The 144,179-nt window shown below is 40.7% G+C and overlaps 2 protein-coding genes and 1 long non-coding RNA gene across 4 annotated transcripts; 2 read left to right on the top strand and 1 right to left on the bottom strand.

The window, feature by feature from the left end:
- The first annotated feature begins 34,591 nt into the window (after nucleotides 1-34,591).
- ATP5MC3 (ATP synthase membrane subunit c locus 3) lies at nucleotides 34,592-37,997 on the top strand. 2 transcript variants are annotated; one of them, XM_054722945.1, is made up of 5 exons: nucleotides 34,592-34,676; nucleotides 34,871-34,975; nucleotides 36,162-36,239; nucleotides 36,758-36,951; nucleotides 37,816-37,997. In XM_054722945.1, the coding sequence occupies exons 2-5, from the start codon at nucleotides 34,937-34,939 to the stop codon at nucleotides 37,940-37,942; spliced, it is 438 nt and encodes a 145-aa protein (XP_054578920.1). In that variant the 5' UTR covers nucleotides 34,592-34,676; nucleotides 34,871-34,936; the 3' UTR covers nucleotides 37,943-37,997. The 2 variants fall into 2 exon arrangements, with proteins under 2 accessions (XP_054578920.1, XP_008136757.1); XM_008138535.3 differs by lacking the exon at nucleotides 37,816-37,997 and adding an exon at nucleotides 37,522-37,782 and having other exon boundaries at nucleotides 34,593-34,676.
- Nucleotides 37,998-43,177: 5,180 nt separating this feature from the next.
- Nucleotides 43,178-47,544, bottom strand: LOC129150694 (uncharacterized). Its single transcript, XR_008557416.1, has 4 exons — nucleotides 47,395-47,544; nucleotides 46,869-46,969; nucleotides 44,680-44,861; nucleotides 43,178-43,204 (listed from the first exon to the last, which is right to left on the bottom strand). It is a non-coding gene; the product is annotated as an uncharacterized LOC129150694 (long non-coding RNA).
- ATF2 (activating transcription factor 2) lies at nucleotides 47,522-140,858 on the top strand. The gene is made up of 15 exons (XM_054722958.1): nucleotides 47,522-47,672; nucleotides 66,388-66,478; nucleotides 69,865-69,889; nucleotides 77,872-77,946; nucleotides 79,831-79,900; nucleotides 88,107-88,203; nucleotides 91,317-91,435; nucleotides 91,568-91,696; nucleotides 94,007-94,185; nucleotides 97,810-97,924; nucleotides 99,758-99,844; nucleotides 117,985-118,134; nucleotides 121,792-121,998; nucleotides 132,678-132,783; nucleotides 138,281-140,858. The coding sequence occupies exons 4-15, from the start codon at nucleotides 77,915-77,917 to the stop codon at nucleotides 138,505-138,507; spliced, it is 1,518 nt and encodes a 505-aa protein (XP_054578933.1). The 5' UTR covers nucleotides 47,522-47,672; nucleotides 66,388-66,478; nucleotides 69,865-69,889; nucleotides 77,872-77,914; the 3' UTR covers nucleotides 138,508-140,858.
- Nucleotides 140,859-144,179: the final 3,321 nt, after the last annotated feature.

Here is a 144,179-nt window from a genome sequence, read left to right as displayed (position 1 = left end):
CTGCCTAGCACAACCACTTCAAAACTACAACTAAAAGACAAAACGGACATCATCCAGAACCACAGGAAGGCTGGCTGAGTGGAAATTCTACAACTAGAAGGGAAGAGAAAAGCACACTGAGACTCAGAGGAGCTGCGAAAGTAAAGGCAGAGGTACGGAGGCGCATGCGCAAGGAGAGGGCTGGCAACTGAGTACGCGGATGGCTTTTTCAATCCGCAGGGAGACACAAGCTCCCAACTGCTCTGAACTCCAGTTCCAGGCGAGACTCTGGGGACCCAGACTCATATGGGGAGAAACTGGACTGTCTGTCAGCGGGCAGAACTCGAAGGTGGCTTTCTCTCAGAGGTGCTTGCAGCGATTACCATGGGACACTGAGACCCGGGGGCCTCTTAGGGCAGGACTGACGGGAAGCCATTGCTCTTTGCTCCGCCCTGAGACTCCGCCCCATCGAAGCTGTGCACAAAGGCTTTTGCATAAGAATGGCCTGGTCCTTTGAAATCTAAACTTACCTCACAAACTGCAGCTGAGTCAGAGACCCAGAACATCCAAAAGAAGGCCCAAGGCCCCACAGCAGCTTGCATTGCTTTACAGCTGGGCCTCATCTGGGCACCTCCAAAACCCAAACAAAGAAGAGGAATCTGCAGATCTCTCCATAGCTCCTGCTGGGTGGCCTCAGGCAGAGGCTAAATTAGCACCTCCTTGGAGATCCAAGAGCCAGTGTACCCAGGGGTCAGAGTAGGACCATCCAGATTACAACTCCTCAGATCCATAAGGGACTCACTCAGGGGGCAGGCTCAGTGAGCACCAAAGCTCCACTGAAGCAAGTCTTGCCTCATAAGGGTGTCTCCAGCACAGAAGTTCTCCCATCGTAGACACAGCTGATCCTCACAGCCAGTTGGCCTGGAAGTCAATTCCTCCCAGTGATACCAACAACAATCAAGGCTTAACTACAACAAGACTGTGCACACAGCCCACAAAGGGGTGCACCAAGAGTGTCCACCTCAGGTAACTGGGGAGGCTGAGCCACTGGACCCTATAGGACACCTAGCACACAAAGCCACTCTATCAACTTAGGGAAGCAGCCAAAATGTGGAGACAAAGAAACAGGTCACAAATGAAAGAAATGGAGGAAAGCAAACTACTGGATATAGAGTTCAAAACAACGGTTATAAAGTTTTTCAAGAATTTTCTAGAAAAGGCCAATAAATTTAGTGAGACCCTCAAGGATATGAATAAGGACCAACTAGAAATTAACCTTTTGCACTCGGATGTCGAGTGTGACTTGACACCGTTAGCATTAGAATAAAGGAATCGAGAAAAAAGCAAGCGAGTGCAAAGGGTTAAACATACACTGACTGAAATAAAGAATAATATACAGAGATCCAACAGCAGTCTAGAGGATCGCAAGAATCAAGTCAAATATTTGAAATACAAAGAAGCAAAAAACACTCAACCGGAAAAGAAAAAAGAATCCAAAAATATGAAGATAGTTTAAGGAGCCTCTGGGACAACTTCAAGCGTACCAACATCCGAATTATGGGGGTGCCAGAAGAAGAGAGAGAGCAAGATACTGAAAACCTATTTGAAGAAATAATGACAGAAAACTTCCCTCACCTGGTGAAAGAAATAGACTTACAAGTCCAGGAAGCTCAGAGAACCCCCAAAAAAAGGAATCCAAAGAGGACCACACCAAGACACATCATAATTAAAATGCCAAGAGCAAAAGACAAAGAGAGAATATTAAAATCAGCAAGAGAAAAACAGTTAGTTACCTACAAGGGAGCACCCATATGACTGTCAGCTGATTTCTCAACAGAAACTATGCAGGCCAGACGGGAGTGGCAAGAAATATTCAAAGTGATGAACAGCAAGAACCTACAACCAAGATTACTCTACCCAGCAAAGCTATCATTCAGAATTGAAGGTCAGACAAAGAGCTTCACAGATAAGAAAAAGCTAAAGGAGTTCATCACCGCCAAACCAGTATAATATGAAATGCTGAAAGGTAGTCTTTAAGAAGAGGAAGAAGAAGAAAAAGGTAAAGATAAAAATTATGAACAACAAATACATATCTATCAACAAGTGAATCTAAAAATCAAGTGAATAAAAAATCTGATGAACAGAATAATCTGGTGTATATAATAGAATCAGGGGCATAGAAAGGGACTAACAATCCTCGGGGGGAAAGCGCTATGGGGGGTACGGGAAGAGACTGAACAAAAATCATACACCTATGGATCAGGACAGTGGTGGGGGGGGTGTAACGGCATGGGGTGGGGTGGGAACCGGGTGGAGGGGAGCTATGGGGGGAATAAAGAGGAACAACTGTAATAATCTGAAAAATAAAGATTTTTTTTAAAAAGTAGACTGGTGGTTTTCAGAGGCAGGGATTAGGGGTGGGTGAAATGGGTGAAGGGGGGTTGAAACGTACAAACTTCCAATTACAAAATAACTAAGTCCTGGGAAATGTAATGCACAGCATGGTGACTATAGTTAATAGTACTGTACTGTATATTTGAAATTACTAAGAGAATAGATATTAAAAGTTCTTATCACAAGAAAAATAAATTTGTAGCTGTGGTGATTTATGTTAACTAGACATATTGTGGTGATCATTATGTAACATATACAAATATTCAAATATTGAATTAGTATGTTGTATTAGTAGCCCTGTGCACAAATCCATGCGCGAGTAGCTCGCTGCCGCTTGCCTCAGCTGACCACCCTCCCACTGCCGCTGGTAGCTCTCCGCGCGCTGCCCCGCCCTCCTGTAGCTCTCCACCACTTGTAGATTGGTTGTGATATTACGGCATAATAGATAATTAGCATATTCCACTCTTGTTATATAGGATACCTGAAACTAATATAATGTTATATGTCAATTATATCTCAATTTAAAAAAAAAAAAAGAGTGCAAAACAGAAAGTGCTTACTTTCCTGGGAGAACAGAAGCATCACAGAAGAGAAAATGTGTAAGCTGGGTTTTGAAGAACAGGGATTTACCAATAGACGAAACTAGGAAAAACATTCTAAGCACAGAATGTGTAAGACCTCAGAAGTCGGAAACAGCAAAGTGAGTTAGTTCAGCATGGTTAAAATGGAAAGCACCCACAGAAGAATGGACTCTTTCTTAGTGGCTTTATTGGGATATAATTCACATATCATAAAATTCACCCATTTAAAAGGCACACTTCAGTGGTTTTTAGTATAGTCCCAAAGTTGTACAACCATCATCACTGTCTAATTTGAGAACATTTCATCAGCACCCAAATGAAATACCATTCCCATTAGCAGTCACTTCCCATTCCCCACCTTCAGCCCTCAGCAACCACTAATCTAATCTACTTTCTCCCTCCACAGACTTGCCTATTCTGGACATTTCATATTATAAATGGCTGTACCATTTTACATTTCCACCAGTAATTCCAAAAAAATTGTTATTGTCTATCTTTTTTTTGTTATAGCCATCCTAGTGAGATGTTTTTTATTAGCTTTCTAGGACTGCTGTAACAAATGACCACAAACCAATGATTTAAAACAACAGAAATGGATTCTTTCACAATTCTGGGGGCTGGAAATCTGAAATCAAAGTGTAAGCAGGTCATGCTCTCTGTAAAGGCTCTAAGTGAAACACTGTTTTATACTTCCTCTTAGTTTCTTATGTTACCAGTAATCCTTAGCATTCCTTGGCTTATAGATGCATCACTTCAATCTCTGACTCTGTCATCACAGGGAGTTCTCCCCTGTGTCTCTGTTTCTTCTCCAATCATATTGGATTAGGACACACCATCTTGACTTGACTACATCTTGTCACAAATACTATATTTCCACGTAAGGTCATATTCACAGGTACTAGAGTTAAGACTTCAATATATCTTTTTGAGGGAACACAATTCAACCCACAAGTGATGCCCCAGTGTGGCCTTGATTCACATTTCCCTAATAGCTAATGATGTTTAGCATCTTTTCAGGTGCTTATTGGACCATTTTTTTTTTTTTAAATTTCTTTATTGATTAAGGTGTCACATATTTGTCCTCATCCCCCCATTCCCATCCCACCCCTCTCCCCACGCATGCCCCAATTCCCTGTTGAACTTAACCGTTGGATAGGCTTATATGCATGCATACAGGTCCTTTGGTTGAACTCTCCCCCTCCCCCCACCCTCCCCCTACCCTCCCCTATCCTCCCTCTGAGGCCCGATAGTCCGATCGATGCCTCCTTGCTTCTGGTTCTGTTCTTGTTCCTCAGTCTATGTTGTTCATCATTTCCTCTAGATGAACGAGATCAAATGTCACTAGATATATACTAATAAGAACTGAATGTGAGACGAGCAACAATATTTATGCTGACAGGCAAATGAATCAATCTGTAGCGAGCCTCCCCCTGGACCAACAGTTCTTTTGAGACCCAATTTCGATGTCCAGTAGTTCCTTATGTGTACATGTCAGCACTGACCCCTCAGCTCTGGATGGTGGACAAATGGTGGTAATGGAGGTCCGACTCCCTCTGGTTTGGTCTCGGCCGAACCCAGGGGCACGGCGTCACCTGGACTAAGGGGCACGTGGCCTCACCCATACCCATGGGGCGCGTGGTCTCACCCGGGCCTGGGACCCAGCCTCACCCGGATGGATCCAGGGGCGCACGGCCTCACCCGGACCCAGGATCTGGCTTCACCCGTACCCAGGGACGCTTGGCCTCTCCCAGACCCAGGGGCACGTGGCCTCACCCGGGCTTAGTTGCACAAGGCCTCACCTGGATCCAGGGACACATGGTCTCTCCCGGACCCAGGGACGCTTGGCCTCTCCCAGACCCAGGGCCACTTAGGCTCACCCGGGCCTAGGTGCACGAGGCCTCATCCGGATCCAGGGACGCATGGTCTCACCTGGACCCAGGGACGCTTGGCCTCTCCCAGACCCAGGGGCACGTGGCCTCACCCGGGCCTAGGTTCACGAGGCCTCACCCAGATCCAGGGACACATGGTCTCACCCGGACCCAGGAACGTTTGGCCTCTCCCCGACCCAGGGCCACTTGGGCTCACCCGGGCCTAGGTGCACGAGGCCTCACCCGGATCCTGGGACACATGGTCTCACCCGGACCCAGAGATGCTTGGCCTCTCCCAGACCCAGGGCCACTTGGGCTCACCCGGGCCTAGGTGCACGAGGCCTCACCCAGATCCAGGGACGCATGGTCTCACCCGGACCCAGGGACGCTTGGCCTCTCCCAGACCCAGGGCCACTTGGGCTCACCCGGGCCTAGGTGCACGAGGCCTCACCCGGATCCTGGGACACATGGTCTCACCCGGACCCAGGGATGCTTGGCCTCTCCCAGACCCTGGGCCACTTGGGCTCACCCGGGCCTAGGTGCACGAGGCCTCACCCGGATCCAGGGACACATGGTCTCACCCGGACCCAGGGATGCTTGGCCTCTCCCAGACCCAGGGCCACTTGGGCTCACCCGGGCCTAGGTGCACGAGGCCTCACCCGGATCCAGGGACACATGGTCTCACCCGGACCCAGGGACGCTTGGCCTCTCCCCGACCCAGGGCCACTTGGGCTCACCCGGGCCTAGGTGCACGAGGCCTCACCCGGATCCAGGGACACATGGTCTCACCCAGACCCAGGAACGTTTGGCCACTCCCAGACCCAGGGCCACTTGGGCTCACCCGGGCCTAGGTGCACGAGGCCTCACCCAGATCCAGGGACGCATGGTCTCACCCGGACCCAGGGACGCTTGGCCTCTCCCAGACCCAGGGCCACTTGGGCTCACCCGGGCCTAGGTGCACGAGGCCTCACCCGGATCCTGGGACACATGGTCTCACCCGGACCCAGGGATGCTTGGCCTCTCCCAGACCCAGGGCCACTTGGGCTCACCCGGGCCTAGGTGCACGAGGCCTCACCCGGATCCAGGGACACATGGTCTCACCCGGACCCAGGGACGCTTGGCCTCTCCCAGACCCAGGGCCACTTGGGCTCACCCGGGCCTAGGTGCACGAGGCCTCACCCGGATCCAGGGACACATGGTCTCACCCGGACCCAGGGACGCTTGGCCTCTCCCCGACCCAGGGCCACTTGGGCTCACCCGGGCCTAGGTGCACGAGGCCTCACCCGGATCCAGGGACACATGGTCTCACCCAGACCCAGGAACGTTTGGCCACTCCCAGACCCAGGGCCACTTGGGCTCACCCGGGCCTAGGTGCACGAGGCCTCACCCAGATCCAGGGACGCATGGTCTCACCCGGACCCAGGGACGCTTGGCCTCTCCCAGACCCAGGGCCACTTGGGCTCACCCGGGCCTAGGTGGACGAGGCCTCACCCGGATCCTGGGACACATGGTCTCACCCGGGCCCAGGGATGCTTGGCCTCTCCCAGACCCAGGGCCACTTGGGCTCACCCGGGCCTAGGTGCACGAGGCCTCACCCGGATCCAGGGACACATGGTCTCACCCGGACCCAGGGACGCTTGGCCTCTCCCAGACCCAGGGCCACTTGGGCTCACCCGGGCCTAGGTGCACGAGGCCTCACCCGGATCCAGGGACACATGGTCTCACCCGGACCCAGGGACGCTTGGCCTCTCCCCGACCCAGGGCCACTTGGGCTCACCCGGGCCTAGGTGCACGAGGCCTCACCCGGATCCAGGGACACATGGTCTCACCCAGACCCAGGAACGTTTGGCCACTCCCAGACCCAGGGCCACTTGGGCTCACCCGGGCCTAGGTGCACGAGGCCTCACCCGGATCCTGGGACACATGGTCTCACCCGGACCCAGGGATGCTTGGCCTCTCCCAGACCCAGGGCCACTTGGGCTCACCCGGGCCTAGGTGCACGAGGCCTCACCCGGATCCAGGGACACATGGTCTCACCCGGACCCAGGGACGCTTGGCCTCTCCCCGACCCAGTGCCACTTGGGCTCACCCGGGCCTAGGTGCACGAGGCCTCACCCGGATCCAGGGACACATGGTCTCACCCGGACCCAGGGACGCTTGGCCTCTCCCAGACCCAGGGCCACTTGGGCTCACCCGGGCCTAGGTGCACGAGGCCTCACCCGGATCCTGGGACACATGGTCTCACCCGGACCCAGGGACGCTTGGCGTCTCCCAGACCCAGGGCCACTTGGGCTCACCCGGGCCTAGGTGCACGAGGCCTCACCCGGATCCAGGGACACATGGTCTCACCCGGACCCAGGGACGCTTGGCCTCTCCCCGACCCAGGGCCACTTGGGCTCACCCGGGCCTAGGTGCACGAGGCCTCACCCAGATCCTGGGACACATGGTCTCACCCGGACCCAGGGACGCTTGGCCTCTCCCAGACCCAGGGGCACGTGGCCTCACCCGGGCCTAGGTGCCCGAGGCCTCACCCGGATCCAGGGACACATGGTCTCACCCGGACCCAGGGACGCTTGGCCTCTCCCAGACCCAGGGCCACTTGGGCTCACCCGGGCCTAGGTGCACGCGGCCTCACCCGGATCCAGGGACACATGGTCTCGCCTGGACCCAGGGGTGTGTGGGCTCTCCCAGACCCAGGGGCGCTTGGCCTCGCCCGGGCACGGGATCCAGCGTCATCCGGGTCCAGGGGCACTTGGCCTCACCCGGACCCGGAGTCCGGCCTCACCTGGACCCAGGGGCATGTGGCCTCACCTAGACCCAGGGACGTGAGGCCTCACTTATACCCAGAGGCGTGTGACCACACCCGAGCCCAGAGGCGCGCAACCCCGCCCGCACCCGGGTCTCCGCGGGGCCCCGTCTTCCCGATCCCAATTCCTGCCGGTCAATCCCCCCTCAGCAATTCCCCTGGCCATCCTTACGGAGCTCCAGTATGGCTGCTGCAGAACTCGTCGGGCGGCGGCTCGGCGAAGCTCCGGTGCACCCGGTGCATGGCGGTGGGCCAGTCTGGCGTCGTTGCGTCGGCCCTTGGGTCTGCATCGGTGGCCGGTCGCCGAGCATGCGCACCTGGCCGCTTCCGGGGCGTTGAGATTCTTGACGGACTCAGAGGTCAGCAAGCGCGGAGTCTCCCACCCCATGTCTCATAGGGGCTCGTCTGTCCGTGCTTGGCTGCCAGTGGAGCCGTGCCCTCAGCCGGAGACCGCCGGGGGAACTGCGCCGAGCACGTTCCAGGCCGCTGTTGTATCGCCTGAGCCATAGTTCTTTTGTGTCGCCTGAGCTGTAGTTCTTAAAGTGTGGTCTTTGGGTCACCGGCATCAGCATCATCCCACATACCCCTCTTTTATTCTAGTTGTAGAGCATCTACTCAGCCAGCCCTATGGTGGTCTTGGATGGTGTCTGCTCTGCTCTCTTGTCGTAGTCTCAAAGTTGTTGTGGTAGGCAACAATCAGGCTTCCGCCCTATGCCTCCATCTTGGTCCTCCTTTGTATAGTTAAGTCTTGATTGTTGTTGGTGTCACTGGGGGGGCTCTCTTTGTCTATAAAGGAAGAGTTGCTGTGCAGGAGACACGTTTATGGGCCGGGTCTTGGTGCAGCAAAGCTTTGGCGCTCACTGAATATTCCCGTTGAATGTGTCCCTTATGCACGTGGTTGAAATCTGGTGTCATCTCCCACAGACCACTAGATGCCCTCGTTTCTGGGTCTCCAATGGGGTGTAGATCAGCTACTGCCTTAGGCACTCAGCAAGGATTACAGCAAAAACTGTAGTTTCTTCCTCCTGTCTGAGTGGCCCTAGGGCAGTCCGATTAGAACAGCAGATCATCTGGTCCGCTGCCAGAGGGCAGGCCACCCACATGCATAAGCCGTTGCTTGGGGCGCAGGTGTGCCTGCAAGACTTGCGGGGCAGGTCTTCAAAACGTGCGGGGCGGGTCCCAGGGCGGGGCGGGGTCTCAGGGCGCCAACAGGCCATGGTGCGGCGAGCCTCGATGGCTGTGAGTCTGGTCCTTCTGCCTTCCATGTATCTAAGTCCCCTCGTTCCGCACTCCAGCGCAGCAAACACTGATTGCTGGGCGCACCTCTGCAAGAGTCCCGCCTCTCCCCGCAGGCATCTGGGTCTCCCGGGGTTCGCCAGAAGATGGGTTTCAGGGTGATGGAGAGCTAATCTCCCTTAGGTTTGGAACAAAAGCCCCTTTCCCCCGCCACCAGCCAGACCCACGCACCTCCACACCTCATCCCCTCCGATTTCGCTGGGTGCGAGGCAACAGAACAGCCTTTAACCTCCGCCGCCATCTTTTTCAAACTTCTCAATTTGTACTTCTTAATCCCTTCATTTCAGTCAACTCTACTGAAGTCTAGCGCCGCCGGGAGGTGCACGGAGAGGGCGCCCGGGCCTCCGTCCGGTGCGCGGTGCGCGCGTCCCGCGGAACCAGGCGCGCGAGGGCCGCGCGGCTGGGACGGGCGCTGGGCGGCCGCCGAGCTCCAGGCACCGCCATCGCCGTGTTCCGGACGTCGCCGCCGCGGCGTCCCCCCAATTTATATTTCTTAATCCCTTGAATTCAGTCAACTCTACTGAAGTCTAGCGCCGCCGGGAGGTGCACGGAGAGGGCGCCCGGGCCTCCGTCCGGTGTGCGGGGCGCGCGGCCCGCGGCACCAGGCGCGCGGGGGCTGCGCGGCGGGGACGGGTGCTGGGAGGCCGCCGGGCTCCGGGCGCCGCCGCTGCGGCGGCGTCCCCAGCGTCCCGGGCCGGGCAGCCTGCGGGGGCGGCGGAGTTGCGAAAGTGAGTGAGTTTCCCAGGGTTTCGCCCGGAATGGGGTTCAGTGCAATCGGAGCCGGCGCTCAGCGCACTCCGGAGCCTTTATCTCCTTCCTGCCAGTGAACTCCGGCCAGGTCATCAGCCGCCCCCTCCTCTCCGGTTCCATCCTCCCCGCAGGCGCGTGTGCTCGTGTCTCCGCCCGTTTCTCCATACCTCAGGCTTTTACGGCTTCCCCGACTGTCCCCGTGGCCTTCTCCTTCCCCCCAGCTGTGGGCATTTCAGTCCGCCAGCTCTCCTGTGGTTCTGGACGATGTCCGTTCTGACCTCTAGTTGTATTTTTGAAATTGTTGTGCCCGGCTGCAGGTTAGGTGTTTAACCTATGCCGCCATCTTGGTTTCTCTTATTGGACCATTTAACCCAAAATAAAATCCAACTAGAAAAAAGGCAGAGGGCTGTCTCTTCTCATTTTTTTCTTGTCCATCCATTCTCTCAGGCCTAGGTTTCCTTATACAATCCCAGCATAATCAATATGCTTTCTTAAAAGAAAATAACATTTTTCCAGATCTTGTAAATCAACAGTTTTTTCTTATAAATCAATGGTTCTTTTTTTGTTTTACTTTTTATATTTTTATCTTAAAGAGCTCAAAAGTTTTTTATCCAAAAACTAATGTTTTAATAAAAAATGTTCAAAGATCTCCTCATAGCCCAGGTTTGATTATGGGACAAATAAAATAACATATATACATTGATTCATAATCAATGTAATTGACTTATAATTCCAATGTGATTGGAATTCTAGAGCAAAAACTCCCCTAATCCCAGTCTAAATTTAGAATAGGATTCTTCTGTATTTTAGAAGTCAAATCAGAGACTTCAGAAAACTGCAGATAAAAATTACAGGAGGGGGGGTGGGAAGGGAACCTAGCTCAGAAACAGAGTGAAAACTTAAATAAAAAAATGTTTAAAACATAAAGAAAAATAAATTTTGAAATTAAATTTTTTTAATTTAAGTAAATAAATATGAAGAAAGCAAAAAAAAAAAATGATAATGACATCTACAAGTGAATAAGTACAGCTGATCCAAATCTCAGTTTTAAAGCATTTCATAGGTAAAGTCCTCAGGAATGGCTTCCAGCTCACCAAAGAGTGTGTTTCTCCACATGCCAAATTACAACGCCAAGGCAGATCAAGGGAAAATAATCAACCATTTGTTGATTATTTATTTTTTAATCATGTCCTCAAGCATCTACAGATGTAAGGAAGCATGTGGCCTCGGACTGAAGCTGTTTGCAAACAGCAGGATTGCCTGGCCCAAGAAATGGCGTTTGCTGTGAGGAAAGCTGCCCCTCCACAGCCGTGTTTGGATAGCACCTATGGCCTGTTGAAATTGGCATAGCACATTCTCCATGGGCATACTGCCAGCCTAACAGATGGGCAGGAATGTAACCCTGCCAAAGAACCTGTGTGTGGGGAGCTCACAACTGTGGTTAGATTCCTTTCCAAGGGGCTGCATCTACTTATGCTGCCCAGCAAATAAACGTATGACTTATATGTCTTCAAATGGCATTAATGAATATGTAAAAAATTCTCCAAATTAATTACCTGGGTTAGCATCACTGGCACCATTTGGGCTATTGCTAGAAATGCAAATTTTCAGGTCCCACCCCAGACGTAGTGAATCAGAAACTCTGGGGGTGGGACCCAGCACTCTGAGGTTTACCAAGCACTCTAGATGATTCGAATGCAGCTCAGGTTTGACAGCTACTGCTCTAAACCACCTTCTAAATATTCAAATTACTTAGAATTTTTTTTATACACATGCCCAGAGATTCTGATTTAATTGGTGTAAAGTGCAGCCAGGGCCCCAAGAGTTTTAAAATCTTCTCAGGTGATTTTAACGTACCACAAAGTTGGAGAAGCAGCACTGTTCAAACTACTCAGATTATATCGTGCTAGCTTTGAGGAGAAACACTTCAGACCTTTGCAAATGCAGATAAGTGTTTATTGAAAGAACATTTGTATAGATCTTTGCTTAAATAATTCTTTGATTAATCATTCACTTTTTTAAGCCCTTAGATAAAATTTATGTAGTCTGTGGCTTTTGTCAAAACTCTGTGTGCTGTGTGAGTCACTTAGCTTCAAGATCATCCTCTCTCACAGTACCATATTTAAGTTTGTTCCCCATTGCAGCATGCTCTTCTAGGCTCCATGAACTTGACATACGACATAATCCTATACAATAAAAGCCTAGTATGCAAATTGTCCCCTCAGGCGGTCATTCGACCGGGAGTTTGACCACTCGCTATGACGTGTGCTGACCACCAGGAGGCAGCACGGAACATAGTGGGCATTGGCAACGCGGCGCTGGCAACAGGCGGCAGTGGAGGCGCTGCCGGCCCCAATGGGCCTCCATGAGAGCGGGACTGCGGTGGGATGGTGGAGCAGGTGAGCGGTGAGTGAGCGGCACCAGGTCAAGGCTGGTGTGAGCAGGGGCCCTGCAGATGGCAACCAGCCGTGGTAGCGGGGGCAGGGCCGCTTCCTGGCTCCCATGTGCTGAGGGAGCTGGTGGGGGGTCTCCCCTCCCCGGGCCCCAATCCATCGCCCTGCAGGTGGGATGGTGGAGCAGGTGAGGGGGTCACGCCAGGCCAAGGCGGGGTGCCAGGCAGGGCTGTGGGACTGCAAGGCTAGGGGCACCAGCTGGGGCCTCATCTCCACAGGCCACCCCGAGGGACCCCACCCGTGCACGAATTCGTTCACTGGGCCTCCAGTAATGTAATATACCACAATTCTATTTTACAGGTATCTCACTCCTCTGTGTGTCTCAAATACTGAAAGCTTGACTTCTTCCCAGCCATAAAGAGATCTGATATCAGAAAATGTATACTTCAGTCTAAATTGAGCTAATCAAAAGCAAAAATATTCCCTTTAAGCTTCAAACTTACTCAGCATATATAGTATTAGTATAGTAAGTATTTGACCAAAAAGGCAAGAGCAGGAAAACTTGAAATATTCATTAATTTGCTGTGCTTTCACTACTCGTTTTACAGCAACACACACATAGCCATGATATTTACACATCCCAATAGAGTGAATGGGAGAGGTTGCCGACCACCTGGCCACTTTGAAGGCAAGAGATCAGGATATCACACACACTAAAATTCACTGCTGGGAAGTTCTGAATTGATGAAAACTCAGGTTCATAAATCTTAATATAATTCTATAAAAAATGAAGTTTAACAAACTAATATTTGCTTCCCCTTCCATTCTTTAGCAATCGATCTATTGTAAGATGATGATGATGGTCCTTTGTACTACTAGCTGATTCTGTTGAGGTCCAGCTTAGCATTGACTAAAAAACAATGTGGGGTGAAAAGTTAAGTGACTGGACTTAGCTTTCCTGCAGTAAAAGACTCTCAGTTCTGTCACCTACCAGCTGTGACCTTGGACAAGTAACTTAATGGTGTTGTACATAAATTTCTTTACCTATAGACACTATTATTTCTCATAGAGTTGTTATGAAAATTAAATGAGCTAATGTATGGAAGCACATCGTCAGCAGTGATTCCATGGTTACTATTCTTATTAACAATGATTACATCTAATAATGACATTGTATGGACCTATTACTAGCCCTCAGCCTCATTTCCTTTGTCTTGGTCTCCCCTAGCTCTGACATATGAATCTACTGAAGGAGTAACTATTGAACCATTCTAACGTGTGAACAGAATAGGGCACAACAAAATCTAGGGAAATGGTGAGGCTGCAAACTGGGTTCATTGCAGAGTCCCTTAACCCTAGGAAGGAATGCTGACCCGATGGTTTCATTTAGGGTGACCCAGCAAGCTCAGAAGTGTTTGGAAATGTTTGAAAACATGTCTGACTGTACACAGCTAAGGAATGTTACTGGCATTTATCCAGTGTTGTTACATTTCTTCAAATAAATGGAAACTAAAATGGCAGTGGCACCCACATTGAGATCAAAGTCAGAAGAGGACCAGGCCCCAATGTGAATACTGGGGCATAAGAGAGGTCACCAGAATAAGGACTTGAGAACAGAAACTACGAATGAGCACCAAACGATAAACTGAGCCCCACGGAAGGGTATTTATAGAGGAATACCCTTGAGATAAACACCTGTGGAAGGAAAGAGATTATCTTTGTCTGGGCTGCTGTAACAAAATACCGCCAACTAGATAGCTTATAAACAAAAGAAATGTATTTCCCACTGTTCTGGAGGCTAGAAGTCCAAGGTCAAGGCACCAGCATGGTCACATTTTCAGGTGAGGACCTCCTTGCTGTGTCCTCACATGGTGGAAGGAGTCTCTTATAAAAGCACTAATTCCACTCAAGAGGGCTCCACCCTCATGACCTAGCCACCTCCTGAAGCCCCCACCGGTTAATACCCATCACCTTAGGATTTTAACGTGTGAATTTTGGGGAGACCAAATATTCAGATCTTAGCAGTGATAGAAGCAAAATTTGCCAGAGGGAGAAATCAAGCTACCTCAGCTGACTCTATGGAAAGTGCTGGAGCTAGAATGACCCTTCAGTGTTGTCTCAAGTTGGATTAGATGTCAGTGTCTTTATATACACCCCATTGATCAATCATTGGATATGGGCTGCCCTGGAAAGAGTATGACCTTGGGCAAGGCCATTCTCCTTGGACAGGTAATTCCTGAAGTGGCTGGCAACTGAAGGCTGACTGCTGACAACACTCCTAACAGCTGGGTTAATAAGATCCATTGAAGGAGGATCTGAGTGGCATATAACAGGGACGGACAAAGTACGCAGAAAAACATGGAATTCCAGTGGTCAGTGCCATGACACCATCTCCCAGGTGAGCTTTCAGCATGAATTCCCTGATCAAATACATCAGTTCCATGTCCAAAGTTTGGATGCTGGTCTCTAAAGTAGGGAAGTTGCATGTTCTCAGGACACTGCCCACTTAGCCTTACATGAAATGACCTAGAAGAGGGGATTGCTCAATAAAGCCATGACACTTCTCCAGATTCTGCCGCAATATCTGGTTGTCACACTCCCTGTTCTTGCATACTTGAGCCCAGAAGTAGACAGTTATAACATGTTCAACCGTTCAGTCAGTCCCACCCATTGGGGTGCTAAAGAGAACTAAACATCGCTCTGTTTAGGTGCTGCTTCTCTCTCCTTTCATTAATCTTGCCTGAAAAGATGAACAGCAGCCTTTTATATGAATTACAAAGAAATTTAGTTGGTAGGAGTAGGCTTTTTAAAAATATGTTTTTTATTGATTTTAAAGAGAGGAAGGGAGAGGGGAAGAGAGAGATAGAAACATCGATGAGAGAGAACCATCAATAGGCTGCCTCCTGCATGCCCTCTGCTGGGGATTGAGCCTGCAACCCAGGCATGTGCCCTGACTGGAATTGAACCAGCAACCTCCTGGTGCATGGGACAACACTCAACCAATTGATCCGCACTGGGTGGGCAGGAGTGGGCTTTTGATACCAGTTCTGGTTTATATAATGGTCCAGCCCTGCCTTGAATGTGTTTACTTGGCTGCAAATGTATCCATCCACCTAGTCCTGGTCAATCTATTTTTCCCAGGATCTGGACCATGTCCCTGATCCCCACGTGCTATTTAGGATCTTGTTTTCTTCTGAGCCAAAATGATATCACAATTGGGTATCACCAGCATAGCTGCCATTCAGAGAATCTTGCAGCAGGATCCTAGCTCACCTTATCTGATACCTTAATTTGAATTTTGTCTGGACTTCATCCAGCTTCCTTGGAAACTGGCCAGGTCAGTCTCCCAAACCCTTGCCTCATAAAGCCACAGTTTAGGGTCCAGGATAACCACGGGCAAAATATACATTCTGTGACACTTTGAAGCCTCTTAGAAAGGTGTTTCAAAAGTACCAGCTTCAGGAATCAGTGCAATAATACTTCTGCTAGCCAAATGGAGATGTCAGATCTTAACCCACAATTTCTTTGGCTTCTGTCTTCTCAGATTTTAGTCTTCCCCAATAGATAGGGTTATTTACTTTATACAACAAGGAAGCATTCCTCTGAACATAGCAACCCTTTTGCTAGAACATGGCAAAAGACTGTAGCTCAACATCTCAGACTCCCTTGGGGCCTCCCAGTCAGGTTTGGTTTCCTGTCTGGTTTGCATTCCATCTGCAGTTGATTGACTGAACACAATAAATAGTCTACACTTTCCAGGCTATTTGGGATAACTCCAGCTCCCCCAAAACTCTTGGCAGTGGCTTTGTCACTTACGAGTTTGCTCTATAAATAATATATTAACTATTTAATGCCAATATTATCCATTGAAAAAGGACTCGCACAAATTCATAAAGACAGAAGACTAAAGATTGGTTGCCCAGGGCTGCAGAGAGTGGACAAGGGGGAGTTAGTGTTTAATGGGCAGAGTTTGGGATGATGATAAAGTTCTGCAGACAAATAGTGGTGATAGTGGCACAACAGTGTAAATGTACTTTATGCCCCTATACTGTATACTTAAAAACAGTTAGAGTGGCAAATTTTATGTTATGTGCATCTTACCACAGATTTTTTTAAAGACTCTGGAGAGACTTTTTAAAAATATGTTTTTATTGATTTGAGAGAGAGAGGAAGGGAGAGAGATTAAGAGATAGAAACATTGCCGAAACCGGTTTGGCTCAGTGGATAGAGCGTCGGCCTGCAGACTCAAGGGTCCCAGGTTCGATTCCGGTCAAGGGCATGTACCTTGGTTGCAGGCACATCCCCATTAGGGGGTGTGCAAGAGGCTACCAATCGATGTTTCTCTCTCATCGATGTTTCTAACTCTCTATCCCTCTCTCTTCCTCTCTGTAAAAAATCAATAAAATATAATAAAAAAAAGAGAGATAGAAACATTGATCAACTGCCTCCTGCACACCTCCTACTGGGGATCAAGCCCACAACCTGGGCATGTGCCCTGCCTGGGAATCAAACTGGTGACCTCTAGGTTCATGGGGCAATGCTCAACCACTGAACCACACTAGCCAGGCTGGAGAAACTTTTAAAAAGATTCCTATTCTAGTTTCTTTGGTTGGAGATGGAAATACATTTACTCAAGTTTCCACAAGTGATGCTGTTTATTGTAAGACTCAGGATGGAGCCAGGATCTCATATCAATGAAAGAACAGGGAGCAGACTGGAGCAAAAACTGGAACTGTACCCAATAACCCTCAGGAGCAAGAGTGTGACTCTTCTCTCAAATGCTCCATACCAAATAAGACCCAGTGTCTCCTTGTATATGCTTCTCCTCACATGTCTTTTTTTTTTTTTTTTTTCAGAGAGGAAGGGAGAGGGAGAGAGAAATAGAAACATCAATGATGAGAGAGAATCATCGATTGGCTACCTCCTGCATGCCCCCTATTGGTGATCGAGCTCACAACCCAGGCATGTGCCCTTGACCGGAATCAAACCCGGAACCCTTCAGTCCGCAGGCTGACGCTCTATCCATGAGCCAAACCAGCTAGGGCCTCACATGTCTTCTTGATACTTCTTGCAATAAAGACTAGTCCCTCGCCCTGGCTGGTTTGGCTCAATGGATAGAGCGTCGGCCTGTGGACTAAAGGGTCCCTGGTTCAATTCCAGTCAAGGGCATGTACCTTGGTTGCGGGCACATCTCCTGTAGGGGGTGTGCAGGAGGCAGCTGATCGATGTTTCTCTCTCATCAATGTTTCTAACTCTCTACCCCTCTCCCTTCCTCTCTTTAAAGAATCAAATATATATATATATATATATATATATATATATATATATATATATATAGTTCAAATGCATAAAAACAATGAAAAGAGTTTGCTTAAATAAAAATTAAAAAAAGACCAGACCCTCTACTTTATCTTTTCTCCTCATAGCTTCTGCTCAATTATTGTCTTACCTTCTTCACAGTTTAGCTTCCTTGTAACCTAGCTTTGAACTTGACCTCTTTTCTACATTATATCCCTTCTGTATATCCTTTCATATCAATCCCCACTGTTACCCATCTCATATTTTGTTTCCCAAATCAGGTACCCACGACTGAGCAATCAGTCTGAGTAGAGCTTTTTGATCCAGGTGATCCCATAAGCTGCTCTCCAATCTATATTTTGGCTTAATCTGCTGCAATCAGCCATGTGAAAGGTGGATTTATTAGCTACAAAACATGGCTGCCTTCATCTACCTCTTTAGCAGAGATGGTAGGTATAAAATACACTATGATAGCCATGTCTTGTCCAACCTAATTTTTAATATCATCACTCCTTATGCTCTAGAGTCTAGAATAATAACCCTTTCTAGGAAGAGTTGCAGCAACTACATCTGCATCAATGACATCTTTGACATCGGCATATTTCAGGAGAATCTCTACTTTCTGATGGTGCTAAAGAACAAATGACTATTCCACTGATGACACCAGCAACCATTTTCTGTGCTCTAGGGAATATATATACCAATGTCAGAGAGCATGCCTCTGGTATGAAAACATACAGGATCAACTTAAAACACTTAGCTTGACTTTATGGAACATTTTTTTACCCCTGCTGGTTACTCATTATGTTCCTAATTTTGGAATAGTTTAAATGCAAAAACTCCTGTGGACAAATGTATGCTTTTCAATCAGCAAATTATTTTTAGTTCCTGGTCATTAAATCCTAATCATGTATCTAGGACATTTGGCCTCTAGCAAATGCACTAATTAATAATGTTTTAAATAGCACATAGTGGTTTTTTGTGTGGGCAACATGCTAAGTAAGATATTCCCCAAACTTAAAGACATGGGAAGTTATTCCTTGAGACATCAGATCTGGCTGAGTTCTGTAGAACTCACTGAATACATCAGCTGGCTCAACTCCAGCTCTGCAGGACTTGAAGCTTCTGGCAGGAGAACAGGCAAAATAGCTGCATTGTGGGTGCCCCCAAGTGGGTACATGTTGATGTGCACGCTGAGGATTTTCTGGCCAGCTCCTCCAGCATTCGCCTGTGAAGTGTTTATAAGAATGCAAAAAAGCTATAAAAGTGTGCATTTTTTTTTCAGCATACACCTCATATAATATCAACTGAAACAATATTCAATGTTTTGGGTTACCACAGATCATTTATTTTCTATCAAATATTAATAAAATTTTCAAAATACCCTACCAAATGTATCAAATAGAAAAAGGATGGACTTGAATGTCAGACAAAACTTGACTTTGAACTCTCAGCCCCTTATCAGTTGTGTAACCTTGGGCAATCCACTTAATCTCCCTAATTCACGATTGTCTCTTTTTTTTCACAATTGTCTCATTTTTAAAATGGGATTTAGGAGTATTTACTTCATAGGACTATGTTTTGGATAACACTTGTAATAGGGACAGGGTCTAGCACATTACAAAGTGCCTAATAAATATTATTTATTATTTTTGTTTGTAAACAATATTGTTTGATATATACATGCAAAATAAAATATATCTATTGAGATATATCAAAGTTCTTGGACTTCCCCAATAACTTGTCAACAAATTCCTTTCCTATCATGGGAATGTGAAGTACAGCATAGGTAATATAGTCAATAATATTGTAACTGTGTATGTTATCAGGTGACTACTAGACTTATTGGGGTGATCACTTCTAAGATATCTAAATGTTTAATCATTATGTTGTACACCTGAAACTAACATATTGCATGTCAACTGTAAATTAAAATTTTTAAATAAGTTCCTTTCCTGCTTAAATCAACAATAGGCAATTTCTGATATTTATTATGAGAATTTAGCAATGTATATAATTATGGCAGTGAAAAAGAATGAGGTTGATCAGTATTCCTCAAAAATGTTAATGTCATGAGAGACAAAGAAAGGCTAAGGAAATGTTCTAGATGATAACAGACTAAGAAACACAACTAAATGCAAAAGCATCTCTATAAAGTACCTTATTGGAATAACTGATGATATTGGAATGTGAACTATCAATTGAATAAAATATTTTTATCAATATTATATTTCCTGACTTTGATAGCTGTTATTATGTAAAATAATTTTTTAGTATAATTGACAAATTATATTCTTCCAGATGTACAACATAATGAATCAGTATTTGTATATAGAGAAGCTTCCTGTTCTTAGGAAATATGCACAGAAATATTAAAGGGCATGATGCAGACAACCTACACTCAAATGGTTTAGGAAAAGTAAATAAAAATATATATAACATTTCTGTGTGCATATTGTGTAGATGGTGGATAGATAGATGTCTATGCATATAGACAACATCATACATACACATGTATGCAAAGAGAATGAGAGAAAGAATATGGAAAGAGAGAAAATGATAAAAATTTGTGAATCAGGGCAAAGGGTAAACAATAGTTCTCTGTACTCTTCTTGCAACTTTTCTTTGTTTAATATTTAAAGATAAAAAATCTAGGTTTGAAATTTTTTATATAAAAATTTTAAAAGATAATGACATAGTCCACCAAAATATATTAGGTAACTATCCAGTATTTTGAGACAAACCCACAAAATTATTACAAATTATTTGGGAAATAAAGTATGTGTTATGTTAAAGGAATGTCTACTCTCCAAAGAAAATTGGAATATATTAACTAATTCTTTTTAAAACATAAATGATTTTCATGAACCAGAAAAATTGTGAACTATAAGAGCTAAAAGGGACTTTAGAGCTCACCTGGTCCAAGCTTTCAAAGACAGAAAATCATCCAAATTTCTTGAAAGATATATCACCCGCTATTAATCTATGGGATAAATCACTCTGTATTCATTTTCTGATTATTTAAAATTATGTCTGACTTATTATCCTGAAAACTAGTAAATGGGAAGAATCAACAATTTATATTGGCTTTTCTGTTCTAACTATAATTCAAGGTAACAAAAATAGTTGCTATGGGAAAGTTCTTCATAAAAGAATTCCAGCTAATAAATGAAGATGGAACAATAGAAGAAAATCATCATATCTCAATCATAATGAAATAATTGATTTAGGAAATAACCATCAATGACCACTAAAATTATTAAGTAAAAAGCTGATGAGGAACTTTATAATAGATAAATCAAGCTGACCTCATTGATCAATTTAAATTTCATTGCCTCCTAACTGGTGCACATTGGAAGTATACAGAGCAACCTATAAAGGATATTTTAAGAAGAAGGAAAAAAATTGAACAATCCTCTAGATCTAGCTACCAATTTACAGGAAATACAGAGTTCAGATGAACATGTTAAATGACACCATGAAGATTTTTAGCAAAATCTAAAATGTGGGAAATTCTACCTGACAAAATAAATGAGTTTCTTAAACTAATAAATTTGAAAGAGAAGTGAGAATCTATAGGTTCAAAAGTACTTAAAAAACATATAACTAATTACAATGTGTCGAAATTGTACAGATTCTAAATTTCAACAAAGCAATTGTTAAAATAATGTTATAAGACAATCAGGACTATCTGAACACTGGCTGCATATTTGGTGATATTATGAATTATTAAATATTTTAGGTGTGATAATGGTATTGTGGTTATGTTTTCAGAAATCCTTATGGAGATTCATACTTAAGCATTCAGAATTTAAATATTGGCTTCTGGAATTTTATTTCAAAATAACATGGGATAGAGTGGAAAAGAAGTGAATGAGCAGAAGAATAGTAGAAAAAAGATTGACCATGTATTGATGTAGGCGATGGGTGGGAATTTAACATATTATTTCCTTAACTTCTGAATATCTTTTAAATTTCCATATAAATTTTTACACATTATTTTTCAATGTTTATTTATGATTTTAGAGGAAGAGAGAGAGAAAGAAAGGAAGAAATGAAGGAAGGGAGGAAGGAAGGAAGGAAGGAAGAAAGGAAGGAAGGAAGGAAGGAAGAAGGAAGGAAGGAAGGAAGGAAGGAACATCGATCTGTTGCTCTAACCATTCATGCACCCATTGGTTGACCAGAGATCAAACCCAGAACCTTGGTGCATCAGGACAATGCTCCAACCAACTGAGCAATCTGGCATGGGCTTAAATGTTACTTTTGAAAGATTGAGGTAGCTACATGTTTACTGGAACTGAATTATTACTAATACATGTTCATTGAAAAATCAAGATATATTTTTTGGTTTGTTATTATGGTACAATATACATAGTATAAAATTTACCATTTTAATCATTTTTTAAGTGTACGGTTCAGTGGCATTAAGTACATTGACATGTTGTACAATCATTACCACTATCCATTTCCAGAACTTTTTCAGCATTCCAAACAGGAACTATGTACCCATCTTACCTAATAACAGACAAACATATAAATTGACCATACCTCCACTACACCCACAGCCCATCAGAGTGAGTATGCAAATTAGAAGGCCAAAGATGGCTACCACCCAGCTGCTTCAGGCGCGGAGTGGCCAGGCGGGGCAGGACACCTGCTATGAGAGGGAGTGGCGGGGGGGGGGGGCGGGGCGAAGGGATCTACAGGAGCAGCACTCCGGCTGCAGCGAAGACAAGACTGCAGACTCCTGAGTCTGCAGCAAAGATGAAGACAGCAGACTCTGGCTGGAGCAAAGGCCTGGGTCCCGGATGCCGGAGGAAAACCGGTGCTGGAAGCCAAGGGAAGGAAAGCCTATTACACGAATCTCTTTGTGCAACGGGCCTCTAGTTAAACAATAACTTCTCATTTCCCCTCTCCTCAGCCCCCGATAGCTTCTACTTTCTGTCTCTGTGAATTTGCCTATTCTAGTAATCATATAAGTAGGATCCTGCAATATTTATATTTGGGCATCTGGCTTATTACTTTAGCATAAGGTTTCCAAAGTTCATCTATGTTGTAGCATGTATCAAAATGTCATTCCTTTTTAAGGATAAATAATATTCTGTTGTATTTCTTTACCATATTTTACTTATCCACACATTTGTTAATAGACATTTATGTTGTTCCCACCTTTTGGCTATATGAATAATGCTGCTATGAATGTGAGTATAAAAGTATCTGTTTGAGTTCCTGTTTTTAATTCTTTTGAATATATACCTAGAACTGAAGTTGATGGATCATATGGTAATTCTATGTTTAACTTTTTGAGGAACCCAGTAGCAGCTACATTATTTTACATTCCCACCCATAATGCACAAGAGTGCCAATTTCTCTACAACCTCATCCGTTGTTATTCTCCTTTTATTTATAACTAGAGGCCCAGTGCATGAAATTTGTGCACGGGGTGGGGGGGGGGTCCCCTCAGCCTAGCCTGCACCCTCTCCAATCCGGGACCCCTCGGGGGTTGGACATCTCTTTCACAATCCTGGACCGCTGGCTCCTAATCGTTCACCTGCCTGCCTGCCTGGCTGCCCCTAATTGCCCCCCTTGTTGGCCTGATTGCCCCTCACTGTCTCTGCATCCCAACCTGATCACCCCTAACTGTCCCCCACACTGGCCTGGTCACCCCCAACTGCACCCCTGCCGGCCTCATCACCCCTCACTGCCCCTCCCCTGCCAGCCTAATCACCCCCAACTCCCCCCCTGCCGGCCTGGTTGCCCCCAACTGCACCCCCCCTGCTGACCTGGTCGCCCCTCACGCCACGCCCCCCTCCCCCCCGCACTGGCCTGGTTGCCCCATACAGACTGCTTGTTCAATCATTTGGTCATCCCTCCGGCCAGCCCTGGGCAGCTGGGAAGCCACCATCCGAGGCTTGTCTGCACCTCAGGCAGGCCCTGGGCGGCTGGGGGGCTGAGGGGACTGGGGAACTCCGGAGGCAGGCGCACGGAGCAGCCAGACCCACCTAGGGGTGGGCCCGTGGCACAGCTGAGGGGACTGGGTGCCATCATCTTGTGGCTGCAGGCGCTGCCATCTTGGAGGGTGTGGCAGTCAATTAGCATATTCCCTCTTTATTAGATAGTATAGCCATTCTAATGAGTGTGAAGTAGTTTTGACTTGCATTTCCTTAATGACTAGGGATGTGCATCTTTTCATGTGTTTATTGATCATACGTGTATGTTGTTTGGAGAAAGATTTATTCTATTCCTTTGTCCATTTATTAATTGGGTTGTTGGGCTTTTTTGTTGTTTATTTGTAGGAGTTCTTTACATATTCTAGATATTAATTCCTTATCAGATATATGATTTGTAAGTATGTTTTCCCATTCTGTAGGTTGTCTTTTCACTTTCTTGATAGTGTCCTTTAATGCACAAAATGTTTAATGTTGATGAAGTCCAGTTTATCTATTTTGTTGTTGTTGTTGTTGTCTGTACTTTTGGTGTCATAGCCAAGAAATCATCTCCAAACCCAATGTCATAAAGACCTTCCCTGTGTTTTTTCCTAAGATTTATATAATTTCAGATCTCACATTTAGGTCTTGATCTATTTTGAATTAATTTTTGTATATACTATAAGAGTTCAACTATTTTGCCTATAGATATCCATTTTCCCAGCAATATTTGTTTAAAAGAAGACAGAAGTTTTTATTTAAGAAAATTAAAAAACTATAGATATATTTCTATGTAAAAGCATAGTAAAAGATCTGCAGATATAACACTACACTGTTAACAGTGGTTACTTCTGGAAAAGAAAAGAATATTGGGAAGGAGAATATACAAGAGCTACACTTTTTGCTCTATATAATGTCATAGTGTTTAGATTATTTGTAAGTACATATGCAAACATAGCTTATATAATTTTTAAAAGATGGTTGTGGTGCATTTATTTCCTGTTTATTTTTAAAATAAAGTTGGTTTGATGTCAAAGCATGAAATGAGTGGGCTAAGGGTCAATATTTTGCAGACTAGAGGTCCACATTTTTAAAAATCTCTGAAGCAAGAGAACTGTAGCGTGGGAGCAAATGAGCAGGTCTCAAGGGTAATGCTGTTTGTCCAGATGATCTGGCAGCAGCAAGTAGAGACAGTTAAGAAGATTTGTTTCTAATTCTTAACCTTCTACCCACCCTCTTGACTTATTGTATTTAATCTTCAGATGTATTTGAATAGCATATGTATTGCTGATATGTGTAAGAGTAACTGAACATGCAACAGTCCCTGTGAGCTTTGCCAGAGCGAAGCAGCCAGAGTTAGAGTCTCTTACGCAATGGTCTTTTGGAGGATAGATTGGATCATTTTGGCCAGACAAAAGGGATTTCATAGCAGAGTAGCAGGGGGGCAGAAAAAAAAGGCTTTTAATTTTACATTACTTAGTACTTTATCCTAAAGTTTTCACCAAAGAAATTGGAAAGCAGTCTCACAGTTGTATATAATAAGTACATAAAATGCTTGTTGAACAAATAAATGAATGATATGAATCAGGAGAAAAATGAAGACAAATAGACTAAATAAGAGTAGACAAATACTATTAAGATATTGGACTAAATAAAGTGGTTCCCCTGGGGGAAGAAAAAAATAGAAAATGTTTCTAGACTTGCTGCCCAGTGCCACCTGGATAAGTCCCCTGAATAATCAAGAAGTATGAATCCCGAAGCCTATTACTTTCACCCTCCAATAAGCAATCAGTAAAAATGATTCATCATTGAACTGACACTGCTTCACATTTCCTGGACCTCATTTCCTGTAAGGTTTTCTACCCTAACAGCAACTTTGAGGCAAACCTGAAGAGATTATTTCTAGCTCTTTGTCTAGAAGTCAGTGTATTTCAGAACGTGTTCTGTTACTTTATGCTCAAAAACATTTCAGCACCACTACTATATATCAGCTTCCTGTGCCTGCCTACCTAGAGATATCAATATTTACTTCTGATAACTGCTATCTAGTTTCTTGGCTTTTTTCCTGTCCTCCCAAATTTTGAGTACCCAGGGTGTACCTGATCCTATGACCTAGTCAGCTGGCTAGTATACCTAGCATGCCATCATTTGTCAGAGTACATCCCTACTACTTATCACTCTGGCCTTGTACTAAACTAAGATCCATAATGAATGACCATATAACACTGGTGACTTAGCTGCCTGAATTCCAGAATCATGTCCCCATCCCATGTCCTTGATTTGTACTTCTAGATGAAGGACCATATTTGGAATCAGACAAGAGTTTTACTACTGAATTAATTTCCTACTGCTATTGTAACAAGTTACCACAAACTGGGTGACTTAAAACAATACAATTTTATTACTTTACAATTTCGGAGGACCGTAACCTGAAAATGTCTCACTGGGCTAAAATCAAGGTATTGGCAGAGCGGCATTCCTTCTGGAAGCTCTAAGAAAGAACCCGCTCCCTTGCTTTTCCAGAGTCTGGAGGATGCCCAAATTCCTTAGGTAGTGGCCTCTTTCTATATCTCCAAATCCAGTAACGGCCAGTCCAGTCTTTCTCTGCTACATCTCTCTGACTCTGCCTCCAACGTCACATCTTCGTCCATGACTCTGAGCCTCCAGCCTCCCTCTTCCACTTGTAAGGACCCTGGTGAGTAAATTGTGTTCACCCAGAAAATTCAGGATCCTCTCTTATCTCTAAACATTTAACCTAATCACATCGGCAAAGTTCCTTTTGCCATGTAAGGTCACATTCACGGGTTCTGGGCATTAGGACATGAACATCATTGGGGAAGGGCATCATTCTTTCCACCAAGAGTAACCTCTGAAACTAATCTGAAGAAGTCACAGGCTTTCTATGGGGAACTAAGCTATCACTTCAGGCCCTGAGTTTAACCTGAATTCCTCATACTACCCTCCAACCCCCTTCCAGTTCATTCCCCAGAGCTCTCAGCATAATATGTGATCAAATGATGTCAACTGGTGCTGATCAGACATAATGATATGGTGTAAAAAACAAGAATGGGCTGTTTTGAGCTAAGGAGTTGAAAGTGAGGAAAAGGGGTAGGGGGAAGGATTTGATTAAAGTTAACTCTTGAGAAATTAAAATTGTTAAGATCGTAAAAACACGATCTTATATAATAAAAGGATAATATGCAAATAGACTGAACAGTGGAACAACTGGTCGCTATGATGTGCACTGACCACCAGGGGGCAAACACTCAATGCAGGAGCTGCCCCCTGGTGATCAGTGCGCTCCCACACTCAGCCAGAAGCCGGGCTCAGCGCAGCGGCAGCCCCGTCTCTGCATCAATCGGACATCCCCCGGGGGCTCCCGGGACAGCGAGAGGGCGCAGACTTGGCTGAAGGACACAACCCCCACCCCAGTGCACGAATCTCATGCACCAGGCCTCTAGTTTATATATAATTTGCCATGGTCTAGTAAGTTTTCAGAAATATTTTTAAGAAAATGCTGTCCATATTGTTGTATATTAATGTACCTTCTATTAGTCAGAGGCCATGGGCTGAGCAGGCCAGAGAGAGGACAGTCTGACATTAAACCTCTACCCTTAAAGTTGAGGTTCTTGAACTCAAAGTAGGCAATGGTGGGGTGAGAAGTGAGCAAAACCACAGTAAAGCACCACCTAGCTTGTGGTGTATTAGTTTTACTGAAGAATAAAGGGTAGAATTAATTTAATTGGTGAGTAAAAACACTTCAAATTATATCAACCTCTGCAATAAAATATGATATAAAATTGTATGTTTTTTCAAAAGATAAACTAGAACAGGGGCCTATTTCACCAGTCATTTAAGGGTGTAATTTTGTGGCGGATTGGTTCGTGCTTCTCTACTGGTAGGAGTTCTCTGGTAGGGCACGTTGAGGGGACTCCCTTAAATGGTCAAGAAAGGCAGATGGAATCTGTCCAAAGAACAGCCAGGAACAACTGATAGAATTTGCAATTAAATAACATGTGGTTGCCATGAACATATGGCCATTCTTCTGACATGAATGTACAACACTGAACAGAATCGTGATCAGATAAAACAAGTGCTTGTCCATGTGTGTCTTTCCTATTTCAAGTTTGATACAAGGTTTTGAATTTAAAACTTGTACATTTTACTCATGCTCTCCTCTAGTTCAAATCAAGAAAGGCAAGTACTCTATAATCCTTAAGGCTTAAATGAACCTGAGATTTCTACTTACAGACCCCATTTTGAAGAATGTGGCTCTTTGATATTTGCCTCTTAAAAATACTAGATAACCAGCCATCACTACTTTAAGTCAAGTTCCCTGGCTTGGGGATATGACATAGGAAATTAACCTCAGTATCAAAGTTCATAGTTCAGAAATTCTTAGAAAGGCAAATTGGGTAAAGAAAAGTCTAGTACTATGTTTGAACAAAAGTGGACAGAAAATAAAGCTTTACTTAGCATGATGTCTTTGTACCATGTGGAAAACATATAATTCCTGAAATTGATGTAAGACCCTCACATATCACATGGTATTGGAACCAGGAATATGACCCTTAATGACAACACTGGGGCTAAAGTAGCAAAAAAGTGATAAACAGTCCTCTCAAATATTTTATTGGCATTGTAAAATGTTATTTCTTAACATAAGTTAAATATCTGGGTCCACTGAATATGGATGGATTTAATCTAGTGAAGGAAAATCAGGACTTTTACTTGTAAATGATTGTCTTTAAAATAGATGAAATTGATATAACACCTTCCTATCATATACAAAAAATTCCAGACAATCCTATATAATAAAGATCTAATATGCAAATGGTCATCACACCCTCATGTTCACTCAACACTGGCTAGAGAGGAATGGGGACCAGCCAGGCACAAATGAGCTCACGAGAGAGGAATGGGGACCAGCCAGGCACAAATGAGCTCACGAGAGAGGAATGGGGACCAGCCAGGCACAAATGAGCTTGTGAGAGAGGAATGGGGACCAGCCAGGCTGCTACCCAGGAGAGGGACAAGCCTCCCGCCCCATGGTCCCAGGTGCCAGCAGCTGTGCCTGCACCTGCGGCCCGGGAGAGGAACAAGCCACCCACCCCATAGTTCCAGGTGCCAGTGGCTGTGCCTGTGCCTGTGGCCCAGGAAAGGGACCAGGCACCCACTCCACAGACCCAGGCACCTGAGGTTGCGGCCGGCCCTGGCGAAGCTGGCCTGGGTCCTGGGTGCCTGCGGCCAGCCAGAGGGAGGGAAGCCTGGGTCCTGGGTGCCTGCGACCAGCCAGAGGAGGGAATCCTGGGTCCCAGGTGCAGGGCGAGGCAGAGGTGGTTAGTGGCAATCAGGACAGCAGGGGTGCAGTTAGGGGCGATCAGGCAGGCAGACAGAGGTGGTTGGGGTGATCAGGCAGGCAGGCAGAGAGGTTAGGGGCAATCAGACAGGCAGGCAGGCGAGAGGTTAGGAGCCAGCGGTCCCGGATTGCGAGAGGCAGTCAGACATCCCCCAAGGGATCCCGGATTGGAGAAGGTGCAGGCCGGGCTGAGGGACCCCCCACACCCCCATGCACGAATTTTGTGCACCGGGCCTCTAGTATATAGATAAGAAGGTACACACACACATATGCACACGCACACACATGAACATATACATGCACAATACTTTAAATGCCATAGAGTTTGAATATAATTTGAAAAGCATTGGGTAGGGTTATTGCCTAAAAGTATGCCCAACCCCATCACCAAAAACTGAAATTCAACATTTAAGAATGATTCCTTTGGTTTATTTTTATTTTTTTTAAATATATTTTATTTTTTACAGAGAGAAAGGGAGAGGGATAGAGAGTTAGAAACATCAATCAGCTGCCTCCTGCACACCTCCTACTGGAGATGTGCCCGCAACCAAGGTACATGCCCTTGCCCGGAATTGAACCTGGGAGCTTTCAGTCCGCAGGCTGATGCTCTATCCACTGAGCCAAACTGGTTAGGTGATTCCTTTGGTTTAATTAGTGCAAGTACCATAGGGGATAATGTAATAAATGTTCTCAATTTGTGAATTATTAGAACTTTTCTAACATATTGGTTTTTAAATGTTTTAAGTAATTCATGTATATGTTAACATATTAAATAATACAGAGGTGTGTGGAAAAAAGTTAGCAGTTATTCCCTTCCTTCTCCAACTCCATTGCTCAAAAATTTATTGCCTATTAATGGGCCAAGCATGTTGTAGATTAATTAGATATAGCAATGAACAAAACAAAGTTCCTGCCCTTGTGGACAGGAACTAATGTGGGAGCTAAACAAACAAACAATAAATAATTCCAGGTAGCAATGAGTGCTATGAGGAAATATGTGTAATATGTATATTCAAACAAATAAATGTTCTTTGGGTTCTCTAAGTTTGAATATTGCAATATTAGAAAGAAAAGGACATTCTAGAGGTCATTCTAATCTGTCCAAATTGACTAAAATCTTAGTTAAAAGAGAGAAACAATACAGTTATTGCAAAATACTTTGTACATACTAACCCCTATTTATTATTGAACAGAAATGTATTGAATGACTATTATGTTTAACACTGTTAGGTGCTATAGAAGAAATAAATATAAATTATGCCTAATACCTGCCCTTGAGAATCTTACCAACTGTGCCAGTTATTAACTTGTGACATCTCAACTACCCATCCATCCTTCTCTGCCTTGCTTTATTATTCTAGAACTGGATGCTGTAGGCATTCTGCTTTGACAACTGACAAAATATTAGGCTTTGCCAATAGAGGGCGATGGAAAGACACTGTGAGTCTAGAGCAGGAGGAAAAGGACTTTCCTTTCTGTACTGTTTTTCACGTGGACAAGTAGATTGGTTCGCAGGTGACTGATTATGTTCACCTCAGCAGGGCTCATGGTTCACTTGTGGTCTGTACTGGCCGTTTGTACATTCCTATGGCAGCCATACCTCTCTAAATTTCTAAGGTCTTCCTTGCTGCTCACTCTTCCTTAGCCAAGGGTAGAAGCTATTCCCACAGTTGCTACTGTATCCCTTAGAGTCCACTCTACCCTTCTTAGTTAGACACCTTTTACTGGGTAACAATCTTTATATTAAATTTTTCTTGTACCTAGTAGATATACCATGGAATAAGGGAGAAAGGCTATTTCTGCTGTAATCACAGCCCAAAGACCAAAGAGCTTCAGAGATGTAGATCTATAGAATTATCTGTTTGCTTGGGTTGTATTCCGCTGCATATAACAGAAGACAGACCGTGGGCAGTTAAGAGCTGCTGTAGCTATTAAAAATTAAGAACTCGGGCTCATTTTAGTTTCCAGCTTCTCCATCCCTAATGTGTGGCTTCTGTGCTCATGGCTGCAAGATTGTTGCTTCACCTCCAAACACTAGGTCCATAGTCCAGGCAGGAAAAAGAAAGAGAAAATGAAAAAAGAAATGATCCAAGTAAATCTATCCCCTTTCTAAGCATTCTAAACAGCAATACCAAGTCAGCTATTACTGACCATTCCTAACTAACTATAAGGGAATCTAGGAAATTCAGTTTGTGGTGTGTTTTTTTTGTTGTTGTTGTTGTTGTTGTTGTTGTTGTTTTGTGGGGTTTTTTTTACTGTAAGAAAAAAGAGAGAGAATGGATGTTGGTTAGGCAACTAACTGTGTCTGCCATGAATTGATTGAAAAAATAGTAAATTATTTTTGAGATGGGCAAGAGTCAGCAGAGGGCCTTGATCTCATACCCATATACTTAATCATTTTCTTTTTATGTAAATAGTCTTTCTGTATTAATTATTGACCATGACATAATATTTTTCTCAATAACTAGTATATCTTACCAGAAAAAGGATGGAATAATATTTATTTTATTAGTATATTGTCTTCATACAACTCTTTAATATAAAATTTATCCTTAAACCCTCTGGCCCTCTGAGAGGACATGAAGAGATACATTTACTTTTAATTCCTTGCTGAATTATTTGGAATTCATTTAGTAAATATTTTATTCCAGTATATTAGATGGCATGAAAGTAGCTAAGTAACCTATAGAGGAGTCAAAAAATGAAGTTTAAGGATGAAAATGTTGGCACCAGAAAGTGATTCATAGTCTAGGCAGTTAGTAGATTTGGGAGTTTGGCTTTTAAGAGATCCCAAGAAATCTTTCCTAAACATAGTTCAACAATGAAGTATTTTCTGAATGAGCTAACTTTTTTTCTGGAGATATTTACCTTATTATATACCATACAACTTAGTCCTGGGACATTTACTGATTTGTATTTTTCTCAAAAATTTTTATATACCTTAGTCCAATTTTTCTTACACCCCAATTATATTGTAAACTGTTACATTTTCCTGTATACTCTCTATGTTCAGAGAGAGGACATACTATTATGTGGAACTCACTTTGATTTAATGATCCTATAGAATGAGTGCAGATGTAGAGGCTTTTTAAAAAAAGATAAATTAATAACAAATGAAGGCCAGTAATAAGAAATAAAAACTTTTATAAGAAAAGCAAAGTATTATAACAGAACTCAGACTATTTTTAACTTACACTTCTAGTTTTCATTTCCACAAATAGTATTTTTATCTTTAATAAAAAATAAAAACTTTTGTAAGAAAAAAATATTACAACAGAGCCCAGAATATTTTTGACTTACATTTCTGATTTTCAATTCCACAAATAGCATTTTTTTTTTATTACACTAGCATGACAAGACTGGTGAAAACTTTATAGGGTATTAAAATAAAAACCTTCAAAAGTAGATCATTTAAACATCTTTCCATATGTTCGGGTTAGAATTACAAGAGTTTTAACACTAACAACCCTACTCCATCCCCATACCTCAAAGAAAGGTGAGTCAGTCACAGAAACATGTGCTTCTCTCTGTCTGGTTTGCTATGAGCTATACCTGGAATTCTGAACTGAAAGTTCCCAATATTAAGAAACTGCTGTGCTGCTACCTCCACATGGATCTAGTGATCACTACTCCAAATAGGAGTAGTGAATATTGGATGGACATTATCTCCTGTTTCTTATCTGCTGCTGCGTAACAGACGACCATAAAATGTAACAGCTTCAGCCAACACCCCTTTCATTGTTCTTGATTCTGCAGGTCAGGAATTTGAGCAAGACTATGGGTCAGGAATTTGGGCAAGGCTCATTTCTGTTCCACGTTGTGTTGACTGGGAAGGCTTCACTAAAGCTAGAGAATCTAAGAGGGCCTCACTCACATGTCTGGGCACCTTAGTTCTCTCTCATGAGGCTTTTTTCTGTCCAAGTTGTTTCTTAGTATTTAGTATTCTAACCCATGTTTCTTGATATGGTGGCTGGCTTCCAAGAAAGAGAGAATGAAAGCTATGGGACCGCTCCAGGCCTAGTCCAGAGTCACAAATGGCCACTTCCAAGACATTCTCTTGGTCAAAGCAAGTCACTGGGTCAGCCCACATTTAACAAGGGAAACAGACTCCACTGCTTGATGAGTGAGTGCAGAGGGGATTGCAGGACAGGAGCTATATGGGAAATGATTTTTCATACTTCTCTTTACCTCCCCATTTCTTTCTTCCCCTATAATCAACACCAGGCTTGTCAGATACTACCAAATTATGATGTCTTATAATTTAACATATCTCTACAGTCTAAGGAAAAAATACAGAGGGGATTAAGCACTTCACAAAACGTTCTCTATTCATCTTTATGGTCTCACGGTACTCCTCTCAGAAGGTGCCTTTTTTCTTCAAATTTCCTCAGTGCAATTATATACCCCCTGTCAACATGGGTTGGTGTCAGTCAAGATCCACTCCCCTCCTTCTATCAGTGTAAGTCTAAGGATGCAAAACTCAGCAAAGTCCAAGTAAATTGCTTTAGAAAGCACCTTGGAGATATGGCCATGGTCAGAGCCCTCAACTGTCTAGATTGCCCTTTAGAACCCTTCAGTTTCTAGCCTCCAGCTTGTGTGAGGTGGATATGCTTCCTCATTATTTAAGGTCTTTCTTCCTCCAGCAAATAATTATTGGGTGGGTCCTTTCTCTCTCTGTGTGTGTTACACACACACACCATTTTCAAAGATACAACATCTGTTCTTTGAACACCTACTATTCTTTATAAATATTTAAACTCTAACGGATAGAACCCACCAAGCACCTACTCTCTCCTCTTTTGGCCAGTTCATCTGCTTATTGACATGCTGACAGTGCAGGGCCTGAACTTAGACTTCACCTCTCCCAGCCACAGGCCTCTGTGGTACGTACCCTGAAGTGATCCTGTTAGGAATCCTGGCTTTTCTCGTGCCTACTCCTCCTCCTCAATAGTTACTGCTACTGATTTATAGCTGAACAGATAGGAGCTTCCCTTAATCCATCTCCATATACAAATCCGTTTAGAATAATTTTTCCCTTAAGAGGATCTATTATTGAAGTATAAAACATGTGATGGTTAATTTTATGTATCAGTTTGGGGTGCCGAGATTAAACATGATTTCTGGGCGTGTCTGTGAAGGTGTTTCTGGATTAACATCTGAATCAGTAGCCTCAGTATAAAGTAGAAGTTTGGTACTGAAACTTTTCTGTGGTCATCTGAAGAAAAATTATTTGTCCAATGTTAGCAAAAAACAGTTGTTAAAGTTGGGTAGGTTTTAAAAACATTCAGTCTTTTCTTTAGTCTCAGACCCTACATGAAATACATTATAATCACTGAATTCTCCCGATCATAGAGCTGGAAGAAAAATTGACCTCTCTCACTTTACCAAGAGTCAACTTTGTGCCCAAATTCACCAAACTCTTCCATGTACTCATTTGCTCATTCCTTTGTCCCAGTACTTCCAGGTCGGGGCCTCTTTCATCCAAAGGAGTAAGCATACCTCTGGGATCCTTTTCCAGATTCCTTTAAAGAAATGTATTCACTTTGCTGGGGACCCTAATTTGTCCTGTCAAGTAGTGAATCACCCTTTTCCCACACACACAGAGAGTCCTATTGCACAGAGAAAAATGACCAGGAAGGGGACCCCTCTACTGAAGAGCAACTGATAAAAGGCCAAATGTCTCAGGTGTCAACCGAGAGAAAAGCAGCACTTTCCTCTGGCGGCTCAGATCAAAACCCGTTCCTTTTTCTCTGCCGGGGCCAGTTTTCAACCTCTTTCTCTCTCTCCTTTACCAGCCCCTGTCCCTCAGCCCGTCATCGGACGGCTGTCAGTGTCCTTCCCAACTGGTTACCAATAAAGTTGTTACAAAGTGACCTTGAGCGTCTTCCCCGCTGCACCCGATTCCCCGCCTTCTCCATCCGGGTGCCACGGCGCGGATAAGAACCGGACCGCGCCTGCGCGCCCAGCCCCACTCCTTCGACCTCTGCCGCCGCCGCTGCCGCCGCCGCCGCCGCCTCCTGGGAAGGTGAGCCGAGGGCGCGGGAGCCGGCCTGGCCGCGGGAGCGGCGTCCACGGGGACCCATTCATTCGGCTGGCGTCTCGCCGGGCGCGGGGCCCAGGCCGGCTGCGCGCACGGGAGCCTGGCGGGACCTGGCGGGACCTGGCGGGGAGGACAGGCCCTTGGGGGGCACTTGACCTTAAGCCTCTTTTCCTCCGCAGAAAGCGGGAGAGGAGCCCCCGTCGCCCGCCACCTAGTCTCCAGCCGCGCCGCCCCAGGAGTGTAAGATGTTCGCCTGCGCCAAGCTCGCCTGCAGCCCCGCTCTGGTGCGTAGCCCCGCGGGGCCGTGGGCTCGGGGCCCGACCTGTTGGCCTGGAGCGTCCACGTTGAATGGGCCGCGTCCCGGCGGCGCACACCGCCCTCTCGGGACAGCTCTCCCCTCACTCCTAACCCTGTCATTTTCCCCCCTTTCCTTCTAATCCTGGCGCGCCTCACTCTCCTCACGAGGGCGATGGAGGGCAGCCGAGGCCTAGCTGTCAGGCGCCCGGCGGTGTAGGTCAAGCCCTCCTGGCGTCCATGCCCGGAGCGCCCCCTCCCCCTCCCCCACGCCTCGGTCGCGCTGGTGGGTCGGGGTGGACGCTGAGGTCGGGGGGCCGGGAGGATAGGAGAGGCCGCCGAGGCCTAGTTCGGCGAGCAGCGCTCTCCATTGCCTGTCTGTAGGTCAAACTCGCTGCTGCAGAGGGAGGGACTTTGCCTCGCCCCGTGTGGGTGGAGGAAGGTGGCGGAGCAGCCGAACCTCTTCCTGCCTCTAGAATGTGATTTCCATAACCATTTTGGAGGCTTTAGGGGAAGTGAAGATCTGGGGGATTTGTCTTACAGAATCCGATCTTGGTTCGGAAGGGATTTTCTGTGACCTTAGTTTAGTGGACACTCAAGGACAGGCAGAGCAGCTGGGCTGGAATATGTCCTTATGGTCAGAGTATTGCACCGATTATTCTTACTCTGATAAAGAATTGCTTAAACTGCTTTTTAATTTTATGGTTAACTGGCATATTGGAATATCTTGGAAATGGTGGGAGCTCATATTAACGAATGTGCTATTTTAAATAAGAAGCTTTTAGAGTGACACTCCTAATATGCTCACTTGTTGGTCCTCTTAAACTTAACAAAGAACGTGTGGTGTTTATTGTCGTTTTTCTGATCTGAATTGTGACACCACAGTAATTAAAATTTTAAAAGCAATTCATATTTTTTAAAATAATTGTTCTTAGTTTTGTTCGGTATATTACAAATAGCTTATGAAGCAAGCTTTAAAATTTCATTAGCAACTTTAAAACTATTAAAATTGCTTCATCTATTGAAAACGACCAAACAGCCAAGATAAAGTGTCAGTACAGAAGCCATGAACTTGGACTCATTTTTCTTGCTTTCTTAGAACTCATGGTGCAAGAAAGGTCATTGAAATCTTATCTGTATCCTTACTTATTATGTGGAATTTTCTTTCATTAATAGATCCGAGCTGGATCCAGAGTTGCATACAGACCAATTTCTGCATCAGTGTTATCTCGACCAGAGGCTAGGACTGGAGAGGTAATAGTAGTAACAGAAATTAAGTGACACTCCTAAGTAAGTCTTATGGTTTTGACTAAAGTGAAGGGGGTGGGGAAACAACCTCATTAATGAATGGTTTGAAGGCAATCCTTTCCATCTGATAATAAAATGTGCAGAAGATAAGCCAATAAAATAAACTTCGGTTTCCACCTGATTTGGCTAAGCAATATAGTCAGTATGTATATTTAAGTGCATAGGCTTGAGTTGCCTATATTTAAGATTATAGTAGCTGCAGTTATTGAAAAGCCTACTCTATTAAAAAGCATATGCACATATTTTGTTTCTTAATTTTCAGCTTTCTAGGGTATAGCTAGTGTTATTCTTATTGTGCCAGATTGGGTTTATTTTAAGCCCTTGATTTTTCTATTGTGCCACATCACCTCCTATTCAAAATTGGCTACAAAAGAGAGAACTAGTTATCATTTTGACAGTATGGTCATTGAAATAGCTAACTGTGATAACTGATTTGACCTTTGCCTTTATTTCTTGTTCTCTAGGGCTCTACAGTATTTAATGGGGCCCAGAATGGAGTGCCTCAGCTAATCCAAAGGGAGTTTCAGACCAGTGCAATCAGCAGAGACATTGATACTGCTGCCAAATTTATTGGTGCAGGTGCTGCAACAGTAGGAGTGGCTGGTTCTGGTGCTGGTATTGGAACAGTCTTTGGCAGCCTTATCATTGGTTATGCCAGGTAATTTCAATGACCAAATAAGAAATAATAATAGCTAATTTGTATAAAGTGCCCACTCTGTGTTTTGCATTATATTTTGAGGGCTTTGCACACATTATGTCACTTAACTCCCCATTTGTCATAGCTAGTAAATGTCAAAATAAATTTTAACTCGGTTTGACTTCAGAGTCTACACTCTTAATTGTTAAGCTCTACTGGGAATATAATAAACAGCACATTCTTTAAGAGTCAATTTCCATTTTATTATGTAAGACCTTATTTCTAAACTCGGATCTTAAAAGGTATAGAACATACTTTCATAGGCATAAGAATGGTTAGTCTTCACCCAAAATGGATGAAGACTAACCGTTTATATTGACATACAGAGTCAGCTCTCCCCCTTTTCTTCATATGATTAGGATTGAGGAGGACGGGGTGTCAAAGGCAAAGCAAAAGAGACTAGACAAATACTCTTCCAGTATTTCCAGTTTACAGAGATCCCCACACTAGTAATCTGATTATTTAACATTTACCAAACATTGAAATTCAAATAATATTTCAAAGTAATAATGTGTTGTGTGTCTTTTTTAGAAACCCTTCGCTGAAGCAGCAGCTGTTCTCATATGCTATCCTGGGATTTGCCTTATCTGAAGCTATGGGTCTCTTTTGTTTGATGGTTGCTTTCTTGATTTTGTTTGCCATGTAACAGAAATTACTGCTTGAAATGTTGGCATTCATATTAATTACGGATGTAATTCTGTGTACCTTACTGTGACTCCGAGCACTGTAGTATTGGTGTCATGGAAATAGACATTATTTCCAAAGTCATTTCATTAAAGATGAAAACTTTAATTTTTGCTGTGATTTGTACTTCCCTACATTTAGATCATCACAAAGAAGGACATGCATTCAGGCAGATGCTGTACAAGTCAGAGGGAACTACAGCCGTTGCCTCACTGATGAAAAAGACCCTAATGTAATTTTTATGGGAATTATTTTATATAGTGTCTGAACATTGTAAATTATAGGGTTTTTGATTATTCATTAAAGCAGAAATATTTAAGTGCTTTGAGCTTCTATGAAATATGATTAATGAAACCAAGATAGTTAATTGCTCAAGATGGTTTTGAGTTTTTAAGGGCTAATGAATTCAATACTTGGAAGCAGGATCACCTTCCAAGAGTAAATTTGCTGGTCTTACACAGCTGGGTCTAAAAATCATGTCAGCTTTTTAGGAATTGAAGCCTTGTTAAAGAGGAGTGGAAAGCAATTTTCACTTTTCATTAAGTTATAAGCAATTAGGTGTCTATGATGAATCTTATCTGTATTCTAAGAAACAATCTAGCAGCTAGTTTCTTGCCTAAACAAGGTTCTCCTTAACCAAATATCAAAAACTAAACTGAATTGGCTACATTTTAAAGCCAAACGTTGCTAAAGCATTGCTTATCATTGATACTAACTTGTTTATAGTAGGAGTCTTAGAAATAAGAGTTGCTTCAACAGTATTTTGCTTATAATAGTACATATTGCTTCTTGGTCAAATTTTTCCTATTAAAAGGAAGAAAGTGCTACTATAGAAAGACAGAGTTTTCCTCTATCCTCAATTTGAGGGTTTTTCAATAAAGGTTAGGATGACAGTTACTAAACCTACTTTTTATTCCTTTAATGCCCTCTACCCAGTTTAATTCCAGTTGAGTCATCAATTACCAGGGTTTTTCAGAGTGCTGTGGAAAGACCACCTCCAGCAAAATCACCTAGGATGTCTGTTTAAAATACAAATCCCTAGATTCTGGACCTACTGAATTGGAATCTTGGGCCATGAGACTCAGCCATCTGCATTTTTTAGGTGTCCCAAGTAATTTTTGTGCACACTTAGAGATTCACTAACTTATATGTACCCTTCCCATTTTCTGTACTGTGCAATGAGTCCACAAAGAGCTAGACCTAGAACTACTACCACTTTTGGGTTAATCATCTAGCCTATAACATTCCTGGAGCCTTCACTATTTTTTTAATAGTATTACCCAATGTTTGAACCCCAATGTAAATTAAAATTATTATGTGATCCAGCAATTCCACATCATGGTAAATACCCAAAAGATTTGAAAACAAGTGTTCAAACAAAAACTTGTATTCAGATGTTCATAGCAGCACTATTCACAATAGCTAAAGGTAGAAAAGCCACTAGTCCAACTGATCAATGGATAAGCAAAATGTATATCCATGTAGTAGAATATTGTTCAGCCATAAAAATAGAGTACTGATACATGCTACAATATGAATGAACCTTGAAAACATGGGTAAGTGAAAAAAGCCAGACACAAAAGGCTGTACACCATGATTCCATTTATATGAAATAATCCAAAATAGGCAAATCCATAGAGACAAAGCAGACTACCAGGGGCAGGGGAGATGGGAAGAATAGGAAGTGACTGCTTATGGTTATGGAGTTTACTTTTGGGGTAATAAAAGTATTTTGGAACTAGATAGTGGTGATGGTTATACAACATTGTGAATGTACTAAATGCCACTGAATTGGTGCACTTTAAAATGGTTAAAATGGCAAATATATTTTACTACAATTCAAGTACTATAACAATGTATGTAGTATAAGTCATACCACATTTTTTTAAACCTAGGAAAATAAGTAAATTAACTAGTCCTCTGTTCCAAGTTGGTTTAAATAAAATCAACTTGTATTTAAAAACAAAAACAGTTCTTAATACTGTTTTGGTGGTTGGCTGAAGAGGCCTGAAACTGATTCTGGAACAGGTCTCTTGCAAGAGGTGCCCCTCCCTGAGGAAATCTAAAAGTGGAAAGAAAATATCTGGGCTGTGGCTGCCTGACTTCCATGTTGCTGAGCAAAATAGACTTTAGAAAGTATAATGAAGTATAACCACAGCCTACTTTACCTAGAAGGCAAAGGACATATTAAATGGTCAATATCCTGGAGTATATCTCTCTACTATATTTTCATTTCCAGTAACAAGTTTCTGACAATGAAAGTACCTCACTGGAATACGACTCTGACAGCAGAAATGTTTATTGTGCACCATCTTATAGGAGGTACAGCTTCCCTTAGTTCATGAGCATTATAAACAAGTAAGCTTTTTACCAGCTTCTTAGTTTCTGAACAGAGGCCAGTAAGATGTTATTTTCACATCAAACAACAAGTGAATTCATATTGATGGGAGTTGGGTCTTTTAATAATAAGTCCACGTTTTCTAGGCATACATTCTTTTGGTATTAGGTTCTTACCTTTCCAAGTTGCAGAAATGTGATATTTTTAATGCTTTTGGGATTAACTCAAAATACAGGCTTGAGTGTGAAATGTATGTTTGAACTAAAGAGAAACTTGTCATGTAGCCACAAACACTAGGTATGTATGGAAATAACTAAAACTCAGAATGGTGAGTTCCAGAGGAGGAGCAGTAATTACTAAGTTGTTCAGAGGTGGCAGAAAGAATTTCCACTGATGGAGTCCCGTGAAGAAATGTAAACCTCAAGGAACTGGTGAGGTGAAGACAGGCCCGAAGAAGAGGGTATCTTGGCTAGTGGTTGCATCGGGAAAGGCATGTGAGAAATAAAGAGCCGCCTGGGTATGGGAGGGAAGTAGTGTGAGATAAGGCTGCTAAGGTAGATGGGCCAAATTATGTAAACTGGCAGGTATGAGTGTGGGTTTCATTCAGGTGACTACAGCCAGCCTTTGAAGGTTTAGAGCTGTGTTTTAGAAAGGTTAATATAAGACCAGTGTGTGAGATGGACTAGGGCCAGTAACAATTAGTGGTTGCTATAGTACAGTGGTAGGCAAACTGCGGCTCGAGAGCCACATGCGGCTCTTTGGCCCCTTGAGTGTGGCTCTTCCACAAAATACCACAGCCTGGGCGAGTCTATTTTGAAGAAGTGGCATTAGAAGAAGTTTAAGTTTAAAAAATTGGGCTCTCAAAAGAAATTTCAATCGTTGTACTGTTGATATTTGGCTCTGTTGACTAATGAGTTTGCCGACCACTGCTATAGTACCTTTGCTGAGGTAATGAGGGGCTAGTCTAAGATGGTGACAATGAGGTGTGTGTGTTTTTAAGAGTCTACAAAAGTATCAGTAGGATTTGGTTGTCTAGATCTTGAGAACTAGTTGGGGGAGGAGAGGGTGTGTACATCAAATAAGTCATTTAATCCTGATGACAACTCTGCACAACTGGGATTACTTTCTAAGATGTAGAGAGAAAAAATAGTCTCAGAGGGGTTAAACAATTGCCCAAATCACCTAGCCATTAAGGGACAAGGTCAGGATCCAGATTTAGATCTTGTTTCCAAAGTCCATGCTTTGATTTTTAGTGATTATGGTAGGGATGACAAGGAAAAAGCTGATTTGGGGGGAATGAGTATTTTGTTATAGAATTTTTTAAAATATATTTTTATTGTTGATAGTATTATAGATATCTCCCCTTTCCCCCACTTTAGCCCCTCCTCTCAGCCCCTACCCCCTCCTCCCAGTTCACTACCCTATTGCCTGTGTCCTGCATATAAGAATATAAGTTCTTTATCTCTTCTCATCCTGTTATAGGATTTTAAATACAAAATTGAAGTACAATCTTACAGAGAGACTTGTGGGCTTGAAAAGAGGAAAGATGGTTTATAGTAAGGAGTAGATGTGCATAAAAGAAGTACAGAGCAGCTGGTGGGACCCAGCTCCAGGTAGATAACATGAATTTGTAATGAACTTACAATTTGTGGTCACTCTGATGAGTGGCTAATGTTGGGTAGAAATGAATGTCATTGGATTTAAGTTTAAGGAAGAACTGTAGACAAATGAGAAGTAACATTTGAGAACCAAATAAACTATACTCATGCTTCTGCCGTAAGTTTTAATTTCTATTAAGGAATTTTAACCAATATGGTTTGACTTGGGTGATAGGTGTTTGGGAGAGGAAAAGGTTATATTGTGCTACTATCCTCTGCAAAGCCTTTTTAAATAATGTGACTCCTACAGGTGAAATAATAAATGAGTTCAGTTTTCTACATGCTGTGCATATGTTAATTTAGCAATTCCATGGTATAACTCTACTGATAATATTATGGACTTAAGTCCCAAACACAGAGTCCATCAATAATTTGCTCAATTCTTTATTAGGGGCAATTATTTTTCAGATCTAATGCCATCCACCCCTGCCTTGACAAATATGGCAGTTGGATTGTTTCTGTCAGTAGCAACATTATACCTTAGCTTTGATGTAGCGATAGCTAATCAGTGGTGGCCAAAACTTACAGGATTTATAAGAAAATATCTTTTTACTAAAGGCCCGGTGCACGAAAATTTGTGCACTCAGGGGGTCCCTCAGCCCAGCGTGCGCCCTCTCACAGTCCGGGAGCCCTCAGGGGGATGTCTGACTGACCGCTTAGGCCCAATCCCCACAGACATCCCTGTGGGAGCACACTGACCACCAGAGGACAGCTCCGGCCCCACCTCCCAATTACCCCTCCGCCATAGGTTGCTGCTGCCCCCCCCCCCCCATAGCCATCCCCTCCCTCTGCCCACTGGCACCCACCTTGGCTGGCCTGGCGCCGCCCGCTTGCAGGCCCTTCCTCCTGCCAACCTGTCGTTCCGCCGTTCAGTCAATTTGCATATTAGCCTTTTATTATATAGGATAGCTTTTTAAAAAAGATCACATGAGTTTATTATACTTCTCTCTTCCTTCTACCCATTACTATCCTACCCTCTTCCTCACCCCCACTGCCCCAACACACACAAGTTCACTTGTGCATGTGTTTATAGGCTTTCTGGTGATATGTATAGCATAATATACCAGAATATTGCTACTCAAAATGAGGCCCAGCAGCAGCAGCAGCACTGGCATCACCTGAGAGCTTGTCAGAACTATGGGTTCTAGAGCCTTACCCCCAGAATGTCTGAATCAGAATATGAATTTTAACAAGGATCCCAGGCGATCTGTATATACATTAAACTTTGAGAAGCATTGTCTAAGAATACTGCATACCATGACTCAGTCTCCTTATCTTTCAAAAAACTGTCAATTCATTCACTGGAAAATCTTTCCCCCCTTCCCACTGGAATATACTACTAATTCCGTGATTCTTCAAGTGTGGTCTGAGGACAGCTGAGGTTTTCAGGAGGTCCTTCCTTTTCCACTTACATAGCTCTTGTGAGGCTAGATTCTCGTCATATTCTTCAACCAAAGCAACATAATGCAACAGGTCAAATGCTGAAGAATGCAAATATAGGCATGCCTCTTTTTTAAAAAATATATTTATTGATCTAAGAGAGGAAGGGAGAGGGAGGAAGAGAGAGAAACATCAATGATGAGAGAATAATTGATTGGCTGCCTTCTGCACGGCCCCTACTGGGGACCAAGCCCGCAACCTGGGCATGTACCCTTGGCCAGAATTGAACCCAGGACCTTTCAGTCTGCAGGCTGATGCTCTAGCCCAGTGGTCAGCAAACCGTGGCTCGTGAGCCACATGTGGCTCTTTGGCCCCTTGAGTGTGGCTCTTCCACAAAATACCACGGCTTGGGCAAGTCTATTTTGAAGAAGTGGCGTTAGAAGAAGTTTAAGTTTAAAAAATTTGGCTCTCAAAAGAAATTTCAATCGTTGTACTGTTGATATTTGGCTCTGTTGACTAATGAGTTTGCCGACCACTGCTCTAGCCACTGAGCCAAACCAGCTAGGGCTAAGCATGCCTCTTTTTATTTAACTTCACTTTATTGCGCTTTACAGGTGTTGCATGTTTTACTAAGTGAAGGTAAGACCCTCCACCTGCAAAAAGAATATGACTCACTTTATTGCGATATTCACTTTATTACAGTGTTTGGAACCAAACCCACAATATCTCCCAGGTATGCCTGTATCTTCTATTTCCCTAGGTCACATCCTTTCAGTTATCTTTTTATAATCTAAAAATTGGCCCAGGCTCCTGGTCAGAATCTGTACTTTCTCCTGACCGATGCTGATAATCTAACTCCTCTTAGAAATTTACTACTGTAGAGCTCCTTTCTCAAGGGAGTTTAAGTATTAAAAAGAGGAATTGACCTGAGACTAACAGGGACTCGTAAATCCTAGAGCTTTTGATTGTTCCACCTATTAGGGTGAGCTAACATCCTACAATTGATCTTGGCAGACTCCTAAGGGGACCCATGGTTGTTGGCTACCTTTCAACAGCAGCTTTTAGTCAGCACTTCCCAGCCATGGAGATTCCAGGATCTGCTCCTCTTATAGGAGAGTCCCAGGGTTTGCTTCCTCAAATAGCTACAGGTTGGCTGAGTCTTTCAGCCACTGAACAGCTCAGTATTTGAGAGTATTGAGAGGCTGCCCCTTAATATTCCCTTAATACTTATAGCCAAAGGGCAGCTCAAAGCATTTATCTACCTCTGGAGAAATATCTAAAATATCTGTAGCTCTCAAGTCCTCTAAAGTCCTATGAAAAAAGTAAGCTTATAATACTGCATATTATTACATCCTTGCTATATTTTCTCCGTAGCACTTACTACCACTATTTAAATCTTATTTTCATACTAGAGGCCTAGTGCACGAAATTCGTGCATGGGTAGGGTCCCTAGGCCTGGCTGGCAATCAGGGCCATTCGGGGCCTTCCGGCTGCCGGCCAGGTTCTCCCTTCATTCCGCGCCGCCCCCTGGTGGTCAGCGCACGTCATAGCGAGTGATTGGTCTCCTGGTCGAACTCCCACAGGGACAATTTGCATATTAGGCATTCATATATATATATATTGTCTCACCTTCCCCATGACAGCCTCAAGTGACTTTGTCTTGTTTATAGTTGTAGCCTCAGCACCAGGAATAGTGCCTGCTGACATGTTTATGCTCAATACATCGTGGTGTTATGAGTAAAAAACCATATAGACACAGAGCATCTGATTGACAGTTAACCCAAGAGGCTGCGTCCAAGGTTAGAAGGTACCTAGAAAGAGCAAGTTATTAGTCTAAGGGCCCAGGCCAGTTTTGGTTCCTAGCATAGGAGTTCATGGCTTTAGTGTTATGTGGGCCTCAGGTTGACAAATAGACTAGCCATGAAGGGTAGACACTGAAATACCAGGCAAAATTATTTACGCTAGGAGTGGTTCTATCTATTTTTACTGATAACTTAGTGTGGGGGAAACAATATGTTGACAAGCCCTCTGTCTAGTGCGTGGGATGAGAGAGAGATTGGAGCAGGCATTGATACGAAAGATGAAAATAGAGCCCTTAGGTTCCATTCTCTGTCTCTGGGCTGTTCTCACTGAGGCTGGCATAAACTAATTGGTATGATTTAAAGATAAATACAGCCCTCTAGTTTTTCCCCCCCAAAGCTACACACAGTAAATAAGTTATTTTGGGAAACCAACGATTGGGGGTGAGAGGTGGACAACGGTCCCCCCTGCACTTGAAATTCTCTCCATGGCAATTTCCATAGTGAGAACAGGCACTGAGAGGTAACTATAACATAGGTCATTTTAGCAATGTATAGAAAAACCCTGGGCTGTCAGATATAAGAAAAGATGACCTGCCATGGATAGAAAGTACTAAAAATAATCAACGCTATGTCTAGGGCCACACTGTTTTCATCTCATCTCTCTGATTTCAGGTGGGTGCACACTCATGTCTTGCCTCGTCCACCCTTTTCATGACACACACACACCTGATCTCACTGGCAAAATTCCAGCTAATGCACTGTACTGGGTTGCATCTTGAGGATACCTGTGAAAATGCAGAGTCCAAGGCAGATATAAAGGATGCCCTGGAGTATGTTTAAAGACAAACTAACACCCTAGCCAGTTGGGGTCAGTGGATAGAACATTGGCCTGTGGATTGAAGAGTCCCAGGTTCCATTCCGATCAAGGGCACATGCCCACGTTGCAGGCTCGACCTGTTAAAATGTCCAGTGCTATTACAATTTCATTTATGCCGGATACCATTATTGAATTGCAGGTTCATTAACTCTCAAATACTATCCACCACAATCTCCAACAATTTTAGTTCCACTTTGATTTAGAGATGTTTGTGAGTAAATTTTATGTTAATCCATAAACTGTATTCATAATTTTGTTATGGACTAGAAATTAACAGTTAATAAATGAAAAAACAAGATACTGAAAAGACTTCCCATTTATTAATAGTTAATGCAAATTTTCACAGGGGTCTGATCATACTTCTCAATTTATGCCAGTGTGTATTTATTGAACAATCAGTATCTATACATTTAACATTTAAACATTTAAATTGTATAGATAATCATAGAGCAACATTAAAAGAAATAATTTCAGCACTGTACTTATTTTGGTGTTGTTAGGAGTTTATGTGTGTCAGTGGCAAAGAAAGAAATACAGGGGTGGGCAACAGTAGGTAAATTACCAGCAATCATTATCTAAAAGATAAATCATAAGAAAGGATACAAAATAATAATAAAGAACACAAGTAATACAATAATAATAATACAAGAATAAACCCTGTGTTTTGGTACTCACAACTGTAAACCTACTTTTGCCCACCCATGTATGGTTTTTGTCTCATGTTAATTTAACATTTTAAGCAGTGGGATAATATTGTGGAAAGAGTGCCATTTCTATGCCATATTCTAATTTAGTGTCCTTTGGTCCTCTCTAAAATAGTTGTCGTTTTAAAGGGTTGAAACTATTTCTAATAATATTGATACATAACTACTAAATAAAGGGAAATTGATAATATAGGATACACCAAAATATGGAAGACTTTCTCTTACAAACAAGTTCTTGCATTGTTTTAAATTACGGTGTTATAGTAGAAAGCATTGAATTTCCTTTTCTTAAGTTACTTAAAACATAATTATATGCTACTGTCATACACTAGTAGACGCTTAGTAGCTGGAAGAATCAGTTCTAGTTATAGCTTAGTAAAATTCCAACAAACGCTACTGAGAGCGAAGGCTTTTTCTTTTCTTTCCAGAACTGACTTATCTGACTTTCCCGCTTTAAGCATAGCGGGGCTTGGGGGTTATTTCCGGCAAACTCCGCCTCTTCCAATCTGTTCACCGACGCTGCCCTTCGCAGGCTTCTGGGTGGAAGAGAGGTGGGTTTAGGCGCGCGGCTCCCTGCGCTTCATTCCTTCTTCCTACCCAGGGCCGGGAAGTGACAAAAACGGAAATACGGTGCCCCGGGGCTGCGCTCGGGGCACTCGTCCCCGCTCTCCCTCCGGCCACTCGCAGCTTTCCCTCCCCGCATACGGTCAACTCCTAACCGCGACCTCAACGTGCACCTGCTTTAATGCCCCACACCCAGCCCGCCTCCACCTGCTGCCAATCACAGGCTTCCGCAGGTGCGGTGCTACCAAGACACCCCGGTTTCGGCTCCCTGGTTGCGCCCCCTCCAGATCTGCTTCCCGCCCTTCGTGATCTTTGTCCAATCACCAGCTACCGAGTGTTCCTTGGTCCCCGCCCCCTCAATCCCCGCCTTTCCGAAGTCCCGCCCCTTCCCTTAAACCTGATGGAGTCACTGGACGCGGAGGCGCTCCATCTGAAAGAAGGCAAGGAGGGGCGTGTGCACGGAAGGGAGGGGCCGGAGAAGAAAAGGGGGGGATGCCGGGAGAGGGGCGGGGAGAAGGGTTGTCAATCCGATCTCGCGAGAGAGGACGGAAGCCTGTGGGAGTCCGTGGCCTTTAAAGTGCCGTTCAGCCCTTTCCTCCAAGGGTAGTTTGTAAACACGGCTGAGCTCGGGTCTTCCCGGCGACCGAGAGAAGCATGAATTAGTGACTTAGGCAGGTGAGTAGTGATGGGGAGAGGGCCGCAGGACTGGAGCCTGTAGGGATACGGAGAAAGCAGGCGCTAACATGGCGACGTCGCTCACCCTGGTCCCCACCCCCCGCTTCCCATCACCTCGGGCGCTCCTGCCTCAGTACCTAGCCCTCCGGGCGGTTCTCGGTGCTGCCACCTCCGCGGCCGCACAGCGTCGCCTGCAGGGGCCCGACCGGCGCGGCCGGCCCGTTAGGTAACTGCTCTTCCTCGGCCCGGCCCCTCCCCGCTCGCGCGCTTTCCTAACGCGGAGGAAAAAGGGATAACGGCTCCTCTCAGACCCCTCCCCCCCGATTTATCTTCTTCCGTCAGCTCGGAGGTTCCTGGGCAGCAGGTCGGAGATGCTCAGGTTTCGGGGAGACAGACCTCCTGCAGACCTTGGATGGAGCAGGGAGAGGGTTGTCTCGGTCTCCCCACCCCGGACTCGGAGGTTGGGGACTGTGGAGGCGATGCTGGCGGGGATGAAGCTGAGGGAGGCGCGGCCGAAATAGGGTCAGGGGTTCGTGCTGCGGGGGAACAAGATCGGACAAATGGTACGGAGAATCCTGGAGTTGGAAGTCGGCCTTTTCTGCCCGTTCTGCCCTCTCACACTCCCGCCACCCCCCACCCCCACTTTTTTCCCGGTGGGGCGGGGCTGAGGTGTGGGTGCGTATTGATTATTGTATTCCCACCCCCACCCCCACCCCACATTTCACCTCCCTGGATGGACTGCGGAGCCTCTGTTGGGAAATAACCTGTGTTTTGTATTGATGCCCTAGGGACCGGAACCGAGTGTGTGTGTGTGTGTGTGTGTGTGTGTGTGTGTGTGTTCTATGTTCGCTCGTTGAACCTGCACCGGAAGGAGGGAGAGGGTGTAGGAGCTGGGGACTATTTGTGTGCCCTTCTGTAGTATGAAATTGTCCTCGTTTAATGGGGAGTCTTAAAAACTAGTGAAGCCAAGAGTAACACTAAAGTGCATATGCTGGAGTAAAGGGGATTACTCCTGATGGAATTTAGGCCTTTTGACTAATCCTTAAATTATAATGTGAAAGCTACAATTTCTTAGGAATTTTAAATCATGGAAACAGTAACAATGCATGAATTTAATATATATATATTTGAAATGAGAACAAAAACTCTTCCTCTGAGCACATGTTGTCCTATTTGAAGAAATTCATAATCACTGGCATTGTCAGGAATAGCTTTTCTAGGCATAATCTTTAACCATGTATGTATCCTTGGCCTTTTGTACCAAAGCTCTGAAGGTGAGAAGCTTGTTAAAAAGTCAATCCTGTAGGGGTAAGTGCCCTGAAAGACACCTACAGTAGCAGTTATATCTCTTAATTAAATGTGTTACACTGACTGAGGAATCCATTGCAAACATTTTTTTTTTTCAAAGTTCCAAGGAACACTGATGTGAAGTATGTTAAAAAATCAAGAAACAGAGTCAAGAAAGTCCATGCATCTTCAAGGCCACCAATTGAATTATAATTAAGAGTCCTAGTCTTTGTAAAGTAATTATGAGAATCTTCCAAATTTATTGTGTGTTTGTTGCTTTCCTAAAACATGTTTAAGCTTGCTTTTAGAAGATGCTACTGCCATTAAGTTTTTAATTATTTAAAATACAATATTGTGATAATTTCAAATTTAGGTGTTTGTATTTACTGACAAGTAAGGAAGGAGTTTCCAGAAAGAGACTTTTGCATGTGTGTTTTTAAGGTATATAATCATGCATTCCAGAAATTCCTGCATTTACTTTTTTACTTGGGAGTATTGGTTTCATGTGTTGTTGTTTTTTAAATATATTTTTATTGATTTTAGAGACGAAGGGAGAGGAAGAGGGAGATAGAAATATCAGTGATGAGAGAGAACCATTGATCGGCTTCTCCTGCACGCCCCCCACTGGGGATCAAGCCTGCAACCAGGGCATGTGCCCTGACTGGGAATCTAACCGTGACCTCCTGGTTCATAGGTCATTGCTCAACCACTGAACCACACCAACTGGGCTGTTTCATGTTTTTAAACTAAGATAATAGTAGAAATGGTTATTATGTAAGCTCTTTAATATTTTGCAGGGATACTTTTTATTAGTATTTTACTTCAGGATTTAGAAGCTATATGAATATTAAAAAGTTACATGATATGCGTCAAATGTCTACTACTTAAAACTAGCATTGCCCTAGCTGGTTTGTCTCAGTGGATAGAGAGTCAGCCTGCGGACCGAAGGGTCCCAGGTTCGATTCCAGTCAAGGGCACATGCCCGGGTAGCGGGCTTGATCCCCAGTAGGTGGCGTGTAGGAGGCAGCCAATCAATGATCCTCTCTCATCATTGATGTTTCTCTCTTCCCTCTCCTTTCCTCTCTGAAATCAATAAAAATGTATTTAAAAATAATAAAATAAAATAAATTAAAACACTAGCATTCACTCTTAAGAAATCATCTACATTTTTTCTACCTAAATTTTGTATTTTGAAAAAGTTGGATTTCAATGATTTTTATGTTCTCTGCTGGTATGTTGAATTGTTAGATCAAGTTTGTGGATCATACTGTGTCACCGAGGGCAAATAATAGAATCTCTCATTTAAGAACCAGGGAATAACAAAAATTGGATATGCAACTAATCCTTGTAAAAATCAGTACTTGTTATGCTATTCTCTGTAACTAAACTGTACTGTACAAAACCCCCAAATTTCCCTTGTAGTCAGTTTAACATAGTATTTCTGTATTTAACCTATACTCACCCCTATTCTTTGAGGCTAAGAAATTATCTAAAATGCTGCATGTTCTCTTAATGTTTTTAATAATGAGGTAGTAGTGACAGTATTTACATATTTCTATCAAGGGGTAAACCCCATAAAACATTTTATTTTTTTTGTTCTGATTCTTAAGCTCTGGATTAAAAAGTATAGCCCTAACCGGTTTGCCTCAGTGGATAGAGCATCAGCCTTCGGACTCAAGGGTCCCAGGTTCGATTCCGGTCAAGGGCATGTACCTTGGTTGCGGGCACATCCCCAGTAGGGGGTGTGCAGGAGGCAGCTGATTGATGTTTCTCTCTCATCGATGTTTCTAACTCTCTCTCCCCCTCCCTTCCTCTCTGTAAAAAATCAAAATATATTTTTTAAAAAGTATAGAATAAGATATAGTTTCATAGAAATTTAAGGGAGTTTGTGGATCTTTAAAGTCAGCAATAATTGGAATTATTTTGCATATATTATTATAAATATATATCATATAATTATATATACATATATACCATTTCCATTTATTCTTTTTAACAACCTTAAAACTGTTGTCTTTATTTACATTTTTAAGTACATTTAGTGATGCTGTTTTTTTCCTTAGCATTTTGAAGTGGTAATAAAGTGATTAAAAACTTTTTGTAACAAGAAAGGATGTAAATAAGTAGAATGTTTTGGGTGCAAGGCCTAGTCATGTCTGTATTCTGTATCTTAAAAATAGTGGTTCTCAACCATTTTTTCTGTCTTGGTATCTAAGGAATAGAAAACACTCTCAATACTAGTAGTAGGTATTACCACCGAGATTCTCAATAAGATTAATGGGGAAAGACAGGGTGAGAATGATAATAATTAGCAAACGCCATTTGGCAAAATACCAAGTGCACTTTGGCAATTTTGGTAGTATATGGTTACCTTAATGTATAATTAATTAAATTTATAAATATGTTCCCTAAATGTTCTTTAGTTCTTTAGTTCATCTAACTGAACCTAAACCTTTGCTATTTCAGTTTTATAGCTTGGTGGTTTTTTTAATTCTACTGTTTGGACTAGTGTGTTTCCTTTTATTTATTGAACATTTGTTAGAATAGTGTTACTAGAAATCAACTCCAATTTTGCCCTATTAACAAGTAATCATTTTCATTTTATTTTTTTGTTAATCCTCACCTGAGGATATTTTTCCCATTGATTTTATTTTTATTTTTAGAGAGAGTGGAAGAGAGAGGTCGAGGGAGGGGAGAGAAGGAGGAGGGCGAAAAAGAGAGCAAGGGAAAGATAGAAACATCGATGTGAGAGAGACAAATGGATGGGTTGCCTCCCTCACTGGACCAGAGTTGGGGATTGAACCTGCAACCAAAGTATGTGCCCTTGACCAGGAATCAAACCCTTGACCCTTCAGTGGTTCTCCTGCCAGTGCTCTAACAACTGAGCCACACCGGCCAGGGCCTTTTTCATTATTTTTGTTGCCTTCTAATTTGTGCATGTATGTTATAGTTTTTACAGAATTATGATACAGAATTTTGTTTTACTTTTATATCATTAACATTTTCCCCATATTATCTAAATTTTATAACATGTAATGATTATATGACATTTACCAAATGACAGTTAAAATGTCCTCAATTTTAAATGCCCAATAGGAAAATAATTATCTTCACTTTTTGCCTACTTTAACAGTGAATTGAGCATCTCTGTGCATGTACTTATTTTGAATTGCTTCCTTTGGATACTATTCTCAAATGAGATGACTTGGTCGGAGGATATAAATGTTTCTCCAGTTGCTAATTTTTTGCTTTCCCAAACATTTGAACAAATTTACACCATCCGAATATGAATGCATCCATTTTGTTATAATTTCACCAACTTTACAGTTGTGCTTATTAACAAAGAATTATGTAATTAGGAATTATTAGTGGGAATAAGTTGCATTACTTAGCAGTTTGATTTAGTTGACCATATCAATCTCTAGTTATTTGTCTACCAGTGATCTATGTGCTGGAACAGATATACTCCATATTTTCTGTCATTCCATTGACTTTTTCTTAAAGATTACTAAAAATTTTGACAGTCTAATAATAATCCTTAAATTTTATGCAGTTTTACATAGATTGTATGTGGCATGTCTTATGCTAGTTTGTTTTAATATAACACTTTGTGAACTATAGATTTATGAGCTATTAAAATTCATAATGAATTTCCATATAGGTAACCTTTGAAATAAAGAATATGCATATTATATAGCCAAATTGAGTTATTGCTTCCTCCATATCATTTTTCTGGTACATAATAAGCATGTAATCAATGTCTTAGGAAAGTTATTAGGAGCCAGGTTGTCATGGTTCTACCACTTATTATCTGTGTCACCTTGAGCAAATAATTTCTCTGTGCTTGATTCCTTATCCTTAAGAATAACAATATATAACTTCTAGCTTGTTGTGATAGTTGAAATAATTAACATATATACAATGTTTGAAACACTGTCAGAAACTTAATGAATGTTCAGTATGTGCTGTGGTAATTATTATTGTTAAAGTTCACATAAAAAAAATAATAATCTATTACAGCCCCTCCTGGCACATGTGTGGTGTGACTTGAAGGCAGACATCAACCATCTATTTGGTAGCTTTGGCAATATATTTGGTTTTCCTAGGAATTTATAATTTGTGGTAGAATTTACCACCTTAGAATTTTCGTAAATCCATGATAGAGGATATATCATCTTTTTTGTTTCATATATGCCCCTTCACCCCAAGTCAGGCTTTTCTATATAAAACACATGCAGTATAGCATATCTATATTTTGTGATAATGGAATTATTTATGATTTCCATAAAATCCAATTCTTATTTTCTGTTCTGTCAATCCCACTTGTAAACATTTCAGAGAGACCTTCCATTTCTTTCCCACTATAGTGGAAGAGATGATTAAAGTACCACATTTCTAATGTTCTTTTGAATTCTTTACCAACTTTTCAACTAATATAACTACATCATTAGTTCTTGACCAGTGTTGAAAGTCACTGGTGTCTTTTATCATTTTTAAGGAAGGTTTTTAATGATTGTTGAAATATAGGTGTTTAATTGATGGTTATTTCTATAGTAATATCTCTTTCACTTCCTTGAATTTTGACACACTTTGAGAGGAGTTGAGAGAGATGAGCTTACCATTGTTGTAATGGGAATTGTACATAATTCATACCCTCTCTTATTTGTGGCTTCTTCATACTGAGGAATTATTTATATACTCTTAATAACAATGACAACTGTGAATTGTTGTAATACTTGGGGAGCTATGAATTTGTTTTCTTTTTACTTTTACAAAAGACAGGTTTTTAGTAAGAAAACAAAAACAATGATAGATAAGTACATTTTATACATCTACCTTGAACAAAAACAATTCATTGCACATTACTCTATATTATTTTATACTAGTGCCCCAGTGCACGGATTCGTGCACATTGAAATGAAATTAATAGAAGGTGGCCAGCGGGGCGGGACTGGGTGAGATGGGCTGGACATGCCCTGGAGCCAACCTCCTGAGGTCCCTCCACAGCATCTGCGGAGTGAGCGGGGTCCCTCTGGCAGGTGGGGTCCCTCAGCCTGGCCTGTGGGGATCCGGCTGAAACTGGCTCTCCGACATCCCCCAAGGGGTCCTGGATTGTGAGAGGGCGGTTCTCGGGTGACACACCCCGGAATCGGGCCCCCTCCTCTCTTGTTCTGGGGTGCATCACCCGAGAACCACTGCTGCCAAGTCACCACAGCTCAGCAGCTCCTGCATTGAGCATCTGCCCCCTGGTGGTCAGTGAGCATCATACCTACTGGCTGAACAGACAGTTGGACCGTCGCTTAGCCTTTTATATATATAGATAACAGATACGATTACCAAATCTAAAATGTTACTAGTAAAAACTTGGATTAGCACTGTTCATGTTCATAACCATTAGTCTGTAAGTTCTTTGTATTTATATATTTCTAGTGAGCTGTTGTAATTTTAAACTATAAAACAAGAACTTGTTTGTCTTACCTTACCTAGTGATTAGAGGTCTGTGAATAATCAAAACTCACCTTAAAAATGAAATTTAAGTTGGACTTATGTTTTTTATTAAAGAATATTTTGAGATATGGGGCTGACATCACTTCAGATATTAATAATGTATTTTCATGAATACAATATTGAGAAAAGTCTGTGATACTCTTTATGTGTCCCATTAACTTTGAGGAATTTCATCAGAACTTTAGTATACTCATGGGAGTTGTGATATGTGTGAAGGACATCTGTCATGTCTGCTGTGATTGGGGAAAAATTAAAAATTGCTGCTTTCCCTGTTAAAGCTGGGCTTATATTTTTCTTACATCTCAGGACTTTGATTTAATTACATTGATGAACTAAACGTCATGTACCAAATAACGTTTGGGTTAGAGGTTAATGTAAAAATCTTCTAAAAGTTAAACTACACATGTAGGTCTCAGTTTCTAGCTTTAAAAATAAAGAAGGCAGTAAGTGTAGGATTAATTAAGCATTAGGAAAATGTACACTTAAAGTCAAAATAAAATGCAGTGAAACTTCTAATAAACTTACTGGATACTGTATGAGTACCATGCACTGTACTATGTATTTTACATATATTTCACTTATTCTTTTTTGGCAACCCTGAAACTGTTATATTGTTTCTTACTAGAGAGGATTGCAGTGAAATCATACTATTTAAAATTTTCCTAATAATAGAAATATTGAAAAGGGAATGAAGTCCTTCCAGCTCATAGCTGCAGGTTTTCCCAAACTCTTCGTTTAAAGTTTGTTATTTTGTTGTTTCCAAAGTGAACTCTAGGATTAATTCATGCATTTTTGTGGTGCTTGACCAAGATAGCCTATATAATAAAAGCCTAATATGCGAAGTGTCTGGTCGTGCAGTCAACCAATCAAAGCATAATATGCTAATGATATGCTAAGACTGCTCAACCACTCGCTATTACGTGCATTGACCACCAAGGGGCAAACAATCGACCATCGACCAGTTGCTATGATAGGCACTGACCACCAGGGGGCAGATGCTCTGACTGGTAGGTTAGCTTGCTGCTGGAGTCCAGCCGAATGAGTGAGATGGGCCAGACATGCCCTGGAGTCCTCCTTGGTTCCTCCCTGGCTGGCCAACCTCCTGCATCCCTCCCCAGCCCCGATTGTGCACTGGTGGGATCCCTTGGCCTGGCCTGTGCCCTCTCGCAACCCAGGACCCCTCGGGAGGATGTCGGAAAGCCGGTTTCGGTTCGATCCCGCAGGCCAGGCCGAGGGACCCCACTGGTGCTAATTTGTGCACTGGGCCTCTAGTAAGGAAATAATAGCACAGAGAAAACTCTGTAAGATGCTGATGCCCTTGAAGCCTTGAGATACAAGCTTATCCTCCTGGGCACCTTAGCTTAGGGTCTTCAAAGCCAAAACCAATATGTTGGCAGAGCTGCATTTCTATTTTGGAGTCCTTGGGGAAGAATTCACTTCCAGTTTCATTCAGATTGTTGGCTGAATGCAGTTGTAGGACTGAGATCCCTCCAATCTTGCTGACTGCCAGGCAGGGCTGGTCTTTGCTGCCCCCTTCAGTAATGGCAGATCAGGTCTCTCCCACACTTGTACTTTGTGACTGCGGCTTCGGCTGCTGAATCACTGATTCCAGAGGGAGGAAGTTCTCTGTTCATGTAATTAGATTGGGCCCACTGGATAACCCAGGTAATCTTATTTTAGGATCTGTAATCTTTTTACATCTGCAAAGTGCCATTTTGCCATATAACATAACCTATTCACAGGTTCCAGGAATTTAGGTGTGTGCATCTTTGGGGGACCATTCTACCTACTACACTCATATGTACCTGTAAAGAAATTTGATTTAAAAAGTTGAAAAAAGTATAATTTCTGGCCTCTCTAGATATTTTTTTAAATTTCTTTATTGACTAAGGTGTCACATATTTATCCTCATCCCCCCATTCCCATCCCACACCCCTCCCCACGGATGCCCCCACCCCTCTGTTGTCCTTAACCTTTGGTTAGGCTCGTATGCATGCACACAAGTCCTTTGGTTAATCTCTCCCCCCTACCCCCATCCTCCCCTACCCTCCCTCTGAGGCCCGACAGTCTGATCGATGCCTCCTTGTTTCTGGGTCTGTTCTTGTTCATCCGTCTATGTTGTTCATCATTTCCCCTAGATGAGTGAGATCATGTGTTACTAGAAATATACTTATAAGAACCGAATGTGAGACGAGCAATAATAGTTATGCTGACAGGCAAATGAATCACTCTGTAGTGAGTTTCTTTCTGGACCAACAGTTCTTTTGAGACCCAATTTCAATGTCCACCAGTTCCTTATGTGTACATGTCAGCACTGACTTTTCAGTTCTGGATGGTGGACAAATGGTGGTAATGCAGGTCCGACTCCCTCTGGTTTGGTCTCACCTGGACCCAGGGGTGCGCGGCCTCACCCGGACCCAGGGGCATGCGGCCTTACCTGGGCCTGGGATCCAGCCTCATCCGGACCCAGGCGCACGTGGCCTCTCCCGGACCCAGAGGCGCGGCCTCACCCAGACCTGGGACCCAGCCTCACCCGGACCCAGGGGCGCGCGGCCTCACCCGGACCCGGGATCCAGCTTCACCCGGACCCAGGGGTGCGTGGCCTCACCCGGACCCGGGGGCGCACGGCCTCACCCGGTCCCAGGGGCGCGCAGCCTCACCTGGACCCAGGGGTGCGCGGCCTCACCCGGACCCGGGATCCTGCCTCACCCAGACCCAGGGGCGCGGCCTCACCCGGACCCAGGGGCATGCGGCCTCACCCGGACCCGGGACTCAGCCTCACCCTGACCCGGGTCCCAGCCTTGCCCAGACCCAGGGGCGCGCAGCCTCACCCGGACCTGGGACCCAGTGGGGCTTCGTCTTCTTGATCCCAATTCCTGTCGGTCAATTCCCTCTCAGCAATTCCTTCGGCCATTTTCTCAAAGTTCCGGGGCAGCTGCCGCGGAACTCGCTGGGTGGCGGGCTCGGCAAAGCTCCGGTGCGCCCGGTGCATGGCGGCGGGCTGGTCCGAGGTCCCTGCGGCGGCACGTGGGTCTGCAGCGGCAACCAGTCGCCGGGTGAGCGCACCTGGATCCGGGACCCAGTGGGGCCTCGTTTTCCCGATCCCAACTCGCATCGGTCAGTTCCTTCTCAGCAATTCCTCCGGCCATTTTCTCAAAGTTCCGGGGCGGCTGATGCGGAACTCACTGGGCGGCGGGCTCAGCGAGGCTCCGGTGTGCCCAGTGCGCTGCGGCGAGCTGGTCTCAGGTCAGCAGCGGCGGCCAGTTGCCAGGCGAGCGCTCCTGGATCCGGGACCCAGCGGGGCCTCGTCGTCCCGATCCCAACTCCCATCGGTCAATTCCTTCTCAGCAGTTCCTCCGGCTATTTTCTCAAAGCTCCGGGGCAGCGGGCTCGGCGAAGCTCCAGTGCGCCCAGTGCACGGCGGCGGGCTGGTCCGAGGTCACTGTGACGGCGCTTGGGTCTGCAGCGGTTGGCCGGTCGCTGGGCATACGCACCTGGCCGCTTCCGGGGCGCAGAGATTCTCGAAGGACTCGGAGGTCAGCAAGCGCGGAGTCTCCCACCCCATGTCCCCCAGGGGCTCATCTGTCCGTGCTCGGTAGCGAGCGGAGCCGTCCCCTCAGCCGGAGACCGCCGGGGGAACCGCGCTGAGCACATTCCAGGCCACCATTGTGTCGCCAGAGCCGTAGTTCTTAAAGTGTGATCTTTGGCTCACCGGCATCAGCATCATCCCGCGTCCCCCTCTCTTTTATTCTAGTTGTAGAGCATCCACTCAGCCAGCCCTCCGGTGGTTCTGGATGGTGTCTGCTCTGTTTTCCAGTTGTAGTTTCAAAATTGTTGTGGTAGGCAACAATCAGGCGTCCGCCCTATGCCGCCATATTGGTCTCTCCTCTCTAGATATTGATACCACTATTTTGTAAGTATACAGTTTCCAAGGTGATTTGATACTGTTATTGATTTTAAAAACAAACTTGACTTTCCATGCTGATAGCACTCTTGCAAACAATGTGAAGTTCCTAACACCTGTCAGTACTTTCTGTACGTGTGGCAAGCATCCACCCTACAAAGTCATACAGTACAAGAAGGGTAAGGATTCTCTGTATGTGCAGGGGAAGTGGCATTATGACGAAGCAGAGTGTCTGTGGTGGGCAGACTAAGCCAGTTTTCCACAAAAAGGCTGAAACTACGAAGAAGATTGTGTTGAGGCTTGAATGAGTTGAGCCTGACTGCAGATCTAAGAGGATGCTGCCTATTAAGATATGTATATATTTTGAACTGGGAAAGTAAAAGCCAAGTGATATAAGTTGCATGTTTTGTTTTATTATGTGACAATAAAATCTTGATATGTTCACTTAAAAAAAGTTGAATTCATATATATTTTTTAAAATATATTTTATTGATTTTTTACAGAGAGGAAGGGAGAGGGAGAGAGAGTGAGAAACATCGATAAGTTGCCTCCTGCACACCTCGTACTGGGGATGTGCCCACAACCCAGGTATATGCCCTTGACCGGAATCGAACCTGGGACCCTTCAGTCCGCAGGCTGACGCTCTATCCACTGAGCCAAACCGGTCAGGGCATGAATTCATATTTTTGAAAATATTTTTATTGACTTCAGAGAGGAAGGGAAAGGGGGAGAGAGATAGAAACATCAATGATGAGAAAGAATCATTGCCTGGCTGCCTCCTGCAGGCCCCCCACTGGGTATCAAGCCTGCAAACCCAGCAGGTGCCCTGACTAGGAATTGAACCATGACCTCCAAGTTCATAGGTCGACTCTCAACCACTGAACCTTGACAGCCTGGCAACAGTTGGAAACTTTTGTTGTTCCTTTTCCTTTTTCTGTTGAAGTTTTATTTAATTTACACTTCTTTAGCAGTCTTACTTGAATCCAGTGTATTTTAATATTTTAAAGTAATCATTGATCACCTTATTATCTCTGCAACAAATATAAATTAAACTTTTCAAAGTTTCTTACCGATTTCCCCTTGTTTTGTTCTCTTGGAGCTCTCTGTCAGGACAATTCATTTTTGGAGAATATTGTGCGAATGGAAATCATTAAATGAGGGTGTTTTTTATTGTTACATTCATTACACTATGCAATGTATCTGAATTCAGAATGTTCCTAAATATAGGGCAAAACAGTATTCTTAAAGCCATGCTTTGTGTGTGTGTGTGTGTGTGTGTGTGTGTGTGTGTTTCTTAAATTTTATTGATTTTTTACAGAGAGGAAGGGAGAGAGATAGTTAGAAACATCGTTGAGAGATAGAGAGTTAGAAACATCGTTGATATCAGCTGCCTCCTGCACACCCCCTACTGGGGATGTGCCCACAACCAAGGTACATGCCCTTGACTGGAATCAAACCCGGGACCCTTCAGTCCGCAGGCCGACGCTCTATCCATTGAGCCAAACCGGTCAGGGCAAGCCATGCTTTGTTTTAACAAAAATATTTGTAAGACAGGAAAAGACACAAGTCTGACGTTTAATGGTACCTTGATTAATGGAGGCTTTAAGACATCTTAAATTATCTTTTGTTTTGTTCCCTGGAGGATTTTACAACCTGGGCAATGTATTGTAATAGATTTGATCTGAGAGAGAGAGATGGGTTTCTTTTGCAGTGTGGAAGACTGAGGACTTAAGGAAAGTAGGCAGATCATTTTTAGGAAAGCAAACATAGGGAAGTTGAAGATACTGGAATTGATTTTCTTAAAACTTGTTCAGATTTTTTTTGGAAAGTCTTATATACACTGTTTGAACACTGCTGGTTGGAGAGAATGTACCCCTTTTGCCTAGCTCCCATCCTCTCACAAGGTCAGAAGCCAACTTCTCTCTTCCAACCAAGATTGCCTTTGAGTATGTTAGACTCCTCTGAGTCCATGTCCAAGAAAATTCCTTTCTCAAACTACCTTTTGTGCCCTATTTCCTGGGACAATATCTACCTTTTTCCAGAATACTTGCCTTGCCATTAGCAGTGTTTGCCCCCTTCAGCAGAGATCCTACCCCTTACCCACAGGTTAGTTATATCCAAATATAAGAAGTACGTACACAGTAGTCAGGATAGAGTAGAAACGAGAGTCTTTCTTGCTTCTGGTATTTGCATCAGTTTTAAACATACCATACTAAGGCTATTTCAGCCAACTTTATTCAAAGTAAAGTGCAACCCTTCTTTCCAACATTCTGTACAAGAGGGAAATCTCTGAAGTTCATACATGACCTAAGAATGGGAGAGGAAAGTCTACTTTCCCTTTTAACATCTTGCTTCTGAGTTCACTGCCTTTCCCTAGTGCATTTTGTAACTGAGCTTTCTGCCAAGTTCTTACCCAATCTCACCTTGGGCACTCCCTTGCTTACATAATGGTCCTGTATAATTCTGTGTTTTGTGGACTGCTGGGATGAGTTTATCCTCCTAAAGTACAACTATATAGATTGTTTCTTTACTCTGGCATTGTTACTGTGGTCCTCAGATTTCCCCCTCTGTCACCACAGATTGTCCTTGCATATTTAGAGTAGTCCTTGTGGACATTGGTCTTGTTCCTTTTTTTTTTTTTTTTAAATTTCTTTATTGATTAAGGTGTCACATATTTGTCCTCATCCCCCCATTCCCATCCCACCCCTCTCCCCACGCATGCCCCACTCCCCTGTTGAACTTAACCGTTGGATAGGCTTATATGCATGCATACAGGTCCTTTGGTTGAACTCTCCCCCTCCCCCCACCCTCCCCCTACCCTCCCCTATCCTCCCTCTGAGGCCCGATAGTCCGATCGATGCCTCCTTGCTTCTGGTTCTGTTCTTGTTCCTCAGTCTATGTTGTTCACCTTTTCCCTAGATGAGCGAGATCATATGTCACTAGATATATACTAATAAGAACTGAATGTGAGACGAGCAATAATAGTTATGCTGACAGGCAAATGAATCAATCTGTAGCGAGCTTCCCCCTGGACCAACAGTTCTTTTGAGACCCAATTTAAATGTCCAGTAGTTCCTTATGTGTACATGTCAGCACTGACCCCTCAGCTCTGGATGGTGGACAAATGGTGGTAATGGAGGTCCGACTCCCTCTGGTTTGGTCTCGGCCGAACCCAGGGGCACGGCGTCACCCGGACTAAGGGGCACGTGGCCTCACCCATACCCAAGGGGCGCGTGGTCTCACTCGGGCCTGGGACCCAGCCTCACCCGGATGGATCCAGGGGCGCACGGCCTCACCCGGACCCAGGATCTGGCTTCACCCGTACCCAGGGACGCTTGGCCTCTCCCAGACCCAGGGGCACGTGGCCTCACCCGGGCCTAGGTGCACGAGGCCTCATCCGGATCCAGGGACACATGGTCTCACCCGGACCCAGGGACGCTTGGCCTCTCCCAGACCCAGGGCCACTTGGGCTCACCCGGGCCTAGGTGCACGAGGCCTCACCCGGATCCAGGGACACATGGTCTCACCCGGATCCAGGGACGCTTGGCCTCTCCCAGACCCAGGGCCACTTGGGCTCACCCGGGCCTAGGTGCACGAGGCCTCATCCGGATCCAGGGACGCATGGTCTCACCCGGACCCAGGGACGCTTGGCCTCTCCCAGACCCAGGGGCACGTGGCCTCACCCGGGCCTAGGTGCACGAGGCCTCACCCGGATCCAGGGACACATGGTCTCACCCGGACCCAGGGACGCTTGGCCTCTTCCAGACCCAGGGCCACTTGGGCTCACCCGGGCCTAGGTGCACGAGGCCTCACCCGGATCCAGGGACACATGGTCTCACCCGGACCCAGGGACGCTTGGCCTCTCCCAGACCCAGGGGCACGTGGCCTCACCCGGGCCTAGGTGCACGAGGCCTCATCCGGCTCCAGGGACACATGGTCGCACCCGGACCCAGGGACGCTTGGCCTCTCCCAGACCCAGGGCCACTTGGGCTCACCCGGGTCTAGGTGCACGCAGCCTCACCCGGATCCAGGGACACTTGGCCTCTCAGACCCCGGGGCACGTGACCTCACCCGGGCCTAGGCGCACGAGGCCTCACCCGGATCCAGGGACACACGGTCTCACCCGGACCCAGGGACGCCTGGCCTCCCCCAGACCCAGGGGCACGTGGCCTTACCCGGGCCTAGGCGCACGAGGCCTCACCCGGATCCAGGGACACACGGTCTCACCCGGACCCAGGGACGCCTGGCCTCCCCCAGACCCAGGGGCACGCGGCCCCACCCGGGCCTAGGTGCACGAGGCCCCACCCGGATCCAGGGACACATGGTCTCGCCCGGACCTAGGGGTGCGTGGCCTCTCTCAGACCCAGGGGCACGTGGCCTCACCTGGACCTAGGTGCATGAAGCCACCCGGACCCAGGGGCGCGTTACCTCTCTCAGACCCCTGGTCGCGTGGTCTCACCCGGATCCAGGGGCTCACGGCCTCACCCGTACTCGGGACCCAGCCTTACCCGGATCCAGGGGCCCACGGCCTCACCCGGACCCAGGGTTCAGATTCGCCCGGACCCAGGGGCACATGGCCTCACCCGAACCCGGAATCCAGCTTCACCTGGACCCAGGGGCGTGTGGCCTCACCCAAACCCAGGGGCGTGAGGCCTCATCTAGACCCAGAGGCGTGTGACCACATCTGAGCCCAGAGGCTCGCAGGCTCGCCTGGACTCGGGTCTCAGCGGGGGTTTCGTCTTCTTGATCCCAATTCCTGTTGGTCAATTCCCTCTCAGCAATTCCTTCGGTCATTTTCTCAGAGCTCCAGGGCGGCTGCCGCAGAACTCGTTGGGTGGCGGGCTCGGCAAGGCTCTGGTGTGCCCGGTGCCCGGTGGTGGGCTGGTCCGGTGTCGCTGCGTCGGCCCTTGGGTCTGCAACGGTGGCCAGTCGCTGAGCGTGCGCACCTGGCCACTTCGGGGCATTGAGATTCTTGAAGGACTCGGAGGTCAGCAAGCACAGAGTCTCCCACCCCATGTCTCCCAGGGGCTCGTCTGTCCGTGCTCGGCAGCGAGTGGAGCCGTCCCCTCAGCCGGAGACCGCCGGGGGAACTGCGCCGAGCACGTTCCAGGCCGCCAATGTGTCGCCTGAGCCATAGTTCTTAAAGTGTGGACTTTGGGTCACCGGCATCAGCATCATCCTGCGTACCCCTCTCTTTTATTCTAGTTGTAGAGCATCTGCTCAGCCAGCCCCCCGGTCTTTCTGGCTGGTGTCTGCTCTGCTCTCCCGTCGTAGTCTCAATATTGTTGTGGTAGGCAACGATCAGGCTGCCGCCCTATGTCTCCATCTTGGTCCTCCTTTGTACAGTTAAGTCTTGATTGTTGTTGGTGTCACTGGGAGGAATTGTCCTCCAGGCCAATTGGCCGTGAGGACCCTCTTTGTCCATATAGGAAGAGTTGCTGTGCAGGAGACATGTTTGTGGGCCGGGTCTTGATGCAGCAATGCCTTGGCGCTCACTGAGTCTGCCTCTAGAATGCCTCCCTTATGCAAGTGATTGAAATCTGGTGTCATCTCCCACCAACCATTAGATGCCCTCGTTTCTGGGTCTCCAATGCAGTGTGGGTCAGCCACTACCTGAGGCACTCAGCAGGAAAAAGCTTCTGCTCAGCTTGGCTGGGGCGGAGCTACAGGGTGGAGCCTACAACCTTGGCTTCCTGTCAGCCCCACCCTATGAGGCTCCTGTGTCTGTGTCCCTCTGTATTCCTTGCAAACACCTCTGAGAGAAACGCGCCCTGGAGTTTCGCCCACTGCCAAACAGTCCAGTCCCTCCCCTAATGAATCTGGACTCCCAGATTCTCGCCTGGAACTGGGTTTCAGTGCAGTTGGAACTGGGTCTCAGCGCAGTCTGGCGTCCCTGTCTCCTTCCCAGCAGGGCCACCCAGTGGCGCAGGCAAAAGTCCGTCCTCTGCGCACCTTCCAGTGCGCGCGTCTGGAGCCGCCGCTTCTCTGTGCCTCCGCCACCACAGCCCAAATTCATTCCCCCAGCGTGCGCCTGGCTTCTCAGCATTTCGCCCGGAACTGGGGTTCAGTGCAGTCGGAACTGGGGTTCAGCACGGTCCTGAGCTTATGTCTCCTTCCCGCTAGGGCAGTTCAGTGGCGCAGGCAACAGTCCGTCCTTTGCGCCCCTTCCCGTGCGCGCCTCTGGAGCTCTGCCTTCCCCCGCTCCTCTGTGCCTGCGCCCCACAGCCCAGATTCATTCCCCCAGCCTGCGCCTGGCTTCCCAGGGTTTCGCCCGGAACTGGCGCTCAGTGCAGTCGGAGCCGGCGCTTAGCGCACTCCGGAGCCTTTATCTCCTTCCTGCCAGTGAACGCCGGCCAGGCCGTCAGCCGCCCCCTCCTCTCCGGCTCCATCCTCCCCGCAGGCGCGCGTGCTCGTGTCTCCGCCAGTTTCTCCATACCTCAGGCTTTTACGGCTTCCCCGACTGTCCCCATGGCCTTCTCCTTCCCCCCAGCTGTGGGCATTTCAGTCCGCCAGCTCTCCTGTGGTTCTGGACGATGTCCGTTCTGACCTCTAGTTGTGCCTTTGAAATTGTTGTGCCCAGCTGCAGGTTAGGTGTTTCACCTATGCCGCCATCTTGGTTTCTCCCCTGGTCTTGTTCCTTGATCACTGGCAGGACTTGCTGCTTTTGAAAGCTCCCTTCAGTAGACTGCTAAGGCAGCTCTACAGGCATCCAGCCATCTCACATTTTAGAATGAAGTGAATGAAACAACTAATTGTCCACTAATATTCATTCTTTTCTTTTTCCTTATTAGCTGAGCATATGGTGACATAAAAAAATATATTTCCCAGATTTCCTGCTAGCTGTGGCCATGTGACTTAAGTTCTAGCCTATGGAAGGTAAATAGAAGTTTCCTGTGAGATTTCTGAAAAATTTCCCTAAAGGGAGGCTATTGCTTATCTCCTTATTCTCCTTCTTGTTGTCTGATCAAAAGATGTAATGACTATACCTTCAGCAGTTACATGTTAAGCGTGGCAAAACAACAAAATATAAAGAGCCTAGACCAGTGGTCGGCAAACTCATTAGTCAACAGAGCCAAATATCAACAGTACAATGATTGAAATTTCTTTTGAGAGCCGAAAACCGACTTCTGCGCATGGGCCACGAAGTTTCAATCGCACTGTATGTGCGCGCCGGCACGTGGTATTTTTGTGGAAGAGCTAAAGAGCCGCATGTGGCTCGCGAGCCGCAGTTTGCCGACCACTGGCCTAGACTAATGATCACAGTTCTGGACTGCGTGTGTTTATATGAGAGAAGTACACTTCAGAATCATTTAAGCCATTGTTATTTTGAGTTTTCTGTCACTCACAGCTGAGCCTAATTTTGATTCAGGTATACAAAAGTCAAGCTGTTTCCAAATAAGAATCACATAAACTAGGTCCCATGGATATTGTTTCTTCTGTCAGTGTTGGTAGGACTGACAGAAGAAACACTATAATCTGAACTAACAATTTTGATGCTCAGATTTAGCACTGCCATTTCACCTGTCGTCTGTGACTACCTCTCCCTTCTATTATGGTAAAACTAGAGGCCTGGTGCACAAATTCGTACATGGGTGGGGTCCGGCCAGCCCGCCCTGATTGGGGTCATCGGGCCGGGCCGCCCAGAGGGAGGGGATGCAGGAGGTTGGCATATTAGCCTTTTATTATATAGGATAGATATAATAAATATATTATATTCATTTTTCTCCTTTCACCAAGATTCCACTGCCATACTTCCATCCTTAAAACTTACTACTCTCCTAAGTGGTAGTGTACCTGGAGTTATGGAGGCCACAAGATAAATATTTTCCTGGAGCATTGAAGACTTTGGAGGGAACCCTAATTTTTATATAAAAGTAATAGCATGGAAGGCAAAATTCACATGCATTTTAAAATATAAAATACACATTTAAAAAATATAGTGGATGGAGTTGAACCGTATGAGCCATTTTCTTTCGATCTCACAGAGTAATGAGTTTACTCTTTTCTGCCTCTTAGAAGGAAACCTGAGAAGCACTGCTTACCTGCCTAGAACTGGGAGATTCCTGGCAGCAAAGTGACTAAAGCTCATGGCCCACCAACTAGAAAGGTAAGAAATTTTAAATTTTTAATGCAAAAGTATCTTTTTATTTTGTGATTGTCTCTCAGATATTACTGAATTCAACAGATATTTCCAGATGGTAGTCCTCAGAATGCTGGTGTTCTACCATATTGATAAAAAAATTTTAGTAATAAAAAAATTCTGAGGTTCAGCAAATTTGAAAGTGTCCTTTTGGAGCTACTATGCATAGTAGCACACTGTATACTTACATTGAAGTGTTTAATTTTGTTTAACCCAGAGGTTCTTAAACTTTTCTGATTAGGGAGCCTTCTATATAGTACAGGGTCCTAATATGAAAGTTCCAATTCTCCTAGGATTTCATAAGGATAGTAACAGGAGTTAATCCGTGACACATTTTCTACATTTCAAAAATATTTCACCCACTCTAAGGCAGTACAGCTAACTAAAATGTCAAAGTTATTTGCTTTTGGCTTGAATTATATCAGCTAAGTTTAGTACCATGATTAGTTCATGCTGATCAGAAACATTTAATAGGAAGTTATAATATTCAAACATTTACCTTTATTAAATATATCTGTCGCAGCCGCAGTGTGCTGATGTTAAAAGATACAAAGTACAATGAGTTCTGGTCTCAAGCCATTTATAATTTGGGGATGTAGCTTCTAAAAATAGAAAGAAAATACTGATTTATTAAATGTGGCCCAGCATACAGAATCTTTCAGTTTGGCCTGGTGATAGACTTTGTCAGATATATCAAGATACACAAGCAAACTGGCATATATTTTGTTGTATCTGAATATGGAGATTCAGATCAAAAGAAAAGCTGTATGTAAATGTACATTTGCTCTAATTTTGATAAAAATTTAGAAAATAATTTTAATGTACATATATATTCGAAAATAAAAAATTTTCAGCAGGTATAAGGAGAAAAGGGTGGCAACACTCAATAATTTTTTCTTATACACTGATACCTACATTAAATAATTTTGAGCTACCTGTCCAACTTAAATGTTCAAGTCTACTGATTTGGTTAGAATTATTTCCATAAAATGTAAATTCCATGAGGACAGGTATTGTGTCTATATCATTGTACTCTGGAATCTAGCACAATTCCTACCCATCTGCACCTACTCAATAAATATTTAATCACTAAATGACTAAGTAAATGAGAGATCTGAATTTCAGGTTGGGGGTAGAGTGGATGGAGGAATATCAGAGGTGAGTAGTGTTAACGATGAAAGGGATAGGTGAGTGGGAAATGAGGCTGAGAGAGGGAGCTGATTAAAAGCCTGCATAACTAGAGCCAGGAGATGAAGAGGCAGCATAAGATTGGGATAGGAGGTAGGAGGCAGAAGGCAGTTTATGCAAGGGTCTAGAACCAATGTAAGGATATGAGGTTTTATCTTAAGAGCATTTTTTCATAAGCAGGTCCTTTTCTCTCATTTTGATTAGTGCTGCTTGACTTTAGACCATTATTCTCTTTCCTGAGGTTAGCAGTAGATTGTACTGGTTTTCTTCTGTATAGTATTGCCCTCTCTAATCAATCCTTCATACTTACATTAGTGATCTTACCAATATGCCCCTTTTATTATCTAATTCACCTGCTTTAAATCTTTTCACTTTTTTACAGCAGGGTTAAGCAAGCTTTATCTTTAAAGGGCCACATAGTAAATATGTTAGGCTTTATGGGGACCACATATGGTCTCTAGATTTTTTTTTTTAATTTAATTTACTTATTAATATTTAGAGAGAGAGAGAGAGAGGAAGGGGTGTAGAGAGAAACATCAGTTTATTGTCCCACTTATTTATGCATTCATTTGGTTGCTTCTTGTGTATGTCCTGACCAGAGATCGAACCCACAGCCTTCGTGTATTAGGACAATGCTCTAACCAACTGAGCTCCCTGGTAAAGGCTCTGTTGCTTATTTTTCTCCCCTCTCCCACTCTCCCCCCAACCAATTAAAAATGTGAAAAACTTTCTTAGCTGAACATTTTGGCACAGGGCCCTAGTTTATAACCTCACAGTGGAGGTGGGGTGGGGTGATAAGTATAGAATTGAAACTCCTTGCCAAGGCACTAAAGGCCCTTCAAGTTGTGCTTCCCTCTTGCGTTACCGCTCTTCCCTTCAACCTATGTTTCTACACTTCAGCCGTCAGAAGTTCTTAGAGACCCTTCAGTGTATTCTGCTTTATTGTGCTTTCTACATGGTGTTTCCTCTGCCAAAACATCATCTCTAACTGGCTGGTGCCTCTTTCATTGAGGAGACTAAGCTCAGACATTGTTTCCTTCAGTAGTCTTTCCAAACTCTTTTTCTAGGTGTGGCCAGGTACTGTCTTAGTTAGGGGATAGAAAATCAGATAAATCCGGGTTAAAAAAAGTAAAGGAGCTTCACACTCAGGATAGAGAAGACTCTCTCATGACCCAATCATAAGCATAGTTAAGCATCACAGAAACTACGTTCCTTCATACTGGCTGAACTGTTTCTCATATCATTTTCTACTCCATTGTGGTGTATGATCAGTATGAACCTGAGAGAAAAATATCCACCAGTCCTGAGTATGATTTTGAATCTCTGGTGCCCACCTCTGTTTGGCTGATTGTGTTTTTCTTTTATAAATTTCTTGAAGAGGTAATCTGATGGACTTAACTTGGCCAAGTGTCTCCCCTGGTTCACCTGAGCCAGGTATGTCAGGGGCATGGATATCTAGGATTGCCCTTTACTGTGCAATCTCTAAGGGCACTGTGAGTGCTGAGGAAGATGACTGCTCCAGCATACCCTTCTTTCCCCATGTTCCCTTAGTGTCTGTGTATCTATATATATAAAAGCCTAAGTGACTGGAACTACCGGAACACCAGAACGACCAGAACGACTAGTTGCTATGATGCACCTTGACCACCAGGAGGCATACAATCAATGCAGGAGCTGCCCCCTGTGGTCATTGTGCTCCCACAGCCAACCTCCTGCGCCGCCAACCTCCCCTGGTCCCTCCCCGCAGCCGGCCAGCCTCCCACGGTCCCTCCTCCCTGTCCGGCAGGCCCCAGCCAGCAGGCCCTGGCTAGCAGCTGGCAACTGGCAGGAAGAAAGGCCCTGGCCAGCAGCCAAAAGGAGGGCCCGGCCAGCAGCCCGAAGGCCTCAATTGGCCCTGATCGCCAACCAGGCTTAGGGTCCCCACCCGTGCATGAATTTGGTACACCAGGCCTCTGGTATCTTTATAATTATGTGTATTATTTTCACTTGTTTGTCTTCCTCACTAAGCTGATTTTGAGAGCGAAGACTATATATATGTCTTATTCTTAATATGGTATTGGGTACACAATAGATGTTTTCCAAATAAATTTCATAAATTATTTGTATTAGAAATGTTTGGGAATGATGTATATTGTATTAAACATTTAATATTATTCTTATTTTAGAAATCTGCTTTGAAACATTTTAAAGGTAAGAGGTTAACAACAATTTTAGTTCTGTAATCGACTAACTAGAAAATCAGTTAAATTCACAAATTTTTTAAATATTTTTTTTATTGGTTTCAGAGAGGAAGGGAGAAGGGAAAGAGAGATAGGAACATCAGTGATGAGAGAGAATCATTGATCGGCTGCCTCCTGCATACCCCCTACTGCGGAGTGGAGCCCTTGACTGGAATCAAGCCCAGGACCCTTCAGTCCGCAAGCCAAGGGTCTATCTACAGAGCCAAACCAGCTAGGGCTAAATTCACATTTTAGAACAGGGGTCCTCAAACTTTTTAAACAGGGGGCCAGTTCACTGTCCCTCAGATGTTGGAGGGCCGGACTATAGTTTAAAAAGAACTATGAACAAATTCCTATGCACACTGCACATATCTTAGTTTGAAGTAAAAAAACAAAACGGCAAAAACACCCGCATGTGGCCTGCGGGCCATAGTTTGAGGACGCCTGTTTTAGAATATAGAGGTTTCTGAAGTTAGTCACCAGAAATTATCTCCTATTTATTTTTTAAGATTCATTTACTCACATTATTTTCTAAAAAGTGAATTAGTTTTCTTTTTATTTGTTTTTAATAGAAATGTTAAAAAGCAAATATTTTTGTCAGCTGAATTATTTGAATGACAGAATTCAAAATGGCATGGGAATATTAATACTGCAGCCTAACAGATCATCTAACAGCTTTAATGCACATTTTATATTTTTTTAAAGGAAACTATCCTTTGGACAGATAATTGTCTAATATCACACCTTGAGACTTCATTCAGATATAGAAATTGTTCTACTATAGTATTAATCTGTTTGCTCTTAACCTTGCAGTACAGAATACAGTTTTTCTATTCTTTGATGTCTCATAACACGAAAGTTATAAACCAGAAACAAGCAGAGAATTGTTAGAGAATCCATATGTTTTATGGTATTTTTCTCATATAACTACTGGTAAAAACTACCTACTAATTATATAATGGTTGTATAGTAAATTATTATAGTGCATATTAATATATTACTACCATCTAATTTGCACATCACATTTAAGTTTTGCCATTTATTCCAATAATGTCTTTTATATTTATAGCAAAAAGATTCAGCTGGAATCTCACATTGCAGTTAGTTGTTATGTCTCATTGGTCTTTTTCAATATGAAACAGTTCCTCAATCTTTCCTTGACTTTGATGACTTTTGGAGATTATAAGCCAGTTATTTGGAAAAGTTTACCTTAATTTAGAGTTGTATAACATTCTTCATGACTAAATTCAGTTAATGTATCTTTGATATGACTATCATAGAAGTGATAATATATCCTTCTTACTCATCTTATCAAGGCACATGGTATTGATTTCCCCTACTTCTAGTGTGAATTTGGATACTTGAGTAAAGTGATGTTTGTCAGATTTTTATACTATAAATTACCCTTGGCTTAAGTAATTAAAATGTATTTTATAGGGAGATAGAATATATTCTGTCTTGTCAAACTTTCAGTTTATTCTTTTATATCAGCATGGATTAATGGAATACTACTTTATTCATGATATGAACCATTAATGCCATTATTTATTTTGATTCTCAAATTGTCCTAGATTTGGCCACTTTCTGGCCAGATTCATATATAAGTCCTTCTTTACTTTCTGGCTCAAGATATTCAAAGCCCATCCTGTACTTTCCCTGCCCAGCCCTGAGATCTGCCAAATTTTAAAGTTCCTTTCAGTGGAGAATGGTATCTAGACATCAACATCTGGTTGCTAAGTGGGCTTATTGCTAAAGGGGTATCAATGTTCCCAGACCCTCTCAGGGTGCACAGCTAGGGAAATATATGTGTTGTCGTCTATATTTCTGTATTTTTATATCTATACTAGAGGCCCAGTGCACAAATTCGTGCACGGGTGGGGTCCCTAGGCCTGGCCGGCGATCAGGGCCGATAGGGGCTTGCTGACCGGGGGGAGGGACTGCGGAAGCTTGGCTGGCCACGGGAGGTTGGCTGTGGAAGTGCACTGACCACCAGAGGGCAGCTCCTGCATTGAGCTTCTGCATCCTGGTGGTCAGTGCGCATTATAAGCGAATGGTTGACCCGTCGTTCCGGTTGTTCGATCATAATGGTCGCTTAGGCTTTTATATACACTGAGTGGCCAGATTATTATGATCTCTGAACACATAATAATCTGGCCACTCAGTGTAGACTGACCACAGAGTTGGGATTTTAAAATAAGGTTTTTCCATGTATAAGAACTGCATTGTGGGTAGTTAGAAAGAAGCAGAGGACTTACTAGCCAGAGGCTGGGTGCCAATATCTCCTGGTCCCTTGACATATCAAGATTTGTAAGCTTTCCCTTATACATAAGTACACTTAGTGGCCAGGTTATTATGTGTTCAGAGATCATAATAATCTGGTCACTCAATGTATATAGATGGAAAGTCATGAATTCATAGCAAATCTCATCTCGTACAAAGGTTCATTATGTATAATTATCTTCACCCACAATGTGAATTTACCTTCACCTACCACATCCTTGGTAATAGTTACTTATTCAGTCAATTCCTGTATATAATGAATTACCTGTTGTTAACAGGCCCTCTCCTCCTTACCCAGTAGATATCCTCTGCTTGGGCCTTGATATCTTTTGCCGGAATGGTGCCAACCCTGTTCCTTACCTCATGTGGATGCCTCCTCATCCTACTTGGGCATTGACATCCCACATCAGTATACATACCCCCTCCATACACTTTCCTCAGCCAACTCAGACTCCCCTCAGGTCCAAACCCTATTCCCACCTTGCTCGCCTTGCCCAGGCTCTAACACTATGCTGGACTATCCCTCAGTGGCCTAAGCTGCCTCCTATGAAGACACCCTTCCTCCCCCCCTTGGAGGCTTGGCTTTCATATTGACTTTAAGTTATAGGAAATGGTTTGCCAGTTAATTTCTCCCATTTTCTTCTGTTCATTTTTCCTTACAGTGTTCTTCTTTACTATTTTCTTACTGGCATTTTATATTATGTGTGATTTTATTTGATAAAGGCTCAGTTGTATAACTCTACAAGTCACAGGAGAGTCCTTTGTACTATTTTTTTAAAGGTGGTTTACCTAAAATTTTGGTATAATTGGTAGGCATAGAATAGCAAGGTATAATAGCTGGTATGCTTAGTAGAGCAGGGCTTACCATTTGGTAGGCACAGTATAGCAGTTGAAAGGTTTTTGTCTTATTTTTTACCTGGAGTAAGTTATTTCACTTTTGGGAACCGCTTTTATAGGTTGACTAGTTAGGACCACATCAGGAACCCAGTGGAGGTACATGATCAGAAATCTATATCATAAGAAAGAGCCTATGATATATATTCAAGAAAGAGAATTTTGTTCTAACATTTTATTTTTTAATAATCAGCAAAGGAAGTATTTCACAGATAACCATTTTACATGTATGAAAAAGTTCAACCTTATTACTATGTCAAGATATGCAACTTGAAAATTAGGTGGGTGTTGTTTTTTCACTAATCTGAAAAAAGTGTTAAAAAATAATATATACTGTTGGTGTGGGTGTTGAGGAATGGGACTTTTCTGTATACTACTTGTAAAGTAGGAATCAATATTATATATTTGAGGGCAGTTTAGAAATATAAATCCAAAGCCTTAAAAATATGCCCTCAAAACACTAGTTTGAAAGAATATATGCACCCCTATGTTCATTGCAGCATTACTTACAATAGCCAAGCTATGGAAGCAACCCAAGTGCCCATTAGTAGACAAGTGGGTAAAAAAACTGTGGAACATATATAAAATGGAATATTACTTGGCCTTTAAAAAGAACGAAATCTTGCTCTTTATAACAGCATAGATGGACCTGGAGGGTATTATGCTAAGTGAAATGTCAGTCAGAGAAAGATAAATACCACATGATTTCACTTATATGTGCTATCTAAAGAACAATATAAACACACAAACAACAGAAACAGACTCATACATAAAGAGAACAGACTGATGTTGCCAGAGCGGGGAGGGGGATTGGGGAACTAGATGAAATAGGTGAAGGGATTGAGAAGTACAGGTTGGTAGTTACAAAATAACCATGGGATATAAAGTACATACAAAGTAATATTGAATGTAAACTATAATTGAAAAAAATAAAAAAAACTTTTAAAAAGTAAAAAAATATATATATGCCTTCTCTTTGACAGCAATTTCATGTCTATAAATTCATCCTGTGGAAATTATTACAGATATTGCACAAAAATTTGTCCTCAAGGATATTCATTTTTGATGAAAATTGACAAAAGAATTAGTTAGAAATAAAATCTAATATTTAATGTTACTATTATTTAATGATGTTGCAGATTTTAGATAATTGCATTTTAAAGGAAGTTGTACTCTTTTTACAATTTTTATTTATTTTTTTAAAGTTTTTATTGATTTCAGAGAGGGGGGGAAGAGAGATGGAAACATCAATGATGAGAATCATCCATCAGCTGCCTCCTGCACACCCCCTGCTGGGGATTGAGCCCGCAACCCAGACATATGCCCTGGCCGGGAATCAAACTGTGACCTTTTTGTTCATGGGTCCACGCTCAACCACTGAGTCACACAGGCTGGGCACTCTTTTTTTTTATTATTGTTTAAAGTATTACATATGTCTCCTTTTTCCCCCCATCGACCCCTCCCTGGCCACTCCCAGCCCCCAGGATAAGCCCCCACCGCCCCAGTGTCCATTGGGTATGCTAATATGCATCCATACTTTTTTAAAAAATCCTTACTTGAGGATATGTTTTTTATTGATTCCTTCCCAACTCCCCCCCCCCCCCCCCCCCCCCTTAGGGAGAGGAAGTGAGGAAGGGAAGGATGGAGAGAGAGAGTTGAGAGAGAAACATTGATCAGTTGTCTCCCTCACGTGCACTGACTGGGGATCAAACCCACAATCTAAGTGTGTGCCCTGACTGGGAATCAAATCTAACTCACAACCTTTTTGGTGTATGGGAGGATGCTCCAACTAACTGAGTCACTCGGCCAGGGCCCTCCTGTGTACTCTTTATGACAGTGATTTTTCCCTCTAGTATAGTTTGTGGATGCTTGCCAAAGAGAATGGTATGGTATATTAACAGTTCTCTGTCTGCATTCATTGACTTCTTCAACAATTTATAGTTTAACAAAAGCTTCCCTTCCAGGCTTTCCTATGAACATATTTTCAACCTTCCTGTAAAAGGAAGATAAGCCTGGATTTAGAGGCTTGAGATTCAGTTAAATTAACAAAGAGATGGCATTTAAGCCTGACAGAAGAATTATCATTTATGTCTCAAAGTGTTTCAGCTGTTATATTTACAGCTACCTCAGCTAGGTATTAGAAAAATAGTAATAAGGAACTGAAATTTTAATTGGGTGTGTAGGAAATAGGCTGATATGTAGGTAAGGAACTTCTTTTATAGAGAAAGGGGACAATTGTGGTAGGGGAGTGGAAAGGATGAGAGAGAAGGGCACCAAGAGTTCAATCTCTCAGAAGGCATTTCTAGAACTATCAGAGTGGTCCCTGCACTACCTCTATATTCTTATAGTATTTTAACTCTCATTCTTACCAAAGGAATTGAAATTAGATTTCTGTATTTTTCTTTCTTCTGATAGACTAAAAGTTTCTCACATGTAAGCACTTTTTTTTTTCTAAAAATTTTTGTGTTTTGGCATATATAAGATGTTTAAATGCTTCTGGAACTTAACTAAGTTTAAATATTGTTTTGGTTTTTCAAAGCAATCCTATCTAATAAAAGAGTAATATTCAAATTAACCATCACTCCACCACACACAAGCCACGCCCACCAGCCAATCAGGAGCGAGTATGCAAATTAACCCAACCAAGATGGCTGTGGCCACGGAGCGAGCAGGAGGCTTGGGTTTCCCCGGTAATGGAGGAAGCCAAGCTTTCTGCACACCCTGGCCAGCCCAGGCCTCCACTCAAGGCTACAAAGTTTCCATTATAGAAGATAAATAAATCCCAACAAAAATGGCTGTGGCCACTAAGCAAGCAGGAGGCTTGGCTCCACTCAAGGCTACAAAGTTTTAATTATAGAAGATAAATAAATCCCAGATACCAGGGCCTCCACTTGGGTCACCGGGGGGCGTGGCCGGCCTGCAAACCACCACAGGCCCCTCGCCCAGGCCACCCCACCCCCCAAGGGAACCCCCACCCTGATCCAGGACACCCTTCAGGGCAAACCAACTGGCCCCCACCCATGCACCAGGCCTCTAACTTCCTATCTAATAAAAGAGTAATATACAAATTAACCATCACTCCAACACACAAGATAGCTGCCCCTATGTGGTCAAAGATGGCTGCCCCCATTTGGACACAAGATGGCTTCCACAAGATGGCCAGCAGGGGAGGGTAGTTGAGAGGGACCAGGACTGCAAGGGAGGGCAGTTGGGGGTGATCAAGCCTGCAAGGGAGGGCAGTTAGGGGTGAACAGTCCTGCAGGGGAGGGAAGTTGGGGACGACCGGGCCTGCAGGGAAGGGCAGTTGGGAGGGACCATGCCTGCAAGGGAGGGCAGTTAGGGGTTACCAGGCCTGCAGGGGAGGGCAGTTGGGGGGGATCAGGCCTGCAGGGGAGGGCAGTTAGGGGCAAACAGGCTGGCAGGGGAGCAGTTAGGCATCAATCAGGCTGGCAGCGGAGTGGTTCGGGGGTGATCAGGCTGGCAGGAAGAAGCGGTTAGGGGCAACCAGGAAGGCAGGCAGGCGAGCAGTTGGGAGCCAGCAGTCCTGGATTGTGAGAGGGGTCCCAGATTGAAGAGGGTGCAGGCTCGGCTGAGGAACACCCACCCCCCTCGTGCACGAATTTTGTGCACCGGGCCTCTATTATAGTAATAAAATGAACTAAATTTATATGTCTTGTTCATGTCATACAGCTATGTATTCATACCTTATATTTTATGAGTAAATGTTATGAGCTATGCACTGTTTTAGGTAGTTAACCCAAAAATAAGTTCTTTGCCCTCACTGAGCACCCATTCTACTGGTAATGGCAGAGCATAACTTTTATAGGTTTCCTTTGGCTTATTCTAGTGTTCTTTTCTCTCTTCTCACAGACAGCATGGTAAAGATGGATGTGAATGAAGAAATTGAATCTTACCAGATAGAAGTTTTGCCTGGGGCCAGGGAAAAAACTTTCTTTTTGCTATCTCCTATACCACATCACTCTTGACTCCAGGCTCAGAACTGTGGCTATTTACAGATTTTCTTACAAGAATCCTCCACTGTTTCTAAGCAAGACATTCTTGACACCAAAATTATGGAAGCAAAATTATGAAAAATAAAGTGTTTCTTTCTGTACCATTGGCTTATTTAAATAAGCATACATAGTTATTCACCTACTAGATGGAATTTCAGTGAATGCAAGATGAAATCGTATTAGCAGAGTTTTAATGGACCCCACTGACCTGGATAGTTTCAGTAAGTTACTTGTCCTTAGGCTAGTATCAAATAAGTAAGTTATAAAGTTATAGAAGTGAGAACTGCTTATATAGATCAAATACATTATGAGACAAATAGATTTTGATGAATTAGGCTGAGAACCTCACCACCATGAACTACATTTCAAAAAATTAAAAGGCTTTTGAAATACTAGCTCTCATCTTTCTCATCAGTCTTCAGAAGTCAGGCTTTTCACCGTTTTAAAGGCTACTCTTTAACCACAGCCGTAAAGGTCAAATGAAATGTTTCTTTCTCTTTTACTCTCTTTGTGGTGGAGTTTGATATATTAATATATACCTTTATATATATTTATATAAATGTTTAAGTCATTTACATGAGTGGTATTCATATTTAAGAAGTAATACTGTATTATAAGGATTCTTAATAGTGACTGGATTTTTGGATGACAGTAACAGTGTCATTATTTGAGTATTGTTTTTTTCTACAGTATTTCAAGAAATGTTTAAATACTATTAAGAGTGGGAAACCACTTGGGGGTTTTTTTGTTTTGTTTTGTTTTTCAGTATCCTTGCAATGAAAAAAAGGACGTGATAAGTTGTTCAACTTATGAAATTCAAGTTACGTGTGAATTCTGCCAGGTATATATGCAATATTTGATATTTTTAGCCATTTTAATATTTTAGAGTATAACATTTTTCATAGGTTGTTTCTAAATATTTTGGTGTTTTTCCATTAATAAAAAAACACTTATCTTGTGTGTTGTTTAGTTGAATAACTATTGTTTTTAAATATTTTAAAAATATTTTTTTATTGATTTCAAAGAGGAAGGAAGAGGGAGAGAGAGATAGAAACATCAATGATGAGAGAGAATCATTGATTGGCTGCCTCTTGCACACCCCCCACTGGGGATCGAGCCCACAACCCAGGCATGTGCCCTTGACTGGAATTGAACCTGGGACCCTTCAGTCCTCAGGCCGACGCTCTATTCACCTAGCCAAATCGGCTAGGGCTGTTTTTAAATTATTAAATAGAGCATCTAAATTCATTTAACTATAGTAAACATAAACATATTTTAGGGTTTTGATTTCTCTTAAAATGATTACAAATAATAATGGTCCCATGAGATAATCTGTAAAAAAGGGTTCAAATAGCAAATGGATGTGGAAAAATATTCTAGGTGCTCCTTTACTCATTTCACTTGAACATGTGGATGGCTCTGAGAAGTCGTACCAAAAAACGTACTCCAGCATTTTCCAAATTTGTTTGGCAAATTTGTTTACATCTTTCTATAATAGCTATTGTCATTCCTACTGGAAATGCTTTGGGAAGCATTGCTCCGAAGAGTTAACAAGCTAGTATTGAAAAGACCAGCATTTTTAGTTGCATCAAATATACTTGTTATATATAATTTCTAGAAAGAATGAAAAACAAAAGCCTACAAGTTGATAGAAGGAATAATTGGAAACTTTAAGTCTAAATCTAAAAGTAGGAAATAATCTTGACTCAAAAATGTCTTTTTGTAGTTGTTTTTGTTCAAATCAGGATCCAAAAAGGTCACCGTATTGCATTTGGTTAGAATGTTTATTAAACCTCTTTTAACCTAAAACAATTCCCTCTATTTCCTATTCTCTTTTGTTCCCTATGTTATTTATTTATCTATTGATGAGACGAGGTAGTTTGTCCTATAGAAGTAAGCTAATTACAACCTGGTAGTGTTGTTCAACATGTTTTTCTGTCACTTATATTTCCTATAGCTGTATCTACAGAGGCTTAATTACATTCAGTTTGACTTTTTTACCCCCAAGAGTACTTCATGTGTTTTCTATTACATCATATCAGGAAACATGTAATTTTTTTTGTCCCACTTTTAGTGATTTAATTTAAGACTGACCAGTAAGTGTAGGTGCTATCAGCCCAATTCAACCATTATAAAGTTCCCATCACTTTTTTCAAAATGGTTTTATCAGACATTGATGATAGTTGCCTAGACCCATTATTTTATTAGGGGTTAAAGTGGTGATTTTCTAGCTACAGTATTTCATTCTTTCTGCACTTTACTATTTAACAGGAAATATTTAGCCTGATAGATCAGGGGTTCCTACCCCCTTTTTTTATTTTATCCTCATTCAAGGATATGTTTATTGATTTTAGAGAGAGAGGGAGAAGAGGGAGAAACATCCAGTGGTTGCCTCCCATACCCAACCCTGACCAGGGATTGAACCCACAACCTGTGCCCTTACGTAGAATCAGATCCCCATCCTTTTTTGGTGTATGAATGGAGCATCTTGGCAGGGGCCCTATCTTTTTCTTCTATAGTATAAAATCTGCATGTTTACATATATTTGTCTACTCATAATAAGATAAAAGATAGGGTTAGAATGTCACTAAAAGTGTATCATTTCACATTTGGATAGAAAAGGTAACAAACTTAGTGAAAATAAAAAATATTACATTTTAAATTATTCTTGAATTAAAAATCTGTACTGTAAAACATTTAGCCATCTCTTAATGTTTTACTATAGGCAATACAAGGACCTGTGGAATATGAGTGATGACAAACCCTTTCTATGCACTGCCCCTGGATGTGGCCAGGTAATATATAAATTACTTTAAATCATTTCGTATATTTATATTTGTTAAAACACTGATGACAGTATAAGTTATCGTTAAAAGGATTCTCTTATAATGTTTTGTACAGTTTTGGAGTTAAAGAAAATAACCCAGAATAATTTGGGGAAGGAATTCTTTTTCCTCAGTAGCATTATGTGAGTTTTAAAAAATTCACCCTAATATTGAAAAAAAGTTATATCTTATAATGGAAAAATGAAAATGTGGACAAAATCTAGGATTTAAAAGTATTTTCATTTGAACATTATTGGTTGAAAATCACTGTAAACTGCCTAATTGAAAATTAGATGTACATTATCATATATGAAAATTATTTTATTTGCTCAACTCTTATGAAATAAGCTAATATTTACCTGAGAGTATTATTAATGTATTAATGTTCTTAAAGCTAACATCTTTAATACATAGCATGTGTGGAAGCATTTTCAGAAAATAATACTTCAGTGTTGTTTCAGAAATAATATTTCAGTGTTTTGTAACAGGCTATTAAATTATTAACTTATGCTATTATAATTATTCTAATCTTAAAATAACTATAAGTACTAAAGAATTAAAGAATAAATTCAATGTGTAGTGAAATTACAGACTACATAAATAGATAAATTATAAATAAAAAATAAGTATGAAAGTGTTTTATTCTGGTATATCACATTTACTCCTTGGACTCAGTACTGAGTTAAATGGACAAAGAGGTGGTATTACTCAAGTCATCCATTTTGCTGGAGTGGTTTCAACAGTCACAACATGATTCTATAATACCCTGGATTATAGTAAACACAGTATGTTTGTTGCTAGAGCCAGTTTTGCTATGTTGTTCTAGGAATTATTCTTAGAAACTCAATCTCAAACAAGCCCCTTATTCCTTCTCCTATTCTTTTCTTAAAATAGTAAGAATTGTTTGTTATCTCGTGATTGATTCTTTACTAATACGCCATTTTTTTAATAAAAAGTATTACATTTAAATTTGCTTAAATTCAGCAGAACAAAAGGAAAACTATTGCTAATATAAGAATATATATGTGTATGTGTATCATAAGAGATTGTTTCTTAAAAGACCTTTCTAATATTATAAAAAGGAAAGTATTAAGGAGTTAGAATTGTTTTTAGACTCTATTGTGAAAGGAGTTAACATTCATACTTCCTTGTACCTCTTCCCATTTCTTGATGTCTGATAATTTTGTTTTTTACATTGTCAAAGTTTGTAATATATTTTGTCTAATTACAAATTATTTGTAATCATATTTGCTTATCTTACTTCCATTTAGATAGTATAGATAGAGAAAAAGGGAAGAACTAAGTTTTAAGGCACTGTGTATTTAGAAGTCAGAAGGAGGAGGAGAGGGAGGATGTAGAATAGAAGGCCGAGAAGCAGCAAACAAGAAAATTGTGTCCTGGAAGTCAGGTAGAAGGAAGTGTTTCAAAATGGGGGAACAGTGTAGTCAGATAGTTGATAGGAAGAGGTGAGAATTCAGTATTTACTATTGGATTAAGAAATATGAAGATTATTAGGTGAGTAGTTTCATTGAAGTGGCAGTGACAACAATGTGATTGCAGTAGGTTAAAGAGAAAATGGGGAGAACCAGAAGTGGAAAACATTATAAGAGTTCTTTCTTGGAGTTTAGCTTAAAGGGAACAGGAAAATATAGCTGGAGGAGGATTGAAGATGGAGCTTATTTGTTTTGCATTGTATAGTGGGAATATCACAGCATATTTGACCCTGCAGAGAGAGAGATTGTTATAAGATTGGGGTCCTTAAGTAGGTAAAAGAAAGGATGGGCTTTGGTGCTCAAGTAAAGGGACTGGCCTTAATTAGACCTTGGGCAGTTATTCCATAGGAACTGAGAGTAAAAAGGCAGGGGTAGAGGTTTGGAAGGTTTGAATAGAGAAAAGAAAGCATACAGACATATTTCCTTCAATATAGTTACCATAAAAAACAAAATTACATTTCTGTTTATTCCATTGCACAAAAAAATTACCTTTAGAAGCTATGGTATGCTGTTTTAAATAGACTTAGGGGTGGCAAATTTTTAGCCCCTTGTATTACTTAGGATGCTGGTTAGGTCAAAACGTCAATCTAACAATAGCTTGAACAGTTTGTTTTTCATATAACAGCCCAGAAGTAGGAGTTCCAGGGCAGGCTGACTGCTATCCTCAACATGTGAATTCCATTTTTAGATCCAAGATGGCTGGCCCAGCTCCTGCCATCAGGTTCACATTCCACCAATAAGGCGGGAGAATGGGAAACAGAGCGCACACACACACAATCACCATTTTGTTAACATTAACTGGAAATAATGCGTATAATTTTCATTTATTTCTTTTGGCAAGAACTCAGTCACATGGCCACCTTATTGCAAAGGAAGCTAGAAAAATATAGTCTTTGTTCTGGACAGCCAGGTATTCAACTAAAACTGGGAAATTCCTTTGGGAAAATTTTGAGTAATAGAGATTAAGGGACAGTTAGCAGTCCTTTTCATAGTTTTCAGATATGATTTTTCATTTGGGGACATAGCAATAAGTCATTTGGAGCCTGAATCTGGTTAACCTGGGTACAGTAAGTCCTCACTTAATGTTATTAGTAGATTCTGCAACTTTAAGTGAAACGACATATAACAATCATAAGCAAAAATGAATGAAAGACCTTTCAAGGACCTGCTGTAATGTTTTTAAAGTTGAAAACAAAGTTTTCAACGTCTGGAATTTAGTTGTCAGTAATGTATCAGTGTTGGTTTCTTAGGGGTATACCATACCTATTATTTATCTGTGCCCAACTTGTTTCAAATAGTATTTGAGAAATTAAAGGTTCATATAATAGTTGTCATAATAATAAAAAAAATAATATTTTTAACTTAGCTAGCCACTGTACTAAGAAGGTTATGTGGATTATCATTTAATGCTTCCAACAACTCTATGAAATGGGTGGTTATGGCTCATTTCTCTGAGTCACAAAACCAGGACGCATTGGAAATAAGTTTGTACCCAAGCCTATCCTTGTGTTCTGTCCGTAAATAGAATGTTCAGGCCTCAAGGTATATTTGAATATAGGTCTTGGTATTTGTTATCTTTCAATTAACATGGTTTTTATTTGCTCTTAATAACAACTTTTCCCGAAAATGTTGACAGGCTTAAAATGGCAAAATAAAATCTAGAGAGGACTTTGTTAACATTAGGAGCATTTCATAAGTCCTTCTCCCCTTTTATTTTTTAAAACAAAATTGGGACCTTACTGCATTTACATAGTTTTATATTCTATCAGTATGCAGATTACATTGCATGTATCATGAGCATTTTGTGTGTTAATTGAAAACATGGGTTTATTCTGCTGTGTCCTATTCTATTGCCAGAACATGTCCCATAATTTATTTACTCATTCCTCTATTATGGACTTTTATAATTTTATAACTTATTAAATTTGTATGATTTTTATATAATTATATAATATACAATTTTATGAGTATATATAACATAATTATATATAATTTTATAATTCCAGTATTATAAGCAACAGTGTGATGAAATCCTTTATATGCATCTCTAATTTCTCAAAAATACATTCTTAAAAATAGATTACTTGGTCAGAATGTATACACAGTTTTGAGGTTCTTCAGACATTTTGCCATATTGTTTTTAAAAGCTAAGCCAATTTTTATTCTAATAGTTTATTTAAGCACTGGCTTCATCATGAACACTCCAGTTTGGGGTATTATTACTTCTTTTTTGTGTCTATGCCTGTATTTATTCCCTAAGGCATTTAAAATAATCTCGATGTTATAATAGTATCTTATAACTGCTACTGATCAAAATAGTAACCTGGCTGCCATGGTCAGTTCGCTCAGTTGGTTGGAGTGTCATCCCATACACCAAAAGGTTACAGGTTTGATTTCTGGTCAGGGCACATACCTAGGTTGCAGATTTAATCCCCAGTCCAGGCGCTTAGAGGAGGCAACTGATGGATTTTTTTTTTTCTCCATTCCTCTCTAAAATCAATTAAAAAAACATATCCTTGGGTGAGGATTTAAAAAAAAATGTAACCTGGCTAATGTCAGCATCATCCATTTGGTAAGTCTTTCTAAGAACAGAAATGGAATGTCTCTTTAGATTCAAATAATATTTCCTAGGAAATCAAAACTTCAACTGGTATTATCCTGATGGCCTCATAACTTAGTTATACCTATTTATCTGTTAAATAGGAATAATAATCTATGTCATGTGTGTGAATTAAATTCAGAATGACTGATTTCTTAGGAAGTTAATTCTAGTGTGTTCAAGTGTTCATGCCTTGGAATTACAGATTTCTCTATACCATATATCAGAGCTTATATCGCTTTATTATAAAAGCATCAGATTCACATCCCTTCAATCTATCAGGTTGCCCTTTCTTTTTTAACCTCTTAAGAGAGATGATTATCCTGTCCTACCTTTCTTGACTGCTTTTCTCATTGTTTATTCAGCTATATGCTCTAAGTCTTGTTTAACACAATACTGTGCACATTTCACATTGGATTTGTGCTCGTTTGTTCTCAATATATTGTTATTGCTAGCAGTATCGTTACAGTTTTATTCAATACATATTTTTAGAATAAATTTTTAAAATTTGGCTGGGAAAACAATTCAAACAGATTTTGCAAAAATTTTATTTTAGCATGTAGTAGCTACTTTTATATAAGTATTTATTGAAAAGATGCATTTTATTTATATATAGGCATTGGCAAAAGTAGGCTTACAATTGTAATGCAAATAATACAATAATTAATAAGTAAATAATAATACAAGAATAAAACCTGTGTTTTGTGTACTCTCAACTGCAAATCTACTTTTGCCCAACCCTGTATATATCTTTTCTTGGTGACTATTTTTTTTTAAGAAATCTTTATTGTTGAAAATATTATATATGTCCCTTTTTCCCCCCCATTGCCCTCTTCCATCCCTTTCTCCCCCTTTTCCCCCCACCCCCCAAGCCTATTGGTGACCACCTTTTGACAAGATTGCCTTTTGCCACTGTCTTAAAGTTTCTAGTTAGAGGTAAATAAATTTTCTTATATGACAACCCAAGTTAAACTCACCTGTATCAACTACCAATTGTAGTATATTTTATCCATGTATATAAGTGATGCCATTATATGATCAACAATTCCTTTATTAATAGCATTTAGGTAAATTTGATCTGGAGATCGAACATTCATATTTCTTTCATTTCCCCTTTTAATATTAATATGACCCAAAATGTTTTTAGGGTCTTTTAGCTGCTTCTTTTCACTTAGGATCCATCTTGGTGCCATTTTCACATGTTTTGTACAAAACATAATGTTATTTATTCTATATGTAGTTGCTCTTTGATTTGAATATTTGTGGTCAAGCCATCCAAGCAGAAGATATTGGTAGAATAAAATTCCTGGGAGGTAATTTTCTAAGTTCTTATGTATTAATTATGCTGACTTTGCTGTTTTGAAATCTAAGACCTCTGTCTACCAAAATACATTCACTCACAAATGTTTACTGATTCTCTTCCATGCAGAAGTCACATTGTTAGGTTATTTGTAACATTAAAGTGAATTTTGCTTTAACCTTTTGTACTCGGATGTCGAGTGTGACTCGACACGGTTAGCATTAAAATAAAGGAATCGAGAAAAAAGCAAGCGAGTTCAAAGGGTTAAGATACATGTACTTTTAAACATGTAATGCAAAGTTAAAAGCAATGAAATAATGCCAGTAAACTGCAGATATGTTCATTCTCCAAGAGATTTGTTATTCAGCAGTCTGTCAATTCTCCAAATTTGCAAGGGATTCTTATAATGATAAAGCATATGAAAATAGCACTTGAGTGGAGAAAACTGAGTTATGGTCCCAGTTGTTGCTTAGTAAATGTTTGAAGAGTGAACAAATGAATAAATTAAGAGATAGGCGAGGGGTGGGGGGAGCGGGTTACTGTTGCATCTGAATACTCACCTTCAATGGGACCATAAGCAGGTTCTGAAAAGGGGTCATATAATAATAGACATTTTTCTATTGGTGTATACAGTAACCTAAAGACTGAGTGGTAAACCATCCTATCTAATAAAGAAGGAATATGCTAATTGACCATCATGCCCTCACAAAGATGGCAGTGCCCACAGCCAATAAGGAGGGAATATGCTAATTGACCACTATGCCCTCAAAGATAGCGGCACCCACAGCCACAAGATGGCGGCGTCCAGTCCCCTCAGCCCCGCTGGGGTGGCAGGCACCTGGCACGGCCGGGCCTGCCTCCACACACCTGCCTCGGGAGTCCCCTCAGCCCCCCAGCCGCCCAGGGCCGGCCCGAGGCGCAGGCAAGCCTTGGATGGTGGCCGCCCAGCCGCCCAGTGCCGGCCGAGGCTTGCGCTGCCGGGAGTGGCAGCAACAGAGGTGTGATGAGGGCTTCGCCTTCCCCTGATTGCTGGGTCACCTCCCACCCCTGAGGGCTCCTGGACTATGAGAGGGGGCTGGCCGGGCTGAGGGACCCCCCCACTCCAGTGCATGAATTTTCATGCACTGGGCCTCTAGTACTTAATATGTTAGCAAAATATGGCCAAATTAAATAAAAGCTTAATTTACTGAACATCTGTGGTTTTGGAGGTTTATTTTTGTTTCTTCTTTAGACTGGGCTTGAAGATTCAACTGTTTAATTGTAAGGAGCTCATTCTTTTGAACATTTATTAAATACTATATGTTAACTTTGGGGGAGCACAAACAAATAGGAGCTCAGACTGCTTTAAAGGACAGACATACAAAATAATCAATATAATATTGATAGGTACTATAACCAAGGCATTGTGCAGAGCATAATGGGCATTAATGAGAGAGATTATCATCTACAGAGTGAGGATCTGCTTGGATTGTAAGGATGATATAGGTAGATACTCAGTGTCATACTTTTAGAATAATTAGAAAACTTTAGAATAAAGAGCATAATGGTAAGAAATGTTTCTTTCTTTTACATTGTTTACATTTTATATGATCCCTTTTCAGAACCTGCTTATGGTCCTATTGAAGGTGAGTGTTCAGATGCAACAGATTCCACAAGAGAAGGAAACCATTCTGATGGTTTAGGGGAACTAAGTTAAAATATTATAAATTTAACATCCCCATTTGTAGGGACATAGTCTAGGGCCGTGGTCGGCAAACTGCGGCTTGTGAGCCACATGCGGCTCTTTGGCCCCTTGAGTGTGGCTCTTCTACAAAATACCATGGCCTGGGCGAGTCTATTTTGAAGAAGTGGTGTTAGAAGAAGTTTAAGTTTAAAAAATTTGGCTCTCAAAAGAAATTTCAGTCGTTGATATTTGGCTCTGTTGACTAATGAGTTTGCCGACCACTGGTCTAGGGAGTGAGTTTAGATCTCTTAACTTGGCATTTTATAGTTTTTGCTCTGAAATAACAGAGTAAGTGCTCCCAATTTTCAGTTTTAAGAATTACTTAGTAAAGAGTATCTTCATAAAGGTTGATGTCCAGACATTTAGGAGATATTTAAATTATGCATTTATTATGTTGGCATGCAGGACCTATCCAAGTTAAATGTAGCTTTAAAAATAATCTTGCTTCATTTTTAAGAACTGTGGTGAAAAAAAAATCAATATTTTAAGTAAAAATTTTTTATTTTAAAATTAACTATTATTACATTGGTTGCTATTTCTTCACTGAATTGTGACAGAGGCATTCTTTTTATATGTGATAACATAAAGAACCTGATTTACTTCTTAATTCATCCAGAAGTAATATTTTTATAAGAAAATTCTCATTTTAAAAGTGGTAAGTAACCTGAAGTCTATGTAAATACAGTACTTTTTTCAAAAGTCATTATACCACGGAGTATATATTTTTATTGTGATATGGCAGAAATTAATAATGGTCTATTTTTAATGTCCAGTGAAGTTTATATAAAGTTTCTTTGCCTCAAGTTTTATTTTTATATGCTCTCAAGTGAGCTATGAGACCTAGTAATATATCAGCATTGCTTATTCTTGGGTAATGGGTTTCTCTATGATTACTTGAAATCTAGTATGTTTATCTATACTAACAATAGATTCTTTTATAGTTAACAGACTGCTATTTCATTGTTAATGGTGGTTTTACATGTTGTGGAAATGAATTTCCTTATTTTACTTATTTGATCAAATTGAAAATCTTAACTATATTTTAAAACTTTTTGCCACAGCGTTTTACCAACGAGGATCATTTGGCTGTCCATAAACATAAACATGAGATGACACTGAAATTTGGTCCAGCACGTAATGACAGTGTCATTGTGGCTGGTTAGTATATGCTTTTATTAATAGCTTATATACATATTTCACCTGGAATGTGCACAATTTTTGTGTATTCTCTGTAAATAATATAGTCTGGTGATATTCCAATGATTTCATTTGCAATAAATGTTGGCAACATGTATTTTACCCATTACATATCCATGTTTCCTTCTGACCATTCATTTCACTTTTTGTATGAATTTCAAATGTAGATTTCAATGTCAGTTTTGTGGAAGTTAATTAGAAACCTGGGAGCATTCATACCATCTCCAAAGTTTACATTTAATAGACAATTGAACTAATGTGATGTTTAGGTATTGTTTCTTTTAGCTGTTCACACCTGGTCTACAGTGCTGTGCGAAGATAGAAAATGATCACACTCCTCCTGTTGGAGAAAGAGCACTTAGCTGACTTGTTTATTAGGATTTTTGTTTGTATTTCTTTGTACTAAACATCCATGTTAGTAAAATAACTCTGAATACTCTCCTAAATTCAGTCATTTTTGTATGTTGATCCTATGAACATACAGTATCACCTAAGCAGATTATTATCTTTCACAATATGTGAAAAGAGAATATACATTGTTTTATTGTCCTTCATGCTGTGTTAGTTGCTCCTTTTTAGGTATTTAAATATATATAAGCACACAACTGTGTATGTGTACACAAACATAATATATGTAATTTTATATATTTTCTAAGTATTGTGATAAAATGTTTATATGAAATCTAACATATTTATATAAATTTCAGACTTTTAGTATCATAACCACAGATTTACATATCATAAATATTCAGAATAACACTAAATTATTTTCTTCTATAAAGCTTAGGTTATACTCTTTGTAAGTCTGTATTTATATCTGAATACTGAATATTATTAATACTTTAAAATTATCACCCAAATCTAGAGATCAGTTTTACATATGCAGTCTTTGGAGCAATATGAGGCAAATATTATTAGGTGGTTCTTCTAGTACTTTCAGTATCAAAATTTTTGTAATGAAAAATTTAGAGGTAACAAAAAGTTGGTAAATTATCAAAATAATTTATTTATGAAAAATGTAGGGAAATGTTCAACCTGTCTTCAACTCCACAAGTAAAAGGAAGCTAAAAAGAGTGAGGTGTGCATTTCTGTAGAGTGTCATATATCAGATATTATAAGCTGGAACCAGAAAACAGTCAAATAAGCAGTATAACACCAACAACTGGAAGAGTTACTCTCCTAGGTATGAAAGTCTTTGCTTCTCTAAAACTGTCTTAGAGCAATATTTCTCTTTGTAACTTTAACTCAGAAGTGTTTGAGATTGCTTTCTAAAAACTACTTTTCTATCTGCATTTAGTACAATAAAAAAATAGAACACATTCTGACACAGTACTTGACCATTTTTTTACTTGTGTCAAGGTGAGTAATTTAGCATTACTATATAAATAGAATGCATGATGTATGTACTATATATTTGATGATCAACAGTCATAAGCCATCTGCATGTTAAAACAATTGTGCCTGTGTTGACTTTTCTCAAGCTTGATCATTCCAGTAATCACTGATAAATGTGACTTATACATATGCATTTTATTTTTAAGACTTTTCTCTCTCTCAAACACAAATTAGGAGCCTTCCGTTGAGCTTAGATAGATAAACCCTTTAAGTGTGAACAGAAGACTCAAATTTATATACAGTTTACAAATTCAGTCATGCTAGACCTAAGCTGATAGGCACGTGTGCTGGGACCTTATATAGTACGATTTTAGAAATCTTTTTGGGGGTGAGGGTATGTAAGTTGCAGACAGACTAATAGGTAAAAGGACACAATAGACTTTTTCAGTAATTCTAATAATACTAATAGTATATAAGATTGGCCTACATTATGTGGAATATGACAAGTAGGTCATTTTAATGCTAACTATATATATATATATATATAGTAATATATATTATATATATATATATATAATATATAATGCTAACTATATATATATATATATATATAGTAAACATTAGTACTCTAATGTCATGTAGTGTATGTGTGAGGGCAATAATAAAACAATAAGTAATGCCCATTTTGGAGACACAGTAATTAACAAATGTATGAATATTAATTTCACAAAAGATTTTATGAATATTTTAGCTTAAACTAGGAGTCATCTTATACTTTTATTTCGCTTAGGCTAGATTGGTGATACAAGCTATAAAACTGATGCCCTAAAAGATGTAAAATGTGACTAGAATTTCAATGTACTATCAACTCTGATCTATATGAATAAATAGCCTTGAGAATAATAAGGTTTAACAGGCAAAATTCATAAATTTACTATTTTTTATTACACGTGGACCTTAACAGTCATTTGTTCTGTAACCAACACGTACATATATACTAATGTAGTACACGAGTTAATGCACATAGCATGAGTAATGTTCAAATATAGTGAAAATATTTCCAAGTTTTTAAAATATAAAATTGAAGTCCTTTGCTGTCCTAGAAATTGTGCTAGAGCATTCCATAGGTATGGAACTCTTTCATAACTAGCTCCTCGTATAAGCTTGAAAAACGCATTAAAATAGAAAATTGGCTTTAATAGGTAGTAATGAGGGTTTTGTTTTAGTTTGTTTTTGTTATAGGGCTCTTATTTTAACATTTTTCCTTGTAATATTTTGATTTACCTGCTAAAGATTGTTTTATCTTAAGCATGCTTTCATAAAAGATTATGAGCACTAGTGGAAGGACCAAGTTGAGTGTATATACATGCTCTTGTCTAGTTTTCCCCAAACTGCATGTATTTTAAACATAATTTTTAATGTAAATTTTAAAAAATCTTATGTTGACTGATGATAATAGTTGATCTCTGAGTAGAGCGTGTGTATGTCAGTCTACTCAGAAGGTATGGACTAAGAAACAAAAAGGACTTCTTTCATGATTCATAAACTTTGAGGAAATAGCTTGAACTGCAACAAAAACTTAACCAAATTTTGTTTGCTTCAAAGGAAAAGGACTTTCCAAAGAGAAAATTTAACAGCTGACTGAAGCAGTCCTGCTAATTTGTTAATTTATTAGGTATATTTTAGGGTTCTTTATGATATTTAAATCTATTATGATTACTTCTTGACATTTATTTCAGATCAGACCCCAACACCAACAAGATTCTTGAAAAACTGTGAAGAAGTGGGTTTGTTTAATGAGTTGGCAAGTCCATTTGAGAATGAATTCAAGAAAGCCTCAGAAGATGACATTAAAAAAGTATGTTGTTCACTATGATATTAAAGAGTACTTCTCACAGAACAACAATTATAGTTTATATTTCTTTTTATTTTAGATGTACTGATTGGCTTTTTTTTAAACTCCTAACATTTTCTTTAATGTTTATCTTAGATGCCTCTAGATTTATCCCCTCTTGCAACACCCATCATAAGAAGCAAAATTGAGGAACCATCTGTTGTAGAAACAACTCACCAAGATAGTCCTTTACCTCACCCAGAGTCTACCACCAGTGATGAAAAGGTTAGAAATTTGTATTTATGGTAGAAACACATACTAAGTGGAAAATTAGCTTCCTAAGTAAGGATTAATATTTGATCTACATAACTAGTAAATTGTACATAATTCAGTGTCAGGTTACATGTGAAAGCCTGTGAATAGTCAGAAATTCCAGGGAAAGAAGATTCTAGCTTTATAGATAATTAGCTTTTTATTACGCACAGAAAATTTATAAGGGAAAACAGCAGTCACTTTAGATAAAACTTACTTTTTAAAGGATATATAAATTTAACTTAAATTTTCTGGGTTTTGCTATTTTATTTTTAACTACTTATATACAGTGACAGCTTAATTAAGAATCTTTACAATGAATATTGAACAAAGGTTATTTCAGCTTTTAAGGGTTATGGGCATAGTTACTCATTCTCAGCAATGCATCTTCAGTATCAGCACTAAGATGATGATACTGTCTTAGTACAGGCCTTTACTAGGTGGTTTAGGGCCTCACTTCTGGATCTTGAATAGTCTAGTAACTTGAACCACCTGGCTCTCATCTTAAACTTAGTATGTCTAAATTAGAGCCCTTGATTCTTTCTACAGTTTGTCCTATCTCAGTATATTTTCTCCCAATCCATCTAGTTTCTCAAGCCAAGAATCCTTAATTTTTTTTCTTTTCCTTCACACTGAAATCAGCAGCAAATCTTATCAGACCTACTTCCTGAGTAAAACCTTCTATCGTGTTCTGTCATCAGTGTCACCGCTTTAGTTCAAGCCATCTTAATACATTGTCACTTCCCTGCTTAAAATCCTTCAGTGGTTTGCCATTGCATTTAGGGTAACACACACTCCTTCCATACCCCTCATTGATCTGGGTTTGTCTACCAATCCAATCTCACCTCATGCCACTCTCCTGATGTCTTTATCAAATATTGCAAGCTTTTCCTTGCCTCAAAGACATTGCTTCCTTCTCATTATAATGATCTCCTTATCCTTTCAGTGTCAGTTCAAATACCATTTTTTTCAAAGAAGCTCACTTTACTTCACTGTACTATCTAAAGTAGCCAGCTCCAACCTTCTTCCAGTTAACCTTTCATTATTTATATTATGTAGTACTTTTACTCTATAGCACATTTCAATCTGAAATTCTTTTTGTTTTACTTGTTTATTGTCTGTCTCTTCTGACTAGTCCTTGAGAGCATGTTGTAAATTATTAAACTTGTTGAATAGGTGAATTTCTAATAGTATTAGTTTATCTTTCTATGAAAAATTGGACAAATGTTATTTAGACTTTTAAAGGGTTACGGGCCCTAACCGGTTTGGCTCAGTGGATAGAGCATCGGCCTGCGAACTGAAGGGTCCCAGGTTCGATTCTGGTCAAGGGCGTGTACCTTGGTTGTGGGCACATCCCCAGTAGGGGGTATGCAGGAGGCAGCTGATCAATGGTTCTCTCTCATTGATGTTTCTTAACTCTCTATCCCTCTCCCTTCCTTGTATAAGCTATAACAGTCTCCCTAGACCTCTTTACTTCTTTTTTAAAAATTGATTTTAGAGAGAGGAAAGAGTGAGAGAAACATTGATGTGAGAGAGAAACATTAATCAGTTGCCTTCTGTATGTGCCCTGACTGGGGATCAAACCTGCAACCCAGCTATGTGCCCTGACCAGGAATCGAACCGACAGTCTTTTGGTGTATGGGACGACACTCCAACCAACTGAGCCACAATGACCAAAGCCTCTTTCCTCTTTTTATAATATAGTGATAGAGTAGAGCTAGGCAGTCCCTTCTGGATTTTAAGTTCTATGACTCCTGAGAATGGTTTGTATTTTTTTTAAAACATATTTTTATTGATTTCAGAGTGGAAGGGAGAGGGGAGAGAGATAGAAACATCAATGATGACAAAGAATCATTGATTGGATACCTCTTGTACACCCCACTGAGGATTGAGCCTGCAACCTGAGCATGTGCCCGGACTGAGAATTGAACTGTGACCTCCTGGTTCATTGATCGATGCTCACCCACTGAGCCATAGCAGCTGGGCTGTATTTTTATCTTTTACTAAAATTCTCATGGAATCATAGCCAAGTTATTCAATTCAGCCTGACTTATTTCTGGATTGATAGGAAAACAAGTTGTACTGATAAATATGAACATTGCATTTGAAACGTTATAGCTGCTTCTAAAATTTTCTTGTAATTAACTTTAGATGTTTACTTTTGGGGGTATTAAGAATCATCCTGTGGACACTTTTCGAAATGTGTTATTTTCTGTTCATTAAGGTACATAAATTGACTTGCATTTTTAAATTCCACTCTTTCTCTATCTCATTATTAAATAGGAAGTACCACTGGCACAAACTGCACAGCCAACATCAGCTATTGTTCGTCCAGCATCATTACAGGTTCCCAATGTGCTGCTTACAAGTTCTGACTCAAGTGTAATTATTCAGCAGGCAGTACCTTCACCAACCTCAAGTACTGTAATCACCCAGGCACCATCCTCCAATAGGCCAATCGTGTAAGTGATTTGGGCCAATTATTGACCTGTTTATGAATTAAGTTTTTGTTGTTGTTTTATTGTTTGAATTGTGACCTTAGTTTTGTGTGTTTGTCATATTCTGCATGCTTTGATTTTTAGAAAAATTACTTGTGTAGTCTTTTAAATGTGTGTGTGTGTGTGTATGTGTGTGTGTGTGTGTGTGTGTGTGTGTTGTATCCTATCTAATAAAAGAGTAATATGCAAATTGACCATACCTCTGCTACACCCACATGCCACACCCACCAGCCAATCAGGAGCAAATATGCAAATAAACCCAACCAAGATGGTTGTGGTCACGGAGAGCAGGAGGGAGGCTTGGGTTTCCCTGGCAATGGAGGAAGCCAAGCTTTCCGCCTACCCTTGCCGGCCTAGGCCTCCACTCCAGGCTACAAAGTTTCAATTATAGAAGATAAATAAATCCCAGATACTTGGGCCTCCACTTGGGTCGCCAGGGGGCGTGGCCGGCCTGCAAACCACCACAAGCCCCTTGCCCAGGCCGCCCCACTCCCCAAGAGAACCCCCACCCTGATCCGGGACACCCTTCAGGGCAAACCAGCTGGCCCCCACCCATACACCATATCCTATCTAATAAAAGAGTAATATGCAGATTTACCATCACTCCAACACACAAGATGGCTGCCCCCATGTGGATACAAGATGGCCATCAGGGGATGGCATTTGGGAAGGACCAGGTCTGCAAGGGAGGGCAGTTGGGGGCGATCAAGCCTGCAAGGGAGGGCAGTTAGGGGTGACCAGGCCGGCAGAGAAGGGAAGTTGGGGGTGACCAGGCCTACAGGGAAGGGCAGTTGGGGGGGACCCAGGTCTGCAGGGGAGAGCAGTTGGGGGGACCAGGCCTGCAAGGGAGGGCAGTTAGGGGTGACCAGGCCTGCAGGGGAGGTCAGTTAGGGGCAAACAGGCTGGCAGGGGAGCAGTTAAGCATCAACCAGGCTGGCAGTGGAGTGGTTAGGGGGTGATCAGGCTGGCAGGCAGAAACGGTTAGGGGCAATCAGGAAGGCAGGCAGGCGAGCAGTTGGGAGCCAGCAGTCCTGGATTGTGAAAGGGATGTCCGACTGCCTGTTTAGGCCCGGTTGGATCGGGCCTAAACGGGCAGTCGGACATCCCTCGAGGGGTCCTAGATTGAAGAAGGTGCAGGCTGGGCTGAGGGACACCCTCCCCTAGGGTACGAATTTCGTGCACCGGGCCTCTAGTGTGTGTGTGTGTGTGTGTGTGTGTGTGTGTGTGTGTGTGTGTGTGTGTGTGTAGTGATGGGCAACCTTTTGAGCTTGGTGTGTCAAACTTTGCCAAAAAAACTGAGCGTAACTCGGGTAGTGTGTCACTTTGAGGAAAAAACTAACTCTAAAACTCTAGTCGCAAATGTTTCATCCTTGGCATGTGGCCGTGTGTCATTAGAAATGGCTACGTGTGTCAGTGCTAACACGCGTGTCAGTGCTGACACGCGTGTCATAGGTTCACCATCACTGAATATAATGTAATTAGAAAATAAATACCTAGAGGGACCCCACAGGTGCACGGATCCATGCACCAGGCCTCCGACATCCCCCGATGGGTCCATGTTGCAGGTGAAGCAAATTCAGGGCCGACAGTGCCCCAGCAACAACCTAACCCATGGATAATTCTGTGATGAATTGGGCTTCCTCCTCCCTCCTCTCTGGGCCTGGGGTGCAGGTGAAGCAGATTCAGGGCCAACAGTGCCCCAGCAGCAACCTAACCCAGTGGTCAGCAAACTCATTAGTCAACAGAACCAAATATCAATAGTACAACGATTGAAATTTCTTTTGAGAGCCAAATTTTTTAAGCTTCTTCTAATGCCACTTCTTCAAAATTGACTCGCCCGGGCCGTGGTATTTTGTCGAAGAGCCACACTCAAGGGGTCAAAGAGCCGCATGTGGCTCGCAAGACCTAACCCATGGCCAATTGCATGAGGAATCAGGTGCCCTCCTCTACTGGTCGGAGCATCTGCCCCCTGGTGGTCATTGCGTGTCATAGCTACTGGGCAAACGGTCAGATGGTCACTTAGGCTTTTATATATATAGATTAGAGGCCTGGTGCACAAATGCACCGGTGGGGTCCCTCGGCCTGGCCTGCAAGGATCGGGCTGAAACTGGCAGTCCAACATCCCCCGAGGGATGTAGTAATGCGTGAAGTGGCAGGCCGCCAGGGAGGAGCCCAAGCCTGGGGTCGGGTGCCTCGTTGCTCCCGCTCATCCCAGTCCTGCTGCGCCTGCTGCCGCTGCCGCTCAGTAGGTTCGCTCCCGCCTTACTGCAGTCTCTGTGCGCCCGTCCCAGGGCAATAACGGCACGCCCATGACCAATAAGCGGCTGTGGGTTCACGCCCAGTCAGTCCTGATTCCGGTCCCAGTCCTGGTCCAGATGGGGGAGGGGCACGCAAAGGGGAGTGTCCATGGGTGAGACTCGTGCCACTACAGCTCAGCTGTGCTTGCCTGGTCAGTCAGTTGAGCGGCGCTCCTACTGTGGGAGTGCACTGACCACCAGGGAGCAGCTCCTGCGTTGAGCATATGCCCCCTAGTAGTCAGTGTGCATCATAGCTACCAGTCAAACAGTCAAACAGACACTTAGCATATTAGGCTTTTATATATGTAGACTAGAGGCCCGGTGCATGAAATTCGTGCACGGGTAGGGTCCCTAGGCCTGGCCCGCGATCAGGGCTGACGGAGCCCTCCTTCGGCTGCCAGCCGGGGCCTTCCTTCATTCCATGCTGCCCCCTGGTGGTCAGCTCATGTCATTGTGAGTGATCAAACTCCCAATCAGTTGAACTCCCAAGGGGGCACTTTGCATATTGGGTTTTTATATGTATAGATTTGTTGCCCAGGATAGGAAACCCTATGATAGCTAACAAAGTACAATAGTTCTACAATAATAATAATGATGATGATGTTAAAAATTGCAAGTGCCTGCTTTGTGACAGCCAGAGTTATAAACATTGTATAAATAGCAATTCATTTTAGTGGATAGTATTAATGAACACTGGGCACTTGGCTTCCTTTCCCTAATCTCCCCCACCCTGGTGACACTAATGGAAGGTAGGCCATGTCTATCTACACTAATAAAAGAGAAAGATGCAAAATTGACCATACCTTCGTGCATCGGGCCTCTAGTAAATAAGTAATCTACTTTGATGATGGTGGATAAAGGTTCTGAACCATGAGCTGCCCTTATCAAAGAATGGTAGTGGTAACCCAACAAAAAAGGTACCTTTATTTACCTATTCTCTTTTGCCATCTTAATGTGCAATAATAAAGAGTTTTGTTTTCATTTTATTAGATGAAAAAAAAAGAAAAGAAATACCTAAAACTTAGATGGTATTTCTTTTAGGCAGGTGGCTCTTAAGAGCTTTCTGATAAGGATTTTTCTTATTTAATATATTGGCGATTGTCCTGAGTAAATCCATAACTTTTTCCATTTTTCCCTGTTATTTTTTCCACACTGCTACATGCATTATGCATTTTAGATGCGATTAAAAATCAATTTTGCAGTTTTTTTATTTGATTAGAAATTATTTTTAATGCTACAGTGATATGAATAAAAATACTCTTTTTAATTTCCCTTATTTTGTTTTTCTTAGTCCTGTACCAGGTCCATTTCCTCTTCTATTACATCTTCCCAATGGACAAACCATGCCTGTTGCTATTCCTGCATCAATTACAAGTTCTAATGTGCATGTTCCAGCTGCAGTACCAGTAAGTTTGAGATTTAGACTATTTATAGCAAAACTTATCTTTGTAATCAGAAAATACCCTTTGGGCTGTTTAATTGGTTTATGAAAATGAATTCAACAAACTGTTAGTGGCAAGTAATATTTCCTCTTTGATATTTATAGTGATAACATGTACCATCCAAGAAAAACATAATTGGATAGAAAACATTTTTTTATTCTCCAACAATCTTAATTGTTTTCCTTGTATTTTTAATTCTGAGAACATTATTCCTAGTTAACCCATTTTAATTTGACTTAGATTTGTAGAATTCAAATATTAACAGACTTCTATTCTTTAAGAGGATATTTATACTAGAACACTTGTCAGGTAACTCCATGGTATTTTAGATATTGTAGAAATTGTTTATAAAAACACTCTGAATTTTATGGTCAGGTTGGATTCATAGAATTATTTTTGCTATTCAAGCAAGTGAAAATTTACACAGTCTAAAACAGTAGTTAGTCCCCCACTTTCCTAATGGGAAAATAAAAATAAAAAAGTTGTTTGAGGGGCATGTTAATTATATAAAATTTAAAAGACATAGGTAGTAGTTAAATATCTAATTATAATATTTAATAATTTAGTGAATATTTAAAAGCACATTCTTTAGAATTATGAAAGTTAGAAATAATGCTTTTTTCCCTATTTTCATAAAACAATTTTATTCAAACTCTACAACTGTGTCTTCAGTATTAAAGTTTGCATCATTAGAATGACGTTTTAAGATATCTGGCACAATTTTCCAAAACACATTATTTTCATTTTTACCTAAGAAATTTCAATATAATACTTTTTGAATTTAATATTCTCTTTCTGGAAGTCTTATCTCAATTCCTAATACTCATTCATACACTAAAAAGATAGTTTCCTTTTTCACCTTGTAGGTACATATTTCTGATTAGTGCCATATAATCATTTATTGCATAGCTTTAAAAAAATGTTTTAAAAGGCTACTTATAGTAACATCCAACACTTTTGGTGAGAATACGCCCCAGAATATTACTGGAATTAATGTTAAATATTTATTTTTATTAATTAATTCTTCTAAGTGATATTTTACAGTATCCAGGATTAGCATTGATAGGAATCATCTTGATTATGTATGTGCTCTTCAAATAGAACTTTGCTGTTCAAATTCATTATTTGAGAGACTATCAAGACTGAATATAAGGTGACTACTTCCTCTTTTCTGAGGATATTTTTGAAGGGGAAACATTCTTGCCCTGCATTTGAGATTATGTGGTTATCCTATGAAATGTAACTGATAAAAGAAACTGAAATGAAAAAGAGGTATATTTAGTTACACAATAATCACTCAGTGTTGATACTAGGTCAAAAACAAAATGGAAAAATCTGTTCTAGGTTGTTAGAGAAATCAGAGGTTATTAGATTCTTTTCTTTTTTTATATCATGCAGTATAATAATATATTAGGCTATTTTTATATATTTTTAAAAAGCACAATTCATTGTTGAAATTATTTTTCATGCCTATTTGTCACAAGTTTTGACATTTTCTTTCACCTCAGAATGTAAGTGTGACAGATATGTGAGAAGTTTTACTTTGAATACTGTGAGTTTCTATAAGAAGGAACTATTTTTAAAAATTGTGAAAGTTGAATGAAGATTAGCGAAGCAAATATCTTAGAAATTTATAACTTTGAAAGTAAATCGGGATGTAAGATCAATAATGATTTAGGTAGAGATATAGCTTCTGATTTGAAGTCTCAAATTACTATAACAACCATTGTGCAATTAAAGTACAAATCTCATTTTTAATATATTTCCTAGCAATTTTTAAAAATCTCTTTTTCATAGCTCGTTCGACCAGTCACCATGGTGCCTAGTGTTCCAGGAATTCCAGGTCCTTCTTCTCCTCAACCAGTACAGTCAGAAGCAAAAATGGTAAATAATATTTTATTTGTTCTGTCCATTTCTTGATTTTGAAATTTTTTTTTTGTCTGGTTTCTGCCTGTATCTTTTTAAACAAACTGTCCTCCTGGTGGAGGCTATGAGTATTACAGCTGAAACTAGGTCTAATCATCTGAACTCAGTGCTGATAAGTGGTTTTAAACAGTGATATACATTTGTAGAACAGTATTGGCAATAATTTTGAAATAGTACACAATTAGTCACCATTGCACCTAATATATAAAGGAAAACCATATTTTTGAGTTTGCTTCAGGTACTGAGAAATTATTGTTGTTTAAGGAAGGAACTGCAGATTAGGAGTCAGGAGACATGTGTCTTAATTTTAATCCTAATTCTGCTATTCATTACCATTAACCAAGCCAATTCTACCCTTCATATGTCTTAAATTCCATCTAATGTCTTTCTTTAAAATGACTTTAAATCCTACTTTATATTATATATAAATTAATTCCCTAAGAGGCTTTGTCATAATCCCTGAAGGATAACAAAGCCAGAATTTTGAATCCTGGCTTTGGCAGAGAACACTATTTCCTCTTCTCACTTAAGTTGTGAACCTTTGAAGCAAAGGATAGTAAGACTTAAGAAAGTCTGCCCTAACCGATTTGGCTTAGTGGATAGAGCGTCGGCCTGTGGACTCAAGGGTCCCAGGTTTGATTCCGATCAAGGGCATGTACCTTGGTTGCGGGCACATCCCCAGTAGGGGGTGTGCAGGAGGCAGCTGATCGATGTTTCTCTCTCATCGATGTTTCTAAGTCTCTATCCCTCTCCTTTCCTATTTTAATAATATTTAAAATATATTTTTTAAAAAGACTTAAGAAAGTCTTAAATGTATATCAATTTATGATGCTCTTTCAGGTGATATCCCCAAGAGTATTATTTTGCGATCATTCTGCAATTAGGTGTGCTCAATGACATCACTGAGCTAACTCAGTGTGTGGTCTATTTTATTAGCTGTCCAGTTCCCTGACCCTGGGCCTCAGGACCATGGTAAACTAACTCTATGGTTTGTGGTGTGAGGGTGAAGACAGCAGTTTCTTTTAGCTTGCACAAAGAAAGTGTGGATTTCCATCACAGCTTCAGGAAGAGACCTTACAGGGCCCATAAGCCAAAGAAGGGAATAGAATATATACCACTCACCTTGCAGTATGCCATGATTCCCATAGAATTCCAGAATGAGAATGGAGTGTCTTTTCTTTCCCTCCACAATCAGCTTGCAGGGTAGCCAGCAGCTAGGCTGGTTTTCCAAAATGCTGTACAATACAGTGCCTCTTCTATGCATTCTCATCATCATCTTTTTTAAATCAGTGTGATTCTCCCTTCTACAGTCTAAAATACTTCAGGGCAGTTTCTTCTTAACAGCAATTAATGAATGTATCATTAGGAAATCAATAGATAAATAGTTACTAGGCACCTATTATTTCCTTCACTTCAATGTTAGGCACTATATTAACTATATAAATTTATACACATAAAACTATTCTATATTGCAAGGCTTTAAATTTTTTATTGCTATTCTCCATTAGTGCAAATCAATCTGAAATTGTCACATGATAACTTCATTTAACAATAAAACTTACCCACCATCTGAATGAACTAAATAGGTGGTTGAGGAGTGTAAAAATTAGCTGGTTGTTGATTGTGGTGAGAGAACTTGAAAACCTGAGAGGGAAATGTTTCACATAACAGCATGTTTAGGTCAAAACTTCGGAAAACTAAGATGAATCTTTACTTGATAGCCAAAGAGCTTCACTGGGAATGTTTTTTATTTACAATTTTTACTTTAAACATATCGTACTAATAAAAAATTTATTAGTGAGAACTGAGAATAGAAATGGGAGCTAAAGAGATCATATTGTGCATTGCATCTAAAAATATTTTTACATATTTAGTGGGCTTCCTTTCTTACAAATTAATTCAGAAGGAACAAATCAGATTTAAAGAAAACTCTTGACTTACAAGAGTAGGCCATATTTGTAGAAACTATTCAATTTAGCACTTCCCTAAATAACTTTCTCTATTAAGTCACCAGGAAATTAAATTAATAAGAATAAAAGCATTTTGTATGCTTGTATATTAAAAAATACCAAAGCTATAATATTCACAGATTTATATATGGAAAACAGTCATCGATGAAGGCCCCCAAAATAGCATGGGGAGTCACAGATTGCCCCACTCAAATTTAATGATCCAAATATTTCTTATAGAAATTTGCTAATGTGAAATAGCTATATTTAGATGATTGCCTATTTTAATTGGGATAATAGATGTTTGTCCTTTTATAATTAAATAAAAAGACTCAGAAATTAGTCTTTCCTTTTTTTAAACTTTTCATTATGGAAAATTTCAAACATAGACAAAGTAAACAGGATAATATAATGAATCCCCACATATCCATCACCCACCTTCAATTATTAGCAGTATAACTACTATTTGTATTTTATCTATACCACAGGCCACTCCCTACTCCCATTCACTTATTTTTAATAGGCTTTTTCAGTGTAAAATTTACATACATTGGAATGAACCAATTTTAACTGTACAGTTTTGATAAGTGCCTTCATGTAACATCCTCATTATGGTATAGAACATTAACCTCTACCCATAAAGTTTATTTTTCTTCCCAATCAGTTCACCTCCCCCAAGTGTTCTGATGTTTGTCACCAGCAATTAGTTCTAGAACTTCATGTAAATGGAATTAATATATATTGTGTCCACGTCAGCATGCGTCTGTGAGATTTATCCATGCTGTTGAGTGTATCATAGTTTGCTTCTTTTTATTGCTGTTAGTATCCATTGTATGAATAGAATATGCCACAATTCTTTATCCATTCTCTTGTTGATGGACACTTGAATGACCTTTAGTGTTTAGCTACTGTGACTAAAACTACTATACACATTTTTATATAACTTTTTGTGGATGTATATTTTCATTTGGTCTTTCTACCAAAGAGTAGACAGGTATTCATTTAACTTTATGAGAAACTGCCAGAGCTTTTTCCAGAGGTTTACATTCCCATAAGCAATGTATGGGAATTCCAGTTGTTCCTACATTTTTCCAACATTTGGTTTTGTTATCATTTTCCTTGTAGACATTCTATGATTGTATAGCAGAATCTTGTGGTTTTTATTTGCATTTCCAGTTTGACTAGACTTTTTTTGTGATATGTTGTGCCCATTTTTAAATTGGGTTACTTGTCTTTTATTGTGTTATATGAATTCTTTCTATATATACCAGATACAAAATTTTTACAAATAATTCTTAGTCTGTACCTTGTCTTTTCTTAGTATATTTGTACTATTATTTTTTAAAATATATTTTTATTGATTTCAGAGAGGAAGGGAGAAGGAGAGAGAGATAGAAAAACATCAATGACAGAGAATCGTTGATTGGCTGCCTCCTGCACGCTCCCTACTGGGATTGAGCCCACAACCTGGGCATGTGCCCTGACTGGGATTCTTAACTATGACCTCCTGGATGCTCAACCACTGAGCCACACCAGCTGGGCTATTTGTACTTATTGGTTGCTACTGTTATCTTTAGTATTTCCTTTCACTTACTTAATTGGTTTAAGTTTGCTTATCTTTTATTAGCTTCTTAAAGTAGAAACTTAGATTATTGCTTTAAATCTTTCTACCTTTTAATATACACATTTAAAACTACATTTTCCTCTGTGCACAAATTTGATACTTCATATTTTAATTATTCATTTTCTAATTTCCCTTGTGATTTCTTCTTTGAGCTATGGGTTATTTAAAAGTGAACTGTATAAATGGATTTACACAGTATTTACTATTGTGTCTGTCTTGTATTCAGCATAATGCTTTTGAGACTTACTGATTGTTGTGTATTTCATTCCCTTTATTTAAGCTGAGTAATATTTCATTGTATGACTATATCATAGTTTGTTTATCCACTTTTCTGTTGATGAACATTTGGGTTGTTTTTGGTGTTTAGATATTATGAGTTAATCTGCTATGAACATTCTTGTACAAGTATTTGTGGAGAAAGATGTCTTTTCTTGGGTAAATATCCACTGTGGAGTTTTACTGTTTTTATCTGCATGACTAGAATGATGCTAGCTGAACCAATTATTTGCTTTTTAAAATTTAAAAAGTAAGGTTCTTTTGACAAAAATCACTCTAATGTTACTATAAAGAAAATTGTTTCAAAACTTCGGGATACTTTTAGTTATTTATCTTTATATATCATTTACTTATTTAACAAATATTTATTAAGGTCCCATGTGACAGTTGGGGAAATTTTAATATGATCTGGGTATTAGATGATATTAAGGACTTGCGGTTAATTTTGTTAGAGCATTAATGCCATATGGTGATTATGATTATTTTTTTAATCTCCAGGCATACTGATATGTGGTGAAAAGGAGACAGGAAATTATATAATTTCTGGCAGTAGAAAACAGAACGATGTGATAGAACAGTGTTTACAAACTAGAGGTATTTTGGACATATTGGGTTCAAAGTTATATTTTGCTTGATCTCTGTGTGTGAAAACTTTTCATTTGTTACTAATTTTTCACTATTTTCACATGAAAATCTAGGTTTCTGGCATCTCTTGAAAACTCAATCTGCATTTCTTTTTCTTTTTTTAAGTTTTAAAGAACTTAATAGTCCTGTATAAGATGTATTTATCTAATCAACTAGATTTCTATTTAAGCCCTTTTTCTAATAAGATATTTCTCTCATTCCTTTTTTTTTTCTATTTCAATATTTTTAATCCATTTATATAAATTCTAGATCAGATAAAACTAATCTATGATGAAAGGATATCAGAATAGTGGGAAGGAACATGAGAGAATGTTCTGGGGTGTGGTTTTGGTTACACAAGTGTGTACATTTGTGGAAACACTGAGTGGTACACTAACAATTTGTGCATGTTTTTATATCTATATTTCAGCCTCAGAAGAATGTTAAATATTTAGTTGAGTATGTACTGATATTTGCTACTTACTTAAAATGCACCAAAAAATAAGTTGACTTTATGAATGATGAATAGAGAGATGGGTTTGTGAACAGATATGTGATAAAGCAATATAGTAAAATGCCAGTAGATTGTAGTGGTGGGTATGCAGCTGTTTATTGTATGATTTTTCCATCTTGGGTGTATAAAAATGCATAAAGTTTTTTATAATAAAATGTTGAGAAAGACTCCATAGTGTTTCTCAAAAGACAGGGAGAAAAGGGGACTAGCCTGAGGATATATATGACAGACTTTCTGAGATACTTGCTGATCTGCCTCTAGTTAATTTTGGATGAACTGACCTCCACTCCCAGTTCTTGTGTAAACTGGTAGCTTCTTGACAATATCAGCGAGCATCTGCTTTTGGATCTCAGGTCTCTTTCATTTTCATAATGCTCCTTGTCTATATTAGAATAAGTGGAATTGGAAGCAGAATGAGAAGCAAGACTTTATTTTCTAAGGTTCACAAACAACAATGATTATTTAGAAGAAAATATTTGTTACCTACCCTTGAACCTCCAGGTACCTATTTGGCTTATAACTTTCTCTGGAATATTATCTTAGTTGATCTTATCTGGCTTTTATCTCAGTCTTCATAACTAATAGGTGTTATCCTATATAATAAAAGGACAGCCACCATAAGTGTAATGACCAGAGACCAGAACCACCATGGCCCCTTGCCGGGCTGGCCCCGCCACCAAGCAAGCAGTTAGGGGCGATCAGGTAGGCAGAGTGGTTAGGGGTGATCAGGTAGGCAAGCAGGTTGTTAGGGGCGATCAGGTAGGCAGACAGCCCCTCACAGGGCTGGCCCACCCCCCAGCAAGCAGTTAGGGATGATCAGGTATGCAGGCAAGTGGTTAGGGTGATCAGGTAGGCTGGAGAGCATTTACCTCCCAGCAAAAAAGGAGGAAGACCCAGGCCACCGGCAGCGACTCTGTGGTAGGTAGGTGTGTGGCCAGCCAGCGATCGCTCTGCAGAGGGAGGCCCAGGCCAGCCAAGCCATCGCACCCTACGCCTGTGGCCTGCAGATGTAGGCCACCGGTGGCAGGGAAGGGGGGGGGCAGTGCTGCACAGATGGCAAGCAGTGGCAGTGGTGAGGGTGGGGCCAGCTGCCTACAGCTGGGGGAAGGAAAGCCCAGATAGGCCCTGATCTCAGGCCAGGTCTAGGGACCCTACCATGGGCTCCCGGATTGTGAGATGGTGCAGACTGGGCTGAGGGACCCCCCTAAGTGCAAGAATTTTCATGCACTGGACCTCTCGTTTATATATATAAAAGGATAATATGCAAAGTGTCCCCTCGGGAGTTCGACTGGGAGAACAGGAGTTCAATTGCTTGCTATGACGCGCACTGACCACCAGGAGGCGGCGCGGAACGTGGCAGGAGACCAGCAGTGGCCGCGGGGTGCTGAGGGAGTGAAGGAAGGAGGAGGTGGGGAAGTGGGGGGAACCACGTGGTGGTGGCACAGGTGGCGAGGGAAGGAGGAGGGAGGGAGGCGGGGAACCTGATCAGCCCTATCACCAGCCAGGCCTAGGGACCCACTGTGCACGAATTTTGTGCACCAGGCCTCTAGTTGTTTAATAAAATTTAGTTTAAGTAAAAAGAAGTATATTTTATAATTTCCAAATATTTTGAAGCTTTTCTCTTGTATTTTTTATTTATTAACTAGAGGCCTGGTGCATGAAAATTCATGCACTGGCAGGGGGAGGGTTCCCTCAGCCCAGCCTGCCCCCTCTCACAGTCTGGGAGTTCTCAGGGGCGTGAGGCGACCTGGCAATCAGGGGAAGGCAACGCCCCATCACACCTCTGCTGCCGCCACTGCTGGCTGCCACCATCCGAGGCTTGCCTACACCTCGGACTGGCCCTGGGCGGCTGTGGGGGCTGAGGGGACTGGGGACTCCGGAGGCAGGCGCGCAGGGTGGGCCCAGCCTTGCCGCATGCCTGCCCACCCCAGTGGGGCTGAGGGGACTGGGCGCTGCCATCTTGTGGCTGTGTGGGCACTGCCATCTTTGAGGGCAGGGCAGCAATTAGCATATTCCCTCCTTATTGGCTGTGGATGCTGCAATCTTTGAGGGTGGGGCAGTCAGTTAGCATATGCCCACCTTATTGGCTGTGGGCACCGCCATCTTTGAGGGTGGGGCAGTCAGTTAGCATATTCCCTACTTATTGGCTGTGGGCACTGCCATCTTTGCGATGGTGTGAGGGTCAATTAGCATATTCCCTCTTTATTAGATAGGATGTTTTAATTACTGTGCTTTGATATATTTGTCCTTTGCTTCCATTTTCTAATATATCATAGCTCTCTGGTTAGTTTGTGAAAACAATAGATATTGCCATGCTATTCAGGTAACATGAGCTGGTAACAAAATACCAATTGCCTGGAATGCTAAAGGAATTCTGATTAATTGCATTTATTTTATTGTACAGAAATTATTTTATTTCACACTTCACTATTGGTTTGATACTTTTATCAAATATTATTAGTCTGTTTACCCTGTCTTAGTAACATAGAATAAACATTATTCAGTATCTGTTTAAGAATTTTCAGTGCTTGTATATCATTATCATCAACATGAATTATACTTACATATGATTAGAAGGACAAATGAATCTACCAACCTTAGGGATTAACCAGAAATAGTTTGTTTTTATATATTAATTCATGTTTATATATTTTGCTTCAGTCTCATTTAACAGTTATTTCTGTCAATTGTTATTTATTTAACAAATATCTCTTGGGTATCAAGAAATTCAGGTGTGATCTGACATTTTGAGATTATTTATTTATTCATTTATTTACTTCCTAGAGGCCCGGTGCACAAAATTCGTGCTCGGGGGGGGGGGGGGGCGGGGTGTCCCTCAGCTCAGCCTGCACCCTCTCCAATCTGGGACATCCCTGTCACAATCCAGGACTGCTGGCTCCCAGCTGCTCGCCTGCCTCTGCCTGATTGCCCCTAACCGCTTCTGCCTGCCAGCCTGATCACCCCCTAACCACTCCCCTGCCAGCCTGATCGATACCTAACTGCTCCCTGGCCGGCCCAGTTGCCCCTAACTGCCCTCCCCTGCCGGCCTGGTTGCCCCCAACTGCCCTCTCCTGCAGGCCTGGTCGTCCCCAACTGCTCTCCCCAGCTGGCCTGGTCACCCCTAACTGCCCTCCCATGCTGGCCTGGTCACCCCTAACTGCCCTCCCCTGCAGGCCTGGCCTCCCCCAACTGCCCTCCCCTGCTGGCCTGGTCTCCCCCAACTACCCTCCTCTGCTGGCCCGGTCACTCCTAACTGCCCTCCCTGCTGGCCTCATCACCCACAATTGCCTTCCCCTGCAGACCTGGTCTTCCCCAACTGCCCTCCCCTGCAGGCCTGATCTCCCCCAACTGCCCTCCTCTGCCGGCCCGGTCACCCCTAACTGCCCTCCCTGCTTGCCTGATCGCCCACAACTGCCCTCCCCTGCTGGCCTGGTCCCCCCAACTGCCCTCCCCTATAGGCCTGGCTCCCCCAAACTGCCCTCCCCTGCAGGCCTGGTTCCCCCCCAAATGCCCTCCCTTGCTGGCCTGGTCTACCCCAACTGCCCTCATCTGCCGGCCTGGTCACCCATAACTGCCCATAACTGCCCTCCCCTGCAGGCCATTTTGTGGCGGCCATCTGGTGTCCACATGGGGGCAGCCATCTTTGACCACATGGGAGCGGCCATCTTGTGTCTTGGAGTGATGGTCAATTTGCTTATTACTCTTTTATTTGATAGGATTTATGCAAATGTTGCCTGTGATCATTAAGAGAGTCAGGAAAGTCTTACCTGCCCTAGCCTGTGTGGATCAGTTGGTTGAGCATCATCCAATGCACCAAAAGTTCAATTCATGGTCAGGGCGCATGCCTGGGTAGCAGGTTCAATCCCCAGTAGGGGGCATGCAGGAAGCAGCCAATCAGTGTTTCTCTCTCACCTCGATATTTCTTTCTCTCCCTCTCCTTTCCTCTCTCTCTGAAAAGAAAAACCTATTGAAAAAAGTCTTACCTTTAAGAAGGCCATTTTGTTTCTCAACAGGTACTGACAGGTACTGACATATCAATTAGATGTTTTTTGTTTTCGATTTTTTTATTCCCTTGATGGTGACTTTTGTGTGCAAAAATTATTTTTTCAGGGACTATTTTAAAGACCTTAAAATGTAATTAATGTTAAAAATCTTTATTAACCTTTTGCACTCGGATGTCCAGTGTGACTCGACATGGTTAGCATTAGAATAAAGGAATCCAGAAAAAATCAAGCGAGTGCAAAGGGTTAAACTTCATTATAACTTACTATATCCTATTTTCTCTATGGGTACCTTAGTTGTCTAACAAACTTTCCCAAGTACTTAAAAACCTTTAAATTTAATTAAACTTAACAGATATAATGAGGCATGGTTTTTATTTTATTTTTTAAATCTTTATTGTTGAGAGTATTACAGATGTCCCCATTATTCACCTCCACCCAGTTCCTGCCCCACCCCTACCCCCCGACCTTCACCACGCTATTGTCTTGTCCATGGGTTATGCATATATGCATATAATAACCAAAGAGGCATGGTTTTTTAAAATATTTTTGTTTGATTGATTTAGAGGCTTAATAAGATTATTTTAGCTCTTTAACTAAAATTACAGGAATAAATCAATCTCTTAACCATTTTAAATTGAAATCCAGGGTAATCTGTTACTTTAGGTACTTTTAGAACATAAAATACCAAATAGGTACAGATTATTTCTAAATTTGAATTAAAATGTCTGTGTCATAGATTTATTTTTTTAAGCTTCAGAGAGCTAAAACTAAAATGACTTAACAAATGAAGAAATAATTGTATCATCCCAACTGAAGAAAATCAAAACTAGGTTCATATCCCAGTACACAGAAATTTTGAAATTTCTCAGTGACCAGATAACTGAACATGGGACTTGATTCTTTTCTCCATCAGTGACAGAACTCCAAATCATGCTTTCCAAATGAGTGGTTCTCAATCACATCTCCTATACATTGCATAATTAATTTTTCTGACTGTTCACCAGTATGCAGCCCCCTAATAAAGCTTACCATTTCTTCTTTCACTACTTCAGTTGGATTTTGCTTTGTTGTTTTTTTCAGATCTCTGAAAATACGTAAAACATCCTTTCTGTTTGGTTCTGCATGTCTCTTTAGGATTCATTTGACCTTTGTGGTCACAGTCTGTTAATGACATGCTAAATACTGTAGCAGTGCTGATTCTAATAAAATGACCTGTCATTAAAAAATAATGTAAGAGAAATGGCAGCATTGGAACACATAAAATGAGTAGCCCATGTAGCTGAAGAGAAGCATATTTATATTCTAAGATTATTGGCCCGGTGCATGAAATTTGTACACACTAAAAGGGAATTAGAGGAAATATTTTAATATTGCTATTTGCCCTTTCTCTATAATAGAAGTGCCAGAGATGAAAGAAAATTAGTAAAATGTATATGGAAATCTCCCTCCTGTCAGAGTCTGTGGCCCGCCGCGGGACCCAGAGTCAAGTCCCCACCCACCCGCATGCACTTCGAAATCGCAGGAGACCCAGACCTGGCCAGCCCCACCCCCATCAACCCCCATGAGGTGGGGGGCGCGGCCTGAGGTCCCTTGTCAAGCCCCACAAGGTGGGGGGAGTGTCCTGAGGTCCCTCGCCCTGGCCAGGTGCCATGCAGCATCAGGTCCCTGCTGTTCAGTCATGACATTATGGTGTCCCAGCTAATTTGCATATTCCTCTATTATACAGATAGACTAGAGGCCCAGTGCATGAAATTTGTGCACTGAGGGGGTGTCCCTCAGCCCAGCCTGTAACCTCTCCAATCTGGGACCATTCAGGGGTTGTCTGACTGCCGGTTTAAACCGGTTTAAACCGGCAGTCAGACATCCCTCTCACAATCCGGGACTGCTGGCTCCTAACCACTCGCCTGCCTGCCTGCCTACCTGATTGCCCCTAACCGCTTTTGCCTGCCAGCCTGATCACCCCCTCCTGCCTCTCTGCGGGCCTGATTGACGTCAAACTGCTCCCCTGCCGGCATGATTGACACCTAACTGCTCCCCTGCTGGCCCGATCACCCCCAACTGCCCTCCCCTGCCAGCCATCTTGTGACAGCGTCGGGGCGACCATCTTATGACGCAAGGGCGTGAGGGTCAATTTGCATATTACCTCTTTATTATATAGGATAGTTAAGGATGCTTTTGTTGGGCCCTGAGTTTCAGAAGCCTAGTTCTTATCCTACCTAATAAAAGAGTAATATGCAAATTGACCGTACCTTCGCTACACCCACAAGCCACACCTACCAGCCAATCAGCGAGTATGCAAATAAACCCAACCAAGATGGCTACAGCCACAGAGAGCAAGAGGGAGGCTTGGGTTTCCCAGGCAACGGAGGAAGCCAAGTTTTCCACCTGCCCTTGCCAGCCTAAGCCTCCACTCAAGGCTACAAAGTTTCAATTGTAGAAGGTAAATAAATTCCAGATACCAGGGCCTCCACTTGGGTCACCAGGGGGCGGGGCTGGCCTGCAAACCACCACAGGCCCCTCACTCAGCCTCGCCCCAAGGGAACCCCCACCCTGATCCGGGACAACCTTCAGGGCAAACCAGCTGGCCCCCACCCATGCACCAGGCCTCTATCCTGTCTAATAAAAGAGTAATATGCAGATTGACCATCACTCCAATACACAATATGGCTGCCCCCATGTGGTCAAAGATCCTGCTCCCATGTGGACACAAGATGGCCAGCAGGGGAGGGCAGTTGGGAGGCACCAGGCCTGCAAGGGAGGGCAGTTGGAGGCGATTAACCCTGCAGGGGAGGGCAGTTACGGGTGACCAGGCCGGCAGAGGAGGGAAGTTGGGGGAAAACAGGCTGGCAGGGGAGCAGTTAGGCATCAATCAGGCTGGCAGGGGAGTGGTTAGGGGGTGATCAGGCTGGCAGGCAGAAGCGGTTAGGGGCAATCAGGAAGGCAGGCAGGCGAGCAGTTGGGAGCCAGCAGTCCTGGATTGTGAGAGGGATGTCCGACTGCCCGTTTAGGCCCGATCCTGGTGGGATCGGGCCTAAACGGGCAGTCAGACATCCCTCAAGGGGTCCCAGATTGGAGAGGGTGCAGGCTGGGCTGAGGGACACCGCCCCCCTCCGTGCATGAATTTCGTGCACCGGGCCTCTAGTAGGATGATATTATGCATTGTGTTTATGTCCACTATAAATATTGACATGAGATCCTCCTTTTCTGCTAAAGAAATTTCTTCAGAGCAAGTGCTTTTTAAAATTTATTTATGAACTCTAAAATAAAACTTTGGAAAAGTAAGAGTCGTAAAAACAAATGTAGGTGGGGGCCACAGATACAAGAATATCTAGTACTTTTTTAAACTACACAAAAATTTATAGGACCTATTTTCTACAATATTTCACTGTATCTTACCAAATTTAGGTATAGGGATTTTGTTTGTCATTAAACACATAAACCATAGATATTTGCTATCTTTGTTACCCTTCTGGTAGAACAATTTTCTTACATAATATTTGTAATGAAAATGTAAGTCTTCTCAATGTTAATCATCTAGGAGTTTTGTTTAAGATGTGGTAAGGTACTTAAGTGGTATTCTCCAGAATCATTCATTTAAGATTTGTGTGACAAACTGAGAAATATCTTTAAGCACAGGGGGTAGCCAGTAGGCTTTCTGCAGGGGGTTTCTACTGAGAGCTGACAGAGGGCATCTTGGCAAATGTTCAGAAACGTACATTAACTTAGTTAGGCCCTGCATGGAACCTCATGTTCAGCAGAATTCTTCTGACCTGCCTCTGCATGCCAAGCTAATCAGCAAACACCTAATGAGCCTGCTCCAAAGAAGCAGACTCTCTCCAATCTACTTCATTTTCATATGTTCTCTGGGGGAGGGGAGACAAGACTTCAGGAGGACTGATGATGCTGCAAAGACCACAATAATGATAATTAACTTGCTGAATTTAGAAGATTATGCTGTTAATTAGTTGCAAAATAAAGATAAGTAATAGAGCAGCAGATGGTAGGATAACACCCAGGAGAAGGAGGGTTATTACTCTGATGAGTTTTTGTGGCACATATGAAATATGGATCTGACTTTTTCATAAATTGTTTCTAGAGAACATTATGTTTTTTTTCTTTGTACTATGATGGAGTAGTTTGTTCCTACTAAGTTCTGACAGATGTAATAAAATTTGTTTTCAATAATACAACATATAACATAGAATTTGAATAGCAAATTATTTTTAGCAGATTACCCCTTAAAGTGAATGTCAGAAAGATCATCAGCACAACAATCTATCTCTGATTATCTTTCTAGGAAAAAACATTTTTAATATAGTAGTTGAATTTTATATCACTAAAAACTAATTCTAGCCCTGGCCGGTTTGGCTCAGTGGCTAGAGCTTCAGCCTGTGGACCAAAGGGTCCCGGGTTCGATTCTGGTCAAGGGCACGTACCTCATTTGCAAGCTCCTCCCTGGCTGACGCCCTGGTTGGGGTGCGTACAGGAGGCAACCAATCGATGTGTTTCTCTCACATCGACATTTCTCTCTGTCTTTCCTTCTATCTTCCACTCTCTCTGAAAATCAATGGAAAAATAACCTCAGGTGAAGATTTAAAAAAAACAAAAAACTAATTCTAAACATTAAAGCATTAGTCTGCTTAGAATTTTAGTAATAAAGATATTTTCATTTTCTCCGAAACAAGGTATATATCTTTAGTTTAAAATTAAAATTATGTCAGTGTTTTATTGTACATGTTGGAAAATATAGACTTTTAAATATTATTTAATTTCATTGAGTTTTTGATCTTATATTAAATTTATTGTGAGAAATATTGATCTTAACAATGGGTTGACCAATGTCTGATTTCTTATTGAATCCTAATATGCATAGAATACTAAATATTAGACAAAAACTCTAGTTTGGAAAACTTTTGTTTAAAATATATTTAATGAACTAGGAGTCAACAGACAATTCCTTATCCTGGCTCTGCTTCTACCTCAGTCTATGATTCTGGGAATTAACTTCACTCTTGGGCCTTCATTTCTTTATCTGTAAGATGGTGATTGGACTAATTGATGTCCAGTATTTCTGCTAGCTCAAAAATTATATTATAAAATATCCATTATATTTATATTTTTTAAATTAATTTTTGAACCAAAGTATTTGTTCTTTAAACTGTCTCTAGCAAATATATATATGGGTGAATTGTAGATATCCTAATACAATTGTAAAATTTATATGAATCATACTTGGTGACAACTTTTTTAACTAACCCATTCTAATTATTTTTAGTTTACATGTATATTTACTGCTGTTTTAAAAAGTCTGCATTTCAGAGCAGTGTTAATTAACCCTTGAAAACCTTTTTTTTTAAATTTTATACTCAGTGGCACACTCTCCAAGTCAGACTCATTGTAATCAATGTAACAGCATGGAGCAAACATTAGAGCTTCTTCACTGGATGAGTACTGTATACCCTAGGGCAGTCAAGAGAGGATAATGAATGAATACTGATGCTGTTCTAAGTGCTCTGTAAGGTAGTTACTTGCCCTACTAAAGATTATTCAAGAGAGTGATGTTTATGTACTTCAGAGTCTCCTATGTGCAGTTACTATATTTCATTAATTCTAAGAGTTAAGCTCTTCTCTATAAAACTTTAAATGCTCTTCAATCCTATTTTCTACCTAAGGACTTATAAAAATGTTTTACCAACACATGATTTTACCAAGTTTTACATCTCAACAGCTACTTATATTTATGCACATTTTATATCCAGAAATGAAAGCCCTAATCTAACACTAGACTGGGCACTGTTTATTGTATTTTGATGTCTAATATTCTGTTTTTAAAAGATATAATTATGCAGAGTGACCACCTCCCCAGATTCTCCTCCTTTGTTCTGTTTATATAACCCACACTTTTAAACTATCTTTCTGCTTTTAATTCTTCTTTGACCATTTAGCCTAAGCATTCCTACCTGATTATAGCCAATACTGCTTTGGACACTTATCTGATTTTAGTTTTAATACATCTACTTCCACATTATCCCAAGTTTCTGTTTCTTAGTCACTAATGTGGTTGTTTCTGCTTGTTTGAGAATGAAGAAAAATAAGGGATGAACTAAGAATTTTACGTTATCTGAATTCTGAAAGATGCAGTGTATTTACATAATAAAATATGTCTGAGGCTAAACCAGTGCTTAAGATGACCCCTAAGTTCATTTTTCCTAAGTACATTGTGAAAATACAAAAGTTTAGGAACTCTCCTGACTCTTTGGCATCACCACCCACACATTTATGCTAAGAAAATAGAGGCTATTTTTGAAGAAATAAGGAAGCTGACATTGGAGAAATCCTTTTATGAGTAAGGTACTTTTACATATTATACTTAATCTTTACCGTAACCCTACAAGGAAGTTATCATTATTCATTCCCAGTTTTATAGATAAGGAAACTGAGACTCAAAGATTAAATGATTTGTTCAGAGTCACAGATAGTTTGAGGCAGAATTAAATTCTGAACATTGTCTTCTAGCTGTATAACATATGTATACAAATATGTATATAGCATACATTATGTATATTAACCAATGAAGATACTATGACTTTACATATTGTAGTTCTCTTGGCAGTTCATAAAGAAGTACTCTGTCAGAAAGGAAGGAAGAAACCTACCTGATCCTCAGGTAGTGTGGCTTTATCAGTTGCAATATTAGACTTGGCAATTCTAATCCTTTGTGGTTGTCTTTTGAAGCAGTAAGCCATCCAGCCTTATATATATTTTATTGATTTCAGAGAGGAAGGGAGAGGGAGAGAGATATAGAAGCATCAGTGATAAAAGAGAATCATTGAGCGGATGCCTCCTGCACACCCCACACTGGGAATCGAGCCCACAACCTGGGCATGTTCCTTGACCAGGAATTGAACCATGACCTCTTGGCTCATAGGTCGACATTCAGCCACTGAGCCACACCAATTGGGCCAGCCTCAGATTTTATTTCTTGATCACTCCTTATGGTTGTTTTTTTTTTAGACAAATCCAGGATTTGAACTAGCTTAATGGCTGTGTGACTTCGGGCAAACAATCAGTTTTCCTAATCTGTCAAACTGGGATACTGTCCTATTAGAAACTCATTGAACACAACATGAATGGATCTCAAGTACATTATGCTAAAGGAAAGAAGCTGGATTCAATTCCATGTACATGGTAGTCTGGGAAAGGCAAAGTTTTTGGGATCAGAAAACAGATTAGTGGTTTTCAGAGGCTGGGTGTGTTAGGGGAGAATGACAGGAAAGGAGTATGAGGGAAATTTGGGGGGTAATAGAACTGTACTGTATTCTGACTGTAGAGGGTGGTTCTGCAACTATATGTGTTTGTTAAAACTCAAAACTACACTAAAATGAGTTCATTTTATTGTAAGTAACTTATTCCTCAGTAAAACTTTTTTTAACCTGCTGACTTTGTTCTTTAAATCGTACTCAGAATCCACAATGTAGTAGTAAAGAAAAAATGTCCACTAACCAGTTGTCCAGGTGTAATTATTGCCTAGTGGAGATTTTGTTAATCTTTTCATATATGCTTCAGTTTTTAAGGGATCTGGATCATTTATAGAAGGTAAGATATGCATAGATGAAAATAAAGAAACTTCAAATTTTTGAATAGTTGTCAAATTTTCTAAATTGTTCTTGGCATGAATGAAAGCAGTTGTACTAGAATCATTTATTTGGGAGCCTTTTTCAAAAGTTCTTCTCTCTTACCCACCCCTTTCTGCTATATCCAGGGAAGGGAGAGAGAAAGGTTACCAAGAATCTGTTTTAGCATGTAACATCCAGCCAGTTACTTCTAGAAAGTTTGGGAAGCACTGGATAAATTGCGACACACTTCTCATCCCAATATTTGTAGCCTCTCTCCTAAAATTTGCACCTGAGTGTGGATCTTAGGAAAATGTAATGGACATATTTCTGCATCAAATGTTGTAAGAAAACTTTATTTTGGGCTCGAGGACTATATCTCAGTTATTAAGAATATTATCAGCAATAATAGTTACAGGTCTCCCATGTTCCTGAGGTCTCTTTCATCACTAAGATATATAATCCAATTATATTATGCTAATTATTTCAAATTTACAGATCATAACAATAATACTACCCCAAAAAATTATGTCATGCTCACCAAAGAAACCAATTTCTGTTTATTAGCAAATGTGTTTTTCACCTATGATGCACATCAGTAATGTACCAGCTGCTAAAAGGGATGCAAATAAATATAAGGCAACCTCTGCTCTTAAAATGCTTACTGTCTGATTGGGGAGATAATTTATTCACATGTGACACATTTTTGCTGATAGAATAATAAACTTGATTCAAATTATGTCTTTATAAAGAGGTAGCCATAAATGTCTAGGGCCTCATTCTAACACTAGACCTGCCACACTCTGATAGTGGGTCAGGTACAGTCCAGTTAACTAGCAAAATGGAACATAGTGGAAGGGATAAACTTAGAAGTAGATCTGTTTACTGGAGACTGGGAAGACCTAAGGGAGGCAAAACCAGCTGTAGGTTCTCAGAGGAGGTTTTAACCTGACAGATAGTGTAGTGGCCTAAAAAAAAAATGCAACATCAAGTCATTGTCGAAGTAAGCACTGACATTAGACTTGCTTGCAGAGATCAGATGGCCCATATCTGGAAAAGAAGAGATTTTGGTCTAAGAATCTAAGAACCTGAGAATATTGGGATATGGGATACAGAAATGGGGTGGGGGAAATAGGTGAAAGTGTACATAATTAACTTCTGTTGTTTATTTTAGTTGAACGGTTATTTTCAGTCATTAGTGTTTTTAATTTTCACTCTCAAAATTGATTTAGGAACAAGAAAGTTCCGAATTCTCTAGTAGTACTAGACAAAAAGACTCAGGAAAGCTTTCCAAAGGTCCTTTTGTTTATCTTATTGATATTTATAGTGATCTTAAGAATATAATGAATTATGATAAATCAAAGCTAATTTTGAAGCTGAATGAATTTATGCCTTCCTTTACAAATTTCTCTTTTGTTTAACCAAAGCGTATGTTAGGAGTTGGATTTGGGTGGAAAGTAGAGAATTTTTTAAAAATTGGTGTTTGCATTTCAGAGATTAAAAGCTGCTTTGACCCAGCAACATCCTCCTGTGACCAATGGCGATACTGTAAAGGGTCACGGTAGCGGATTGGTTAGGACTCAATCAGAGGAATCTCGACCACAGTCGTTACAACAGCCAGCCACATCCACTACAGAAACTCCGGTAGGTGTGTTGTTTTTATCATGCAGCACTCGATATCATCCTTAAAAAAGCAAATACAGTGTAACTTAAATGACTATATACTTTGGAAAAAAATATTTCTGGTTATATTGTTATTCCAAAAGTATATCAGAAGTCCTAGAAAAAGGTAGTTCAAATATTAAATAAAGTCAGTCCAGTCCATCAGTCCATCGAGCAGTTATTACTGCATAGAACACCCTATATGTATTTAGGTCTGACATAGCACACTATCCATCAATACTTTTAAGGAAACATATTTGCTGTTGATTACATTCAAGTAATGTATATATGTATTACATTACTCACATAGATGAAACAATTATTTAATTAAAATTTGGGAAACATCACGAAAGGAAAAGATATGCCATATAGCAGTCGTTTGTGCTAGAGGCCCTTTTTACTTCTCTGTAGTTCTGAACTGCCTACTAGGTGATTGATATTTCTGTATGTCTACAGTATATTTCTATAGTGTAAAGGGTTACTGTATTTCTGTTAAATGTTTCAGAACTCAAGAGCTTTTATCTTCTCTACTTAAAGAATATTAGCATTGGCATTAAAAAGCAGAACTTTCCATTTAAAGAAACACAGGTAAACAGCAAATTTTACAATGCCTCCTAAGCATAGGTATTTAGATAATTACATTTTATCTTTATGAAACTTTCAACAAAGTGGAATGTAGTTGTGGTTGTCACCCACTAAACAACTTTACTAAGTGTCCGAGAGGGAAAGTAAGTAAGTGTGTTTTAATGTCATAATTCAGGGGTAAGCAAGCTGGCCCTCAGGCCAAATGAACCCCAGCGCTGTTTCTTTGTATGGTCTGCAAGCTCATTATGGTTTTTACATCTTTAAAAGTTTATTTAAAAGAAATGAATATAATTTATTTTCTTATACTAGCTATCGTTTCCATGGATCTAACTTTTATTTATATCTTTACATTTTATTACATTAGATTAAAGCTCCACTGCTGTATCTCTAGTTTCTAGAATAGTTTAATATATTTTTTTTAATGAAGTGGAATGAATGAATTAATGAGAGAAGGGAGAGGAGGTACATATGCTTCTAATTAGCCTCGAGTTCTCGTTAGGTGTAAAAATATAACAAATATAAATAATAGCTTTCACGTATCATACTCGGATTTAGCCTTTGCTGTAATAACTGAGTTGTCAATTTTTTTAAAAAAACAACTGTTCTTTCTTACTCAGTTAAATGAGTAAAATAAAAAGTAAAAAAAAACACCCTGCTGTAAGTTACAAGGATGAAGTAAAGGAAATATTTCAAGGTTGCCTTTCTTGAAGCCAGCCATAGAAATATTTTTATAAAAGATTAACTTGGGCCGAAACCGGTTTGGCTCAGTGGATAGAGCGTCGGCCTTCGGACTCAAGGGTCCCAGGTTCGATTCCGGTCAAGGGCATGTACCTTGGTTGCGGGCACATCCCCAGTAGGGGGTGTGCAGGAGGCAGCTGATCGATGTTTCTCTCTCATCGATGTTTCTAACTCTCTATCCCTCTCTCTTCCTCTCTGTAAAAAATCAATAAAATATATTTAAAAAAAAAAAGATTAACTTGGAATCATGTACATAAATAATCTAATACTTAATCTTTATTATAATTAAAATACAGTATAAATGGAATAACCCTTATAATTTTTAATGCTAGTTTTTTGGAAAAGGAATTAAATCATGCCATTGTATTTTTGCGAGTTCGTAGGATGAGAAGTAGTTTGGTGATTTTCCTGCAAAACTTATCTTGATCTTATATATAAAATTTTTGCTTATTATATAGATAAGAAGAAAATAGAAGTTTTACTTGTTTACACCATGTTAAAATATAATTAATTATAGGTAAAGATTGTTTTCAGACTTCTTTGGATCATGGGCCTGTGGCCACAAAGTGACTGTTTGCTTTGCACTATTTCCAAGAGTTCATTTCCTGTCTCCATATTCAAGTATTCTGTGGTACAATTTTGGGATTTGTAAGAGGGTTGGAGTTATTTATTGCTCTATAGTGCTAGACACTAGACAATATCACTAGCAAGTGAAGATTTCTGTCTCTGTCTGATCTGAAATAACCAGGCTAATCCGTTGAGGAGTCGGGGGATAAATTAAAATGAAAATCTGGACTCCTGTGGGATACTACCCACCAGGAAAATAAGCATTAATGAACCTGACCCTTAGAAAAAGACTTACCCTAAATTCCAAAAACTGAAGAAAAGCTGAGTAGAGTCCTGTGCCACTAACAATGTTTTAGTGATGGACTGCATATATGGTGGTGGTTCTATAAGATCACAGTATATGCTTACAAGCAAACCTATGATGGAAAAGGGGGAGGAAAACCAAGCAAACTATCATAGACATATTTCTGAAAAGAGTGACACCTCCTCAAGAAGAGCCTCAGGTAGGTCGTTCAGCAGGTGTTCCAGAAGAAGGCATTTTTGTCATAGGAGATGACAACTCCATGGGTGTTACTGCCCCTGAAGACCTTCCAATGGGACAAGATGTGGAAGTAGATGGCAGTGAAGTGGTGTTAAAGTCTACAGTAGTGTACCATAGTGTCCTAGACCTTCACATCCACTCACCAGTCACTCGCTGACTCACCCATAGCAACTTCCAGTCCTGCAAGCTCCATTTATGGTAAATGCCCTATACAGGTGTACCTTTTTTTTATTCTCTATTTTTATTGTACCTTTTCTATGTTCAGATACACAAATGCCATGTGTTAAAATTGTGTATAGTATTCAGTATTGTAACATGCTGTCCAGGCTTGTAGCCTAGGAGCAATAAGCTATATCATGTGGCCTAGGTATGTAGTAGTCTGTACCATCTAAGTTTGGGTAAGTGCACTCTATGATGTTCCCACAACAAGGAAATTGCCTAACAATGCATTTCTCAGACTATCTTCGTCACTAAGAGTCACCTGACTGTATACCAAAGTATGTACATTCATTCCTTAATTTTAGAGAAACCAGTTTTTTAAAAATATATTTTTATTGATTTCAGAGAGGAGAGGGGGAGAGAGATAGAAACATCAATGATGAGAGAGAATCATTGATCAGCTGCCTCCTGCACACCCCCTACCGTGGATCGAGCACACAACCTGGACCTGTGCCCTTGACCGGAATCGAACCCACGACCCTTCAGTCCGCAGGCCAACCCTCTATCCACTGAGCCAAGCCTGCTAGGGCATAGAGAAACCAATTTTTAAAGAAAATTTACAGATTTAATGTAAATGTGGTTTCCCATAGTGAATTTAAATAAGCAATTATTAAATTTTTACTTTAGTACCTTATAATTAGTTTTCAAAGGATTGAATAACACCTTAATGTACTTTTAAGACTATACCTGGGAAAATGTAAGATTTTTATATGATCATTTGCATTGCATTTTTAGTTTCTTCATATTCTATATAAATGAAAATATTATAGAAACTTTAAAGACTTTATTTAATGTAAATAGTGACTTAGTGAGAATCTTATTTTAGCAGTGCTCATTTATTTCAAGGAATTTGTTAAACCACTGGGTGATTTTCACATTGTTCCAAAATATTGATATATACAATGAGACTTAGAAAATAAAGTTAGTAGCTCTCCCCTTTTGCCACCCTTTATTGCCTATTGAAAAGCTTTCATTTCTGTTTATTACAGGCTTCTCCAGCTCACACAACTCCACAGACCCAAAATACAAGTGGTCGACGAAGAAGAGCAGCTAATGAAGATCCTGATGAGAAAAGAAGAAAGTTTCTGGAGCGAAATAGAGCAGCAGCTTCAAGATGCCGACAAAAAAGGAAAGTCTGGGTTCAGTCTTTAGAGAAGAAGGCCGAAGACTTGAGTTCATTAAATGGACAACTACAGGTAGGATGCATATGTGTAAATTTTGTTTGATGTATTTTAATAATTGTGACCACAGCACTTCCCTTTTTTTTCTACTTAGCCATCTAAATATTGTAGGACACAATATTGGGTGTGTGTATGTAAAACCTAATTTTATAAACTTATTTGGATACTGAGATAAAATAATATAAAACTTTCAATACTGATACAATGAAGTAATTTAAAATAAGTGTTTATGTAGTGCAAAAGTAATTAAAAACTTTATAAAGTTGTGATATAAAGTTCAAAGAATTTTAAAATTAAAAATATCACTGGTATTTCACTTTTCATGTTCAACTGTTGGTTTAGATCACAATGATAAAGTTGCTTTAGTAGCAGTTTTGTTTTTAAGTCCTTTTGTTCTTTGAATTATAAATTTTGTTTTGTTTTGTTTGTTTTATTTAAAGTGAATATAGTGCTCAAGAAAGGTGCCAGATTGACAGCTTTGGAAACTGAAGGACTCTTATTATCCACAGAACAGGTACAATATGGCCAGTGGCAATAGAAATCATTTTATGCTGCCCTGCCAATGTGCCTCAGATACATTTCTTAGGAACTCCGTGGGTATAAAGGTTTAAGGCTCCTTCCTATTCAGTCTTTGGTAAGATTTCCAATGGGGGAGCACCAAATCTATTTCCTTCCTTCTGTTTTTTGTTTTGTTTTGTTTTGTTTTCTTTTGTTTTTTTTAATGTTGTGAACGTTCTCCAATAAAGTCTTCTAAACTACCAATCGATGAGCATCAGCTAGAAAATTGATGTTAATGAATTGTAGTTATTGATCAGTCTTCTGAGTTAATTTATTCCCAGTTAAAAATAAATCTTTCTATGTAATTATAATTGATGATGAGAACTCTCAAACTGTTCTATCTTTAAAGATATCACTAATATAAATGTCTATTTAAATGCTTGGGGAAAAGTTTTTAGCATCAGGAATAGCATTTAACCTGTAATATAAATTTTATAACCTAAAAATTTTTCATATGTGAGGTAGACATTTTTTTAGTACTGTGTTGTGCTTTGAATATTGGCATGTTAGTTTAGAACAAATGGTCTTATAAAATCTATTTTAACCATTTAGAAAAAATTTAAAAATGATTTAACACATCACAGAGACTTCAAATATATACTTACTAGTGACCCGGTGCACAAAATTTGTGCACATTAAAAGGGGATTAATTAGAGGAAATAATTTAATATTGCTATTTGCCCTTTCTCTATAATAGAAGTGTCAGAGATGAAAGAAAATTAGTAAAATGTATATGAAAACCTAGAGTCTGGGGCACACCATGGGACCCAAAGTCAAGTCCCCGCCCACCCACATGCACCTCAAAATCGCGTGAGACCTAGACCCGGCCGCCCCCCCCCCCCACCACCGTTGGGCTAGATCCAGACCCGGCCAGTCCCCACCCTTGTCAAGCCCTGCAAGCAGGGGGTGTAGCCTCAGGTCCCCTTGCGCCAGAATGGGGGGTGTGGCCTGAGGTCCCCCAGCCCAGACCGGGGGGCGTGCCTTGAGGTCTTCCATCAAGCCCCGCCAGGTGGGGGACATGGCCTGAAATACCCTGTCAAGCCCCGCTGGGTGGGGCCATGGCCTGAGTTCCCCCGACCCAGCACTGGGGGTGCACCTTGAGGCCCCCTGTCAAGCCCCGCTCGGTGGGGGGCACGGCTTGAGGTCCCCTGTCAAGTCCAGCCAGGCAGGGGGGCGCAGCCTCAGGTCCCCTGGCCCGGTGCTGGGACAGGAGACACGGCCTGAAGTCCCCTGTCAAGCCCCACCTGGTGGGGGGCATGGCCTGAGGTCCCCTGTCAAGCTCCACGGTCTCGGAGGAGGGCGTAGCCTCAGGTCCCTGCTGATTGCTCGTTAAGGCTCCTTATGGGAACTTGGCCTCAGCTGTGGTTGCAGCCATCTTTGTGACAGAGTGATGGTCAATTAGCATATTCCCTCTTTATTAGATAGGATATACCAGGGTGTACTAAGAAATTATTATATTATCATCTGATAAATGAATTCTTAACCTTTTGCACTCGGATGTCGAGTGTGACTCGACACGGTTAGCATCGGTAGCAGCTCGAGAAAAAAACAAGCGAGTGCAAAGGGTTAAAACTATTTTCATACATTTTTAGAAAAAATCTCTAAATTTTTTTCCTCTTAAATTCAGTGAAACAGATTATAGGTACCAATTTATTTATACAACTATAAAAATGTCTATTCTTTACCAGGTCTCTCTGTTACAATATTAACTTTTTAAAAACTAAGTAATTTTAAAACTAATTTTACTATTAAAATTTTAAATATTTATATTAACAAAGTGATTTAAATATATATATATATATATATATATAATTTCTTCTTTTCTCTTTTTAACTAACAAAATAATACTTCCAAACGACTAGACTACTTTTAGTTATATGACATTAAACATATCATTCTTTGTTAGCCTCAGTTGTCTTATCCAGAGAATAGAGATAATACCTGCTGGTCTATTTCTCTGGGTTGCATAAATCAGTTGACTCAGAATGAATGTAGGTATTTTTAAATACATAAATTTTTAATTTTAATAAGATAAATGTATTAATATTTTTCTTTGTCATGTGGCTTACTTGCCTTCTTAAGAAGTAAAGATGACTGAAAACTATAAATGTTATATAAACACATGGTCTCATTTACAGGGTGTTGTTAGACTTGAGGTTTTCTGCTTTGACCCAAGTTTAAGCAATATTAACAGCTTTTAATGAGATATTGCTGTTTCCTTAGTTATACTGCAGAACTGGTCACTATTATTAACACTGATGCTTTATTATTGGGAAACCTTGGAAAATTCAGTATTCAAAATAAATGTAATCTTTACTTCATTACTTGCATGTTTTTTCCACCATGCAAACTATAATTAAAATGTCATTGTAAAATGTGTTGCATTTTTATTGCCTAAGTGAGGTAGAAATTTCTTGACTGGAGGAATAAAGGCAAGATTTATCTAGGTACAAGTTAGCTAGCACATCATTTTCAAAGCATAAAATTTAAAAAGAAGTCAAATTCAAGAAATCACTAAATTAAAGTTATATTCATCTGTAGAGGTTAATACCTCAAATTACAAACAGAACAAGTAAAATCAGTATTTTTATCATTAAAAACTGTGATGATGGCATCATCCTATATAATAAAAGAGAAACATGTAAATTTACCATACCTTTGCTACGCTCACCAGTCAATCAGGAGTGAGTATGCAAATTAGCCTGACAAAGATGGTGGGTTAATTTGCATACACAGGCGCCAGGTGAAGAGCAGATTGGGAGAGCCAGCGGAGAGTGGAGCGCCTTGGGGAACTTGGCTCCCCAGATGGAGAGCAGAGAGGGAGAGCTGGCGGCTTAGAGGACTTGGCAGAGCGGGAGGCCATGGGAAGTAAACAGAACAGGAAGGGAAAAACCAAGAGTGTGGGGAGCACCAGGAATTCTGGGAATAGTAGTTCTGGTGGGAGCCCCAGGACCAGAAGCGGAAGCCCAGAGCGCAGGGAGCACCAGGAATGCTGGGAATCGTAGTTCTGGTGGCAGACAGATCTCCTAGACCAGTGGTGGCGAACCTATGACACACGTAGCCATTTCTGATGATACGAGGCTGCTGAGGCGGCCGCATGCTGAGGATGAAACATTTGCTGCTCCTGAGGATGAAACATTTGCGAAATAATGTTTTTTCCTCAACATGACACAATACCCGAGTTATGCTCAGTTTTTTGGTGAAGTTTGACACACCAAGCTCAAAAGGTTGCCCATCACTGTCCTAGACACTAGAGCAAAGTGAGCCTGGAGCAAGTTACTGTTGCGGTGGGGGATGGAGGGAAAGCAAAGGTCAGAGACATAAGTAAAATCAGTGTGTCTAGGAAAAATTAAAGGGAAGATATCCTAAAACTTCCAGGAAATCTCCACCCATGAAGCACAGGAAAAAAAATGCCTCTATTCTGTGAGCAACAAACCAAACTGGGTTGGGGTCTCAGACAATTCACTCATATGATTGCAAAAACAGACAGAAACTCCCGGATTGGAGAGGGCTCCCCTGAGGGCTCCCAGATTGGAGAGGGTGAAGGTTGGGCTGAGGGACCCACCTCCCGTGCACAAATCTTCGTGCACCGAGCCCCTAGTAGTTAAATAAGAAAGTGTTCTCAGTTTTAGAGATACATACCAAAATATGAAGGTAAGTAATATGATATGTTGTCAGGGATTTTCTTTAAAACTAGAGGCCTGATACAAGAAATTTATGCAAGAGCAGGCCTTCCTTCCCCCAGCTGCCGGCACCGGCTTCCCTCTGGCACCCAGAACCCGGGCTTCACTCTGGCCACTGGCAGGCACCCGGGACCCGGGCTTCCCTTGCAGCCCTGGCTTCGTCCCGAAGGATGTCTGATCTAATTAGCATATTACACTTTTATTATTATAGACTAGAGGCCCGGTGCACAAAATTCGTGCACGGGGGGGGGGAGGTGTGGTGAAGGGTGTCCCTCAGGCCAGCCTGCACCCTCTCCAATCTGGGACCCCTCGAGGGATGTTCAGCTGCCCGTTTAGGATCCTAGTGAGATCGGGCCTAAACGGGCAGTCGGACATCCCTCTCACAATCCAGGACTGCTGGCTCCCAACTGCTCGCCTGCCTGCCTTCCTGATTGCCCCTAACCGCTTCTGCCTGCCAGCCTGATTACCCCCTAACCACTCTCCTGCCAGCCTGTTTGCCCCTAACTGCCCTCCCCTGCAGGCCTGGTCCCCCCCAACTTCTCTCCCCTGCAGGCCTGGGTCCCACCCAACTGCCCTTCCCTGCAGGCCCGGTCACTCCCAACTTCCCTCCTCTGCTGACCTGGTCACCCCTAACTGCCTTCCCCTGCAGGCTTGATTGCCCCCAACTGCCCTCCCTTGCAGGCCTGGTCCCTCCCAACTGCCCTCTCCCTGCTGGCCATCTTGTGTCCACATGGGGGCAGCCATCTTGTGTGTTGGAGTGATGGTCAATCTGCATACTACTCTCTTATTAGATAGGATAGAGGCCTGGTGCATGGGTGGGGGCCAGCTGGTTTGCCCTGAAGGGTATCCCGGATCAGGGTGGGGGTTCCCTTGGGGTGTGGGGCGGCCTGGGTGAAGGGCCTGTGGTGGTTTGCAGGCCGGCCACACCACCTGGCGACCCAAGCAGAGGCCCTGGTATCTGGGATTTATGTATCTTCTACAATTGAAACTTTGTAGCCTGGATCGGAGCCAAGCCTCCTGCTCGCTCCTTGACCAGCAGCCATTTCTTTTGAGGTTTGTGTATATCTTCTATAATTGAAACTTTGTAGCCTGGAGCGGAGGCCTAGGCCAGCCAAGGCTGCAGAAGCTTTGCTTCCTTCATTGCCAGGGGCAACCCTTGCCTCCTGCTCTTTCCAGCTCCGTAGCTGCTGCCATTACTGTTTGGATTTGTTTACCTTCTATAATTGAAACTTTGTAGCCTTGAGTGGAGCAAGGGCAGGCAGAAAGCTTGGCTTCCTTTGTTACCGTGGAAATCCAAGCCTCCCTCCTGCTCTCTGTGGCTGCAGCCATCTTGGTTGGGTTTATTTGCATATTTGCTCCTGATTGGCTGGTAGGTGTGGCTTGTGGGTGTAGCGGAGTTAGGGTCAATTTGCATATCACTCTTTTATTAGATAGGATACTTCTGCAAGCCCAGCCGGTGTGACTCAGTGGTTGAGGTCTCTCAATCCCCAGTTGGGAGCCTGCAGGAGGCAGCTGATCAGTGATTCTCTGTTATTGATGTTTCTATCTCTCCCTCTCCCTTCTGCTCTGAGGTAAATAAAAATGTATTTTTTAAAAAAAATACTTCTGCAAAAAAAGAAAAAGAATAAGGTTCATTTGTATGTATTAACCTGGGAAAATGTCTGTAATTCATTGTTGTGGGCAAAAAGAAAGTTGCTGAAAATAGTTTAAACATCCATCAGTGGATGAGTGGATAAATAAATTGGGGTATATACATACAATGGAATATTATTTCGGCATAAAAAGGATTTATAGTACATCCTAAAATGTGGATGAACCTCAAAACATGTAAAAGAAGCTAGACACAAAGTCACATATTATATGACTATTTGTATGAAATATCTAGAGAGAGAAATTCATAGAGACAAAATGCAAATTGGTCATTGCCAGAGACTGGGGAAAAAAGGAAAGGGAGAAACTGGTTAATGGGTAATGGGTTTTATTTTAGAGTGACAAAGATGTTTTATAAGTAGACAGAGGGAGGTGGTTGCACAACATGGTAAATGTACTAAATGCCGTTGAATTAATTCACTTTAAAATGGTTAATTCTATATTATGGGAATTTCACTTCGATAAATTACTCAATAAAAAGTTAGTTGCTTACTAAAATGTATACCATAAATCTTTTTCATTAGTGAAGTTAAATGGATAAATGTGTAGGTATGGAAATCATATAGTAATGAATCTCTACATATAGGTAAAATTTTAGGAATGACATGTACCAGGATGTAACAGTAGTAAAGAGAAGAGAGGGTATGGGGAAGCATGGATGGTTTGGGAAGAAAAAACACTTCAATTATGACTTCCTCTATTATTTCAAGTGGATATGTGATTTTGATTTTTGTTTTATAGTTATTTGTCAAACAAAATAAAAAGTTTTAAAATAGTGACAGACCATAGTTTTCAGAGTGTGAAGAGTTAACATGCTTATAGGAGATTCAGGGAGAAAAAAATTTTTTAAGTCTCCCAACAGCAAAACCACTAGCTGTGAAAAATAGAATGCCTTGTAAAGAAAATTAAATGTAAAAGAAATAATTAAACTGTGCTTTATGTGAACACATTCATCAATTCTACATTTTTTAAAATAATCCTTCATGTGACATACAGGCTTAGCTGATTGGTGTAGTGGGCAGTAACGATTCATGGTTACTTATATATTACATAAAATAAAAGATTTAATAAATATTGAGGTATGGACTGTTCATATTTTTACCAAACGTATATTAGGTTTTTAAAAATATTATTCAACCTTATTGCCTCAGTCATGAAATTTAATTATATTTTAGCTTTCTAAAATCATTGCTAAAAAGGCAATTTTATCAAATTGTATTAGAGACATTTGTGATAATCTAGACCAACAATCTAAACCAAATTATAACATATTTTTAAGGTAATACACGATTTTGTTGTCTTTTATTTAAAATGTTTTTAATCTCTTATGCCTTTGTCTTTCAGTTATACTCATTTTGGGGGTTAGTTTTCAATTTACAACTTCAGCATATTTCCTTTATGAATTAAAGTCAGACTCCTTAACAATTACTCTGTGAATAAAACTTGGAAATTTTGTTGTGGATTTTGCTCTTAAAACTTAGGTATTGCAAAATGTATGTGGAATAAGAGGTTCAATAAATTAATAGAAGTATTCTTTGATAGCTGGTTGCATGAGGAGTTTTCACTTATGGAAAAGGTTTTATGGAAACCTTTATAGTGATATGGAAAAGGTTTTGCTTATTGGTCTGTTGACTCTAAAGGAATAGGATCAAATCTTTAGTATTTATCATTTGAAATAGAAAGGAATAGCAACAATTCAAGATGCTGTACAATGTCTGTTTTAATTCCTGAAAAAAATATATTACTTTCTTCCTCCGCACCCCCCCCCCTAGTTTTTTATCTAGAAAAGGGGGTAAGGGTAATAGTGATGACACCTGTACCTCATGCATTTTATTAAGAGTTTGAGACCTAGTATTTATTTTTACTAGCCTTTATCAAAAAATCTTTCTAAGCCTTTACTTTCCCATCAGTCGAAGTCATAAAATACTTTGTGAGAGAGGATATAGAAAAGTATTCTGTATGCAAAATACTAGTTATTTATTAGCTATGCAAATACTAGTTATTTATTATTTGTTCTGTCATTAAACATAAGTGCTTAATGTGTGCAGGGCATTTTAATAGACACAGGGAATATAATAGTGAAAAAGACATTGTCCTTGAACTTATAAAATTTGTGGTCTAGCAGAGGAGACAAACATGAAGCAAGTAATCAAAGTATGAGAAGAAGAGATGGGTCATTCCCGTTCATTTTGCAAAATATTTTCAGAATAGAACCCCATCATCTATATTTCTGTTGTAAACAAAAAACTATTTTTATTTTCAAGTGTAGGTTTTGCATCCATGACAACCTTTGGAACTGTGTAGTGAGAATCTTGATATTTGATCATTGATTTTTCTGAAGACTAAACATGAGAAAAACTTGATCTTCAGCAATGAGAAATTCCCCAAAGAAGAAATTATCTAACATTATTTCTTTAATTTTGAGAGTAGTGGCCGAACTAGAAAGGTAAAGATCATAAATGTATGGAATACCTGTGGTCATCAAGATGTGGCCAGATATCAGTGAGAAATTTTGATTGATTAGTCTGATCTGATTTTATCAGTGTGATCTGCTGCAGATAAACTGTAAAAAAAAAAACCTTGTTAATTAGTATATAATTTTCGAGTAGCTAAAAATAGAATGGAGCGATGGTAAGAAAACGCCGAAATAATTTACATTTTATTTTAAACCAGAATAATTTTTACAGCATCTGCTTTACAACAAACAGGTTTTACTTTGATTAGGAAAAAAAATCAATAATTGCTCACATTTGAATGAGACTTTGACATTTTCAAAATGTTTTCATGTCCTTTATTTCACTTCGCCTCTTTTTGGTATTTTTTACATCCTGGACAAAGAATTTCCATGGTCCTCTCTAAATATAGCTATGTACTCTCAGTCTATGCCAGCCTGTGCTGTGCTCTGGGGATACAAAGAGCAAGATAATCTGCCATTGAGAAAATCCCAGTCTGGCAGAGGTGGCAAACAAATAAGCCAAAAATTAGAATCCAATGTCGTAAGTACTGTGTTAATACACACACACATATAAGTATATAGGGTTGTGGGAAATGGGCATCTCACTTTTTCTATGCAAACTTATGCTGTGCTGAGTTGACTTAAAGATGAGTAAAATAATTAGCAAGGCAAAAAGGAGAGGAAAGATTTTCTAGAGATAAAGTATGTATTTAGTTAGCTATACAAATTTTCATTTTTATAGTAAAAATGATTAAATACTGATTATATCATAGGTTCACACTAATGTGAAGGGTAGCTACAGGTACCAGATTATAAAAGATTGTGTATGCTTGACATACCTATCCAGCCCTATGTTATATTACAGAAATTAATAACAGACACTTGTATACACGAGTCTCAAATTCAAGCTGACACAGCAGACAGAGAAACTTTCTTGGAAGGTTATTCATAAAATGGTTTCTCATCAACAGTGTCATTAATAAAGAGCTATAATTAGCAATATTGACACTGATGCAATATTTCATAGAAATGAGTTTTCTAAATAACACTTATTTTTAAGGCAAAACTTTTGCTTTCCCTTTTGTACTTTGATCACTCTAAACCCATTCTTGTCTCAAATAGTAGAATATTCTAAACAACTTAACCCTTTTATTAATGGTTCAGTTTTATTATGAGCATCAATTTTTGTTTCGTGTTTTAATACAGTATTGCAGTTCATTATTATTGGGGTGTGAGGAACTATTTGACCCAACAGACTTGCCTTTAGGTTGCCTAATTTTTATTGTTTTGAATTTTTGTTTGTCATTAATCACATCAGGAGACCTAATGAGTCTAATCTGCTAAATTATTTTACATTAAGCTTTCTGCATAAGAGACTCGGGTAGAAAATGAAGTGCCTGAGCTTTGTGTATACCCTTTTGCTATATTTCTTCATTTAATTTTGAGTTCATGAATGAAATCTGCATAGTTAAGGTTAATGTAAGTTCAAATAAGTAGAGGTATTTGTAAATTAAGATTTTTATGTTATCAATTTATTAAATGTATATTATTTCTAACTCTTTAGTATTGATAATTATCACTAATCTATATGTCTTTAATATTTGTGGATAACCCAAACAAATTAACTGGACTCTCAATTTGGAACTTGTACAGAGAATTTTCCAGATTAATGTATCCAAAACAAAAGCTGACTTGCTTGTTCTGTAATAAGGAATAGTACAAATCACCATTGATTTATCAGATTTAAATTTAGATGTGTACGAATTGTCTAGGTCAAAGGCAACTCTGCCTTTTAGATATTACGTCTACTTTCATTGGTTTCATGTCCAACACAGTGTCTTGCATTGCATTCTAGATATCTGTGATTCCTTGGTTATTGTGGTTTCCCATTAGTAGCTTTTCCAAGTTTCTTAGAAACTTGATTGAGTTTTCAGGATAAATATTTTATTTTCAATTGAATAGAGGAGTAAAAATTTATCCTGACTCCCTTGATATCTCTAATTTTTCAAACAAAAGAACATGTAACATACATATAATAAAAAATATCTTCAACAGCTAATCTCTGATATGTAATAAGTAGCTTCAAGGCAAATGGTAATATAAAAACTTTGAAATATGTTATCTAGTTGTGTTATCTTAAATTTTTATAAAAGTTGCAGTTTTAATATAAGTGCTAAAATATAAAACTGATATGTACTGATTAAACATATTTAAGCAGCATATTTTGTTTATTCCTTGATATTCTGATAAAGATGTTCAATTTTTGTTATCTTAACCTTCACTTGTTTTAAACAGTAAGAAATGTTTAATCTGATGCTGGTAAGGTACATAACTTGTTTCTTCTCCAGAGTGAAGTCACCCTGCTGAGAAATGAAGTGGCACAGCTGAAACAGCTTCTTCTGGCTCATAAAGATTGCCCTGTAACCGCCATGCAGAAGAAATCCGGCTATCACAGTGAGTAATGTTCCATTACCTACAGCCTTAGGCTCCATCAGTGAAATACTGCCACAGTGAACCAAGCTTCCATCAAAAAAACCGAGACTGAATTCCTATACTTAATATTAAATATCAGACTTCTCCAAGGTTATTATGGAATGGGGTATACTTCTTAGAATCTAGATTTTTTAAAATTTCCTATTTCTAGCTTTTATTTTAGGGAATGCTATGGATTAGCAAAATGGGTTAGTTAATAACTTAAAATATACTATAAGTACTGATGATTATTTTGTTTATCATCCCAGTATAACACTTTGTCTTAGATTGACATGGTGAAGCATTTCTTGTCCAGCCTTTGTTCAGTAATGATGTGTATTTTTTTTAATCAACTGTCTTTACTAAAAATAGGGTGTCCCAAAAAATGTATGCACACACTTTGAATAATTGTAAAGTCAGTGTTTATTAAAATACACTTCATTTTCAAAATTGAGCTATCAGCTGTTAAAATGTGTATACATTTTTGGGGGGGACACCCTATATGTAGTATCCATTTACAGTATCAGTTCCTGTTGTTCTTTCTTAGATGTCAGCATTGTGTGGGGGGTTTTAATTATTGTGAACCTTTGTATTGAATCTTCTAGTTAGTCATAAAAATGCTAAAATAGAACATTATCTGCTTATCACTTTCCTCTTAAATGTTTTCCCTAAAAATGAGGTTCTTCTGTTTTCAGCATTTTAGAGGTTAATTGTGTTTTTTCCTTCTTGTAATGTCCTTCTTTTTGGTAATATAAACAGTGTTGGAACCAGCTGTAACTCTTGAATAAATGGCCTGTCCATTGTACACAAATTTGTAACAAATAACAGAGCTGGGAATGCATTAGGCAACATTCATAATATATAACCCACAGCTTTCGTTTTTATGATTTAGAGGTATTTCAGGATATTTGTAAATGTGAAGATTGTTTCAACCATATGTATCCACTTTATTTTAATTTGCCAGTGTCAGTAATTCAAAAGAAAGAAACATTTTATATTGGATGCAAACTGTTCCTCAGGTGCTCAAGATAAAACTTAATAGCCACCATCTTTACTTGTAGTCATTGTAAGCAGTTTCATCAGAATGGGCAATATTTTTTAATTTAAAAGATTTAGCAACTCTCTATTGCCATATATATTTAGAACATTGATTTTTGTCAGTTTTGAGCAAATAAATCTCAGTTCTTTGATAGCTAATGATTTTTTAAAATCTTTATTGTTGAGATTATTACATGTCCCCTTTTTTTCTCCCATTGCCCCCCTCCACTTGGTTTCCGCCCTGCCCCAAGCCTTCACCACCCTATTGTCTGTGTCCATAAGTAATGCATATAAGTTCTTTGATTAATCTCTCCCCTTCCCCCACCCCTTTCCTTCTGAGATTTGTCAAGTCTGTTCCATGTTTCCATGTCTTTGATTCTATTTTATTCATCGGTTTATTTTGTTCATTAGATTCCTTGTTTGTTTATTTTGACTTTTAGATTCAGTTGTTGATATGTATTTATTGCCATTTTATTGTTCATATTTTTTACCTGTTTTTCTTCCTCCTCTTCTTCTTGCTAACTGCTTTTCTCTTGCTGCTTTTAAGATTCTTTGTCTTTAACCTTTGTCATTTTAATTATGATGTGTCTTTGTGTGGGCCTCTTTGGTTTCCTCTCGTTGGGACTCTCTGCTTCCTGGACTTGTAAGTGTATTTCTTTCACCAGGTAGGAGAAGTTTGCTGTCATTATTTCTTCAAATGGGTTTTCAGTAGCTTGCTCTCTCTTCTCCTTTGGCACCCCCATAATGCGAATGTTGGTATGCTTGAAGTTGTTCCAGAGGCTCCTTATGCTATCTTCATATTTTTGGATTCTTTTTTCTTTTTGCTCTTCTGATTTGGTGTTTTTTGCTTCCTCATATTCCAAATCATTGACTTGATTCTCAGAATCTTCTACTCTACACTTGAATTCCTGTAAATTATTCTTTATTTCAGTTAGTCTATGCTTGATATCTAGTCATTTTGACAGGATGGTGGAACACATTGTGGAGTAAATTGGGCCCATGTAGTAATGTGTTTGGAGTTTGTATTAACAATGATTGCTGCAGGGATGAGGCCATTATGGCTCCCATCTGACTTAACATAATTTCATATAGAAGCTGCTGAATTCAGCATTATAAATACTTGGTTTTCTTAAGAGAGTTACCTTGAATTTTGATAGTATAGTTCAAAAGTAAATGTATAATTGATTCTATAAAATTAGAAAGAAAATTAACTCATATTGCATTCAATTCAAAATTATCTATAATTTTTAAATCCTTAGTAATTTATTAGATAATCCCAACAGCTTTCTCTCTATTCTCTAGGCAGAATATGTTCAGCAACTATAAGCCCATTTTTCATTTTAGTCAATAATTTATAAAGATATTTTTAAATGTTTAGGTGTATGCGTTTATGTCCTATACCCTTAAATAAACTGACTGAAAATCTAGATGAGTAAGTTTTTAGTGACTATCTATTATACTACGTTGTGAGAATGAGAGACATTTTTCGTTTTGGGAACCATACCTACCTTTTTTCCTGTCTAGTCATCTAGATAGTCAATTAACAAGTATAGTTCTAGCATAAAATTTGTCCTCTTCAGCTCTATGGAGATAATTGGATTTTGTAGAAATTTTACAGTAATGTCTATTTTCAGATTTGAAGTCTTTGCAAAAATACAACTTCTCTGTTGTTTAATAGTTAAGGTAAATAAAGAGATTGACTAAGTGAATATTTAAATTTTATAGAAAATATGGGGAAATTCACAAATACCTAACACTGTTGATCATGTTGCACACAGCAATTACTAATGGTGGTGAGCTGTAGTGCTAATTCTTTCAAAACATTTGAGAAAGAAAACTAAGGTTTAGTAGAAATTAAGGAATATCACAAAATCTTGTGGGTAAAGGTGACAGTTAAAGTCACACTGTCACAGGGTCGTAGTTTTAACCCTCAGTCATGGGAAAACTGTGACAATTGGCACCTTAACAGTCAAATAGTATAAAATGTGAATGAAAATATAATATTTTCTAAATGTTTGATTCCATCAAGAATAAAGCACGAGAGTGATCTTATTGCCATTAAGTCATATTCTCTAGATCATTGAGCATAATTAAAATTATATAATAGTTGCTTCTATAATCATAAGTGGGAAGGAAAGCTTCTTGAGTCCCAAATGTCCTTGAGAACTTATACAGGTGGGGCAAAAGTAGGTTTACAGTTTTGAGTACACAAAACAGTTTATTCTTGTATTATTATTATTATTTATTTATTTAATATTATTATTATTATCTTCCATACAAACAATTGTGAACTTACTTTTGCCATACCCTATATTTTTCAGTACTGAAAATATATATGAACAGAGGTAGAGAACTTTAGAGAGTGAATTGTTAAACATCTGGTTTCTTTAAACTTATATAGGCCTGAAATGGCTCTTGAGTGCCGTAAGATCTCTTGTATCTGTCTAGTTCTTGTGATTATACTAGCAGTTTTTCTCCCCTCACCTTCTGGAAGTGGATATGGGTGCAGATATATCACATTATAAAGGTATTTATAAAATTTATAATTACAGAATTTATAAGTGAGTACCTGTTCTTTGTATAGCCTAAAGATTTGCTTTACCAAATTCTGAAAGACTGGAGGCAGTCACTTATCCCTTAGAATTTACTGTTTAATTTTGAGTCATTGCCTTCACTATATATTTACATTTCCTTATTACACTCATCACAGATCAGCCTCTATTTCTGAAAGCTGGTGCATCCCTAGAACTTAACCTTGAGAGAAAGGTCAGTTTGCTGTCCTGTTGGAGATTAGTGGTCACATAAACAAAGAGGGCTTTTTAGTAGTTTCTAGTGTTTTCTTTGAACACATAACTATTTGTGTTGGCTATTGTAATTGTGTTTTATAACATTTATTATAATTTTAAAAGAATTACTGTGACTTTTTTATTATAACTTGAGGTTAAATTTTTATCCAAGGATGTGGTTTTGCATTCATAGCAGATTATGGAGAAGATGGGATTCTTTCTCACTTATATTTATTAAAACCTGCTTTTCAAAAATCAATGAATTGGGGGCAAGTATGTCAAAATTCCTAAAAATTACTGTATTTCAGAAAACCCTCAGAATAAGGAATTTTATTTGAATAAAAGTTGTGCTTTGCGAGGTTCCTCCCCTTCCAACTTCTATATTATAAATTATAGGATAAGTTCTGCTTCATAGGGTGCAGACCTTTTAATAATTGACTTTCTGAATGGGGACTTAGCCATTAAGAAGAAGGCTGGTATGCATTCTCAGATTTGATAGAAAACCTGCTTATTGTCCCTTCTAAACACTAACTAAAAATTATTTTAATGCTAAGTGAATAAAACAAGGTGCAAAAGAATATATCCAGTATGATACTGTCTTTAGAATGTTCATTAGTAAACAAGCTAAACAATATTGTTAGGGATACATACCTACTTGGAAAAACTTAAAAGAAAAAATACGGGAATGGTTAAAGAAATAGCAGATGGTAATTATCTTGGTAAGGAGAGGAGCTCCTAGGAAGCATCAGGGTTCCTAAGGCAATCTTCTCTTTTAGAGCTGGGGGCTGGGTTCATAGGTGTTTGTGTTGTCATTGTGTCTCATAACTTACATACACTATAACTGTTGGTGTGTTGTGCCTATCAAATTTTTCACTAAATGAAATTACTGGATTCTTTTCTGTAATAAAAAAATATATGGGAGATTTGTTATTCAAAAGCCTACAAATTGCTAGATTTATTTTTATAAATATTTAGAATGCCCTTTCCTGAATATCTTTTCAATTGTAGACTTTTATGTAGATTTTTATTTGAATCTCAATTCATGCAACTATAACAGCTGGTGGCATTTAAATTCTAAATATTGCTTATTCTCATGTGTCTGCATCATTAGAATCAGGTATTGTAATCACCCAGTGCTGCAGTAGATGGAAAGTCAGCTAGAATAAATATAGTTCTGGAGACTGCAGAGGGAATAATTTGAAGATGTAATTTGTATATAAGAATTCATTTTGTTTATGCATATGGCAATACATTTTTTTATCTTTTAATAAGAATGGGATGTAGACAAACATTGGTTTTGTTAAATGTGTTATTTGATATGGGTTTGATTATGACGATAGGGGTCTTTCTCCCAAAATCCTACCCCAGTTTAACTCTATTCAGCAGATATTTCTTCAGCTCTATTCTCTGAGGCACTGGGTACCCAGATGTTTCCATGTGTGTGGTTGTGCCTTTGTTTGACCTGTTGGGGATAAAATGCCCACTTCATGTCTGACAGCCACCTTTCAGTTACTCAATTCCCATCATACTGACTTTTCTAAATAATTGATTATATAAAATATCTTGTCGCTTTTTACTCTGTATATGGACTCAGCCTACTGATACATTCTTACAGTATTTTAAGAAACTGAGCAATTTTTCTTTTTTCCACTCAGCTGCTGATAAAGATGATAGTTCAGAAGACCTGTCAGTGCCAAGTAGTCCACATACGGAAGCGATACAGCATAGTTCTGTCAGCACATCCAATGGAGTCAGTTCAACCTCCAAGGCAGAAGCTGTAGCCACTTCAGTCCTCACCCAGATGGCAGACCAGAGTACAGAGCCTGCGCTTTCACAGATCGTAATGGCTCCTTCCTCCCAGGCCCAGCCCTCAGGAAGTTGATTAGAAACCTGCAGTGCAGCAGTTTTAGATACTCATTAGTGACTTCAAAGGGAAATCAAGGAAAGACCAGTTTCCACTTATGCGAAATCTGTGGTTGTAAATTTTTTTTTTTTACTTGAAATTAAATTTGGCTCTAAAGTTGGGGTAGCAGCAGTTGATGATCAGACTGAACAACAGTTTTTATTCTCTGGAAAAAGGCTGATTTTGCTTTTTTATAAATATTGTTAGATTTATTAATTTTTCTGTGCTCAATGTATAAATTGTATTATAATTCATTGTGGTTTTATTTCATTTTTAATTTGGTGGTGTTTAATAAATGGGGGTGTTCCTGAATCTCTCTTCCCACTTCCATTTCTTTTGACCACCTTGTATCCCTCAACTGTGATGGTAATATTGTTATATCATTTATACCAAAGTTCTGCTTAAATCCTTATTGACTTTGTACATTAACAAAGTCATAAAGCACTAGCGAGAGAAAGAAAGTTGCTTTTAACCTTTTTGCCTTTTATTTTGCACATTATGCAAAAGGAAGAACATTAGAGAACATTTTTTGAGTGAAAACATGGTAGAAGACATACAGTGCTTTTATGCACACTTATAATCTTAAACTAAATCAAGATCATGAATAGTACATTTTTCTTTTTAAAGATTTTAAGTAGACTTGAATTTTGAAATCCTTTATCATTTCAAAAATGACTATTTTTCAAGGTTTAACTTCAGTATTTTAAACCTTATGTTTTGAGGCGAATAAAATATGAAATTATATAATGTACAATACAGGGTTATCAGATATCTAATAATTTTTTGAAATTAGGTTTTTGGGTTTTTTTGCGGATTTCAGGTTACAAACTGAGAAGTTTATGCATAATCAAGTAAGGTATGGTTGCCAGAAAAGCCTAAAATTACTACTTAGAAAACTTAAGACTGTTTACCCCCATTGTCTTGTACTTGCAAGCTAACTTGTACTTATTCTTGTGAAAGCACTGTCATCTTTTAGTAGCAAATTTTGATAACGTTTCTTGTGGGGAAAAAATCAGTATCTATCTTTAGAACAATGTAATTATAAAGTGGGAAGCAAGAGTGAGTGAGAGTGTGTGTGTGTGTGTGTGTGTGTGTGTGTATGTATGTATGTATGTATGTGTCTTTCAATAGTTTATGCCAGCAATCTTTGCTTGAATGTTTAACGATGCCTTCAGTGTGATGCTGGCCAATAGGTGATTGCAATTTAAAAGGTCATTACTGTGCAGGCTTGGATAACTAACATTCCATGATGTAGTTTGTTTCTGATGAGATGATTGTAGGTACACTTTTCTCACTATCCAGTCATCTGTGGGATACTGAGTTTTCTAATGTGCCATTATCTATTTTTATTCTGCATTACGTTCAAAATATAGTACAATATTTTAAAATAGACTAAATTGTTAAAAATTTAAAAGTGGTAGATGTGTGTAAGAGAACTTTGTAAAATAGTTATGAGTCCTACCCAGTAGCAACTTCTGGCATTCAAGCAGGATTCCATTATGTAAATATCTGTAATGCATTTATAATAAGTTGTGTAGTTTGTTCTGCATCCATACTACACTCTTTGCTAAAGTCTCAGTGCCATCTCCTAATGAGACTGACATTTAAAACCTACATGGAATACCCTTGACAACTCAAGGAAATATCCCACCTGCCTAAGTTCCAGACTGGGAAGCATTCAAATTATACAGATGACATTTTAGGACTTTTAAGTTATGAAGATAATAGGAATTTTATTGTTTGGTTTGTTAAAACTGAGAACATTTTAGTTGATAATTCTACTTCTACATTTTTTAAAATTTTTAACTGATTTTATAATTTTAAAGTAATCAATTTCTAATCATGATTTTTCCATAATTATGCTAAGGAGTTGATCTCAAAGGCACAAAATACGAATTTTGCAAGAAGGCTATTTTTTATTGTATTTGGATGGGTTAGGAAAAGCCTCAATTTTTCTCTCTCCTAAGTCCTTCAGTGCATTTTCCTTTCATTTTATTATTTATGCAAGTTAAAGTTCTTTGATAACAGGAATTCTTGCAACTGTAAAATAAAGCTACATAGATGTAAGAAGTCATGTAAACGGTTAATGAGCTTACCAACGTTAGCAAAACTTTCATTGTAAATCAGTCTGTACTCAGCAAATAAAAATCATTATTAGTTGTATAAACACAAATTTCATTTGGACTTTCAGGATGTCACACTACTTCTGTACCTAGCATTTTGAGTCCTTATATTTGCAATGTTACACAAACTGTACTATTTTCTTTTATGTGCAGTTTGCATGAGTAAACCATCAGAGAATAAATTCTATCTTTAAATTATGTTCATAATTGGCTTGTTCTTACCTATCTTTCATAAAGTAGCATCATCTGATATTGTTTTTCTTCAGGGCATTTATCACCTGAGAAGAACCTGATACTCTATTTCTGTGATAAAATTTATTCATTCTCAAAGACCTTTACACTGCAGGGTGCTCAGGCCTTATTCCTGTTTCTCTGCATTCAGTTTAAGCCACGTTCATGTACAATGAACCTTTAATTTAGGTCCCTTCAACTTCATCCACACACAGATGCACCAGCCTTTGGTGTCTCTTGGTGCGTCCCTGACAAAACATCTTAAATATAACATGTCCAACACTGAACTCTTGATCTTCCCCCACCTTACCCTCCAATAGAATCCTTCCACAATCTTCCATAAGCTAACTGGTGGCAACTCCATTCTTCCAGTTGCTTAAGCCAGAAGAACCTTGTCATTCTCATTTCCCCTCTTTTCACAGTCCACATCTAACTCATTGGGAAACAGTTTGTTTTACCTTCAGAATAAACCAGAATTCAGCCACATCACCATTTACCCTGCTATCACCCTGATCTGTGCCATCGTTTCTCACCCAATGTATACACCCCAACTGAGGATCAAACCTTTTGGTGTACACAACAGAATGGCGCTCCAACCAACTGAGCCACCCGGCCAGGGCTCCTATCACATTTTATTCAGTGAATGAGTGCTACTAGGCGCCAGTCATTGTTCTAGGCTCTTGGAATACACCGATTACCAGGACCCAAATATCCTGCCTTTGAGAAGCTTGCATTCTACATGGCAGGGGAAGGTGTATGTTGGGAAACACAACACAGTAAGTACCTTGTGTATTCTATTAGAAGTGGTTAATGCTGGGTGAAGAAAAAGACTAGTTTTGCTAGAACATAGAGAGTGATGTTTCAGTCTTAGACTGAATAAATCTGAAGATACAAAGAATCACGGCTATTTTTTATTTTAAGGTACACATTCTGACACGTGCTTCACTTGGATTATGTGATACGAGAGAAGATTTCATAAAGACAAGCTGGCGCATTTCTGTAACAGTTTGACAACTGATATGTTAAAAGCACAAAGGCGTGTTTATTTTAGATGACAGGAAAGATAATGTCTTAGCTCTGACTTGTCCTTACTGTTAAATGCAGTTTTGATAATTCTACATCTGAGACTATAGAATTTGATGTGTGACACTTAAGAACTTATTTGTCAGACTATTATTATACAAGAAACATATTTACTCCTAGGCCTTCATCTTAAATAAATAGACATAGACACACACACACACACACATACCCCTTAAGAACACTGAATTGTCAAAGCAATTAGTTCCAAAAGAAATTTAGAACAAAATTTAACCTGATTTTTTGAAATTGTCTTGACCACAGGACAATAGTTATAAAGCAATTGGAGTTACATCATTTTATTTTTGATATAGTTGTGAAAAATCATTTTTTAAACTTTTAATAAATACAAATAACTTTTCTGTAATTCTCTCACAGAGTTTTAAAAACAAGTGCAAGTCTATCCAGACTATCTGTAACTATAGATAGAGACTTGGGTGTCACTGAAGCAAATATTAAGATCCTACAGAGCTAGCATCCATTGAGGGGCTGGGAAGAACAACTCACAAGATGTAAACGACCTTTCTGATATAAAGGGTAAGTTGCCAATTACATATTGCCATAGAAAAAGTGTGATCAGTGAAAGTGTTTCCAAAATGATTTATTAGTTCTGAAATAACAAAGAATATGGCATTGGAACCTACGTAAAAGGGAAAATATGTGTAGTTTTATTCTATTGCAGCAACCCAAAGCACCAAGTCAAATGTTAATTGTAAAATAAATGATCACATATGTTACAACACTCAAATTAGAAGGGTTTTGTTATTCAATAGTGAACCAATGAGTTTCCCAAAGGTACATGCAAATTTTCCAGTGGCTTTCTGAGCCAAGGATGCCATTAGTTCACCCTTATCTTGGTCACAATGCCTTCCCTTGTCTCTTCATTTTGCATTAGATTTTATATGTAAGACATTTCTTGAGCTAGAATTTTTTAACAGAACAGTTACCATGGTTTTAGCATGCATTACCTCAGTTATTTGGGAAAATATTTCTGATTCTAAATCTTATTTTTAACTATGTCATGTCAAGGGTTGATTTATTTTTTTATTAAAATATATTTTTATTGATTTCAGAGAGGAAGGGAGAGAGAGAAACATCAACAATGAGAGAATCATTGATCAGCTGCCTTCCTACACGCCCCCCACTGGGGATTGAGCCCACAACCTGGGCATGTGCCCTTGACTAGAATAGAACTTGGGACCCTTCAGTCCACAGGCCGACGTTCTATCCACTGAGCCAAAGCAGCCAAGGCTCTATTAATTTTTATAGTAGGTTTTGCTTTTTGGGAAAAACAGAATGTTCCCCCAAAAAAGCACCTTTTAAAATTTTTGCTTTAATATTTTTAAAGCATGTAAATTAAGAAGATGGACTGTTTTCCATGCCTGGCACAAAAATTATTTAATGGGGTTTATTTAGCAGGTTTTAAGATGGTAGAGTTGTCTGAGTTCCTTAAAACTGGGAACAAATGCATATGTGAGGTCTGTGAGGAACTGAGGACATTATCAATACCATTATCCTTCAAAAATAAACCCTTTTGGGAGAAACCAAGATGGCGGCATAGGTTAAACACCTAACCTGCAGCCGGGCACAACAATTTCAAAAATACAACTAGAGGTCAGAACGGACATCGTCCAGAACCACAGGAAAGTTGGTGGACTGAAATGCCCACAGCTGGGGGGAAGGAGAAGGCCACGGGGACAGTCGGGGAAGCCGTAAAAGCCTGAGGTATGGAGAAACGGGCGGAGACACGAGCACACGCGCCTGCGGGGAGGATGGAACCGGAGAGGAGGGGGCGGCTGATGACCTGGCCGGAGTTCACTGGCAGGAAGGAGATAAAGGCTCCGGAGTGCGCTGAGCACCGGCTCCGATTGCACTGAACCCCATTCCGGGCGAAACCCTGGGAAACTCACTCACTTTCGCAACTCCGCCGCCCCCGCAGGCCGCCCGGCCCGGGACGCTGGGGACGCCGCCGCAGCGGCGGCGCCCGGAGCCCGGCGGCCTCCCAGCACCCGTCCCCGCCGCGCAGCCCCCGCGCGCCTGGTACCCGCGGGCCGCGCGCCCCGCACACCGGACGGAGGCCCGGGCGCCCTCTCCATGCACCTCCCGGCGGCGCTAGACTTCAGTAGAGTTGACTGAATTAAAGGGATTAAGAAGTATAAATTGGGGGGACGCCGCGGCGGCGACGTCCGGAACGCGGCGGTGGCGGTGCCTGGAGCT

The sequence above is a fragment of the Eptesicus fuscus genome, chromosome 11 (assembly GCF_027574615.1).
Source record: "Eptesicus fuscus isolate TK198812 chromosome 11, DD_ASM_mEF_20220401, whole genome shotgun sequence".
In the NCBI taxonomy this organism is placed as follows: Eukaryota; Metazoa; Chordata; class Mammalia; order Chiroptera; family Vespertilionidae; genus Eptesicus; species Eptesicus fuscus.
This window is presented reverse-complemented; position numbering and strand designations above follow the sequence as displayed.

Bases quoted from the DNA above. Each gene is read 5' to 3' on its own strand.
- ATP5MC3 (XM_054722945.1), top strand. From the start codon at position 34,937: ATGTTCGCCTGCGCCAAGCTCGCCTGCAGCCCCGCTCTG. The intron at 34,976-36,161 runs GTGCGTAGCCCC...TTTCATTAATAG, and splicing joins TCGCCTGCAGCCCCGCTCTG to ATCCGAGCTGGATCCAGAGT. The intron at 36,240-36,757 runs GTAATAGTAGTA...CTTGTTCTCTAG, and splicing joins CAGAGGCTAGGACTGGAGAG to GGCTCTACAGTATTTAATGG.
- ATF2 (XM_054722958.1), top strand. From the start codon at position 77,915: ATGAAATTCAAGTTACGTGTGAATTCTGCCAG. The intron at 99,845-117,984 runs GTAAATAATATT...TTTGCATTTCAG, and splicing joins TACAGTCAGAAGCAAAAATG to AGATTAAAAGCTGCTTTGAC. The intron at 118,135-121,791 runs GTAGGTGTGTTG...TGTTTATTACAG, and splicing joins CATCCACTACAGAAACTCCG to GCTTCTCCAGCTCACACAAC.